Here is a 144,179-nt window from a genome sequence, read left to right on the forward strand (position 1 = left end):
CGCTCAAGTGTATCCACCATCCCCTCCAGTCCTAGGCTGTGACTTCCCACCTTGGTCACCCCTTCTCTGCCCTCACTCCCCAACCAGGGACCCTGAACTCCCAGAGAAGCAACATTTCAACAGTATGATCATGTCTGGTGCTCTGGACAATCCATGCTAAACAGTTCAGCTCACAGACATAATTTTTCCATCCCTGAATAGGATCTGACCTATAACCAGAGATGTGTTAAGGAGTTTTTCTTAACACAATCACAGTCTTCCAGGACTTCCCTGGACCACTGTCCCAGGAGTTCCAGGAGTTCTGTTATGGCCTAGAGAGTTGTTGTTGCTGTCTAGTTGCTAAGTTGTGTCCAACTCCCAGGTTCCTCTGTCCATGGGGATTCTCCAGGCAAGAATACTGGAGTGGATTTCCACGCCCTCCTCCAGGGGATCTTCCCGACCCTGGGATCGAACCTGTGTCTCCTGCATTGGCAGGTGGGATCTTTACCATTAGTGCCATCCGGGAAGCCTCTTATGACTTCATTTAACTTTAATTGCCTCCTAAATGCTGTGTCTCCAAATACAGCCCCATTGATGATTAAGACTAGGGATTCCTAAAACTTATTCATGACATAGACCCCTCTGGGAGTTTGATGAACCTCTGAACTCAGAAAAAAAAACTTTAAACGCGTACACTACATGGGATTTAACATTTTCAAGTGCATGCAACACATGGGTTTTATTGAGATACAGTTGTCAAAATAATTTTTAAAAACCAAATGTGTGATACAATAATAGATGTGCTTTTTTTTTTTAATAACACATTAAATAACATGATCTACAGCCAGGTCTAAAAATTACTACAATTTTGAAGTACTGAAGAATATAAAGCATCTTTCCAGATATCTGCAAAATCTGTAATATACATAAAAATATCTTACGGATGGCAATGTCACAGTTACTGCTAATTCTACCTTGGCTTTTTGCCTATTTCATAATTGAAGGAAACGCTAAATTTCAATTAGAGTTTAGTGAAAGCAAAGAATGTCATTTTTTACCAACTCAAGTTCACTGATCCCCTGAATTCCATCAGGGAGGATTATGAACTTCTACCCTAGAGGAGCAGGCACTAAATACTGGAAGCTGGACTTCCCTGGTGATGCAGTGGATAAGAATCTGCCTGCCAATGCAGGGTACACAGGTTCGACCCCTAGTTCAGGAAGATTTCACATGCAATTAAGCCCATGTGCCACAACTACTGAGCCCCTGCTCTAGAGCCTATGCTCCTCAACAAAAGAAGCCCCTGCTCACCACAACTAGAGAAAGCCTGCGCACAGCAATGAAGACCCAGCACAGCCAAAAGTTGATTAATTAATTAAAAAAAAAACTGGCAGCTTGAGGATGCCATTTCTCAATGCAAACTGCTACATGTACACGTGCAATAATGGAAGTAAACATGAGCTGCCTGGTATGCGAAGGAGCCTCTCTGCCCCTCCAGATCCACTCTCTGCCCTTCATTGTAGCATCACCTCTACAGCTTCCCAGGTGGTGCTAGTGGTAAAAAATCCGCCTGCTAATGCAGGAGCCACAGAAGATGTGGGTTCCCCTTGGGTAGGGAAGATTCCCTGGAGAAGGAAATGGCAACCCATTCCAGTATCCGTGTCAGGAGAATTCCAAGGACAGAGGAGCTGGGCGGGTGACAGTCCATGGGTTCGCAAAGAGTCAGATATGACTGAACGACTAAACCACCACCATCAGTGGGTACAGATGGCAAACTCAGGGGAGGCTGCAGGCCCTTGTGCAGGAGAGGAGCTGAGAGGCCCAGAGAGGGCAGAGCTGTCCCCTCTCCCCTCCTTATCTCTTGAAGCTGCCTGTGTGATTGAGAAACTGAGTCTAGGGATGAACTATGGCCCCTTCTTGCTGATGGCAGCGACCTGCTTCTGCCCAGTGCTTTAACTGGCTGTTGGAGAACCAGATGGGAAGATAGCAGACTGATCCTACTACCTCTGAGACCCTGCCCTGTCCTGCAGCTGTCCAGGCGAAGTTATGCTGTACTGTGTGGGAGACCAAGGGAAAACTCCACTGGCTAGCCGTCTTACCGTTGACTTGAAATTCCTAGCAGTGCAGGGAGGGGACAGAGAGATAAGGATGGAGAGACAACATCCCTTGCTATAGGCCCAGTGATCGGTACCAAACGGAAGCAGCCTGGCCTCCTGAAATAACTTCTATGTGATTCCCTGCATCTCACACTTCCTCTGGGCTATCCATTCTACCAGTTCAGATGAATCTTCCCTAAAAACCCTTCCAACACACCACTGAATGGTTTAGATGCCTCCTCTTTATCACCCGTGAGAGGAGGCATCTAATCCAACCTCTTTCCTTTTACAGAGGAAACTGAGGTTGAGAGATGGACAACATTGGTTCAAGGTCGTGTGGGTGGTTAGGACAGAGGAAGTCCGGACTCTTCGGCCTAAGATACCAAATCTTTGAACTATTTCTGGCTTTCCATCCACCTCTCACTGTGTTCCAGCACACTAGGTTCTTTACTCTCCCGCTCACAACACGACATTGTCATCCTATAGGTCTTCTCTTTTTTGTCCTCTTATAGGCTGGTTAGCTAGATTAAAGTACAACTCCCTGGGTAGATATTTCTACAATGGGAACAGAAGAAGCAGTGGAAATTGCCACCCCTGGGAATGGTCTGCACAGGCCCTCAGCAACATGGGACCATCTCACCACATTTTCAATGTGTATGAACTGTGTCTTGGGGGAGTTCAGGATGGCCTCAGGGAAGAAAATGTCAAAATATAGGGGCAGAAAATGCATTTGACCAAAAACTAAAGGAAGTTGCTTGGTAACAGCCAGCAACAGGTGTAGGAACAAATATTTCCTTTCTAAGTCAAAGAAAAATTTTCTGGGGTAACTGGGTTTAATAACAATGGTGTGTTTCAGCCTCCTGATGGGACTGGGGTTTTAGACTTTTTTAATGACCTTCAGTTGTTTTACACACACACACACACACACACACCCCTCAGAGGACCAAAACAATAGTTACAATTCAGGGTTAACTCTTGGATGCTGCTAAGTCACTTCAGTTGTGTCCAACTCTGTATGACCCCATAGATGGCAGCCCACCAGGCTCCCCCATCCCTGGGATTCTCCAGGCAAGAACACTGGAGTGGGTTGCCATTTCCTTCTCCAATGCATGAAAGTGAAAAATGAAGGTGAAGTTGCTCAGTCGTGTCCTACTCTTAGCGACCCCATGGACTGCAGCCTACCAGGCTCCTCTGTCCATGGGATTTTCCAGGCAAGAGTACTGGAGTGGGGTGCCATTGCCTTCTCCCAAGACTGGAAATCTAGAGTAAGCATGAAATGGAATATATTGAATATTGAGCGAGTACTTGATATTCTGAATACTCAAGACACTGCTATCTGTGCATTCATTGGCTGCAGCAGGACAGTCAGCAATTGAGGCTTACCAGGCTTCTGTGCAAACTCAGTTGCTCCAGTCGTGTCTGACTCTTTGCCACCCCATGGACTGCAGCCCTCAGGCTCCCTTGTCTATGGGATTCTCCAGGCAAGAATACTGGAATGGGTTGCCATGCCCTCCTCCAGGGGATCTTCCCGAGCCAGGGATCGAACCCACGTCTCCTGCATTGGTAGGCGGATTCTTCACAGACTGAACCACTTGGGAAGTCCTTACAGGGCTTATTGATTGGCAATAGAAGAGAGGAAGATTTTCTGTAATACAGAGATAAATTCATGCCTACCCTTGAAAAACTTCATACCTAGGACAGAAGTCAATTGACAGAGCGAATCCTGGATCCTATCTCTCCAGGAAGAATTGGCCTTTGTGCCCCCAAGGAAGCTTGCATCCATGTCACCCTTGCAGCTCTCGACCGTGTGTGTTTCTCTGCCCCGTCTTCCCCCTTTACAGAGCACACAGGCACTCCTGGAGAGTGGACACTCTGGGCCTTGACCCCATCCTCGATGCTGTGCTTGATGTAGTAGAAACTTAGAAACTCCTTAAATATATGAATGAATGAATGGGAAGAAACTTCAGTAACTCTTCTGATAAGATGATTATCTGGAACTGTGGTCTTTCTTACCTCAATTTTCTAACCATCTTTGAGATCATTTGCTTATTTATTTGTCTCTTTGTAAGGGGAATAGGAACTGAGAAAAACTGTAACAAGTCTGCTTCTATCTGTTCACAGCTCATTGAAGCTACAGGGAGAGGTAAGTGCCCATGGTCATATTGTCTTACAGTGATGAAATTACTGGTGAGTTTTAGGTTTACAATATGCCTCTTCCCTTCCTCCATTTATTTATTTATTATTATTATTGGCCTTGCTGTATAGCATGTGGAATCTTAGTTCCTTGACCAGGGACTGTACCCACACCCTTGCAGGAGAAGCACAGAGTCTTAACCATTAGACCAACAAGGAAGTCCCCTCTTCCTTAATTTAGTAACAAATAATTATGTTTTCTATTGGGAACTGTCTCACACTGTACACGCGACCAGATATTCAGGTAGGTTCATTTTGGTCAAAATTCCATCTAAAATTTCAGATACACAGAATGGTCACAGCCAGGCTTTTGCTTAGTCCTGTGAAATAAGAAGCGATATTCAGAAGAATATCTTTAGGGTTATAAGGCCTTTTACACTCATCAAATAAACCTTTAACTATTTTAGTATAATTTTAAGTTTTATTATTTGCTCTCATGGTACATTAAATAATATAATCTAACTAAAGGAACCCAACACTGTGCCTGACACATGATAATTGCTCAAACGATGATTGTTGAAGCAAATAATGTGGGGTAAATGGCAGCATTTAAAGCTATAGATTAATGGATTTCAAATTAAGGAGTATCAGAATCACCTGGAGGGATTATTAAGAAGCCAACTACTTGTTAATTAATTATGAAGCACTGATGCTGAAGCTGAAGCTCCGATACTTTGGCCACCTGATGGGACGAGCCAACTCATTGAAAAAGACCTTGATGATGGGAAAGATTGAGGGCAAAAGGAGAAGAGGGTGGCAGAGGATGAGATGGTTACATAGCATCACCTATTCAATGGACATGAACATGGGCAAACTCTGGGAGATAGTGAACGATAGTCAAGGGGAGCTGCAGTCCATGAGTCAAAAAGAGCTGGACACAATTGAGTGACTGAACAACAACAAAACTATCCCCAGGGTTTCTGAGTTAGTAGGTTGAAGGCAGAGCCCAAGAGCTTGCATTTCCAACAAATTCACAAGTGATGTTGAAGCTACTGGTTTGGTGACCACACTTTTAAATCCACTGCTGTTGACTCTTCTGGACTATGTGAAAGACTGTCTACATTTGGCTTCTGTGGTAGACACTCCTGCTGATTGCTTATCCAATATCCATTTCCTCTTTTACTTACAAACAGACTCAGATTTTATTCTAGGCAGCAATGCAAATGCTACCTTTCCCAGGTTCACTGCTGCTAAATGCAACCAATAATACGGAAGCAGAAATTGTCTGAATGGACTTGTAGGAGTATATCTAAAAGCACTGCAATGTCTAAAAGCAGCGTCATCTAAAAGATGACACAAGCACTTTTGCCCTTCCCTCTTTCTTTAATGCAATGTGGACATGACAGATGGAGCTCCAGCAGCCATCTTGGAGCATGAGGCAAACATTAACAGAGAAGCCATGTAATACAAACGTTCATGGAACAGATAATATAAACATTATGGAACAGGGCTTCCCTGATAGCTCAGTTGGTAACAAAATCCACCTGCAATGCGGGAGACCTGGATTTGATCCTTAGGTTGGGAAGATCCCCTGGAGAAGGGAAAGGCTACCCACTCCAGTATTCTGACCTGGAGAATTTCATGGACTCTATAGTCCATGGGGGATGCAAAGGAGTTGGACACAACTGAGCGACTTTTACTTAAAGCACAGAATGAACCAGAGTCTTAATGAAAACACAGAGCAGCCACGTCAGCCGATTATTTGTTTAGCTCAGATTTCTCCTCTATGAAAGAAAAACATCTCTAAAATTTTAAACCATTGTTATTCTGGTTTTCCATTTTATCCAACAAACCTAATCATATCATGTCTGACTCAACTTCCAATGAACTGTAGTGCTCTTTGTCCTCTAGCCTCTCAAATTACCCCCTTTTGATCCCGCCTCCTCCTCCTTCTCCTCCTTCTTATCTTCTCCAATTTCTCTTCTCTTTAACTTCCTTTTTTTTGCCTTTAAACCATAGCTTATCTAAAGATCTGACCTCCCCACTCCTTTCTTTTCTACTCCATTCTTCTCCTCTTCTTTCCCTAGACTTGTTTTTGACAAACTAGCCAGGTTGATTGCTCTAATTAGAATCTCTTCTGAAGACTCTTGGATCTGAAACATCAACCTTGCAATTACAGAAAAAAGAGCTGCTATACATCCCCACTTCCATAGCCCAGTGGGCTGACACAGTCACTATTTCCAAGACTGAACATCTGATCTTCCCTCCAAAATCACTGCTCCATTGCAACCCAACTGTCCTTCAGGGAGGCACTTGCCTGCTCTGAAATGATCGATGTCTTTCAAAGACTTCAGGATGCTTACTGGAGAGCACACCCTTCTCAGTTTCGCTGCAACAGGGAAGGGAGAAGTTAAGAGCAATAAATCACAAGCAAGGATGAAGGAACTGTATGGTCCACAAAGTGGGAGGTCACTTCCTCTTCTTCGGCTTCATGGACCAGCGGGCTTCCTAGGCAGCGCAGTGGTAGAGAATTCACCTGCCAATGCAGGAGATGCAACAGACATGGGTACAATCCCTGGGTCAGAAGATCCCCTGGAGTAGGAAATGGCAACCCACTCCAGTATTCTTGCTGGAGAATCCCATGGACAGAGGAGCCTGGTGGGCTACAGCCCATGGAGTCACAAAGAGTCGGCTAGGATTGAGAGGCTGAGTACACATATCCCTTGCTTGGCACCTACTGCCAACCCCCAGAGAACATACAGGTGGATTTCCTCTCTCCTCCCAGGAGCACAGAGACAGTCCTGTATAGGCAGGAACACACACTTACTATTCTGGATGCAAAATTCTATTTTACCATGTTGCTATTAGTAGAACTTTTGGGTCTCAGTTTCCTTTTCTGAATATAATCTGCATGGAAGACCCTAGTTTACTTTCTCACAGACAGTGATGCTACCTGACTATTTTATTTATGTTTCTTCCAGTTGGTTCACAGTCTGAGGCAAATACTTCTTGCCACCCAATAATCCATGAAGAAGGTGTGGTTTATACCTGTTAGATGACCAGAGGATGGGGGTGGGGAGGGGAGGGAGTACTGGACGATGCTTAAGGGCAGAGGGAGAAAAATGAGGGTAAAAGGTGGTTCTCTGCATTCTGACAATTTTTCCCTAGAAAGGATCTGAAACTAGTGTGCCGTCCCATGATGAGGATTAATGTTATTCACAAGACTCTTGTCCGGTCTTCGTGAGAATCTGTTTGTTTCATGTTGCTAGCAAGATACCAATCTTCACCTTCTTTTGAGGAGCCCCTTCCTCAACCTGTGTTTTACTATGTGACTTCAGCATATTCAGTGACAAGGAAGACTGTCTTGCCCAGATCACTTCTCTTGAATGCTCCAGCTCCATCTGTGATCATGGTAGGGGAAGGGGAGACCCTCTTCATCCATTCACATATAAACACAGCTCTGGGCTTTAGGTGGTGGATTACAAACCTGTGAAGTAGCCTCCTGCATGTTAATGAGCTTCCAGGTGACATGGAAGAGGCCCACCTCTGGTCGGTGCTTAGAGAGCATGGATAGAATGAGTTCCTCCACCATCTGATGGGGACCAGAGGCTGGAGGTTCTGCCTGGGCCATTCCAAGTTTCAATGAGCATGTATTTTCCCATGGTTACTATTACAGACTAGACTCTGTTCATACCCAGGGTAGTTTACAGAAAGCTGTTAAGCTGGTTGAACTTCCCTGTGACTCAGATGGTAAAGAATCTGTCTGCAAAGCAGGAGACCCAGGTTCAATCCCTGGGTCAGAATGATCCCCTGGAGAAAGGAATGGCAACCCACTCCAGTATTCTTGCCTGGAGAAGCTCACAGACAGAGGAACCTGGGGCCTGGTGGGCTACAGTTCATGGGGTCACAAAAAGTCAGACATGACTGAGTGACTCACACACACACACGTTAAACTGATCATCACTCAGACAATTTCCAAGCATCTCCTAAGGGCCTGCCATGTGCCAGAATATTTAAAGTGATTTCTCGAGCAGTGTAGGCAGTGAGGGGCATTCACAATGAGATGGGCAGTGTAGACTAGAGTGTTCAGGGAAGTCTTCCTAACACAGTGGGAATTGAGAGTTTGTCCAGAAGAGAGGTAAACTCCATTTCCCCAAAGTCATCAAAAGCCTGAACACTGAAGGCCCAGACATATTTATCTTTTGTCACTTTAAGTCCTGAAACACTCTGTTGGATGTTCCTCTGGCTTCAGACTATGAAGGAGAGGCAGCTGGACGATGATGATGACAGTCTGTCCTAGCTGTGGACTCAGCTCTGTCCTGGCCAGCACGTCACTGCTGGGCAGGTGCTTACACTCCTCCAACACACGTCAAGAGTCAAGCCCAGGGCTCCCCTCGTAGCTCACTGGTAAAGAATCTACCTGCCACTGCAGGAGACACGGGTTCCATCCCTGGTCTGGGAAGAACCCACATGCTTCAGGGCAACAGCCTGTGTGCCATGACTACTGAGCCTGTCCTCTAGACCCTGGGAGCTGCAACTCCTGAAGCCCAAGTGCCTAGAGAGAAGCCACCGCAATGAGAAGCCCACACACAGCAACTAGAGATTAGCCCCTGCTCACCACAACTAGAGAAAGACTAAGCATAGCAATGACAACCCACACAGCCAAAAATGGAATAAGTAAATAATTTTTTTTTTTAAGCCAAACCCAAGGACCTATTGATTCCATCCCAAGATTTTATCCTAAGGCGTTTTTCCAGTCACATCACTTTTGACATTTTGAACCAGAAAGCATTAGCTGTGGAAAGATGCCTCATAAGTAGGAAGTTTAGCAGCATCCCTAGTCTCTAGCTGACAGTAACACACCTCCCAATAACTGATTGTTAAAGTCTTCAGACCTTGCCGAATGTCTCACCCTCAGTTGAGAATTACTATTACTGCAGTGAAAAGGAAAAAAGAGGAATGATGGATTTTATTTTTCTTTCCTGAGAACAAAGAAGATAACAGTGAGAAAGGCTGATCACTCCTAGCTTTTATGGAAGCCTGGCATGCTGCAGTCCATAGGACTGCAAAGAGTCGGACGAGACTGAACAACGGAACAACAATCAATGAAAGTGTTAGTTGCTCAGTCATGTCCGACTCTTTGCAACCCCATGGACCATAGCCTGACAGGCTCCTCTGTCCTTGGGATTCTCCGGGCAAGAGTACTGGAGTGGGTTGCCATTCCCTTCTCCAGGGGATCTTTCCGACTCAGGGATCCATGGAACCCAGATCTCCTGCACTTCTGGCAGATTCTTTACCATCTGAGCCACCAGGTAAAACATCTTGTGGCCTGTAACTAAGTTTGCTTTTCTGCCCCTAACTCTGCAGGAGCTACATTCTGCGCCTATGATCCTTTGACTCTGTGTTAATCACCTCTTGTGTCTGGTGCTCACCTTTAACGCACTCTCTTTGCACACCAGGCCTTGTAGCTTTATTCTCTTTTTGCATTACAGAAAGAGGGCCACAGTACAATTCATGGAAGACAGCGGACCCAACTATGGGCTATCGGACTGCCAGACCCAGTTTACCCGGCTGCCTGATGCCAGCCTATGACTGTTTTTGAAACAATGTAAGGGGAAGAAGAATACAAGATCCTGACACCTTTGTTCTTCATCACCGACCCCTGATTGAGAGCCTTCATCTTATAGAAGCCCTTAGACTCCTCATGGGAGGGGTCACAGTTCTGGAGGCATTAGCCTACTTTGTTTCTCCCCTCCATCAGCTGAGGATTAAAGCCATTTTTCTATTTCCTCCAAACTGTCTCTGTATTTTTTTATTCGACTTCAGTGGGCAGAGAAAGCCAAGGTTTTGGCCGCAACACTGTCAAAGGACATCAAGTGAAAAATAGTCGCTTGACTAGGGAGGTCTGCAGTGGCATTATTTATAATAGTAAAAAATATTTAAACCATTTGCATCATCAGTATGAAAATGTTAGGAAATGGTGATACTTTCATTTGATGGCATATTAAGTAGTCATTACAGACAAATAAGTGAAATTGTATGTGTAGCCTATAAAATTACATTAAATATAAAAGCAGAACATTAAATTATAAGCATATATTGCAGTTGAGTAAAAACCCTCTGAGTTATAAAATCTGAGGATTAGAAAGAACCCTGAACACAGCCAAATGACCTGCTTATGTATTTTTGGTCTTTTTTTGCCCATGCCACACGACATGTGGGATATTAGTTCCCAGACCAGGGATCGAACCCTTGCCCCCTGCATTGGAAACCTGGAGTCCTAACCACTGGACTACCAGAGAAGTCCGTGACCTCTTTTTCTGGTTCTCAGATCCCTTTGGAGACATCCTTACCAGTGCAGCACAATGCACTACTTGAACACCCTGTATTAGTTTCCTGTAGCTGCTGCAAGAAGTCACCACAATCTCAGAAATTTTAAACAGCAGAAATGTGTACGCTCACAGCCTGGTGCCGGAAGTCTGAAATCAAGGTGTTGGCCAGCAGATCCTCTCTCCCTCTGAGGGTATGTCTGTGTGAAGACGGAGGCAGAGATCCCAGGGATGCTGCATGAGCCATGGAATTTCTAGAGCCACAGGAAGCCAGGAGAGGCAAGGAATATTCTCCCGTAGAATCTGCAGAGAGAAAGTGTAGTTCTAGCCTCCAGAGCCTCAGTAAGAGAATCTACTGAGTCTGTGGTCATACATATGATGGCCTTTAGGTTCCCTGATGGCTCAGATTGTAAAGAATCTTCCTGCAATGTGGGAAACCCGGGTTCTGTCCATGGGCCAGTAAGATCCCCTTGAGAAGAAAATGGAAACCTACTCCAGTATTTTTGCTTGGAGAATTCCATGGACAGAGGAGCCTGGAGGGCTACAGTCCCTGGAGTTGCAAAGAGTCGACACCACTGGGACTAACACTTTCACTTTTACTTTCAAGATGCTCACTTAGAAAATCTGGCATGTTGGAGAATTTAAGTCTCACTAAAACCCATCAACATGTTGTCAAAGAAAGGCACAGGTTTGGGTTTCAGATAGACCCGGATTCGAATCTCACCCCTCCTGCTTTGCAGCTGAATGTCTTGGGCAGGTATACAGCCTCTGAAGTCACAAGGTCCTCAGAGGCAGAAAGCAGATGGTAAGACCTCCCCTCGGAGGTGTACATGCATGCATGTTCAGTCATGTCTGACTCTTTGCAACCCTCTGGACTGTAGCCCTCTAGACTCCTCTGTCCATGGGATTCTCCAGGCATGAATACTAGAGTGGGCTGCCATGCCCTCCTCCAAGGAATCTTCCAGGAGCCGCAAGTGAGATCAGGCCCCCGGGCCAGTTTTCTTCACCCTCCCCTTCAGCCACTTCTCTTCTTCCCCTGCTCAGAAAATACTGGTGGTTCTTTCCAGTGATGGGTAGAATCAAGCCCAAACTCCATGGTGTATGTTGAAGATCCTTCCTATTTTGGCTACTTCTCACCCATCTGCCAAATCAACTTCTCCCTAAAAACCTCCACTCTTGGCATTAACTTGTCCCTAAACAAGTCTTCTTGTAACCAGGCAGGACCCTATGAAGGCTTCTTGGGACAGAACTTCCCCCACATCCTCTGTTTTAACTCCTCTCTGAAGTGTTTGTTGCAAATTTCCTGAGTTGTTCAGCAGATGTGAAACCACCCCCCACCCCCCCCACCCCCCAGCAAATGGATGATGTTAACTACTTGATGACCTAGAGCACACAGCTCCAGGCCTCCTGGAGCCTAAGGACCGATAATGTTCATCCCTGTGACACCACCCGGCTCCCTCACCATCAGCCCATAGGAGAACTGTGCAGCAGCTGATCACAGACCCTGCAGACCCCACCCCCCTCACCTGGCTCTTAAAAATGCTTTGCCAAAGCCTTTGGAGAACTTTGAGGCTTTTCGGGGCGTGAACCACCTGTCTCTCCGCGCGTTGTTCTTGTTTGGTCACTCAGTCGTATCCAAACTCTTGCAACCCCATGGACTATAGCCCACCAGGCTCCTCTGTCCTCGGGATTTCCCAGGCAAGAATAAGAGACTCAGTTACCATTTTCTTCTCCAGGGGATCCCGACCCAGAGAGTGAACCCTCAATCTCCTGTATTGCAGGTGGGTTCTTTACTATGGAGTCACTGGGTAAGGACAGGGAAGCCTGGCTTGCTGCAGTTCATGAGGTCGAAAAGAGTCAGACATGACTTAGCCACTGAACAACAACAGCTGGGTAAACCTCTCTCTGCTCCAAACTCCGAAGTTTTGTTTGTTTGGCCTTGCTGTGTGTCAGGCACACAAACTTTCGTTACCATTTGCCTAGCCCCCCAAATCCTCACATGATCTCCACCATGCCCCCCAGCTCCACCCACACTCTGCCTTCCTCAAGCATCCTTCCTGCACCCCTTCCTGTGTTTCTGGGGCAGGACCCTGAAACCCCCAGAATCAGCCACAGAGCACTAAGCTAGAAGTGATAGAGAAGACCACAGTGATATTTTCTGGGTCCTCAACCCTAATTCACTCCTTCTCAGCCTCCTCTCATCGCCCCTACCTTGCGTTCTCCAGGTATGAATCTCCCCCCTCCCCACCTCACCATCTCATAGCTCATTCACATTGAGGTGTCAAACAGTGACCACAGCTTAAATTATTGCCTCCCATGGAGGGACTCAAAATCCTAAACCTAAGTAACGAATTTCATGCATCATCAAACATGGAGATGCAAGAGCCAAGGGGAGAGAGGAAGGCCTTTCTTAAATCACACTGCCTGCCTCCGCCCTGGGCTGGACCTGGTGCTGGGGTGTGCGGGCTGCCGGGATGCCCCCCAACCCCACCCCGACTCCATCTCTGCTGCTCCTTGTATCTGCCTTATTCTGAGATCTGAACATCATCAGGGCTTTCTCTCCATGACTCCCTTTCTCCGTCCCCACCCAGGCTTTTCCTTCCTCTTTCTTCCTGCTACTTCAAGTTCTAATTGCTCCCTGGGTGGAGGCGGGAGTAGGGAGGTGGACCATCCATCTTGTTCACAAGGTATTCAATTAGAGCAGACCTCAGCCGCCCACCTCCCTCCCCCATTCCCCACCCCCTCCCTCCCACCCTGCCCGCCCCCAGTGTCACCCTGCAGGAAGCAATATATAACACGCTCCATCCACTACTGGCTCTCCGCCATCTCAGCCTGCGTCCCCATTAACTCCGCCAAGGCAAATGAATAAATAAATCTCTAAGGGGGAAAGGGAGAAGAGGAAGAGCTTGGTTCGGAGCTAATGAAGGTCATTCCCAGCCAAGTCTCCCACTCCCACTCCTGTGAAGGGAGCCCTGGACTGGGGACGGACGGGAGCTGCCTGCTCAGACGAGAAGCCGGCGTGTGTGTCTGTCCGTGGTGTACGTGCCCTGGCTCTATGCCAGGAGCTCGGGGTACCATCAGAGCTCTGCTGTCCCCACGTACCTTACTCGTGGTCTTCAGACACCTCAAGAGCTTGGGGACAGAAAGGAGCAGTGCAGCCCGTCCAGCTCAGCCGATGAGTGAAACGACCCGTGTGTACTTGACACAAAGTTGGCCTCTACACAATGGGCAGATAGACAGTGTTATCATCGTGTGAGGGATGGGAATCGTCTCGCCCAAGACCGGAGATGACGGGGAAGCCAGATCCACTGGTTCCTATTCTGATTTTTATTCATGGACAGTCATATTTCTCAGAACGGGAGACACATACCTCTGAAACTGCCTGGCTGTGTGCCAGGAGGCCCATGAAACCAACTATAAATGAGACACTTTTTCCTGGATGGTCAATTTCACTTGATTGTGGGTTATTTGAGACATCATTTAATATTAATAATATTAATCTCATTACATATATACATACTTGTATATTATACATAAATACAAGTACATATTAATATTATGGAATAAAATTAATGCTCACATTAGCTTTCCTGAGACAACAAAAGACAAAGTAATTTCAAGACTGTTTTCCCTACCGCATGGGCCCCCTGGGATAACCCTATCAATCTCCCGGGACTTAGGGTCGGTCCTGACCAGCATAGCTTGAGCAGCTCTGCCCACATCAACTCTGGATTGATCTGGTGAACTGACTTTCATCCCAAAGAGCCCCTCACTGAAGAATTTGCAAGGTGCATGTGTAATCTGCATGCAGCATGCTCACTCAGAGTGGGTCTGACCTCATTTTGTTGCCTTGCAGCCACTACCCTTGTTTCAAAATCTTTGCAAAGCCCACTCCGCTAATCACCTTAATTCATCATCTTCAGCTGGTCCTTCTCTCTGTCTCAGCAGCATGTACCATCATCCGCCAAATCCTTCAACCAGAAACCTGGGAGAGCCGTTCCTTCTTAAGTCAGGACCCCATCCACCCTGCCATCTGCAATCCAGTCTGTCACTCAACCCCAAATGGGTCCACACCTCCCAACCTCACTCCCCACTCCCTCATCTAAACCACCATCCTTTCCCACCGGAACCACTGCAAACAGTTTCTTTAAAATTTGTTTTTGGCTGTGCTGAGTCTTGTTGCTGGGTGGACTTTTCTCTAGTTGCTGCGAGTGAAAGGTACTCTTCATTGCTGTGCATGAGCTTCTCATTATAGTGGCTTTTCCTATTGAGGAGGACGGGCTACAGATGCACGGGCTTCAGTAGTTGTGGCTCCTGGGTTCTAGAGCACAGGTTTAGTGGTTTTGCAGCATGTGGGATCTTCCTGGACCAGGAACCAAACCTGTGTCTCCTGCATTGGCAGGTGGATTCTTTACCACTGAGCTACCAGGAAAGGCCTGCAATAACTTCGAAACCTTCTTTCCTTTTCTCTCTTATCATCCCCTCTCTCTTTTCCAGACGTCAGCAATGAGGTCTTAGTAATATATAAGTAGATCATTTCTCTCCTGCCAGTGTTCTGGGTGAGCAAGGCAAAGCTCCAATCTCCTTAACACAGCCTCCAAGGCTCTCTCTGGCCTGACCTGGGCCATCTAGAACATCCTCATCTCCTATGGGTTTTCCCTACTCGTCAAGCTCCAGCTAAGCTGGTCCCCTCCCCAAGCCTTGAACATGTCAAGTTTCCTCCTGCCTCAAGCCTTCGCCAAGCTGATCCCTTTCCCTGGAGACTGCACAATCTCATCATGTTCCTGCTCATGTTTCATAACGCAGCTGAGATGATGCTTCTTCAGAGAAGTCTTCCCAGAGCACTCAGTCTAAAGTAAGTGCCTCTTCCCAATGTTTTGTCTTGTGGTATTTTCTTGGTAGTATATACATGTGTGCATGCCTGTTAAGTCACTTCAGTCACGTCCAACTCTTTGGGACGCCTGCCAGACTCCTCTGTCCATGGAGTTCTCCAGGCAAGAATATTGGAATGGGTTGCCATGCCCTCCTCCAGGGAATCTTCCTAACCCAGGGATTGAACTTGTGTCTCTTATGTCTCTTGCATGGGCAGGCAGGTTCTTTACCACTAGTGCCACCTGGGAAGCCTGGCGCTGACAGTACACGGTAGCATCTCTGTGGCTCTAGCATTCAGGATTTCCTTGATTTTCTAAGCTCTCTGTTGACTGCTGAGTCTTGAAGTTACACATTCAAGCAAGTCAGTTCCCTTTAGCCACAGGCAAGAGCCAAACCAATCAACACAATCTGCGTGTGTGTATATGTGTGTGTATAGGCATAAGATCGAAGTAGGAAAAACTAGGTCGTCTCATTCATTCATCCATACAAGCATTTGCGGAGCATCTGCAAGCATCAGATGCTAAGTCAGACAGTTCCACCTTGAAACAAAAGCTTTGTGAACTTGGTCAAAATGTATATATACCAACAAGTATAAGTTGAAGGCCCTCACAAGACTATGCAAGTGAATGTGTTGTGAGGATACAACCACCTCACCAGAGGTGGGAAAGACTGAAGGCAAAAAGAGAAAGGGGCAGCAGAGGATGAGATAGATAGCATCATCAACTCTATGGACATGAAGTTGAACAAACTCCAGGAGATAGTGGAGGACGGAGGAACCTGGCATGCTGCAGTCCATGGGGTCACAAAGAGTCGGACTGAATAACGGCGGCAACAACAAGAGGGTGAAACAGGAACATTAACCCCAGAAGACAGTCTGGAAATGTTGTCATTTGAGGAGGAAGAGAAGGAAAAGGTCAGGCTGGGTATAACTTGGCTCCAACGTCAATTTTCCCTCAAGTAGAAAAGCAGTTGGCTCAGTAAGCAGCAGAGTCCGCACTCTTCCCCTATAAATGGGCTACGATCTTTCGCCAAAGTGCAATTATGCATCGGACATTCTCTTACTATATTTATATGGGAAAGAAAGAAAGCAGTTCACAGCCTCCCGGGTTCTTTTTCTTGCTGCTCTCCATTTGTCTTTGTTGCTGGCATGTTATTTCACTGAAGAGGAATGTCCTATTTTTAATAGGTGGAAGGCAGTATGTGGGGTGGAGGTTATACTAATAAATTTTGACATGGAAGAAAGAAAGGAGACCTTCTCTTGTTATCTTATGATAAAGGGAAAACCAAGCCAAGAATCTGGCCACTCACCGTCATCCCCACGGGACAGGAAGGTCTTCAGGAGGGAAACGATGTCTTCAGAGTGTCCCTGAGTACGTGCCTGGCTGGTGATGTGAAGTGATCAGCAGTGCCCTGAATCCCTCTCACGTTCCTTATGGCCCTGTGCTCCTGGGAACGCCCCAGCCTCTCTGCAGCTGAATATGCCCTCTCCCCTAGAATGTGGGGCTTCCATCCAAGCCCTGCCGGATGATGCCAATCGCAGATGCTTTCTGCCCTTTGATATACCTTTACTGATTACCTGCTATGTTCCAAGAAGCTCTAAGTACTCAGAATTTAAAGCATTCCTAGATGAAGAAGAACAATTTGCTTGTTATAAGTGTATATTTTTGCTAGGACTCACACTACAAAATGCCACAAACTGGGGGTTTCAAACAACAGACATTTGTTTTCTCACTGTTCTGGAGACTACAAGTCTAAGATCAGGGTGTCAGCAAAGTTGTTTTATGTTTTTTTGGTTTTTTTTTTACTGAGTCAAGTCTCCTTGGCTTGCAGACTGCCGTCTTCTCGTTGTGTCCTCACATGGCCTTTCCTCCGCATGCCTGCTTTCCCAGTATCTGTCTGTGTGTCCAAATTTCCTCTTCTTGTAAGGACACTTGCCTCATTTTTAACTTAACTGTCACTTTAAACGTCCTATCTTTAAATATAGTCACATTCTGAAATCTTGGGATTCGGGGCTTCAATGTATGAATCTGGCTCATAATAGCAATTGTTGTTGTTTAGTTGCTAACTCATGTCCAACTCTTTGCAATCCCATGGACTGCAGCATGCCAGGCTTTCCTGTCCTACACTATCTCCCAGTTTGTGCAAACTCATGTCCACTGAGTCAGTGATGCCATCCAACCATCTCATCCTCTGCCACCCCCTTCTCCTTTAGTGCCCTTAGTCTTTCCCAGCATCAGGGTCTTTTCCAATGAGTCCACTCTTCAGATCAAGTGACCAAAGTATTGGAGCTTCAGCTTCAGCATCAGTCTTTCCAATGAATATTCAGGGTTGACCTCCCTTAAGGTTGACTGGTTGGATCTCCTTGCAGTCCAAGGGACTCTCAAGAGTCTTCTCCAGGACCACAGTTCAAATATGTATAATGTATATATAGATACCTTATCTGAACTGTGAGCTAAGGGGACCACAGAAGAAGAGCCACACCCAAATGATGGCCACCCTCAGGCAGAGCATCCCAAGTTGTTCATGGTGTGATGATTTACCAGGATGCTGGGGCCAGATGTATGGTTCATTGGCCTATATGGGTACCAGGAATTCCTGCATTAATTAATTATTTGGATTAAGGCCTATTTACATCTTAGAATGTTTTTACTCTAATGATATCCTAATATTTCAGCTCAATCACTTGAAATAACTGTTCATGCAAATGAGATGGAAAGACCTATGACTGAGAGTCCATTAGTCATTCAGACATTTACCAGCCATCACTTACCTCACATGGACTAGATTTGGGTACCACAGGGGGATGCAGAAGCACAGAAGGGGGAGAGAGGGAAGCAAGTAGGGGAGTTCACCTCTGTTGACTGCCAGGCCTTACCCTGGTAATTTGGTGTGTACTCCATTATTTATTTTTGAAACGAAGATGTTAGTATTATCTCTGTAGGTCAAAGTATGGGTGACATGAGTTGCTCAAGTTGACACAGACTGCAATGGGCATTGTCATTGTTGCTGTCATTCCGAAACAGGAGGGAATTGGGCAGGATATAATCTTAAAAAAGAAAAAAAATGACAGCCCAAGGACACAGCATAAACTGGTTAGAACCATCTAGGCCCAAGGTGGCGCAGTGTTTGACTTCCAGTGGGCCTTGAGCCTCATCATATGCTCTCATCAACATAAGCTCAGGGACACATTCACAAGCACCATCACAATTCCAAATGTGTGCGTGCTTAGTCGCTCGGTTGTGGCCAACTTTTTGCGACCCCGTGGACTGTAGCCCACCAGGCTCCTCTGCCCATGGGGGTTCTCCAGGCAAGAATACTGGAGTAGGTTGCCATTTCCTCCTCCAGGGGATCTTCCCAACACACAGATTGAACCCAGGTCTCCCGCATTGCAGGCAGGTTCTTTACCATCTAAGCCACCAGGGAAGCCCAATTACAAAGCCAACCATCACATGCCAAAAAGAAGGCAGTGGCCCAATTCTTGGAAATCTTGGCCTTTACCCCAAAATAGTTGGAATAGTCCTCCCACTGATTAGCCTATGAAATTCCCCAGCCCATAAAAATTAACTTCGCCATATTTTGAGGCCACTCTAACCTTCTGAGTTGGCCCCCGCTCTGTCTGTGGGGTGTGTATCTCTCTGAATAAATCCACTTCTTATCTATCACTTTCTCTCTCACTGAATTCTTTCTGTGATGAGACATCAAGAACCAGACCAGCTGTGATCTCAGTTAAAAGACCATGGATTTTGAGTTCCAACCTGGCTTTTGCTTTTTTTCTTGAGTCCCAACTGCATGGATTCAAGTCTCAATCAGAGGTGCAGTTTCAATTCTAAAGCCCATGTCCAGTGCATCACTCCTAGGTATTCTAGCAACAGTGCCAGGGAATATTTCATAAGAAGAGGAAAGATGAGAGGGAAAAACCCTGGCGTGAAATGAAGCAGCAGCCCGGGTATCCGAGTGGGAGTGGACACTCATTGCAAATCTCATCATGGCCTGATTTTTCCAGTGCAGAGCTCAAAGCACACACAGAAATGTGCCTGAACACTGTTGCCTCTGTGGTCTTCCTAGGTCAGTATTACCGGCTGCGCACGCACATATATTTTGCACATGGCTGCCACTATCTTTCAGAGGGATGTGCATGTTAAGATTATCAAAAATAAACATCCCTTTGAAAGAATGGTGGAATTTACATCTTTCTGTCATCATGAATATTCTCAGTTAATGGATCCGGGATGAGCAGGCACTGTTCTGTGTAGGGTATGATGACATTTGTGTTTCTTGGCATCAAACCAGGGTCCTCATTTTAGAACAGGTTATGTGTCAAAGAGCTAGAGAAATTGTACATTTCCCTCTGGTGAAGATCTATCAGGGTCAGAGATCCTACAAGCTGCCAGGCACTATGATAGGAACTGTGTACATTGTCTTACTTGAGTGTCACGGCAGCTCTGTGCCTATGTGCTCAGTCGTGCAGTCACGCCCGCCTCTCTGTGACCCCCTGGACTGTACCCCAGCCTCTGTCCATGGGATTCTCCAGGCAAGAATATTGGAGTAGGTTGCCATTGCCTGCCTCCAGGGGATCTTTCTGACCCAAGGACTGAAACTGTATCTCCTGTGGCTCCTGCATTGCAGGCAGATTCTTTACCCAGGAGCCATTAAGGAAGCCCAGTATTGTCATCCCTGCTTAACTTATGAGAATATCAAAGCTCGGAGATTTCCAGGTCACAAATCTGTTAAGTTCTTTTTTAAAGCTTTAAAAAAAATTACCTAATTATTTTTGGCTGCACTGAAATTTGTTGCTGCGTGCAGGTGGGCTCTAGAGTGCAGGCTGAGTTGTGCATGGACTTAGTTGCCCCACAGCATGTAGAAGCTTCTCAAATCACGGATCAAACCTGTGTCCCCTGCATTGGCAGGCAGATTGTTAGCCAGTGGACCACCAGGAAAGTCCACAGCTGTTAAGTTCTTGAACTGTGGTTTGGCTGTTATTGAACTTGACCAGCAGAGCCCAGCCCTTAACCACTGGCCTCTCACTCATATTTGATAAGCCTTCTTTCTTGATGCCATCTCAGATTCCAGACCAGGACTGCCTGCCGGAATTCAGCATCATCTCCTACGTGTGAAATAGACCTTCGAGCACATTCCCTGAGTGATAAAGCAGTTGGCCTCTAAAAGCTCTTTTGAGCTGCTGCTAGAATGCTTTTAAACGGAACTATTCAATAAATTGGGAAATTTCAGGGGAGTTTATTTGTCATCCTAATGGGCTGGTGCTCTGGACATAATCATGTACAAGATAAACTATCCAGTGGAGAGAAAAGGAAATTCCTTGCACTCAGAGCCAGAAGGCACTGAGATGAAACGCTGCACAGAGACTCACAGGATGCTTTGCTATCAGCTGTGAGGGACTTTGGACCCTGAGCATGTCTGCCAATTCCATCTCCTCTCTACCTCCAACTTGTCTGATCAGTTTCCCTGGGACTGTTGTTGTTTAGTCACTAAGTCATGTCCGATTCTTTTGCCCCGTGAACTGTAACCAGGCTTCTATGTCCATGGGATTTCCCAGGCAAGAATTCTGGAGTGGGTTTTCATTTTCTTCTCTAAGGGATCTGCCTGACCCAGGGATGGAACCTGTGTCTCCTGCATTGCCAGGTAGATTCTTTACACACTTAGCCACCAGGGAAGCCCCTTCCCTGGGCTTAGCTCCCTTGAAATGGAGCTAAATTCATTTGATGCAACCCGTGGTTGCATCACCATCTTGGTTCTGTATTCTTCTGAACTCTTGTCATCTGTGCTCTTGTCATCATGAACCACTCACTGTCAAGCCCATCACTGAACTCTTATGCCTTTGCATCAAAATGCAGGACTTAATACTTTGTCCTTTCCCTTCCTTTTGTTAGGTGGTTAGAATAGGGAAAAAGAGTCCAAAATGGTGGTGGCTAAAAGACCTGGAAGGGAAAGCCCGCGAAAATAGAACAAAGGAAGTTCCGAGGACCGGAGTGAGAACCTCAGGTAAAACAAACAACACTCCTGGCTGGCCCAATTCACATAAGACAGGCCCAGGGACAGAGAAACATATAAAAAGAGGAGCCAAAGCCCTCTTCTCTCTCTCTCTCTCCCCCACGCGATGGGGCGATCTTCTCTTCGCATCTTCGGATCGACGTGCCCTCATGCCTCAAAGATGGATTTTCCTGCTATTATCTAAATAAATAGAGCTGTAACACTGAGCTGTAACACTGATTTATTTAAGAGCTATAACACGGTCTGTCCTCCGAGAGCTGTGACCCGCCAAGGGGCTTTAATGTCCGTCACTCCAAATTTCTGTTGTGACGAGACAAAGAACCGAGGAGCATACACTTGCGTGACACTTTTAAATTTGATATTGCTAGTTTTCACTCAGCATTAGAGGTCTCAAAATTTTTTTAAATATTATTTCTGCCATTGAAAACATTAACAAATACTTCCAAGACTGGAGTAACCCATAAATTTGGAAAGCTTGAACACTTATCTTCTTCCCAGTCTTTGATGGAAAGTATGGAACACGGACACAGTCTTCTGTTTATGTCTCATGGGACTTAACTGCAGGTTGATCTCAAGGACTTCCCTAGTGGCTCAGCGGTAAAGAATCTGCTTGCCAATGCAGGAGACACGGGTTTGAACCCTGGGTTGGGAAGATTCTCTGGAGAAGAAAACGGCAACCCACTCCAGTATTCTTGCCTGGGAAACCCCTAGGCAGAGGAGCCTGACGGTTATAGTCCATGGAGTTGCAAAGAGTCAGACATGACTTTGAGACTAAACAACAACAGCTCAACCCGTGGAGACAGCCTACTTCCTTGACGACCAGCCCAGCTTCTGTGCCACTCTTTCAGTGAATCTTTCTTAGATCCTAGAGACTGTCCCCTTCCAGTCTAAGAGCTTGGAGCCATCAATTTAATAATCTTTTCTAGAATGTTCAATTGCATCTATAGAGTCCTGAATCCTCTTTCTCACCTATTTTGAAAATAAAGACATTTGTCCATTTCAGTATCTATGAATACTGAACCTCAAATGTTATAAACAACTAAGATCATACATGCTCATTCACTTCAAATGTTAATATGTAGTTTAGCAAAGCCAGATTTGCATTCAAAGTGACTGAGTGTCCTCTTTGTGTCCCTTTGTCTCTCCCCCATGGAGGCTGCAAATAGATTTGGAATCTATTTATTTCCCCTGTACACACACATGAACATCTCTCCTATTATCTGTTTATCAAGGAGAACAGAAAACACTAGTTATTCACCCAAGACCCAAGATGAGAAATGGGAAAGATGTCCCATGAGGTCGGCTGGCCACACCATCAGGTCATGACGTGTTCCAAACACATCCATCATCTCAGAGCCTGAATCTGATCAGTAAATTGAAAGGGAAGCTCAGGTCACTCAGTGGTAAAGAACTTGCCTGCCAATGCAGGAGATGAGAGAGACTTGGGTTTAATTCCTGGGTTGGGAAGATCCCCTGGGGAAGGAAATGGAGACCCGCTCCAGTATTCTTGCAATGAGAATCCCATGCACAGAGGAACCTGGTGGGCTACAGTCCATGAGGTTGCAAAAAGGGTGGTAAAACTTCAGAACCCAGAGGAAATTTGAGGACTGTCTAACAGAGTCCCTCATCTTTCGATAAAAGTGACCTTCACAGTGAGTGGTGTAGATGAGGGAATGGCCTATTGAGTATGTTCCTGGTGAAGATAAGCTTAAAAGTTCTGTCTTCTGACCTTTAATCTGAAGCTCTTTCCATGACATAGGATCACTTGTCTAAATTCTAAGCGGCTTTTCAGAGGAGACAGTTATCAATGGGACAACTGATTTTGGCAAAACAGAAGCGGAACTTTAAGCAAGTTTACGAAAGGACTCTGTGAGTGGGGTACCAGAAATAGAGACAGACACGACGCTTGCAGAAATTCCTTAGAATGGTCCTTACACCTCCTCCCATCATCCTTTATAAGCCCCGCCCCCCATCTCCCTTTCATGAAACAGAAGCACAGGAAAAGTTCAAAAATTTTTCTAAACCTGTGGAACAGCTAAGGGATTTGAATATAAACAGAGTGGCTCTAGAATTAGTGTTCTTAACCATTAGGCAAAGCTCTCTCTCCTATTCACTGATGGTTCTTAGAGGTACACCAACCATGCTGTCCCCCTAAGAGGAGTATATGTTCCTTTCAGGCAGAAAGTTACCCTCCTTACTTGACCCAGCTCATCTGATGCCCTGATAAGTGCCAATTGCCCAAATGAGCACAAATGGCCCCTCTCAATTTGTACTTTGTAATGGAGATCTCTTGGAGATGATGTCTTTGCATGAACTTACCTCAACAAATAGTTTTCGAGTATGGGCCCCAGAAGAAAATCTATGAAAGATTTTCTCAGGGGAGTTCAACCTTGCCCTTGCCCTCATCAGCTGGACATGTGATGAATAATAACGCCCCATGCCTGAGATGTACAACACAAGATCACTTCCTCCAGCTTCATCCCTCTGATGCATTGGATGCTGAGCGAGGCAGAACCCCTTAATTCTGCGGTGCCTGCACCCTAGGCGCTGTGCCAGGGGCCTCACATACGTTATCCTGCTTAATCGTCATCACAGATGAGGAAACGCTGGCTCGGAGAAGCAATTACATGTTAATGATCCTGCCCAGGTTCTCCAGCTAGAAAGTGGCTAAAAAAGCTGGGATTCAAAACAAGTTTGGTTCTAAAACTCTCGCTTTCCATTTCCTTTTCTTTCCTCTTTTCTTTTTTCCTCTTCCTTCCTTCCTCCCTCTCTCTTTCCATCCTTTATTCTTTCTTTCCTTCCTTTCTTCCTTCCTTTCTTTCTCCCTTGAATTATCCTATGGTCTCTCACATATATTAGCCCTTTTAGGATGGAGATCATCCAGGATTGACTGATGAAGGGATATCACAGAAGCAGGATGGAGGCACATGTCAAATTCACCAAGCGTTATTGAAATTTGAGAGGAATGAAGGCTGGACTAGCAACTGGAGATGTTACACAGTTTAAAACATCCCCTGTTGCTTAATACCTCTGTTCATAAAATTAGGGGAATCAGACAAGGTAATCTCTCAAGTGTGATGTGGCCATGAGGGTAGCAGAAGAGTGAGGGGTTAGAGTCAGGACAGTCTGTCTTTTCATCCTTGGTCTAATCAGGTACCAAAAAAAAAAAAAAGATGAGAAATGCAGACTGTAAGTTGCCATAAGTTCAATATTTCCCAAATGTCTGTCTTCTGCAAGCCACGTAATGATTTTCCCATATATGCATATCACTAAAGCTAATAGAAACTTATTTTTTCTTTAATTAATTAGTGTGTTTTACTTAAAGAGAGGGATTCCCTGATAGCTCAGCTGATAAAAAGCCTGCTTGCAATGCAGGAAACCCTGGTTTGATTCCTGGGTCAGGAAGATCCACTGGAGAAGGGATAGGCTACCCACTCCAGTATTCTTGGGCTTCCCTGGTGGCTCAGCTGGTAAAGAAAGTGAAACTGAAAGTTGCCCAGTTGTGTCCCACTGTTTGCAACCCCATGCACTTTATAGTCCATGGAATTCTCCAGACCAGAATGCTGGAGTGGGTAACCTTTCCCTTCTCCAGGGATCTTCCCAACCCAGGGATCGAACCCAGGTCTCCCGCATTGCAGGCAATTCTTTACCAGCTGAGCCACAAGGGAAGCCCAAGAATACTGGAGTGGGTAGCCTATCCCTTCTCCAGCAGATCTTCCTGACCCAGGAATTGAACTGGGGTCCCCCTCATTGCAGGAGGATTCTTTACCAACTGAGCTATTAGAGAAGCCAACTGGTAAAGGGTAAAGGGTCACAAAGAGTCAGACACGACTGAGCAGCTTTCACTTGACTTAAAGAGAATTTTTTTTCTTCAAAATAGTACTGAACTATAATAGTCATGCAGAAGCACCCCGATGATAAATACATGACTTGATAAATTTTTGAAAAGGGCTTCCCTCATAGTTCAGTCGGTAAAGAATCTGCCTGCAGTGCAGGAGACCCCAGTTTGATTCCTGGGTCAGGAAGATCCCCTGGAGAAGGAAATGGCAACCTACTCCAGTATTCTTGCCTGAGACTCCCATGGACAGAGGAGCCTGGCAGGTTACAGTCCATGGGGTCTCAAGAGTCCGATACAACTTAGTGACTATACCACCTAAACCACCACCAAACAGTCATGTAATTTATCATCCAAAGCAAGAGATGATCAGCAATACTCCAGAAACCGTCATTCTGCCTCTTTCTAAGCACAACATTTTTTTTTTTCCTTAAAGGTAATCACTATCTAACTGCACAATCCACAAGTTAGTCTGGCTTCTTTCAGAAACTTACTGAAGACGAAATTAGATACTATGCAATCTTACATATATTTTGCTTGTCTGTTCAGCATTTTGGCAGTCAGATTTATCTGTTTGTTGCATGCAGCAGTAATTGATCCAATTTCATTTTCTATAGAGTATTTCATTGTACAAGTACACTACCGTTGGTTTATTCCTACATTTGAGGGGCATTTAGATTGTTTCTAAAATATTGCTGCCACATTTTCGTGCATGTTTTGGGGGCCATATTGCAACAAGTTTCTGAGGAGTTTATATTTTAGAGTAAAATTTCTGGGCCAAAGATAATTATGTGTTCAACTTCTGTAAATATTTAGATGATAGTTTTCTAAAATGATTATACCTACTTATGTTGCATAGATTTTACTAACATTATTTTTGGATATAAATGTTTTTATTCTATTGAAATGGTATTTTTTAAAATTTCATTTTCTAATCATTTGCTGCTAATAAATAAATGGATTTTTGTGTGTGTGTGGCATCCTTGTAACTTCTGATCTTAATAAACCTACTTTTGAATATAAATTATCTAGAGTTTCTTGTGAAATTTATACATGCACAATAATGTTGTCCATGAATAATGACAAGTTTATTTCTTCCTTTTCAACCCTTATATTTTATTTATTTGTTTGTTTACCATCCTGAGTAGGATTTCCAACTAAGCAGACAATGTTGTCCTGTTTCAAAGTAAAAATCTTTCCATTTTTCACCATTAAATATGTTGTTTGCTGTAGGTTTGTAGGGGTGTGTGTGTGTGTATGTATGTATGCATAGATGCCTTTTTATCTTAGTCAAGAGATTTCCTGCTATTCTTAGATTTCCGGGCTGTAGTCAGAGAAAATACTCTGGATAATTTTAAACCTCACAAACTTTTTGAGACTTACTTTATGAATCAGCATGTTGTTAATGCTGTGTGCTGTGTACACGTGGGCTGTGCTTGGGAAAAACTGTGGGGTGCAGAGTTTTAATTATTTGTTGTCAATAAGTTTGAGTTTGTTCAACATGTTACACAAATCTTTTATAACCTTATTGATTTTTTTGTCTATTTGATCTACCAACTATGGAGATAAATGTATTAAAATCTCTCACTATCATCATGGTTATGTCTATTTCTCCATTGTGTGTGTGCACGTGTGTATGTGTGTGTGTGTGTGTTATATTGTATATATAATATATATATGTTACTAAGTGCATGGAAATTTAGATTTCAGTGTATGGAAATTTAATGTTGTAAAATGTCCCTCTTGATTTTCAATAGTGAGTCTTGACTTAGTCTTTTTTACCTTATATTAATACAGTTACATCATTTCATTTTGAAAATATTTTCATGGTCTTGCTTTCCCTGTGGCTCAGACAGTAAAGAATCTGCCTGCAATGCCGGAGACCCGAGTTCAACACCTGCCTGGGTCAGGAAGATTCCCCTGCAAACAGGAATTGGCTACCCACTTCAATATTCTTGTCTGGAGAATTCCATGGACAGAGGAGTCTAGTGGGCTCCAATCCATGGGGTCACAAAGATTTGGACACAACCGAACAACTAACACTTGTGATTTTTTTAATATAAAAATTCAGTTATTCTCCTTCAATAGAGGTAGTTGCTTTATTACAATATATTCATCCATAAATATATAAATACACATATTTGGGTTTAATTCCCTATTGTTGTTTAGTCGCTAAGTCATGTCTGACTCTTTTGTGACCCCTTGGGCTGTAGCCCACCAGGCTCCTCTGTACATGGAATTTTCCAGACAAGAATACTGGAATGGGTTACCATTTCATTCTCCAGGGGATCGTCCCCACCCAGAGATCGAACCTGTGTCTCCTGCTTGGCAGGAAAATTCTTTACCACTGAGCCACCTGGTAAGCCCATTGAAAAATAGAATTGGTCTAATTAATCCTGTATGTTCAGAAAGAATTGATCTTAATGTCATCCAAATAGGAAAATATCCACTTCACTTTTTTTAAGAACTTTTTTTTTCATGTGAACCATTTTTAAAGTCTTCATTGAATTTGCTACAGTATTGCTCTGCTTTACACTTTCATTCCTTGGTCCCAGGGCATGTGGGATCTTAGTTCCCTGACCAGGAATCGAACCTGCACCAACCCCCCCCCCCCCCACCACCACCGCCAACCCCCCCACCCACCGCTGCTGCATAGGAAATGTGAAGACTTAACACTGGATCAACAGGGAGGTTCCCTCCATTTCACTTTTGAAGCTGTCCTTTAACCTCTCCATGATTAAAACTCTTTTCCACATCCTTCTGAAAACTTGCCTTCTGCATGTTAAGTTAATTTTCTCTTGTCTTGCCAATAGTGCACAATGGGAACAAAATTAAGGTAATGAAATATTAGAATAAGTTGAAGTAAATAAAAAAGAAAAGGTTTGGAATTAAAGGGGGAAAGTGGGGGGCATTTCCAGAAGGAAAGCAGAAATTGTATCTATTTCCTGGGTGCTGTACAGACAGAGCCGGCAAAGAGCCATGTCCTAGGAGTCAGGAGTGTGGGGTCCACACGCTCACTGACAAGTCTCATTTTCTGCGTGCTGCTTGGCTGGTCCCTTCATTATCCTGAGTCTTAATAACTTTCTCTGTAAAACCAGTGATTTCACTAGAGGAATCTCAGACACCTTCCAACTCTGAAAGAATTTAAGTTGGTCATGCATTGATTCCACATTACAGCCAGTCTGTTTTCCAGTTTGAGATATACAGTGTGGACCAGTGATTCTAAATGTATCAATAAACCTCCTACCTGTAATAATTCTATTTCCATCTTGACCATGGACTCCCTGCTAAGCCCTGGGAAGATATACAGGGTTTGGGGTTTATCAATATCCATGTATTGGTTATTTCCAACTTTGTTGTGTATCTCTTTTATTAACCTTATTTTGAAGATGTTCATAAAGTCAGCAGGATGAGATGGATACAGGTGGAAAGATAATCACTGTCATCATTTGCAAAGTTATTCTTTCTCTCTGCGCCACAGGGGCTAATGTCTAACTTTGGGACTCATTGTTGAAAACTGTTGGCAAGAGACCTTGGAAGCAGTGGGAGAAGGACCGGTGGAATTCTCTTATCCTTGTTTGGAGGCAGAGAGGCTGGATGTGGTGGAACAGTAAAATAGAAATCTGAAGTCTTATGGTGACTATCTGGGCAGCAGCTCTGGATTTGAAAGCTCATTCAAAGGCAGGTTTGGACTGCTGGCTGGCCTGCCGCGTCTGAGTGCTCAGTGGCGTTCAAGTCTCAGTCGAAGCTAACGGCGGAGATATTTGCATAAGTGTACATTTGTGACTGGATGGGATTCAAAAGAAACAGGTAACAATACATCAGTGGTCCACAATGTTCTAAACCAGTGTTCCACAGCTTTGGAGTATGCATTTACAGACTTAAGACGTAGTAGAGATTCAAGGCTCAACTTTTTTCTCTGTATGTCTCGATGCTACCAACGCTAGTAGTTTGGATTAGAGGCCATTTTTAAATCTTTGGAGCAAAGCCAATGGCCTGCCCCCTTGGAAGAATTTCTTAGCAACCCGGCACTGCATGGTCTTATCCTGCCTGCTTGTGGGACTTCTCTTAACCAGGACTGGCATGTTGTTATCTAAGCTGTGTCCTGGCAAAGAGACCTGCTGAGGAGCTGGGAGGGTGCTGAAATCAGTCTTCCTTCCACGTACCGTGCATGTCCTTGCTCTGGAAGGAGGGTCCTCCATCTACAAAGGCTCTACAGAAGACTTGACCCTACTCTACCCCATCATCCATCTCCTTTCTTCTCTCATTGCCCTAGAATGACCTTGAGGCCAGGAGAATTGATGCTACAAGTCTAACAACGCACTACTGCTGGTCTTAGCCCTGAACCAGAGACAGGAGGCCTCACTCCTGTCTGAGCTCCTCTGGGTGATCTTAAACAATTTGCTTGTCCCCTCCTAGGCCTGCTTCCTCACCTGTAAAAACAGCACCCTCTCAAGGTTGGATGGAGTAGAGCTAATACGTGGTGAGGGTCCAGACCTCTATTTTGCAACTCTTTCACTGCCTAGGTATCTTTGGGAAAGTTATTCTCTACACCTGAACACTTGAAATCAATAAAATGGAGATGATAACCAAACCTACATATACATTATTTAATAGTCAGAAAATCCTACAAGTTGGTGCTATTATTATCTCTACTTACCAGATTTTTTAAAAAATGAAGACTAGGAACAGATAAATAACTTGCCTAAGGTCACACAGGCGCTCAGACATGAACCAGGCTTTCTGCATCCAGTTCTGGGAGATGGAGATATATATATATATATATATATATATATATACACACACTATAACATATGAATATATGGTAGAACATGTGCACATACGTATATATACATATATATGTATGTGTGTATGTATCTATGTATACTGATAAATACACACATACAAATACACATCCATGGTGCTTAAAAAAGTACCTGGCATATAATGCTAATATTATTAATAATACCTGGCACCCATTAAGCACTCAATAAACGTTATCTATTATTAATATGGGCTTCTGAGGTGGCACTAGTGGTAAAAATTCCACCTGCCAATGCAGGAGATGTAAGAGCCACAGGTTCTATGCCTGGGTGGGGAAGGTCCCCTGGAGGAGGAAATGGCAACCCACTCTAATATTCTTGCCTAGGGAATCCCATGGACAAAGGAGCCTGGTGGGCTACAGTCCACAGGGTTGCAGAGAGTCAGACACGACTGGGCAAATAACACACACACACACACATATTGTTAATATGATTAAGATGAAAATCTGTAAAGAAGTTTCCCACTTGCTGCATTTAGGGTTCTCCAGGACCCCAGTTGGGGTACTTTTTGTGGCTGGAGCATTACTTGCATTCTGAATGGAGTCCTGAGGACAGCCTGCTCTCAGGGTGGGGACAGGGACAGATCTGCCCACGAATGGACTGGTAAATATAGACAAGCTTCGGAGGGCGACCTCAGCGATGCGTCTGTATATATTTGCGTGCTTGGGGAGAGAGGTGGTGCCTACTTTAACTTGAACTCAGCTTTCCTTGGCCCCCAGGAACTGCTAACATCTCTTTTGAGTGCTTTGTGGGGAGTTCGAGCACAAGATCTTTAAAGGAAAGAACTTGGTGATTAATTCCCTGTCCTTGGTGTTTTTAGACTGCTGGTGGCCTTCCCAGGTGGCTCAGTGGGTAAAGAATCTGCCTGCAATGCGTGAGACACAGGAGACGCAGGTTCAATCCCTGGATCAGGAAGATCCCCTGGAGAAGGAAACAGCAACCCACTCCAGTATTCTTGCCTGGAGAATCCCCATGGACAGAGGAGATTGCCGGGCTACGGTCCATAGGGTTGCAAAGAGTCGGACATGACCCAAGCAACTGAGCATGCACACATGGAGGAAAGAAAATTTTTAAGGAGACGTGGACAATGGGAGGAAACTTCTTGGCTCCGCACCCCACACACTGCACAATTAATGCAGGTCTTTTGGGTGGTGAGTAAGATTGGTATTGGGGGCAAAAGAACAGATTAGGTGGCCTTTGTCAGTGCCCTTAGCCCGGAATTCTGAGAAGGACTGTACCAAAGGAGAGTGCTCATGAGACATTTCATTGTGTATTGCTGTCATACTCATGGCTGGACCGGATGAGGCTCTTCATTAAGAGTAAGGAGACCTAGGATCCTGCCCTACTTTGCCTTAAGTCCCTGGGAAAGCTGCACCTTTGGATTGCTACAGATTCACCTCCTAGACTTTCCCCGCCCCTGACTACTCAGTAAGGGCAGTGAATGAAGGGAAGGGTGTAGTCAGAGACTTGTCTAATCCTGAATCCATCCCAAGTTCCTAGTCAGAGGTAAATCCCCAAATGACTTCAACAACACAGTGGAAGTGATTGTGCGATGGAAAAGGTTCTGGTTTCTAGTTGACATTTTCACCAAGAACTTGCATTTTGGGATTTCCCTGGTGGTCCAGCAGTTAAGACTGCAAGCTCCCAGTGCAGGGGATGGGGGTTCAGTCCCTGGTGGGGAAAACTAAGATCCCCATGGTGCAGCCAAAAATGAAAAAAAAAAAAAGAATGAACTTGCATCTTGTGCCCTTTTGCCAGCAAGCCACAGAAAGTGCCAAAGTCAAGCTTCATCCTAAGCTGTAGTAATGGGTAGGAACTCTCCAGCCATGGGGAGTCAACAACTCACTGAGTTGCACAGAGAAGTCACGTGGCTGTGGCTTGGAAACAGCCTCAGTCTCACTGTCACTCGAATTCCTGAAGATGGAGGAGAGCAGATGATATAAAACTCCCAAGTGTACCCCAATCAGCGTGTTTCTTTATTTTCTTATTTATATTCCCCAGGATACAAGAAAATGAGGCCAAGTCCCTTTTATATGAGGTAAAACCAAGGAGCTGAAAAGTTCAGTAAATTCTCTGGGCTCACAAAGCCAGTGATGAGGCTGTTTTCTCTCCAGCGTTCCTGTTCTCTGAATCTCCTTCTCACTGGGTTCCTGGATTGCACTGCCTTTTAGGATGGCCCAACATTCTTCCAGTGGTCAAATACGGATGGTTTTTCCAGTAGTCATGTGTGGATGTGAGAGTTGGACCATAAAGAAGACTGAGCGCTGAAGAAATGAGGCTTTCGAGCTGTGGTGTTGGAGAAGACTCTGGAGAGTCTTTGGACAGCAAGGAGATCAAACCAAGCAATCCTAAAGGAAATCAGCCCTGAATATTCATTGGAAGGACTGATGCTGAAGCTGAAGCTCCAATACTTTGGCCACCTGAGGCAAAGAGTCAACTCATTGGAAAAGACCCTGATGCTGGGAAAGAGTGAAGGCAAAAGAAGCGGGCAGCAGAGGATGAGATGGTTGGAGAGTATCACTGACTCAATGGACATGAGTTTGAACCAACTCTGGGAGACAGTGAGAGACAGAGAGGCCTGGCCTGCTGCAGTCCCTGGGGTCACAAAGAGTTGGACATGACTGAGCGACTGAACAACAATATTCTTAAAGCATAAGTGGAAACCTAAGCTCCTCTTACAACCTTCCATGTCCTCCTAAGCATCTATTGGCTCTTTAGCATCCAGACCCTTCCCCAGATGAAGAAAGCCACAGTGAAAAGACCACCAGACTGGAGATTTGGAAATCAGACACGGACCCTGTCTATTCAACCCCAACCCAGGGAACGTTCCCCTGAGCCTCACAGCCCTGCTCCAACGAGCTCACTGTCTATATGATTGCATGCATCTGCACCTCTTGAACCATCCAGATGGACAGTTTTCACTCTCAGCATTTGGTGATATCTAAATATCCCTCGGAGGCCTCAAGAAACAACTGGTTGGTGAGTGGACACAGCTCAGCAGATGAACAGTTACTCTCAACATCTGTAACTCTGAGCCTGGACCAAGAGATGCTGGCACACATGATTGGAGACGTGGAGGGTGGGGGGAGCCTAGCAAGTCTTTTATTGTCCGAAGACGGAATTAATGGCGGTGCCACAGCTATGTCGAACCCAGCTAATAAAACTTTATGAGTTCTTACCCATGAAATATTTTGTTTATGTCACATGGGTCTAATCGAATGTTTTTTTTTTTCCTCTGTCTTCACTTCCCCACCCCCACCCCCTTCCTTACCCCCTTTGTCTCCTGAGGCCTATGCCCTCTGGAAATGCATTAGTTACCTAGGAAACCTTAATGTCATTTTTTTTTATGAGTGGAGTTTGGTGCAACGTAAAGCTAATTTATAGGGTGGTGAGGAATTCATGTCATGACTGGTGAAATAGGAGACTTTATTATGATTTCTATATCCACCTGTGTGGTAGGAATACATACCTTCCCTCTATTATTCTGGGTATTTTCTTGAAACCTAATTATGAATCTGTACGCTATTTCACAAAATGAGTTGATCCATCATTGTTCAGTGTAACTCTATATTGTTCAATGTAAGCTCTAAAACATAATTAGCAACAACAACAAACGGAAAATATACTAGGCAAGTTGCTAAGAGTTAAAGGACACGATGGAATTTCCTTTAAAACAATGAGGTGGTTCTGCCTTAGAGAACAAATGAAAGAATGAATAAGATGAGATTTTGAAATCCTTCAACTATGTCTTCCAGGCTCATCGAGGTCCATATTAGGAAGCTCTAAAGATTCTAAATATGTCCACTACTTCATCCTGCTGATTTCTTTCTGTCTTTGTCCAAAGGGGAAAATAAACCCATGCAGTTACATTAATGAAATGTTTAAGACTGCTTACAAAGGACAGGACAGTCTTTCTAAAAGCTGATCCCCTATCAGTGGGATGGCAGGTTTCACTACAAGTGCCTTTAGATTGGGAGTCAAGGCTTCCGTGGTGCCAGGCACTGTGCTGAGTGTTTTAAATAAATAAATTCATTTGATCCTCATAACACTCCTATGGACTTCTTTGGTGGCGCAGTTGGTAAAGAACCCTCCTGTAATGCAGGAAATTGCCTGTAATGCAGGAGACTCAGGTTTGATCCCTGGGTCAGGAACATCCTCTGGAGAAGGGAATGGCAATCCACTCCAGCTTTCTTGCCTGGGAAAGTGCATGGACTGAGAAGCCTGGTGGGCTACAGTCCATGGGTTCGCAAAGACTCAGACATGAGTGAGCGACTAAGCCACCACACCAACACTCCTATGAGGCTGGCATTGAGAAGCTCAGAGTCTGTCCAAAGACACACAGCTTCGAAGTGATGAAGGTCGCATGAAACCTGGATTGGGATGACTCCAGAAGTCTCTCTTTCAAAGAGCCCTACCTTCTGATCTGTTACCAGGCTTTTACTGTTTCCCTGGGGAAAGTCACTGTCCAGTTGGAACCTCAGTTTCATCAACTATTCAATGCAGAGTGAGGACACAGAGGCTCAGAGAACTTGACCTCTGGGATCCCTGCCCAGTCAGAGACCAGTGCTGATAAAGATGACAGAAATTTTAGGGAAGACCTGGGGACGCAGTCTCTGTGGACATTGCACTCATCTTGAAAAAAGAAAGAGTAATGTGTCACACAGGAGTCCCTAGGGCTTTTGGGCGGGGCTACTAATGAGCGTGATATTCATGATATTCGAGTGACTGTTAATAACTCTGTGGTTAGTGGTTAGGACCTGTGCAGTGATAGGTGGGCAGTCAGGAATCTCTTGAGCACCAGGAGCCACGGGAGTACATGGTCTTCCTGTGACCCCTAAATTCCCAGTCCCCGGGCAAACACCTTTTGCCTTCACTTCATTGTGTCAGAAACATAGACTTTCAGGCTCCATTGGCAGAGCAGCAGTCTGAATGAGTGGGGGTGGGGAGAGACAGGCTAGGGCCCAAAAAAGGAACTGTGGCCACTCTGCCAAACTTCTCCACCATTCTCTCCAGTCACGGAAGATGCAAAGTGCAAATATTTGAAGATCAGCTAAGATGTAGAGGCGCAACCTCTGAGCAGAAGGAAAAGCAAACAAACAAAACAAAACAAAATAATGAGAGAAGGCAAATGTTCAAGACTAGCTAACTTTTCACGGGGAAAATCACCTCACTTGTCTTTGCCACGTTTGGTCACAGAGGAAAGGGTCCTCAGAGACCACTTGGCCCACCTCTCTCGTTTCCTGGGTCAATATGTCACAATGAATTAACCTAACCGCAGGCAGCTAGGGCACAGGACCACACGCTGAGCATCAATTTCCGCCCACCCCCACCCCCACCCCACCGACCCACAGTCCACTGAACTCAAACATCAACCCCAGAAATGCTGCTTTTTACAAGGGAAAGGCACGCTTCAGGCCAACCTTTCCATTCTGTTTCTGTTCAGTGTTTCAACCACAGCGTGGTGCTGTTGCAAAAGACAAGGGTGGGCGGCAGGCTAGCTCCAGAAATTTGCTTTAGGAACTGAGTTTTCAAACAGGTCTCCAAACAGATCCAGTCCCCCGCTCACACAAACCTACAAGCCACTTCCAGGAGGAGGGTCTTCCAAATGCAGTCAGGAGAAAAAGAAAGCTCAGCAACCTAAAAATACAGCCAACAGATGGACACCAAGGTCAAGACTGCGACAGGGGCTCCACTTGGAGAAAGAAATCCAAAAAGACCTAGTCTGAATGGACTCCAGCAAGACCCAGTGCTGCATGGGGGCAGGAACTGCCCAGCTTACCGCCCAACTCTGTTCTTTGCTGTAACAATCTGCAACCACTCGGATCAGTCTCTATTCCGAAAAATGGATTTGCTCAGAAGTCACAAGGTACCACCGTTCTGAGTCCATAAGATATGCGACAGTCTTTTAGTTTATCTTTAAAGAAATATACCTTTGTACTTTTTTTTCTGGCCACTCTGTTTCCTGGTTACCTTGTCCCTCTCTTGGGAGTCAGAGGGAGGACTCCAGCACGGGTATTTGGAGAGGAAAAGAGAACAAATAGCTCTCAAGTGGAAAGTACAGCAGTCAAGGAAAAGGCAGCTTGCTGGCTCAGGGGAGATTGTCTGAAAGAGGCCTTCCACAAAGGAAAGGGCCAGGGGTCCTCCATTTGAGAGACAGTAAGCAATGGCTCAGTGGTAAAGAATCCCGCCTGCCAATGCAGGAGAGGTAGTTTGGATACCTGGATGGGGGAAGATGCCCTGGAGAAGGAAATGACAACCCATTCCACTACTCTTGCCTGGAGAGTCCCATGGACAGAGCAGCCTGGTGGGCTCCATACAGTCCATGGGGTCGCAAACGGAGTGAGACCCGACTTAGCGACTAAAGAACAGCAGCAAAGTGCATCCTTCTTACCCAGCCTCTGCCTGCTTCCGTCCTCTTCCTCTCTCCTCCCTCAGTCCCTCCCTCCCTTCCTGCCCCCTCCTCCCCAAGGCACCACGCATATTTGGCAAGATTAAGGTGTCACCTCTCATATTACAAGGCGTGTTGATTGCAGGCAAAGACAGACCCACCAGCTCAGGACAAAACCCCCCTCGAGTTGGGAAAAGGCACAAACTTTTCCCGAGGTCGCCTAGGTCCTGGCAAAACGAGGCAGTCAGCTAGCGCCGGGCATCTGCAGAACAAATCGGTTTTAAACTCAAGCTGCCTAGTCTTTTTCTTTTTTTTCCTTCTGATTTTTTTTTTTTTTTTTTCAAATTTAAGTTTGCCCCCTTCTCCCTTCCCCCTCCTCCCTCCAGACTGCGGGTGACCGAGGAGCGGCCGGCAGAACAGCCAGGACTTGTTTTTAACCCATTCCTCGCTGCAGCGGGAGCCAATCACCTCTCTTCTGGCCATCTTCGGGGTCACGGACGACCTGGAGCTCCAGCGAAGAGCCCAGAGAACTTGGCCAGTGGAACTGGATCTGGGACCCGAATCCCGCCTTTGACTGCTCGGCAGCCGGGGTGGGGGTGGGGGGTGCAAGTGCGGGAAGTGGGGGAGGGCAGGGGGGCGGGCCAGAGCCGAGCGAGAAAACCGGGACCCGGCAGCGCACGCCCAGTGCAAACCTTCATGGTGCCGCGCGCCGGCTGGAGGGGACAGCTCAGCAGCCTAGTCTGGCCAGGAGGAGGACCCGAACCTATTGGCGCGAGGGAGGCACTGAAGCGAGACCCTCCCCTCCCCAGGGACCGCTCGAGGTGACGCCCCTGGGCCTCAGTGGGCGCTTCCGGCCGTTTTCGATGTGGCAGCCTCCAGCAGCCAGCAAAATGATGAGGCAGGTACAATCTATCTAGTACGCAGACCCCAGGCTCCCCATCCCTTCCCACCTCCCCTCGGACCGGCGACCTCACTCCGCGGCGGGTTCGGCCTGATTTGGTAGGTGCAGTGCACTTCATACTTCTTGGTGTCTGACCAAATGCTCCAACAAGTCAAAGGAATTCGGATATATATATATATGAACCTGGACCCCAGCGGAAACGTAGCGTGTGCTGCTTAAGGCAGGGCGCGGGGAGAAGTGATGCCTACTGACTCCCCTCCCCCAATGTCGCGTGAGTCCAGAGGTCCAGGCAAGAGATGGGGTGAGGGGTCGCGGAGATGGCACAGAGGAAGAAGTGGGGGGACATGGAGATAAGGATCCCCACGCCACGACCCCGGGGACTGGAGGGCAAAACACTGAAACTCTGGGTTAACTCATTGACCCTTAAGTGACATTTTCCAGCCCCCCACCACTTCTCTTGATGGCAAATGGGCCAAAGCAAGATGACTTAAGTTGGTAAATTTAGAGACCGAGCTCGCCGCAAGCGGGGTCTAATGGACAGCTAAAATTATCTCGAAATAAGAGATTTTTGCCCCCTGTTCTTCCATTCCTCGAATAATCGCCGGGTGGGGAAGTGGACGTCACTGCTTTCGGAGCGCTTAGAAAAGTCGGTCTGGCGCTGGCCTTCCCGCGCGGTCCCCGCCTGCAGACCGGTGGATGCTGAAAGGGCGCAAGGCTGCAGGGGCAGACCCTCGTTTGGATGGAAGGGACTTAGGAGGAGCTGAAGGCTTCGTGGAGTGGGAGCCTCCGATTCATCACCCCTCCCTTCCAAGCTCAGGCTCGCACAAACACACACAGGCGCACACACAACCGCCCGTCCCTGGGTCCCCTGACTCCCACCCCACACCTCTCTGGCTTGATCCCCCTGCACCGACGGCTGCGCCCTAGGAGCTGGTCCCGGAGCGGCGAGCACCCCTGGGAGCGGTACCCGGGGCACGCTCTGGTGGCGGGGAGGGTGTAGGACCCACCGGTGGACTTGGTAGCGGGTGGGAAGAGGTCTGGAACCGGAAGGTTCTGAGGGGTTTGCACATTAGACCCCCAGCCGCCTTGGGGAAAGGGGCAAGAAAGAGCCTTCCGCTTTGTAAAGAAAAACCTTAAATAAAAAGCAAAAAGAAGATCAAAAAGAATTTTTTCAAGAAAAGGAACAAATAAGACAGGCTGACCGCATGAACGTGTAAAGTGCAGTGAAAAGTTGAATATCTCGTTTTTGTTTTTTTCCTGGATCTCTAAAAGGGAGATCGAGGGGGCAAACCGAAGCATACATTCCTTGGAAGTCGGGGGTATTTTTCTTTAAGAGCGGCTATGGGAAATGACCCGGTCCCCTCACTGGCCCCCGACCCCAGCCGGAGGGGCGCTGGGGCGCAGGCGTGCGCGGCGGGCGGCGCGCGGGGGCGGGCGGCGCGGCGCCGAAGGGGTTAAGGCGCTGAGCGCGGAGCCATCTGGCCGGGTTGGCTGGTTATAACCGCGCAGATTATGTTCGCGGGACTCAGAGTTGAAGGCTCCTCTCCCTACCGAGCAGCTCCGCGCGCGGCCCCGGAGAGAGCCCGGCGCAACTACTTTCTTCCCTCGCTTTTCTTTCTCTTGCTCTTTTTGTCCCCTGCTGGGGGGTGGCAGCGGCGGAGTGGGGGAGACTTTGGATGACCGAGCTCGCGTCCACCTTTCTCTTCATGTCGACGTCCCTGGAAACAGTCACACGGATGCCATGGTTACTTCTGCCACGGTAAGGGGAGGCGGGCGCGCTGGGTGGGCAGGTTCGGGGGCCCGGGGGCCCAGTAGGGGGATGGACTGGGGGACCCGCGCGGGGCCCCGGCCCCGGCTCCGCACCCGACCCCCACCCCATCGCGCTGCGGTCCCGCACTTTCCCTGGCTCTTGTCTTCCCGAAGTTTACGCCGGGATCTGCCCAGGCCATGGAGAGATCACGGCTACCCCTGCGCGCATACAGACATATACACACTCACACACACACACACACACACACACACACACACTCTCTCTCTCTCTCACTCACTCTTCCCCACCTCGTCTCTCCCGTCCCTCGGCTGCCGCGGGAGAAACCGCCCAATATCTGGGAAAGTGATCAGGTTTAAGGGACCAGGATTGGAAATGGGGGGCGGAGGCGAGGGGAAAGGGAGACGACGGAAGGGCAAGGAAGGGCTTCGGCAGAACCGCCAGCCCCTCATCATCACACCCGTCTGTTCGCGCAGAGGAGCTCCCCGCGCACCCCGTAACAAAGAGGGTGGCAGGCGGATCCGGGGAGGCGAGGGAGCCGCCGCCGCTCCCCGCACGCGCCCCCGGCGCCGGGTTCGCCGCGGCGCAGGGCTTTCGACTCTCCTCCCCCTCTGGGGCCCGGAGGGACTGGGGGAGGGGATGTGGAGCTCCAGACCTGGAGAGACGCTTCCCAGTTTGGGGAGTTGAGACTCCTCGCGGCGCGGCTACCTGCCGGAGTCCCCCTACCTCCGCTCGGAGCTTCCTGGGAAAGCTCAGAGCACCCCGGGGCTCGTGCAGGCCGGTGGCCACCCCACCCTGGGTCTCCGCGCCGCCGATGTCGGAGCTGCGTGCGCGGCCCGCGCCTCTGAGTCCCCGGCGGGGAGCGGCGGGCGCGGGGGGCCTGGCGACCACTGGGGAGTCCCTCCTGTTCCTCCGGGCCAGCTCTAGGAATCGGAGGTGCGGGGAGGCTGGGAGGCCCGGGGCGCGACGCATATAGGTCGGACTTCAGAGCCCCCCCACCCCCCACCCCACCAAGGACCAAAGTGCTCCGTGGCCCGAGAGCTCCAAGTCACACTCAGAAGGAAATTTGGGAAGTTTGGGAGTTGAAGGTTCGGGAAAGGAGGGACTGGGTGGGGGAGGGGACTGTCCTGGTGGCTTTCGGGCGCGAGGAGGAGACCCTGCTTCTTTGGGGGAGTTGGGCGGCTGCGTTCCTCAGGCACCGAGACCCGCGCGCCGAACCGGGTGGCGGCTGCTGACTAGTTAGGATCCCTCTCGCTGGATCCCTGGCTGGGAGCTTCCAGGTGCAGGAAACTCCGAACTAGGCCGCCTGGTCTAGACCTCTGGCGGCAGGTTCAGAGGTCTGAGTGCAGGCGGCTGCCACACGGCAGCCAGAGCGCAGGGCTCCGAGCTGGAGAGCTGGCGACTGAGCGCTTTGGTCTTGTTTATGTGCGCTATGAGCAGGGGGCGGGAGCTCGAGGGTGGGGTGGGGTGGGGTGGGGGCGGGCTAAAAGGGGTGGGTGTCACCCCAGGACTCAGCCGCTTACCGACTGTGCTGGGAGACCTGCTTTTTACTGAAGAGATACCCCCTCCCACCCTGCAGAACCTAGAGCCGAGTCTCAACCCACCTTTCCAAACGTCAGGATGGAGAAAGTTGTAACGCGAGGGAACTTTGCGGTCGGTTCTATTTTCCCAGCGCTCAAAAATTCTCCGACGTCCTCCGCCTGCCCCCACTTAACGCCCCCCCCCACACACACACAAAGAAGGTGGGAGGGGGGGTGTAGGATTCAGGGGAGAAAATCCAAAGGCCTCTGCATTGGCCTTTAATGCTCAGACCTGGGTATGGCGTTAGAAGAGGGGGAGATGGTAAGAAAGGGGGCTCTGAATAGTGTTGGGGGGCAGGAGGAAGTCTGCGGGGCTGCAGTAGGAGCGCGCGCGGGTTTGCGCAGCTGTGGACTGTTTTGTAGCTCTAAGTGGAGGGTTTGGCTCTGGGCTAACAGGATCTGTGTCCTGTGGGGGGCCATCGGGGACCCCTGGGCGCTGTTTGGTCAGGGAAGGAGGTTGCTGGAAAATCAGAGTGCTGGCGCTCCCTCTGCTGAGTGTGCAGGTGGAGATATTTGTTTCTGAGGGTCTCTTTCAGGGGCGCACGGCTGCCAAGCAGCAGGTGAGAGCATGTGGGCACATAGGTGTACTAATGAGAAATCTGTGCCCGCTAAGGGTGTCAGAACAAGAGAGGTACGGTGTGTTTCAGCAGATGGCTTGTGCGTGCCTGCGCAGACACACGGAGTGGGTGTGGCGTGGGAGGACGGCCGTGGGGGGTGGGACGTGTGTGGAAGGTTGGGCTAGGCGCTTTCTGATTACCAAAGGGACGGGGGCCGGGGGCTGGGGGCGGTTATTATCTGCAAAGATCAGAGTGTGAACTTTGTGAATGAGTCCTGGGGAATTTGGCTGGAATGGCACTGGGGTCTGTGGGGAACAGGAAAGTGTGGGTTCAGACACTTATTCTAGAGAGATGGGGCACGTGCAGAAAAAGATGCTGAAGTGGTTTTCACTTTCTCCTCCTCTACATCCCCTACCCCAGAGAGGAGGGGACTGGAGAAGGCTTAAGGTGAGGGATGCGCTTTTAAGGGGAAAAGTCTTCTGTGTGTTGGCACGGGTGGGGATGTGCGTGCAAGATTGGAGTGAGCGGAGAAATGTGCTTTGCATGCCTAGTGGTGGGGATGCATGTGCAGTATTGGAGTGAGAGGAGAAATGTGCTTTGCATGCCTAGTGGTGGGGATGCATGTTGTATGATGGTTATAATGGGTTTTTCAATTTAATAAAGTAATTCACCATCACCAATTATTATTGATCATCAATTAAAACGTGTGAAATGCCTGCTGGAGGCTCAGCCCATTCCTGGGCTCTGGGGCATGGCATGGTGCCCTAGAAAAATTCTTCCCAGGGCTCAGCCAACTCCTGCAGTTTTGCCAGGAGGAACCAGGAGAGCTCGGTGCTAGAGGTTTCTTTAAGAACTGTAATTCAGTTTCAAGAGATGTTTATGGATCTTGGAGGCCAAAGGGAAGCTGACTTGAAATATATCTGTGGTTTTGTAGAAAGATAGGGATGATGGATAGTTTTGTGTGTTAAGGAGGGAGCTGAGGGCTGTTACTGTTTCTTGCAGTGAGTGTAGGCTGGGAATGGGAGGGGGCAGCAAGCCGGGTCAGAATGCAAGTCCTGATAGACCTGAGGGTGGCGTTTCTGAGAGCACAGCAGGGATGAAGCTTCCTGTGTAGGGCTGCATAAGGGTGAGGCAGTGATCAGGTGGAAGATGCAAGGAAGATGCAGCTTGGGAGTGTTAGTCTTGGATGACTTCTGAGCTGAGTGGAAAGCTGATGTGTGTGCACGTGTATGTGCACACACACACTACAGAGTTGGAGTGAAGAACCTGGGAGGAGGCTAGCCTGAAGGACCAGAGGGGTGTATGTTCTGGCTCTGGTTGGGGTGGTGGGGTGTATGTTTTTGCAGGAATTCTTTGGGGCCGAGGAAGGATGCAAATTGTCTTGGACGCTCAAATGTGTATCGTGTGGGTCAAAGTTTGAAAGGTACAGTTAAAAGAAGGGTTGCAGGCTTTTGGAAGCGTTTGGGGAGGGAGAGGAGTGTGATGTTGGTTGGGTTCATATCAGCAGGAGCTGGGGAGGTGACTGGGATGGAGCAGGGGGAAGGGTATGCTCTGGCTGCATACCTGCTGACCTAGAACCTCCTTTTTAAGGCCTGTTGCTGAAAGAGCATAAACAATCCTCTTGTATTTGACTCAAGACATTTTTGAATTCCTGAAATGACAGGTGTGCCATTTTGAGGTTCTACCTTATCTGTAGAGGAAATTCCTCTTTGGAAGAGGGTTGATACAGGGCCTGAGCCTTGGGCAGAGGCTCTCGCAGTGGTGAGAGGATGGTGTGGTGGAGATGGAAGGCTTCCCATTGGGTATGCCTCGGTTCCAATCCAGTCCTGCCACTTTGGAGCAGGGTGATTTCAGGAAACGTCTCTAATCTCTCTGATCCTTTCTTATTTCTCTTTGTGTAAAATGATATTGTCTGCTATGACTCAATGAGAGGAAAGTTCACTCTGCTCCCACCCGCCCCCCCAGTCAAACCTTGGTGTGTTTAGCAGTACAGAGCCTTACTTGGAGATGACATGAGCTTGAATACAGGTGCTAGCATGGATGTGAACCATTGCAAAGACGGATCCTGAACCTCTTTCTCTTTACAGTACATGTTATGTCCACTGATTATCTGCTGCTCATCCACTGTGCAAACAGAACTTTTGTGGCCGCCTCAGATTACTCATCTGTAAAATGGAGATAGCCAAGCCTAGAAGATTATTGATGGAGGGCTGTATTCCTGAAAGGCCTTTGGAGGATTCAGAAGAAAGGTGGTCCACAAATGAACGTTACTAATGATCTGAGACAGACGTCTTCCTTTGCTGCGGACCATGACGCCAAAAGAAATGCGATTTTGAGAACAAAGAAAGTAGTTATTGTTTTTTGGCATGTTAGAATTAAAGAGGAGCAAAGTCCAGGCATCCTGGGTTGCCATGAAGGGCTGTTTTTCTCTGGGCTGTGGATCCTGGGGGGCACAGGCTGTGGATCTGTGATATGGCAGACACCCAGTGCAGCAAGTTGGCGTGGCCCACTTTCCCCAGAGACAAAAATGGAGACCAAAGAGGGGCCAGAAAACCCACTCAAGCCTCCGAGTTCTCCCAGAAGTCAGCACACGCTGTCAACTGCTGGCGCAGAGTCAGGCTCCCATCCTTGAGTTCAGTGGCCATAAATAGTCAGGAGCTAAGCTATTTCCATGAGGCACTAAACCAATTCCGTTGCTTTTCTTGGCGAGATTGGGCCAATTAAGTTGATTGGAAGAGGTCACTGCTGATGGCGCTCACATTCCCCAGGCGGGACAGGCCAGCAGAGTTTAATTACATAACATTTCCCATCTCTGCAGCTCCCCTCCTCAGTGGATCAGATGTGCAGGCCTCCCCCTCGGCCCCTCCATCCAGGAGGGCTAATGGAGCAGGCAGTTTCTGCTCCAGGCTTCTCCAGACCCTTCCCCAAGCAGTTACAGTGCTCCCTCCCTAACTGCAAGGAATGTAAATCCACGTGTTGGCTGGAATGAACCCACCACCTTGCTTCCCAACCTTCCCCAGCTGCTGTTTTACTCTTTAATGAGGCAGGCAGTTTCTGGCGGTGGGGACGTTGAGCTAGTGATCGTTGCTAGGGTTTTTGATTTAGCGTTCTTTAAAACTGGGTCTGTTGGAGAAGGACCAGATCAACTGGAGACCAGCTTAAGACCCGAGGCGGGCTGATGATAAGGGCTGTGGATGTACTTTGTGCGTGGATCGGCATGAGCAGAAAGAGAGGAGAATGGGGCTGTGTGTGGGGTGGGGGCATGGGGGCATAAGGGGGGCCCTGGGTGGGCAGGAGGCATTCTTAGAGCTTGTGATGTGGGTGGTAGGTGTATGGTGCCTGGCTCAGATTGAATGGGCATCGTATTGTGTCTTACAGAAGAGCCAGGTTGTGGAAGAAGCTGCAAACAGCTTCCCCGCCCACCCCCCCACCCCCCCACCCCCCCCCGGATTATTTGTATCTGGGGATGGAGGATGTGTGAGCTTTTAGGAAGTACGAGGTCAGTGCAGATGGAGCCTCATTCTTGCCTGAACAGATTTCTATTAAGATCGAGGCTGGGCAATGGAAGTCTTCCAGAAAACTCGCTTTAGAACCTATGAAAGCGCATGTAGATGGACCAAGATCTTAAAAGTCTTTTCTTATTATCCTGATAGTTTTCCATACATCAGGCTTTCCTTCTACCTAAAAACACCAAGGGACTAAGTGTGCACCCACCCCTGGGTGGTGAGAATGCATGGGCTGTTTTGTGTCCACATCTGTGTCGTGGTCCTTCTCAAGCAGTCTTAACTGGAAACCCCCAGAGGCTGTTTGTCTCTGGGCGTCCTCCCAGGACTAACCTCTGGCTGGCTGTATGGTTTCCCTGAAGAAGGATCTTGAAGTGAAATTTGGTGTGGTCTGTTGTGATGGCTCACTTTTCAGCAGCATCTCCGGAAAAGGTGTCTGTTGAGTCCCAGACCTCCTGTGGGTTTGTTTAATCGGGGATTTTTGAAAGGATTGAGGTTCTTGCTCATCCAAGACCATACTGATCTCAAAAGACTCTCAGGCCAAGGTCATCTTAAGCAGCCCAGGGCAGCAGAAAGCCTGCTGACTTGGAAGTAGGGGACCAGTTTGCCGCCAGTCACTAGTCAGCTGTTGCTTTGTGACCCAGGCCTGGATGTACCCATCTGTCAATGGAAAACTTGAACTAGAGGATCTCAAAGTCCATCCCAGCTGCACCATCAGAGGATTTTACAGTAGCTTCAGTCTCTTCCTTCATCGGCGCTAATGTGCTTTGGTTAGAGTGCATCTTGGCGTATCTTCAAGCTCCTTTTTTTTTTAATCTTTGGGGAATGGCTGAGTCAAAGGCAGAACGGCACGCAGAGTTTTTGCCATAGTGTTTTGTTTTAGCCAAGAACGTTCTCAAAGTTGGCTCTGCCTGCACAGTGTGGACAGAGCTGGAAGGGGTGGGGTTTGGCTTTCTGGTAGAACATTGGAAAAGTCCCTGATGCTGGGAGGGATTGGGGGCAGGAGGAGAAGGAGATGACAGAGGATGAGATGGCTGGATGGCATCACTGACTCAATGGACATGAGTTTGAGTAAGCTCTGGGAGTTGGTGGTGGACAGGGAGGCCTGGCATGCTGCGATTCATGGGGTCGCAAAGAGTCGGACACGACTGACTGAACTGAACTGAGACCTGATGCTACTCATCCAGCATCCATGTGAATGCCTGTTAGAATCAGTGTTTCTGACTATGAGAAGTACCCACTTTGAAAATGATTGATGAGGGCGATAGTTAATGTCTGAGTACTTGCTGGACACCAGGGGTTACTGCAAATATCGCATGGTGTTATCTCAGAGCCCAGAATAATCTCTTTTGCAGGTGGGGAGACTGAGGTTATGTGAGGTTAAGGGGTCTGCTTAAGATCTCCATGTGCTGACTTTGTAGCCTGAAACCCATGGCCATTCCAAGTCCATCACCTGCCATTCAGATTCTGTTTCTGCATTCCATGATGTCATCCCGGTGGGGGTTGCTTGATCCCCCTGCAAAGCTTGTCACCCCACAGGGTAGCCTGCTCCACGGGAAGGTTCATTTTCACCTGCAAGACAAATGTTGAGGCTTTCTGGCCACCTGCTGGAAAGCATGCATCAGGTCTGAGCTCCTTTCGCCCTCCCCCTGCACTTCCCATCCTGCTGACAAGGGAATCTGCCCTTCCAGAATGGGGGTATTGATTTAAGCCACAATTGCCTCCTTGTAAACTCTATAAGATTGGAGTCAGACATCTGGTTTTGATCCGCTCACCCACGAGAGGTGGTGGGTCCCAGCCTCCTTGAGACCTGTGATGAGGGTTACACAAAGTCAGAGTAAAAGAGGATAACATGAAGGGCCTTCAGAATTTGGAGACCCCTAGTCCTTGAAAGGCTGGGGAACCCGCTCCATGTATACTGGGACCAAACATAGATTTCTTGCTGAGAGGTTGAAGGCAGGAGTTGCTGCCAAAGACTGGGGTCCCCAGGCTCTGCTTGATGCAAAGCAGAGCAGTTGTAGGGTCCCCCATCCCGGGCACTTGCTTGCTGCATGCCCTTCTCTGGGCAGTCACAAAAGTAGGGAAGCCAAAGAGGTTCTCAGGGTGCATATTGCCATCCCTGGAGGGTGTGACTTCAGGCTCTTGTCTTTTCTCCCTCCACTGACCTTCCCATCTCCATCACCACACACACATTTTCAAAGTGATGAATGGGAATGACTTTGTTCTGTTGCTGAAAGGTATTTGCAATGTGCTTGTAAATATACAACAATCACCTAATGCCTGTGCAATTGTGGGTGCTCAAAAGGTTTGTGTTCGCTCTATTTAAGATGACGTTCCATGTGTAGGGGGATGCTTTCTTCTTTGTAATAGCCCTATTATTATCATTTTTATGATAGAGAGCTGGGTCTTGCACCCCCTCCCCCACTCCGTGTTCTCTCTGTTTTTAGGTCTGAACCCCTGGCATTTAAAAATATCCTCCCCCTCTGGCTCCAGATCGTCCCTTAGGGAATAAAGTTCAAGTTCCTAGTCTGGGATTATTTCCATTCTGTGTCTCGTGGACCTCCTCCTGATGGGGCTCATCCATCCCGTGCTTTCACTGGGTCCAAGAGGGAAAATACAGCTCTGGGAACCACTTGTTTCCCAACATATGTGTCCTGGGATAGGAAGGACCCCAGCCCTCCTGACACCCACCTTGTTCCTCCTTGAATAGCTCATCTCACCTCTTACTGCGCGAAGCTCCATCACATCCGACTCTCACATCCGACTCTCTGCGGCTGCATGGACTGTAGCCCACCAGGCTCCTCTGTCTGTTGGATTTCCCAGGCTAGAATACTCAAGTAGGGTGCCATTTCCTCCTCCAGGGCACCACTCCTTGAGAAGGACTCAAACTAGCCATGCGACCTTGAGCAAACCATGCTCCCTCCATGGGCCTCTGTTTCCTCTTGCGGAAAAAGAAGGAGTTGGATTCACTGGAAGGTCAAAAGGCCCCTGGCCATCATGACAGTTCACACGTTCCACATCTTTGTTGCTCCCCAAGCCTCCCGGGGCCCCTGCCTGGGGATTTCCGGGTATCCCTGGTGCTCTTGGAGGACTTAACGTGCAGTGATGCGGAGGGGGTGGAGGAGGAAATGAAGTTATGTGATGCCAGATAAGTTCTTCAACTTATGGAGGAGTGCATGTTTATAAAGTGCTGAAGAAGCAAGCTTGCCAGATTTGTGGCAGGTCTTGGACTGGGAGTTAGAAGCATCAGGAGAGGTTTATGTGGGATAAAATATCTCCTTGGGCAGCTGATTTTGGTGAGTGAAATCGGAAAGACCCTGAACCATGAACAGAGACCCCAGACTTCGCCTCTGACAGTTTGGGGAGTCTCTGCTCTACATCAGGTCCCATCTTCCTCCTGTGCTCCGTGGAGACTGAAGGGCTCCCGGAGGCTTAGGTGATCTTCTAAACCTTTCCTGGCACATCACCAATTATGGGAACTGAGGTTTAGTAGAAAGGCCTGGATGGATGGATTAATGTGGAGTATGGCTTCAATGTAGAAGGAAATGTCCTCAGATCACAAGAAGATATGGGTGGCAGAAATATACCTCTGTTCTTGAATTTGTGATGGCCGTGGAGGGTGATTCTGTGTGTATGTTGGACTTAGAAGGCTCTCCCTTCCCCACCAGGGATATTGAAATCATCCTTCAACCTTTCATTTTTCGAGCTACTAATACTTTCACTCTGGGACATCTCTGGTGGCTCAGACCTTGTAAAGAATCTGCCTGCAATGCAGGAGACCTGGGTTCAATCCCTGGGTTGGGAGGATCCCCTGGAGAAGGGAATGGCAACCGTCTCCAGTATTCTTGCCTGGAGAATACTATGGAGCCTGGTGGGCTACAGTCCTCATGGGGTTGCAAAGAGTCAGACATGACTGAGCGACTAACACGAACACTTTTCACATCTTCGATTCACCATTCCTTTCTCCTGGCATCCTTCCTACATCCCTGTCTTCTCACTAGAAGATGAGCACTGCCAAGAAAGAGATCTCATTTTTCATCTCTGTGTCCCCAACCCCTTGACACGTGTTGGGTGAGTGAATGCATGGCAGGTCATCAGGGAGGCCAGCGGTGAGAGGCCAGGCTCAGAGAGGTGACGTGCCTTTCCACGGGTCCAGAGTCGTGTCCTCTGTGTCCCATTTTGGCCTGTCCCGAGGCTGAGATTGGGAAGCTCACTCCCTGCCCACCAGGAAAGGCTGTTCTTGCTCTCTTCAGAGAAGGCCTTCTGCAAATGTAGGTTTTCATGACAGAAGAGTTGGGCGTCACTGCACATGAGTTAAGGGGCTTCCCAGGTGGCTCAGCCATAAAGAACCAGCCTGCCAATGCAGGAGACTCAGGTTCAGTCCCTAGGTTGAGAAGATCCCCTGGAGAAAGAAATGGCAACCCACTCCAGTATTCTTTCCTGGAGAATTCCATGGACAGAGGAGCCTGGTGGGCTACAGTCCCTGGGATCACAAAGAGTCAGAATTTGCGACTAAACAACAACAACATCTCTAGACTTAACGAAAACACGTGTTCAGAGATCATTCATGGCAGAAACCAATGCAGTATTATAAAGCAATTATCCTCCAATTAAAAGTAAACTTTTAAAAAAAGGTTACTCATTGAACAGCCTGTTGTTGGCTGACAAGTCTCAGGATGTGTGCTCGATGCTGGAGAAACTGCAGAGATGAACACTGCAGCTCTGAGCTCCAGAGTCTGGGAGCTGCTGAGGGCAATGGACCACGTACCATATACTAAACATATTTTGGCTTATATCACTGGGCTCCAGGGAGGGGCAGGCTGAGCATGGACGTTCAAATGCAGGGCTCCTGGCTGGAGTGTTGTTTGCTGATGCGAATAATGATAGGGAATCCTCTTGAGCAGCAGTAAGCTGGAGGATCCATGAGGGTCTTCTCTTCTGCTGCAGGACAGTGGTCTTCTCTTCCCTGAGTTCCCCGGGCCAGACCAAGCCTCAGGTGAGGGATGCTCAGAGCCGGTTGTGATGGGAACTCTTGGTTCTTCCCTGGGAGAGCTTGCGGAAGGTGCGTGTTGCATAGGCGTTGGGTCTGGGTGGATGAATAGGTGTGTGTGCTTATGAGTGTGCCTTCCAGCAGTCGCCCTGCTCTTGGCTGTCGTTGGCTCAGGCAGGGGAAGTGCGTCGGCCTGAAGCTCTTCAGAGCCTCTTCTCGAGGCTGTGCTGGGTCCTGTCGGTGACCACTGTTGACACAGGGACAGACTGCCACCTACTGTTCACTCCTGTCCTCTAGGAGTCCCTCCTGCTCAGTGAGCGCCTCGGCACTTTTTTTTTTTCACATCCTGTTTTTAATCGGTCCAGATACCAGCAGAAAAAGAACAGACATCAGGTCCTTATTAAGTGACTTCTTTTGGAATTTAGAAGGGGGTTTTTAAAAAACATAACACATCTGTTGGATATTTTTCTTATCTGCTTAACAGAAATATTACTTGAAGGAGGCCTCATGCCTCTTCTTAATGACCCTGTTGGGTACCTGGGTGCCCTGTAGATCCCCAAGAGGAGAAAGGCTAGGTCCTGCCTTCAAGAGCCTTGCAGTCTAGTTGGGAATCGGGACAGACCTGCGAAGAAACAAGCCACCGGGTGGGGCAAGATATGTTTGGTACTTGGCAAGTGAGTGGCCGGGACCTCCGAGGCTTTGGGGGTTTGGAGGAATGAGGAGTCCTTGTAGGCAGGGTGATGGGGGAAAACAAATGTAGACAGCTAGAGCAGGTCTGCTTTTAGCAAGCCCAGGGTTTGGTGAGTGACTCCTGAGATTGCTGCCAACAGGCTCTGAGCTGGGATCGGGGATCTGGCAGCTTCCTGTGACTCTGGGTTGTCAGTTTGGATGACACCCAGCATCGCATCCCACATTTGCACACGGTGGGAGATGGCTCCCTGTCTCCACCTTGTCAAGGACCAGTAGAGTCAGAGTCCCTCTTGCATCCGCGGCAGGGAGGATGTCTCAAGGTGTGGTCCTGTTCTGACAGCCCCCCCACACGGCGGGAGGGTGAGAACTCCCCCAGGGTCACGGCGGGTGCTGTATAGTACGAGGAGGTGATCGGCTTTCAGGAGGTTTCTGCCCGCTGCTTCTCTCCTGGACCATCCTTCCAAAAACACATCTGCATGGTGCTTGAGTCGAGGAGTTTTTCCAAAAGAAACTACATTAGTTTTCTCGTGTAGGTCATAGCTCAGATCTAAGATTCTTTCATGTTAGAATTCATTCTACCATTGCCTTTATGGAGTTGTTTTTAAAGTATCTAAGACCTTTTTTCCCCTTCTTTTTTCTATTTTCAATTTTATTTATTTACATATTCTATCACATAAAAGGATACAGAAATCCATTAGTTTTTAGCCAAATCAGAATTACCGTTTTTCAGATTTTAAAAGGTCACCCATTTGTATAGATTTATAGAGAAAAAATAATTGTGACTTTCTTTGAATTACTCAGCTGACTATTTATATAGTCATATCACATTTTAGCAAATAGAAAATATTCAGACTTGGCAGTAATTTAAAAAATTTCTAACAAGATTAACTATTTTTCTGCTCAATAAAATAACAAGTGATATTTCTAGTTGGGGACAGTCCAGTGGAAAAAGACACTGGAGCAATATAAAGTATCTAAGATTTTTGATGGCTATCGATTAAAATGGGGGGAAAGTTGCTTTTCATAACTCACTCTCCCATCCTTTCTTTTTTTCCTTTTTTCTTAGCATGCAGGAAACCTTCAGTGTATTTATTCCATGTTCTTGTCTCCCGGTGCGTCTGTGTGTGTGAGAGAGAGAGAACAGAGAGAAAGATATTTTAGATTGTGGTCTATTAGCAAGTCTCGGAAATCAAGTTGGATTGGGGTTGAGTTACTAGTAGGGAGACCTCAGCTTGTCACTCTAATCCTCTGGCGTTTCCCGCTAACGTTTTGGCTCTCTATGAATCGGGACTCTCTCTTCCCAGCCCCCCAGCAGTGTTTACGTCTGCTTTTGGGACTGCTGTATTACGTTACCGTCTGTCTGCAGAAAGTCTTCTGAGTTCTTGGGGAACCTCTCGACAGAGGCACAGTCAAGGATGGAGCCTTAGCGTGGGTCTGAGTTTTGACTGTGAAGGGAAAAAAGGGGGGGCTTTAGCAGTTGGAGAAGAATTCCCGTTGTTTATCATGTGTTTTCCATGGCACAGCGGTGTCTGTGACTCTTACTTGAAGAGAGAGAGTGAGCAGAGGCTGAGATAGAAGTTGAAAGGGAGATTCTTCCAAGAGCAGCCAATAGGGAGGAAGAGGCTTGCTGGGTTCCCAGCCGTGAACGTGGGAGGCTTTCTGATGGTCTGTGGTGTGATTTGTAATTGTGGGTGAAAGTAGGAGGAGAGGGGAGAGTTCCAGGTGAGGAGGCAGGTGGAAAGAGGCCCCAGGTGAGAGAAAAAGGTGGAAGTGAAAGTGCTCAGTCGTGTCCAACTCTTTGCAACCCCATGGACTGTAGCCCGCCAGGGTCCTCAGTCCATGGGATTCTCCAGGCAAGAATATTGGAATGGATTGCCATTCCCTTCTCTAGGGGATCTTCCCATCCCAGGGATTGAGCCTGGGTCTCCTGCATTGCAAGTGGATTCTTTACCATCTGAGCCACAGGTGAGGGAAACCAGGGACTAAAAGAGCTGAAAGCAGTCCAGGTCCTTGGGCGCACCGGAGCAGCACGGGGCGATGTGTCAAGGGAGGGAGGGGGTAGTAGGGAGTGCCAGCACTGAGCTTCCTCCCAACCCCAAGGGCGATGGAGCCAGTGGAGGTGGCCCAAGGGAGGGTAGAGTTAGCCTTTTGTTTTAAAAAAAGATCGCTCTGGTGCAATATGAGAGATGGCTCTTCATAAAGAGTTGTTCAGTGGAAGAAGATTGTTGGTTGGATTGATGGAAGAATGAATGAATGAGTGAATACATGAATGAAAGGCAGAGGGAGCATCAAGCCACACTTGACCACTGGTCACTCTGACTACTGCTGGCTCCTGGGGAGATGAAGGGCTGGGGGGAGAGGGGACAGGTCATGGATCAGCATGGCTCTGACTCTGGGGAAATGGGGACCAGTACGATAACAATGCTGAGAGGTCAGTGGGCCATGGGAGGTTCTCCCGATCTTTTTTGGTTTTCTTACATTTCTGTCCTAATTGATTTCATTCCAGATCAGGAAAGAAAGTGATTTTTTTTTAGTGGTACCCCTGAAAATATGAAACTGTAATAGTGACTTTCTCTGGAGGAGGTTGCTGGCCCTGCAGAACTTTTCATAGGCTTGGAGGAGTGGGTGGACATTTGATGCAGTTTCTAGGGTGTCTAGAGAGTCCTAGATTCTGGACATCAGATCCATCTATTGATGTTTCCTATGGATTAGTGTGTGTGTGTGTATTTCAATCTCCTAAATACGCAATTCCACAGAGCCTCTTTTGCTTACAGTGGATCCGTATAGAGAATCACTTGAGATCACATTGGTTAGCACAGAGAAGGAAAGTATTTATGACAGTGACCTAGACAGACACTCAACATGCCATCCAGTGACTTGGCCTACGATAATGCAGGAATGCCCCTTGGTGAAGGCGAGGGGACCAAAGAGACTCTCCTGTGTTACCTTGAAAGACTTTGCTCAACAAAGACTCTGCCTTGTGCTTACTGTCCTGTTCTTACCTCACACTTTGCTACTTTATAACTTTGGCCAACTCAAGTTGAATGTCTAGGAACAGGACAGAGGCATCTGTATTTTTAAAAGCTCATCAAGAAAACCGACTCATTGGAGAAGACCCTGATGCTGGGAAGGATTGAAGGCAGGAGGAGAAGGGGATGATAGAGGGCGAGATGGTTGGATGGCATCACCAACTCAATGGACAGAAGTTTGAGCAAGCTCCGGGAGTTGGTGATGGGCAGGAAAGCCTGGTGTGCTGTAATCTACGGGGTTGCAAAGAGTCGGACGTGAGTGAGTGACTGAACTGAACTAAGCTGGAAGGTTTCAGTATGCAGCCAAGGTTGAGAACCACTAGCTCAGAGTAGGACTCCTTCTGCCCCGTCCTTTCCCCTCTGAGGCTTCACTGTGGCATCTGTCCCATTCAGTGAGGTCCCCATTCATCCATTACAAGTTGAAAATATAGTAGTTTGAAAATGCACTGAATAATACACCTCAACTATCAAACATTACAGCTTAGCCCTGTCTACCTGAAGTGTGCTCAAAACACTTCCATCAGCTTGCGTGCATGCATGTATGTTCAGTCGCTCAGTCATGTCTGACTGTGACCCCACGGACTGTAAACTTCTCTGTCTATGGGATTTTCCAGGCAAGAATACTGGAGTGGGTTACCATGCCCTTCTCCAGGGGATCTTCCCCAACCCATGGATTGAACCTGGGTCTTCTGTCTTGCAGGCGGATTCTTTACCACGGAACCACCAGGGAAACCCCATTGAACACTCCACTGCAAGTGAAAAGTTGGATAGATGGCTGGGTAGAGAATGGCTGAAAGTATATCGTGATCGAGGGGTAGCATCATGAGAGAGAATCTGTGCATACTACCAGCCTGGGAAAAAGATCAAAATTCAAAAGTATGGTTTCTACTGAATGTATATCACTTTCACATCCTCTTAAAGTCCAAAAATTCTAAGTTGAACTGTCCTAAGTCAGGAGTTGTCTGTTGTCTCATTGAGGGATGATCAGCTCATTTGAGCTGAGTTCTCCTGCTCCCTGCTTATCCGACATCCACCTCAGAATGTGAAGCTCAGAAGGGCAGATCACAGGGGCCCAGCCGATTCCAAAGTGCCCCCAACCTTATCTTCTGAAGGGGATGTTGAGGGTGAGGTGGGGGAGCAGAGAGAGAGAGGAGAAGAGTCTGGCATTCCTAGCGCCCAAGAGTTGTCCAGATACCTTTGTGCTCATCATCTGGTTAATTCCCCCAACTGCCCCCTCAGAGGCAGCTCTCACCCCACGCTGGAGGGCAGTATCCCTGTGCGGTTTCCACAGTGCTTCCAGAGTGCAGAATGGTTTGTGGTCACTGAATGGTCAGATTTCCTGCCCTGCTTCTCCCCGGGAACTTGCACACCAGTCAGAGGCCCCACTCTTGGTATAATTACGGAGCAGGACTGGCGATTCCAGCATCAGTGGTTCAGCAAGAAAGTTAGCACCTCTCTCCCGTCTTGGGTCTGTGGGATCCACCCACATGCCAGGCTTAGGATGATGGTGTTTCCATTAGGTCCACCCTGAGGACCAGCTTTAACCCATGGGCCTCCCGGTCAGAAGGCAATAGTTCTCTTGCCATTTTCCCATGAGGAAAGATGTGAGGAGAGCAAGGGAGTGGAGGGTCAGAGAAGGAAGCTGAAATTCAAGATCTGAAATGCCAAATGAGGTTACAGTTCCAAAGACATGTTCCTGAATTGTAAAGTGGACCATGTGGAGTGGTAGCCATCCTGTTTCTCGTTTGCAAGAAGCACTACCTGTGTCTGCTTGCAGGCAAGCTGGGGCTGGATGTCCAGCACCCACGGCTAAGTGCATGCTTCTCGAAGCCTATCTGGCTTTGGGGTTCTCCAGTCCAGACCACTGAGCTATGGGTTGTAAAATCATTGTGGATGGTGACTGCAGCCATGAAGTTTGAAAGCTATGACAAACCCAGACAGCGTATTGAAAAGCAAAGGCATCATCACTTTGCCGGCAAAGGTCCGTCTAGTCAAAGCTTTGGTTTTTCCAGTAGTCATGTACAGATTTGAGAGTTGGACCATAAAAAGGCTGAGTGCTGAAGGATTGATGCTATTGAACTGTGGTGCTGGAGAAGACTGTTGAGATTCTCTTGGACAGCAAGGAGGTCCAACCAGTCAGTCCTAAAGGAAATCAGTCCTAAATATTCATTGGAAGGACTGATGCTCAAGCTGAAGCTCCAATATGCTGGCCACCTGATGCAAAGAGCCGACTTATTGGAAAAGACCCTGATGCTGGGAAAGACAGAACGCAGAAGGAGAAGAGAGTGGCAGAGGATGAGACGGTTGGATGGCATCACCAATTCAGTGGACATGAAGTTGGGCAAACTCTGGGAGATAGTGGAGGACAGAGGAGCCTGGCGTGCTGCAGTCCATGGGGTCACAAAGAGTCGGACACAACTTAGTGAGTGAGCCTGAGTGTAGTTGGGACCTTTGATGGAGTGAGCTGCACCAACCAGATGTTGGGCCTGCGGAGGTGGTTCCTGGGAGGTTGCTAGATGGCGGTGGTGGGGTCAGGACCTGCAGCAGAGGGTGAAGAAGGTGTAGGCAGGTGGGGGACCTCGGTCTACATGAGGCACTGCTAGGGAATTGCTTATCAGAGACAGAGACAAGCCCTGCAAAAAGAAAAAAAAAAAAAAAAAACAATGGAAGCAGAAACCCACAGGGCTCTCTATGTCTATCCTGCGGGTGGAACTGAAGTCATTCTTGGCAATGGGTAGCTTCCACTGCCACCACTGCCCACCCCCACCCCGCAACACACACACCCCACCCCGCATCATACAATCATCACCCTCGGCAATGGCTTTCTGTTTTTAAATCCAGGGACAGTAATGTTTCAAAGAGGAGGTAAGATATGAGCTGAAACATTTATATCTGGGTTCTTTTTAAGAAATTTTATTGAAATACAGTTGACTAATAAAGCTCTTAGTTTCAGGTGTACGGCAAAGTGATGCAGTTGTACATATGGTACCTTGTTGTTATAGTCAATAAGTTGTGTCCGACTCTGCGACCCCATGAACTGTAGCCCGCCAGGCTCCTCTGTCCATGAAATTCTTCAGGCAAGAATACTGGAGTGGGTTGTCATTTCCTTCTTCAGGGAATCTCCCCAACCCAGGGATCGAACCCATATCTCCTGCATTGGCAGGCGGATTCATTCTTTACCACTGAGCCACCTGGGAAGCCCCAGAGATCATGGTGAAGGAATGCAAACTTCATGACAGTGAACTATACGGAGAACTGATACTTAAGCAAGAGAATCCAGGTTCTAGTCACTAATAGTCACAACCTCTTGGAGCCTTGGTATCCTCTTTTGTAAACTAGAATTATAAACCCTAGGGATTTAGCATTTTAGGGTAAAGTTTCAGATGAGATAATGCATAGGAAAGTGCTTTGCAAGCTGTAAATTCCCTTACAAATACATGTTGTGGTTGAAACTGGTGTATTCTGATGTTAATAACATATTGTTCTTTTTGGTAGGCAGCTTTCCTCCAAGTCAGCCTGAGAAAATATTCCTTAAAAGAGATGCTGCAGCACTGAAAGTTGGGGAGAGAGCCTTCAAGGGGCACCATAAGAAATGGGAAGAAACGTTACCGCTGTGTCTTGGAAGCATCAATGTTATTCCTTGACAACTTTGTGATGATGTCATCTGGGGTGTAAGTTCAGTGAAAGTGAACGTGTTAGTCACAGTTGTATCTGACTGTTTGCTATCCCATGGACTGTAGCCCACCAGCCTCCTCTGTCCATGGAATTCTCCAGGCGAGAATACTGGAGCAGGTTGCCATTCCGTTCTCCAGGGAAGATTCTTTACTATCTGAGCCACAAGGGAAGCCTATTATCTCAGCATGCTGACATTCGGGAGGGGCAGATGGAACTGCCCATTGGAAGCAGACAAGCATTAGGCAGTCGAGATGTGGTCCAGGAAACTTGAGTTCACATCAGTGTGGGTTCTTCATCCCTTCTGCAAGGCCATTCCCTGAGTCTGTCCCTAGCTGCTGCTTCTCATCATCCTCTCTCCACACCATTATCTCTGCATCCTTGAGACAGAACTTCCCTTCCAGCAGCATCATGGGTCTAGTCTCAGAGCTTATTGATGACTTACCTTACCTTTTTGTTTATTATTTCCTCATTATGAAAACTCCCTTGAGACATCCCTGTTCTCCTTTGTGGAGGTTCTGCCTTGTATCTGTGAGATTATGAAATATTCAATGTCCTTTTCTCTTTGCCCATTTAGCTGCCTCCAGGGGGTTGAGTTTTTCCAGTAGTAGAGTTTGCTATTTCTTTTCATGGTGCCGGCTTTCCTCAGAGAGTGGTTGGTTACTCTTATCGCCGAGCTATCTTATATGGCAGATTCTTCTACATTCATTGCATGTGGATTCAGTGCTTGGTATCAGCTTCTAGATTCTCTGTGGCTTTTTGAACGTGTGCCTTCTTTTAGAGATTCCTTAACAGTTCCTGGTCAATGAAAATCTCCCTTCTTTTTTCCAAGCCTAGACAGTTATAAATGTATTTTTAATGTGATTTCTGTTATTGTATGGACTTGATACGATGACACCTGGACCACACCTAAACTGCCCCATGCTTGTCCGCTTCCAACAGGCAGTTCCATCTGCCCCTCCCAAATGGCAGAATGCTGAGATTACAGGCTTCCTTGGTGGCTCAGATGGTAAAGAATCTGCCCGCATGACAGGAGGATTGCAGTGGGTATGCAGTCTGCTGTCTCAAAATAGGAATCCCTTCAAAGTTCTTAAGAATCTTAAGTGGAATGTTTAAGCCAAGGTGGAGATAACGGTGATAAAACTTCGACTGCTTTGCACAGAGCTTTTTGTAGATAGACAAAGCTGTTGTGTTAGCTGTGCATTATTATAATTAAAATACAGCATCAGCTGGAACTTCCCTGGTGGTCCAGTGGTTAAGAATCCCACCTTCTAATGCAGGGGATGTGGGTTTGATCACACAGGTTCAATCCCTGATTGGGGAACTAAGATCCCACGTGCTGCAGGGCAACTGAGTCAGTGCGCCCTAATCAGAGAGAAGCCTGTAAGCTACAACTAAGACCCAATACAGCCAAAAATAAGTAAATGAATACATTTTTTTTAAATAAAATAAGATAGAGCATCAGCCTAATTTTAAAACCCATCTCCAATTCTTAGCTATGAGTTCTTGACAATATTGCTAATATTGTCAGTTTTCTTAAGTGTAAAAGGATATTACTTTGTTGAAAAGACTAAATAAGTTATAGTAGGTAGACTCAGAAAGTCTGGAACATAGTGAAGTTTCAATACATGTTAGCTGTTTTTATCATGATGTTATTAATTAACCCAAAGGGGGAAATGACCAAATACAGTGCTATCTTAGGGAATCCATGGATAGGAAACTACACACCTTTCTGCAAGAAACACGATTTCATTGGTGAAATTCTTCTCTTACTGTCCTTTCATCTAATTGTTAGATTCATTTTTGAGTTAACTTTACCTATTTAACTCCTTTTCATGAACAACACTGATTTTTAAGAATATTTTCTTTATTATCACACAAAATGAAAGTTGGAAGTTCCAAAGCAATGTAGAAACTGGGTTGCCTCTTACTCTTGTCTTTGTCTCCTACATTATCTGGGATTTTTGTGGATGAGCAATTTTGTGGCTCATGGAAATAAGGTGAATGCACCCACACTACCCAACAGGTGTATGATTGAATAAGGTTTGTGGGAGACTCTCCATCCCCCATCAAGTACAGTCCGTGATACACTTGACCCCATGACCCACTCTCCCTTCCCCCCCATGTTAGGCTTGAGTGTCCTGCCTCCATTCATGTTATCCTCAAAGCTCAGGGCCTCTCTCCTGACTGTCTGCCTGGTTGACCATTACAACTGCTCACTCAGGAAACCTTCCTGAAGGCCAGAAACACACCTCTGGTACCTCATTTGCTACATTATAGATGCTCTTGGGTCTGTCTCCCCCATGAGTCTGTCCGCCCTTTGTAGGTTAGGGCCTTATTATAATTATGTGTGCGTGCTTGCTAAGCCATTTCAGTTGTGTCTGACCCTTTCTGACGCTATGGACTGTAGCCTGCCAGGCTCCTTTGTCCATGGGATTCTCCAGGAGTGGGTTTCCATGCCCTCCTCCAGGGAAATTTCCTGACCCAGGGAATGAACACACATCTCTTATGTCTCCTGCATTTGCAGGCAGCTTCTTTACCACTGACACCACCTGGGAAGCCCACTATAATTATATCCACCAGCAATTAATACAGCTCATAAGAAATGTTGGTTACACTGAACTGAGCTACAGCAGCACCAGGGGGTCCCAGAAATTGGCAAGACTTCTCCAGCACTGATGAATCTATCTTGGTTGAGGATATCTTTGTGGTTGTCTTTAAAAGCTTTCTTTTTTCCATGGGAAATTTAAACTGGATAACTTAGAAAAAGCAACTGCTTCATTCCTGGCCAGGGCTATAAAGTCTTGGCTCTGGGGGCAGGTGATTCCTACATTAGTGTCCAAAAAAAGAGTCTTCTATCCAGAAATATTTAGTAACCTCCTGCTATGTGCTGGAACATGGTTCTAGGTGGAGGAGACAGAGCTCAGAGTGAGAAAGGCCAATCTTCTGTTCTCAAAGAGCTTAGATCCCATGCAAACAATCTTTGAATGCAGAAATGAATAAGCAGATAGATGAAAAGGAAGGAAGGAGGAAAGAAAGAAAGGCAGAAAGAAAGAATTTCCCTATGGGGATTTGTGTCAGGATGGATGATAAAACCAAGTGATGTGATACACAGTGGGAGAGGGTATTTTATTTTATTTTACTTTCCAGGCTGTGAGCCAGGCAGGATCTTAGTTTCCTGACCAGGAATTGAACCTGTGCCCTTTGCTGTGGAAGCATGGAGTCCTAACCACTGGACCACTAGAGAATTCACAGAAGATATTTTATATCTCTATGTTCAAGACACAGCAGGAGGCTTGAGAGGCTGGGACAGAGAGTGAGAGAAGCCTGCTGGATCCTGTAGGGTTTCCTGGACCAGTACAGAGTTTATTCGCATCATGAAGTGAGGTGTGTAGTTAGAAACCACGCCCCCTCCAAATACGGTGGGAAGCCAGAGTCTTTTCCCCTGCAAGAATGTTGGGAAGTCACTGGAGGCTTTGGAGCAGGAAATAATGTCGTCTGCTTAACATTTGTAGACGGTTGCTTGGCCTGCTTTATGGGGGAAGGCTTCAGAGGCAGTGTGATGGTGGGCGATTGAGGATGGCAGCCTGACTTGGGTGGTCTTGAGAGTCATGTTCAGGAACCAGAAGATTTGGGATCTGATTTGGAAGTAAGGCTGGAAGGACCCGATGGCCGAGTGAGAGAGAGAATGTGAGAGAAAGAAAACTGTCAATGGAAGAAGGAAAAAGTCCAAGTCTGGGCATGGAGACGCACCATCGATTGTTTTGGGTCCCTAAGACGCCCAGAAAAGCTGACTTTCCAGCCTGAGCATTGTGTGTGTGTTGTGGCAAGGTTCACGAGAGAGAAAAACAGAACATTCACTATGCTTCATTTATTTAATTCGAAAGATGAACTCTGCTGGGTTATCTGTTGGGCATAAACTCTGGTGCTGAGAAGCCCACTCATCCAGCCGCTAGCTCCTGAGTGCCTGGTGTGGTGAGACGTTGTGTCCTTGCTGGTGGGAAGTAACAAAAAATGCCTGGTTCCTCACCTCCGTGAACTCACAATGTAGCTGGGGAGGTGAGACATCCTTGGATAAATATATCTCATGCTAGAAATGATTAAGGTCATGGGACTGTTACCCACAGAAGGTAGTTGGAGTTCCAAAGACTGCTGGTGGGTGATGAGGAGACCCCTGGATCAGGCAAGAGAACTAGGGGGGTAGCTCTGGATGGGGTTTCCCAGGTGGCTCAGTGGTGAAGAATATGCCTGCTGATGCAGGAGATGCCAGAGGCGCAGGTTTGATCCCTGGGTTGGGAAGATCCTCTGGAATAGGACTTGGCAACCCACTCCAGTGTTCTTGCCTGGAAAACCCTATGGACAGAAGAGCCTGGCGGGCTACAGTCCATGGGGTGGCAAAGAGTTGGACATGACTGAGCATGTGCTCACACTGGATGGCGCAGATGGAGGCATAGAGGTGGGAAAGGCATGGAGTGTTTGGGGCTTGACTGACGCCTGGAAGGGAAGATATCTATGCAGTACTAGAAGGTGCATATCAGAGCAGCATCCTCCTTCCCTTTCCCCACTGCCCAGGGCATCGTGGTTTGGGGGAAAGGCCCTGTTATGTCCCCACATGGCTCCTCTTCCCCTTTGCCATTTTTGGTTTGCATTATTTCCACCTTGGAGTGTTCTTTGAACTTTCTGGAAGCCCCTCTTGGGGGTCTCCACATCTGTTCCTGGTTTAACCCTTTGCTCCATCTCCTGGGCTCTGCTCTGGAGGTTGTAGCATTTGAGATGCTGCCTTCCAGAAGTGTTTCTGTGACTCCGCATCGGGTACCTGTTTCGGTGTTTTGTTGAGCTCCCATTACTGGGGAAAGGAAGGACTCCTTTGGGTGTAGGAGTGGAGCTTAGGAGGAAAACCTAACACTTCCAGCTCCTGAACATACAGGACTCTGCCAAACCTGGCTTTACACGGACGAGGAAAAGCCTCACAAGTGATCTTCTCTGGTGTCAAGTGCAGACAAACCCTTGAGCCCCTCTGCGGGGTGCCCAGAAATAAACCACTGGTTTGTGAAACCGCAGGATAATCCATCTGATTAAAGCCCTGAAATCTGTTACTTCGAACATGCTTGCATATGCACTGGCAGGCATGTGCTCATACAAACTCTCAAGTCTATCTCTTCACACCCTTTTCTAACCTCCGAGGACTTCTCTCCTCCCCAGGGGGCTGGGGTCCAAGGCTTATAAAATGTGATTTCTAGAAATTTTTTTGCCTAGCCGAGATGTCATCTCTTTCCATCTTCCGCTGGGGGCTCACTGGCCATTGGACAATGGTTGGGGCATGGATCGGACATGCCCTTGATTGGTAGGGTTTTATCCCAAAAGCCTGGGTGGGAGGTTGTGCTGTAGTCTGTCACCTGGCTTTGGAAGAACCGTACTTTACTTGAGTCTTTCATTATCCCACGGCTCCCAAATGGCCCTGGGGATTGTGGGCTTAGAGGAGCAGCCAAGCACCTTTCAAGGACAATTTGCTATGGCAATACTTTGGCCACCTGATGCAAAGAGCTGACTCATTGGAAAAGACCCTGATGCTGGAAAAGATTGAAGGCAAAAGTAGAAGAGTGCATCAGAGGAGGAGATGGTTAGATAGCATCCCCGACTCAATGGACATGAATTTGAGCAAACTCCTGGAGATAGTGGAGGACAGAAGAGCCTGACCTGCTGCAGTCTGTGGGGTCACAAAGAGTCAGACATGACTTAGCTACTGAACCATAGCAACAACAATCCTTAGGAAATATGAGAGCAGGGGAAACTGCCCAGTTCTTATGTCTTTCTTAAACTCCATCCTAAAGTAAGAGAAAATCAAAGCAGATGTTAAACTTATCAAAAGAAACGAGCAGGGATTCTTCTCATTTCTAAATGAGGCTGGACACACCCCAAGATGAGGAAGATTTTGCTCTTTGTGTTTAGCCACGAGGAAACCCAAGACCACGGTGTTATTGGTTTAATTTTCCCTCATCACATAGAGTTGAACCCTCCTCAACTCTGCAGTTTCTGAATGGTCGCAACCCCGTCTCATAATATCCTTGTGTCATCACTCCGAGTAGTAGAGTAGCCCTGACTCTTTTAATCTCAAAAGAATGCTGACTGTTAATATTTATTGAAGTGGGAATCACGCTTGGTACTATATGTGTAATCTCAGGAAGTCTCCCAACTATTTGAGGAAATAGCTTATTCCCATTTTGCAGACAAGGCAACTGTGACTTGGATGGGTTTTTCTACATTGCTTCCAAGATCAGTTGAGAAAGTGTATATTTCAGGCGTTTTTCTATTGTATGTTCTTATTCTCCTTATAAACAAATTCTGTTGGCGAGGAGCGGGAGGCTTTTTTGTGTCCTGGCTGTGCTGCAGTAACTCTGGCACCTGAGATGCCCCTGCCACGGGGTAGTTGCCCAAGTTAGCATCTGGAGAATGACCCTGTAAGTTATTACGTAAGGTTGAAGGGTTAAGGAAGTGTGGTGGCCAAGCTTGGAATCACTCTTTGCTGATAGCAGAGGCTTTGTTCCTCACCACTGCCCCACACTGCCCCCTTGTTTATTTATAAATGATTCCCCTTCTCCCACTCTATGCCTCTTTTCAGTGCTTCTCACCCTTCTTGCTGGAATTGAAGGGCATGGTTGTTATTTATGGCACACTGCCTGGTGTCCTCCCACGCCTCCCCTGAACATGGTCCTGCTTCAGCCCCTCTTAGTTCAGCAGACTTAGTTCACTTACCTGGTCATTTTGTCTAACCCGAAATGCAGAACGTTTGCCTCCTTACTCCAAGAGTTTGGGCTTTTCCTAGGTTAAGATCAGCGCTAAGGAAGCACCATGTGACTGGCTGGGGTTACTCAAAGGCTCCCCTTTCCTGGTCACTGGGAAATGGAAAAGATGACAGCTGAAATTTTCAGGATCCTTTCAGAAGTAGTTATAACATACAGCATGACTGTACAGTCATGAAATAAATAGCTGTTCTAAGTGTGTCCATCGTGGAGAATTAGCAAAATACCAGAATCAGTAGAGGAAGACAGTTACCCGGAAATCCCATCAATATTTTTGGAGAATCCCATGGACGGAGGAGCCTGGTAGGCTACAGTCCACGGGGTCGCAGAGAGTGGGACACGACTGAGCAACTTCACTTCTTCAGGCTACTTCATAGACCCTGATGTTCTTTCTCTGTGTGTGTGTGTGTGTGTGTGTGTGTGTGTGTGTGTTTGCACGTGTACCTGTGTGTCTCTATGTGTGTGCTTCCGTTTTTATTTTATTTATCTTGTCTGTGCTGCGTCTTTGTTGCGGTGCATGGACTGTCTGGTTGTATCACGGGCATTCAGTAGTTGCAGCATGTGGGCTTGGTTGCCCCATGGCATATGGGACCTTACTTCCCCTACCAGGGATTGAACTAGCATACCCTGGATTGCAAGGCAGATTCTTATCCACTGGACCACCAGGGAAGTCTCTGTTTCCCATTTTAAAACAAGGGGACTAAGCCCAACATGTCATATTGATGAATAATTATATTAATAACTGACATTTTCTACATAGTATTGCTTCATATGTCTGGCTCCATGTCTTTAAGTTTTCTTGTGTAAGATCCCTTTCCTCCGTAATATTCCATCATGTACCACCCTTTAACTGTGTCTTGATAGTGGAGCACTTGCATTGTGGCCACTGTCTTTATACTACAGTTAACCATTCTTTTACATAAATGTTTTTGCACAGATGTAGTTACTTTCTTAGAGGAGATTTCTAGAAGGTGGCTTTCAGCAAAGTGCATGTCTAGCATGTTCAGTGGGAAAGCTCTTGGGTGTGGGAGCCAGACCAGCGTGGCCTTGAGTCCCTGTTCCTCCACTTACTAGTGGGGTGACCTTGAGTCGGTTATCTGGGATCCTCAGACCCCTGTGCTAGTGCTGGTGCCCAGTCGTGTCTGACTCTTTGTGACCCCCTGGATTGTAGCCCTCCAGGCTCTCCTGTCCATGGGATTCTCCAGGCAAGAATACTGGAGTGAGTTGCCATTTCCTACTCCAGGGGATCTTCCCAACCCAGGGATCGAACGAACCCGAGTCTCCTGCATCAGCAGATGGATTCTTTACCACCAAGTCACTGGGAAGCCCAGATTCCTGTGACATGGGAATAAAATCTAACTCGTAAACTGTATGGGAATGAAATGATCAAACCATGCGGAATGCTTTAAACAGTGCGTGGCACATGGGAAACTTTTAATAAAAGGCAGCTTTAAGGAAGTACATTTTCAAGTGGATAAATCAATAACAGATTACTATGATTCTTATCTGTATTCGTGTTGTTTTGACATCTAAGGTCTGCTACACGGGCAGCAGCACTCTGGTGTGTGTGGACTTTCTGGCCGTATGTTTCCTCCAGTCCAGACCAGCTTTCTCCCCCTTTCCTGTCCTCCTGATCCTCCCCTCTCCCCTTCCCTGAGACATTGCTGTTTTACAGAGCATGGCTTTTTTTCAGGCTCCGTGCTCTTGCCATGGACGCTTGCTTTGCTCTCATCCCTCTCAGACTTTCCCTCCTTGTCAGTTTATTAATTCCACTCAGGATGACTTGGAGCACGGCCTCAGCTTTTCCAATTGGCTTGACGCGTTTGCTGCAGCATCAGACCATTCTCTCTGACTTCGAAATGTCTTTAATCTATGGTGAGCTGGTATTTGTGCTCCTAACAGATGTTTGGGGTGCTTGCAGGATTGTCTTCTCCCATTGCCCTGGCCTCCTGCCCCTTCAAGCTGCCCTGTTTGTTTGGCATCTTCACCCGGCTGACCACAGACCAGGGCCATCTATCTGGAAGGTCTCCTTTGCCAGGCAACACCAGGAGTAGCGTGATGACTGTGACTTTCTGGGGAGCCTGCTTACGAGGAGGAAGTGGGGTCCTGCAGGATATGGTTTGAGTTTCTAGACGTGGTCCAGGAGCTTGGGGATCTTTGATCCCCAAGATACATGACACATAACAAGCTCCATGGCTCATTAACAAAATTCATCCTTCCATCATCGCAGTAGACACCGGGTGAGACCTAGGGTGTGTGTGGCAGATAGCCTAGGGAAGACCATGAGGGTGGGGAAGCCTGTGAATTCCCTGGGGTTTCCGCCATGATCTGGATGGGTGAAACAACAGGAATTTGTTGTCTCACCTTTCAGGACACCAGAGATCCAAGATCAAGGTGTTGGCAGGGCTGAGCTCCATCAGAGCACTCTAGGGAAGAAGTCGTCCCATGCCTTTCTGCTGGCTGCTGGTAGCTTGAGGTGTTACTTGGCTTGTAGACGAATCTCTATAACCTGCCTCCTTCACATAGCACCCTCCCCAAGTGCTTCCACATGGTCTTCCCTCTGCGCCTGTCTGTCCTGGCCTAAATTTCCGCTTTTGATAAGGACACCACTCATACAGGATTGGGACTCACTCTAATGACCTCATTTTAACTTGATCATCTCTGTAAAGATTTGATGTCCAACTCAGATCACGTTCTGAGGTCCTAGAGGCATTAGAACATCAACATACCTTTTTGGGGGAGATTTGATTCAACCCAGCACAGGAGGAAAGACATGGGGTCTGTTATGCTTCCCCACCCGACCCGGGCAATTCAGGCTGTGTGCCAATATTCAGTCACCTCGTTTCAGGGTTGAGATGAGCAGGGCCAAGAGCCTTGAGTGATGTCTCCGCCCAAGGAGGATGGTGTCCTGCCCGCTTGCCTCAGCCCTGCCTGCCTCTCTCCCAGCACAGTGGGAGTTTCTGGGATCCTGAGATTCAGAGAGAAAGCAGCCCATCCAGAGGCCAGCTGATGGGAATGGATGGCTGTCTGGGAGGGCGGAGTGTGGAAGGGGTGGTGGGATCAGGAAGGGACGTGATGGACCCCCAAGGTGGCAGGAGGCTGCAGAGGGCTCCTCAACCCACCCTGCCCCTGGCTGTGCACTGGTGGCTGGGTGCTTAGCATCTCCAAACCTCAGCTCCTCTGTGCCTGAGGCTGGGAGACTGATGAATGCCCTCTAGGACCCCTTTCCCACCAGAACAGAATTAAGCGAGCTCCGAATGTGTGGAGCACAGAGGAGCTCGGGGGCCCGGCCCCTTGCAGGGAGCACAGCCCCTCTTCCTGTGGAAACATCTTCCTCCGGGCCGCCCTGCCCAGGGTCACCCAGCACACATCTGGTGCCCCGCCTACCCAGCTTTAAATGACTCCCACCTCCCGACTCCCATCTCTTCCCACATGGAAGCCGGCTACTCCTTTTCACGATCCCCATTATTCTAGTTGCACACATCTGTCTCCCATCGTTGTCAGCCCAGGAAGCTATGCCAAGCTTCTTGAACACAGCCCGAGCCTGTTGGGCCGGACTCGTGGTGGAGCCAGGCTCGGACACACGGAGTGCTGCCCTCGCGGTGACATGACCTTTGGGTCTTGATCACCCACAATCACCTTAACACCATACACACACACACAGAGACTCACAATACGCACACGTACACACTCCCCCATATTTAAAGGAGCCCCGAGCCTTGTTCATGCCATCTGGTATAGCCTGCTTGCCTGCTTGCGGCCTGAACAGTGGAGGCCCAAGTCCACATCCTGTTTAAGGGGATGATGAGGAAGGGGAGGGTGGGCATTGCTCAAGAGGGGAAGTCTCCCTCAGAGCCTGCCCCAGCTAATTTGGGAGCACTCTGCTGACAGAAGCAGACAGGCAGGAGGTTGGAGATCACAGTGACCCACCCCAGGCCACATAAGGCTCATTGTTGTGGAGGTCAGTGGAGGAAAAGAGGGTGGCCTAGGGCAGGCAAGCTATTTGCTTATCAATGACCAATGATAGCTTCCTTCAAGCTGGAATTGCTTGTCACTGGGAATTCCATAGTCACTGGGTGGGCTCAGGTCTTTAGGTAGCGCTGCCTTTTTCTTAGCAGGGTAGCCGTGGTCATTTGCACGGGACGGTTCTCAAGAGGGTGAGATGCACTTGCAGGCATTATAACTGCCAATCACTTCTTCCGGGTCAGTCACCATGACAACCAGGAATACCTGCCCCCCCTTTCACAATGGCTTGTAGAGGGGCAGTGCATGCGTGTGTGCTTGCTGTCACTTCAGTTGTGTCAGACTCTTTGCCACCCCGTGGACTGTAGCCCACCAAGCTCCTCTGTCCATGGGGTTCTCCAGGCAAGAATACTGGAATGGGTGGCCATGCCCTCCTCCAGGGGGTCTTCCTGAACCAGGGATCAAACCTGCGTCTCTTAAGTCTCCTGCATTGGCGGGTGGGTTCTTTACCACCACTTGGGAAGCCCTTTAGAGGGGGCAGTACCAGCCCTTTTTGAGAATCTGCTAGACCCACATTGGTTAAACAAGAATGAATGAAGATACTCTCCTTTTGTGATTTTGCAACAAATTCATTCTTGAGACGTACAGGGAGCCTTGACCTCTCCAGCCCCGGGTGGAGCCTGGCCAGCATTATTGAATCCACATCTCCCTGCTGCAGGGATGAAGGGCACCCAGCTGCCCCAGGCGGGGCTGTGCATGCAGTTCAGAGAGCTCACAGGCTGAGCAGAGCTGGTCCTTCTGCTTCGTCGTTGGTCTGGGAGCTCTGGGAGCCCATCTCCACCCTTCCCTCTTGGAGTGGCTATTCAGGGTCCGGGCCCCAGCATTGTGCTAATTAAGCGTCTGGCTGTAGAAGAGAGGATTGTGTGCGATTCCCTTTCAGCAGCTCCTCACAGATGGGTTGATGGGGACCAGATTCAGCTTCTGACATTCACCAGGAGTTTTACCAGGCTTCCTGGAACAGACCGGGAAACAGAGTGAGTTCCTTTAGGTCAAGTGATTTGAGCCCAAGTTCCTCCCCCAAGTCCTCAAATGACTCTGTTAGTAGCTGAATGTTTTGGGCATCCCTGAGGCTACTGATCTGAGGGATGGGTGCAGTGGGGAAAACTGGGGGACGGGAGCGGCAGAACCGAGCTGCCTTCCAGCCCTGCCACCCACAGATCTCCACTGCCTGGGCTTGTTGCTGTTTAATCGCGAAGTGGTGTCCAATTCTTTTGCTACCCCACGGACTGCCCATAGGATTTCCCGAGCAAGAATACTGGAGTGGGTTAGCCGTTTCCTTCTCCAGGGGATCTTCCCGACCCAGGAATCGTACCCACCGCTCCTGCCACATCTCTTGCATTGCAGGCTGGTTCTTTACCGCTGAAGCCCAGAAAGTTATTTGTTGTTTAGTTGCTGAGTGGTGTCCAGCTCTGCCTAGGTTTGCTCACCTGCAAAATGGGAAGAGTGATCATCTTGCTGCCTTAGCTCCACCGGCATGGAATGGGGGCCAGGAGGCAGTATTAGTAATAAGAGCGTGTTCTGAACTCCAGCGAGAAAAGGCGCTGCGCACATCCGTGGTTTAATAGGATTTGATGTAGGCACAGTCAGAAGGTGGAAACTGACCTAATCCAGCCGTGAGTGTCATTGTCAGGAAGACCCAGCGGTCTGTGAACCAGAGGCTAAGTGGTGTCCCTCTCGCCATCCTGGGAGGCCTCCCTTCCTTGACACTCTGTCCTCCTCACGACCAAACTTCTCTCATGAGACACCATCTCTGCAGTGTCCCTGCAAAGCTCAGGTGCCTTGCAGCCCAGCCCCCACCACCCACACGCCCCAGAGCCTCCTCCACCCACGGCCTCATCACTGAAGCCATTGAGGCCAGCCTCCTTCTGCTGAGCTTCTGAGCACCCTTACCTCATTGTCATCTTCCTGAAATTCTCTCTTGTCTGGCTCTCCCACGCGGTCCTGCTCTCTGCCCTGCCTCCGACAATCTCTTCCCACTGTTCTGAGTGGCTGGCTTCTCCTCTGCCTTGGACTCTGCCGTCTCAACGCTCTCCTTTCCAATGTCAGGTATTCCAGTGGTGTCATATCCCAAGCATACAGGGACTGTATCATGAGCTGCAGACCCATCTTCCCTGCTGCCTGGTAGATACCCCACCCAGATGTCTTGTGGGCACCGAAAGTGCTGTGTGTCCGACTCCACACGGGGCTCACTCTGGGCCACAAACTGCTCTGCTGCCAGAGGGTGTGCCCCGTGGTCCCCCACCTTAGACAGGGAAACCACCTGCTGCCCTGTTTGGTTGCACAGAACCTGGGCACTGTCCTCAGTTCGCCCCACTGCTGGTCCCCACGATCAGGCAACCTCCATGTCATCGGAATTCTACCCTCAGAGGTGGCTCTTGAGTTCATCTAAGCCTTTCATCTCTACCACCACAACCCTGATCAAAACCACCTTCATCTCTCACCCCCACTCAGGTCATTTTTCCCACCTGAAATATTATCACATTTTCCCTTGACGTGACCTGCATCCTCTCTGAATTTCCTTCTCTCCCGCTCCAATCCTCCCCCCTCCCCCCTCCCTCCCCACCTCTCTCTCCTCCAGCCTTCCTGGATTGTACAATGGTTTCTGAGGACATGCCATGTACTGTCTTGCCTCTGAGCCTCGGGACTTGAGCTTTGGTTCCTACCACCTGGAACAGTCTCTCCACCCGCCGCCCCATTGCTCTTGCTCTGGTCTCGACTTCAGCATCCTTTCCCCTGGGAGGTTGTCCCTAATCGCCGGTTTTTCACAAGGGCTCCCTGCTCCCAAAGCACCCTTGACTTTCCCTAACACCCCAGGTTTCTTATTCTGACTCCTGGTTCCACACTTTTCTTCCTAGACTACAGACTCCCTGAGGGCAGGAAATCTTCATAGCATCATTTCCATCCATGCCAAACCCAGGGCCTGACTTCAAATGAACAGTCAATACACAGTTGTCAAAAGAAGGATGAGTGAGTGAAGGGTGTTTGCCCAGCAGAAACCTGGAAGGGGATCAGAAAGCAGGCCCGGGATTTAAGGCACCAATTTCCTCAGGCTGGCATTAGGAATTCCCAGCATAGGGGACTAACCCCATTCACTCTGGGAACAGTACCTGCATGCACACAGTCAGGTAAAAAACCGAATGAGGTTTAATCCCTTCCCACAAGGAGCTTATTCCTTTTTGTGAAATACAAGCTCTGAAATGACTTTGGCAGTAGTCGGACTGGTTCCTTCTTTCTCTGTGGCCAATGATGTAGCACAAGGAACGTACAGTACACACACACACACGCACGCACGCACGCACGCACACACACACACACACACAGATACATACGGGTGTTGTGCCTGCATACGTGGACATGCCCAAACCCTTCCTGTCTTTGATGAAATGGCGTTCATTTTTCTGATTGGGCTCTTGGCATTCTCAGGAGCATCCCATCAGCCTGAGAGCTGGGAAGCAGGTGTGGCCTGTGAGGCTCTTGCTTGGGTTTTCTGGTTCGATTTATGCCCCCCGACTCCTCGTCTAGTGAGCACTACTCTTACACTGTCTTTCTCCCTGAAATTAGCACTTGATTTAGTGCCTCTCAGGTGGCACACTGGTAAAGAATCCACCTGCCAATGCAGGAGACGCAGGTTATTCCCGAGTCAGGAAGATCCCTGGAGAAGGAAATGGCAACCCACTCCAGTATTCTTGCCTGGGAAATCCCATGGACAAGAGGAGCCTGACGGGCTATAGGCCATGGAGTCCCAAAGAGTCGGACAAGACTGAGCACATAATCACATTTGCTCCCCCCCAGACTGGCTTTATCCTTTATGTGCTTAGAATTCGCCTTCGCTTCCTCTTCTGGATTCTCAGTTGGGATGAAGTCAGAGGATGGAGACTGATTATGCCCTTCCTCCTTGACCCCTGTAAAACTTCTTGGAGGCTCCCCAGAGGCAGCCAGTTCCTGCTGGTGGAGGAACATCTGACAAGAGACCCTGGGAAGCCCCCAGGCCTGTTCAGGATGCGCCTGTTCTTCACTCTCCAAGACTTTTGCTGTTATCCCCTGGCTCAAGTGACACAAGGCGCTGGTTCCTGCCTTTCACACCCCAGCAAGCGGCTATTTCCCAGAGGTCTTAGAAGTGATTCCATCCTCTTTGGGGCTGTTTCATATTTCAATTATCTTCAGAGAGGAGCATATGTCTGGGATCTTTGCCTGGCTGTGAAATTTCATTTCCATTTCTTTACACCTGCAGTTGCAACGTGCGTAGAAAACAGAGCCCTGCTGATGTCCCAGACCCAGGTTATCAAGATGCTAATTTAGCTGTTGTTTCCCAGAAGGGGCTGGGGCCCTAGAGCAGAGTTCATCAGCTAGGGCTTTGTGGGGCCATCTTTTTTTTTTTTCTTTCTCTTTTTTGTGTGTGCATGGTAAGTTGCTCAGTCATGTCTATCTCTTTGCAGTCCTGTGAATTGTAGCCCATCAGGCTCCTCTGTCCAAGGGATTTTCCAGGCAAGAATACTGGAATGGGTTGCCGTGCCCTCCTCCAGGGGCTCTTCCTGACCCAAGGATGGAACCGGAGTCTCTACGTCTCCTGCATTGGCCAGCAGATTCTTTACCACTAGCGCCACCTGGGAAGCCCCTCTCTCTTTTATTTCTCAGCCTCTAGTTCTTTCTCCTTTGCAGGCATGAGCTCTTAGTTTCCATCTTTAAGGCTGACACTGAAAGATATTTGTTGTTCCAGATGCTCATTTCAATTTGCAGTTTGTCCTGAGGGGCCGGCTTATCCTCTGACTTTTTCCCTTTTCCTGATCCCACCTGTCACTCCCCTCTTGGGACCTCTCAAAAGCAAGAGCTTGTCTCCGCTGTGTTCTTCTGTCCCCACAAAGCCGATGATCCAAGGGATTTCTCCAGCCTTGTGTGTTCTTTTCTCCCTCCCCATGGGCCAGGGCCTGGCACAAAGCAGATGCACATTTAGTGGTCACAACATGGGCCCCCTTCACGGGGGCGACAAGAGAGGGCAAGGTGGATTCTAGTGCCCCAATTCGGGTTTAACCTCATTCTCCCCTCTTTCTCCAGTAAACTGGATCAGAACCAACAGCCCTGTAGGAGTACATTTCTTTGCCTCAAAACCAGGCCCCGGAGACCGTTTGATTCTTTGGCAGAGAGGCATAGGCTTAATTAATTTTTCTCTTTCTCCCTTTGAACCTCTTGGAATACACACACATACTCTCATTCATGCACAATTGGGTGTAGAAGAATTTTAATGGCAGGTGCTGTTAGCAGTTCTTTTCCTCCTGATGCAGACCAGGGTTTTTCCATCTGGATTTTTTAGCAGGACCTAAGAATATTGACTTTCTAACCACTTGGATTTGGGTGGGGTGAGCATAAGGGGAAGGGGGGAGAAGGTTCAAGGGGGAAATACGCTTATATATAAATCACATGTGAAGGCAGTTTTGAAGTCATTATTGCTTCAGGATGTGTGAACCATAATTATTTTTTAAGGTCTTGATTTGCCCAATGAGCATTTCCCAGGGTTGCCGCTCCAAGCATGACGTCTTTGCTGTCAGGGGGTCCGGCCGGGTCTGATAGGAGTTTAATCGCTTTGAAAGGGGCCCCTGGTGGGATCTGGTTTCTCCCGGTTCTCAGCTGCGGTCAGTTCTGCCCGCGGTGTGATATCCACATGACTTCAGCGATTAAGACAATGGCCTTAAAATGAAGAAGAGACGTTCCCCCCTTCTCTTTTCCTCCTGATGTTTTTTAATGGTTAGCTGCACAAGGCAGTAAATCATCCAAGGCTGTGTGGCTATTGGTGGTTAAACTTGCCCTCTGCCCTCATCATCTCCGTGCTCAAAACAGACCCTGCTGTTTTGCCTAGACTCTGAAAGCCACTTTTCCACTGCCCACATTCAGCCTTTTGGCCCCCGAGGCTGATCCTGCCTTTTCACCACCCCCTCCCCCTTCTCCATCTGCACACCCACTTTCCAGCCTCCATCCCTCGTGTCCTGGCAGCTGCAGCCCTGCATCAGTAACAGTCGTCCTGGGGAATAGTTGTCAAGGGTCATGTAAAACATCCCCCCTCTGTATGTTGAGAATGTTTTCCATCCCCAAAGGGCCTTTCTGGATAATGAGGAAGGTCGAACTGGGGCAGCATACAGGAAGAAGCCCAGGAAAGGGAAATCTGTGTCCGTAAGCCATGCTGATCCAAGACTTATCTGGGGGGTTGGCCATGTAAAGAGAAGTGTGGAGAGTTGGGAAAAGAATATTGAGAGAGTAGTGGAAATGTTTGAGGGGTATGTGTGCAGAAACATTTTAAAGGCTGTGGTGGAGAACTAGATTTGTGACAAAACTTTGTAACAGGGTAACCTGTTCTTTCACTGAAGTGTGCTTTAGTGGGATGGTAACAAATTCAGCATATGTGCTACCATTCTATGCTTTGCCCATAGCAGGCATCACTAGTCAACCACAGCACTCCTTCCCACTGTCACTTCTTTGTACGTAATAGGTATTATTAATCAATCATAACGCTCCTTCCCACTGTCACTTCTTTGCACATAGTAGACATCATTAATCAATCATAACACTCCTTCCCACTGTCACTTCTTTGCTCACAGCAGACATCACTAATCAAGACATCACTAATCAATCACAGCACTCCTTCCCACTGTCACTTCTTTGCACATAGTAGACATCATTATCAATCATAACACTCATTCTCATTGTCACTTCTTTGCTCACAGCAGACAACACTAATCAATCACAGCACTCCTTTCCACTGTCACATCTTGGCACATAGTAGACATCCCTAATCAATCATAACACTCATTCCCACTGAGCTTCACAAGGCCCTTTAATCCTCAGCACAGGTCTTCAGGGAGCCATATATCAATCAGATGGATATGGAACTTAGGTTGAAACCCATTTGGCATCTCTATTTTGTTGGAAAGAATAGTAGGCTTAGAGTCAGAATACCTGAATTCTAGTCTCCAACCTACTAGTCATTGATACCTAATTATTCATAATGATTATCTAATTTCAATTTCTTCCTCTCTGGTAAGAGAACAATGGTTATCACAGAGGTTTGAAGTAAGGGTTAAGTAAAGTGAAAGTGTTAGTTGCTCAGTCGCGTCTGACTCTTTGCAATACCATGGGCTATAACCTACCTGTTACAGTCCATGGAATTTTCCAGGCAGGAATACTGGAGAGGGTAGCCATTCCCTTCTCCAGGGGATCTTCCCCGCCCAGGGATCGAATCTGGGTCTCCTGCATTACAGGCAGATTCTTTACCATCTGAGCCACCAGGGAAACCATGAGTTATGAGTAAGGTAACGTGTAACATAGCATTTGTGGTTGTCTAGGACAGAGCCTGCTGCATTGTAACAGCTTGGCAAGGGTGACCAAATACACATTTGCAGTGGCACACCCCGCCCACGTGTATAACAGTAGATAGTTCTTCTCTCACCCTTGCTGCTACTTTTAATGTCCTCAGTGAAGGCAGATGGAGACCAGCTGGGGCTGTGTCTGCCTCATTTTAACTTCATGGTGTTAAGACTCTTGTTAAATCTCCCTTTCACAAACTAAGAAAAATGGTCCCTTGCTACCCTGAGAAGACACAGAGTTCACACCCACATGTCGGGACCTGACACCCTGCGTGTGTAGCCATGTGCAGATACCAGGCCTGCATTAGACCTTAGCTGGGCAGGGCAACTTCACCATGACTAAGGAAAGCCCCACAAGAGATCTTGGTTGAGATGTTTGTATAGCTCCTTGTCCTAGAGGTCCAGCTGGTGGTGATAACAGAGAACTGGGGACCCATGGAGGCGGTGGGACAGGCTTTTTTGGAAGAGGTTTCACTGTATTTCACCCATTCCAAGATCAGGAGACTGAGGAGGGGTGTGTGGGGTGTCCCAAGAGCCACCTTCTCCAGTGTGTCGTCACATTGGCTTTGGACGCTACCTTCAGACTGGGGAGGTGTTCTTTTCAGAGCAGCAGCCTCAGGGGACATTCTTTGAGCAAACCGAACCCCTGGGGTCATAAATTCACACATCCTGAGATGTCAATGACTTCCAAATGCCTTTCTCATTATATATATATATTACACGTAGTGCATTTTACTTCCTGTTCTACTGATCTGCAGTGAAAATAGATCTCTTCCATGTGGCTTCAAATTCTCTTCGGACTTTTCCTTGTTTATCTTTCCACTCAAATGTGGGCAGTTCATACCAAAGATTAATCAAGGTCCTTATGTCCTTTCTTTTTTTCCTGGAATGAAAGGGGCAGAACCCAGATCAATGCCTCAGGGAAAGATTCATTGTAATTCAACAAATAGGTATTGACTACCTGCTTGTGTGCTAGACAATATGGGAGGCATTGAAAAGGGTAAAACATAGTCCTTGCCTTTATACAGCTTAAAAACTCATGAGGGCTAAAGAAATACACAAAGGATAAGGCAAAACAGAAGATCATGAAAATGCCCTGGGAGTGCGAAGGAGGCAGATCCCCAAAGACTTCGTGGAGGAGGTGGCAAATGTAGCCCCTTGAGATCAGTCCTGCATCAGCTGTAGATGGATGGGCTGGGATGGGGCAAGGGTGGGGCAGTAGAAGTGACAGTAGAACTGAGGAGCCACCAGAGTGAGGATGTGGAGATAAGAGCCCTGAAGGGTGCAGGCTGTAGTGAGGATAGCTTTATGTAAGAAGCATGGCCTGAGAAACAGGACTCTTTATCTTGCAGAGGTTGGGTTTCAGAAGCAGAAGTCTTGTGCGTTTGTAAGGCACTAGGACAAGTCCCATGTGGGACCTTGGCAGTTCCGCGGATACTTGAACAATCACAGTCCTGGCTCAGTCCACTTTCCATTATGCCACACTGCTACCAAAGCTGAAGCTCCAATACTTTGGCCTCCTGATGCAAAGAGCCGACTCATTGGAAAAGACCCTGATGCTGGGAAAGACTGAAGGCAGAAGGAGAAGAGGGTGACAGAGGAGGAGATGGTTAGATAGCATCACCAACTCGATGGACTTGAATTTGAGCAAACTCTAGGAGACAGCAGAGGACAGAGGAGCCTGGCGTGCTACTAGAGTTGCAAAGAGGGTTGCAAAGAGTCGGACACGACTGAGTGACTGAATGACAACAGTCACAACATCTGCTATGAGGACTGGTCAGGCCACTGCCTTTCTCTGGGCTTCAGTTTCTACACTCAAAATCAGGAAGGTTTTTGTTTGTGTTGTTGTTTGCCTCCAGAGAACTTTTTCAATTTGATGTAAGTTTGAATGAGAAGATATGTCCAGTGGATTTCATTAAGGAAAAACCGAAGATTGCAATGAATTCCTGAGAGACACGGCACATTGATTTCTTTGGGTCATCCACTTTTCAGGGGGAAAAGGAAATTTTATACATAAGTGACCAGATTTCGTGTCCAAAAAATATTATTATATTATTTCTTCAGTACTATTTTAAGCCTTTTTATTGGAGTAAAGTTGGTTTACAATGTTGTGTTAGTTTCTACTGTATAACAAAGTGAATCAGCTGTGTGTATGTGTGTTAGTTGCTCAATCATGTCCAAGTCTTTGCAACCCCATGGACTATAACCTGCCAGGCTCCTCTGTGCATGGAATATTCCAGGTAAGAATACTGGAGTGAGTTGCTGTTTCCTTCTCCAGGGAATGTTCCCAACCCAGGGATTGAACCCAGGTCTCTTGCATTACAGGCAGATTCTTTACCATCTGAGCTATAAATATACATGTATTCCCTCTTTTTTAGATTCCCTTCCCATTTAGGTCACCACAGAGCACTGAGCAGAGTTCCCTGTGCTTTGCAGTAAGTTTTCATTAGTCATCTGTTTTATGAATTAACCAATTCTAGGTTTGACATCTATGATTTTGTGATGATAGTGGAAAGGTGCTGGGAGTATCTTTCCTTCCTTCCTTCACTCCTTCATCTATCTCTCCTCTTTTAGATGGGAGTGGAAACAAAGTGACATCCATTTCTGCAAGGAAGTCAGGAGTCCAGTTCTGGGCTTGGTCTGTTTCCTGCTCTGATACAGGTAGTCAGCATGGATGCTTCTTCCCAACATGAGATCCCAACAGGCTCCTTATTGCAGACCCATCAACTTGGAACTTCCGCTTCATTCAGCAGACTCTTTCTGACCACTTCCCTGGTTCAGTGTTGTGTGGGGTTGAGTAGGGTAGAGACTCCTGCCGCTCTCGAGGCAGATACATCAGCCTGGAGGGAACAGTGGGCCCCAGACCTCGTGCTTATCAGAGCCATCATGGAGGAGTTTTTTTTTAAGTGGGAATTCTTGAATACATTCATTAATGATGTTGCCACAGTAAGCCTGGAGTAGATTAACTGCTCCCAGATGACTTTGACCCTGGCCCACGTTTAAGGAACTCCAATCAGAGGAAGATGCTCAGCCACCACTACTCAGAATGCTGTTGTTGTTGGTCAGTTGCCTGCCTTTTGTCTGACTGTGTGACGGCATGGACTGCAACGCGCGAGGCCTCCCTGTCCCTTACCATCGCCCAGAGTTTTCCCAAGTTCATGTCCTTTGCATCGGTGATGCCATCCAGCCATCTCATCCTCTGTCACCCTCTTCTCCTTCTGCCTTCAATCTTTCTCATCATCAGGATCTTTTCTAATGAGTTGGCTTTTCGCATCAGGTGGCCAGAGAATTGGAGCTTCAGCATCAGTCCTTTCAATGAATATTCAGGGTTGATTTTCTTTAGGATTGACTGGTTTGATCTCCTTGCTATCCAAAGAACTCTCAGGAGTCTTCTCCAGTGCTACATTTAGAAAGCATCAATTCTTCAGCGCTCAGCCTTCTTTATGGTCCAACTCTCACATCCATACATGACTACTGGAAAGACCATAGCTTTGACTAGACAGACCTTTATCGGCAAAGTGATATCTTTGCTTTTTAATATACTGTCTAGGTTTGTCATAGCTTTCCTTTCAAGAAGCAATTGTCTTCTAATTTCATGGCTGCAGTCACCATCTGCAGTGATTTTGGAGCCTAAGAAGAGGAAATTTGTCATTAGTGTAATTGTATTTATTTGGATGTATTGAGTATTTGTTGTTTTTTTCCTCTATGTGCTTGATATAGACCTCAGTATCCCAGAGGTGGGAGATAAAGGGGGACCCCCTAAGCTGTAATATTATGAGACTTCCACTTCTGAGCATGTGCACAGTGGATGACCTCATTAGCAGGCAGGTCATCCACATGAAGTGATGCCCTCATTCATGATTCCTACCTGCACCATTCTCTTTACTTTTCATTTACAACTCGCATTGTATCAGCTGAGATTGAAAAGAGCTTCCTAAGGTGGACAGATCAGGTGTTTAGCTCTCTTTTCTTTTGGATATGGAGACCAAGGCTCCGAGAGAGGAATCAATATTTTCAAGTTCATAGAAGTAGCAAGTGGAAGACCCAAGATGCAAAGCTCAACTCTTCTGTGAGTTCATTGCCACTCCCCTGTCCACACTGAGAAGCGTCCTCGTCCCCCGGAGCCCTGGGACCTTGGAGCTGGGAGATGCCAGCATGGGCTGGGAAGGTTGGGGAGAGCTTCATGGAGAGCTGATTCAAGGTGGCAGAGGACCGCAGCTGGAGCCCGTCCCAGGAGCAGGATGGCTGCCACCGCTTTGATCTGGGATAATCCTGTCTGCTGAGAATGGCAGCTCCTTACATCTGCCTTGTAAGGCAGTAATGCCATGACAACGTATGTTTGTGTTATTTCATCTGCACGGAATTCACGTGAGGCAGAGAGAAGGCAGAGCTGATCACTCCGTCTACCAGTGGGAGAATTTAAGTTGAAGGTAGGAATTTTCCTCAGTGAACGGAAAGACTCTATCCCACGCCTGCCATGTGCCAGGCACCGTGCCCTCTCTAAGTATGTCATGCGATGCCTCATTGATTCCCCTAACTGCTCTGTGGAGTAGGCATCATCAGCCTGATTTTACGGTTGGAAAAACTGAGGCTTACAGAAAGTGTGTGATTTACTCACAGACAGATGGGGAAAGCGGCAGAGCTAGACTCTGAGCATGGGTCTGTCTGAACTCCCAGACCACTCTCTTGCCCCAAAGCCCACTCTGCGCTGATCACCGAGTGGAACTGCTCTGAGTCCCCAGTCAGTGGCCCCAGTAAGCTGCTCCGTCAAGGGAACCCTCAAAAGAGCAGCTCCATCAAACGCCCGCTGTGTCATTCACACCAGCATCCCTGCTTACCTATACATTAGAAACTGTGCATCAGGTGGGGCTGCTCAAGAAGCCTTGCCCCAAGAAACTTCCCTGTCGAGATGACTCAAGTTGCTCAAGACCATCTAACTTGTAAGTGGCAGGGCTGGGACTAAAAGGCACGTCCCTGACTCAACGGTCCGTCCTCCGAATGTGGCTCAGTCTCCCTGAAGGATGTTGAGCATCCCAGGCTGTCTTCCGGCCAGGGTAGCCAGAAGCAGGGTCTGGCAGGGATCTGTGGGTATTATCCTGGGTCATGCCCCAGTCTCCAGACTGAGCTGCTCTAGCCCACTCTGGGGAGGGGTTGATGCTAGAGCTTTTAAGCATGTTCTTCTGACTGTCTAGCCTAACTGTGTCCTGCTAGGGCCAGAGGTGAGATGCATATGGTGAGGCCAGCTTTAGGTATTCTTCCCCACAGCCCCTTCTGTGCCTCAGAACCCACCCTGCAAGGATGACACCCGAAGAATGCACTGCCAGCCCCAGGGGTGTCTTTGCAACAACTTCTGGTCCCCTCGTAATTCTTCTGACAAATTCTCCTTTTGATCAAGACTTTCTTAGCCATCCGTTCATTCCAGAAGTGACGTGTGTGCACACATACATGCTCAAGGGGATTCTGGGAGAAGGGATGAGAGGAGAAACAGGAGCTCTAAGTCCACTCAGATGCGGTAGAGAGACCTATCCAGAGAGTGCTGACTGCTCACTGGAATGTTATTTGCCTTTTTTTGGTTTCCTTTGTAGAATCGCTTGTTCAAACTTGTACGTGGAAATTCCTCCACTTCAAAATGAGCAGAGGAGAATGGCTGCAGGTTGGGATTTCCTCGGAGGACTGGCAGCCTTCTGTCTGCCCTGGGGCAGAACAGGGGAACTTGAATTCTTTGTACTTGTTCAAGTCCATGGGAAGAGTAGGGGCAGGGAAGGAGCAGCAGGACCAGACCACCCCTGCACTTTTCCTCTGTGTCCTTGAGCGGGGCTGCAGGAGCAGGGGGAACCAGACTCCTCTCTGGAGCATTGGGAAGGGCTAGCCTGGATTTGGGTTCTGTGACCTGCATCAGATCTTGTCTTCTGTCCTTCCTCGTGATGGGAATGGCAGCATCACAGCCAAAGAGAAGACTGTTGTTCTACAAATGTCAGCGTCCTAATGCCTTGGAAGAAGCAGCCTTTCATGTGCTGGTGTGTCTCCTCCGCGTGTAACTCGTCTATTCTTACGCTGTATTCTCTTGAGTGTATTTTATGATTTAATCAATCTATAGAGGGTTGCAAGGTTGCAAAGTTGTCACAAGAGCAGCACAAAATTTGGGGGAAAAAACTAAAAAAAAAAAGAAAGATCTAATTGGGGTTATAGACCCCAGCTTATACTCCACCATAAACTTGGGCAGCTGGCAACACCTTGACCTTGTTTTATTTCATCTGTAAAATGGTCATTTTTTTTTCCCGATCTGTAAAATGAAGTCTGGGGACTTAAATGATTTCCAAGATCCTCTGAGAGCTGAAATCTTCCTCTTAAGGATTTTTTCTTAAATGTCACCATCCCATTTTTAAAGCATGTGTTTGGGGTGATTCCCCAGGTGAGCATGGCCCTCTGTTGTATCCAAGGGAGTTTGTCCTTCGGTCTGACTGTGGTCACCTGTCATGACTGACTAGGGCCTTGGCTCCTTTGGAAGGTAGAATTTTGAATTCTCCGAGGGGCTGGCCCAATGCCAGACCCTTACCCGCTCCTGACTCTTAACCCCCCTCCCCCAAATGTTCTGTCGAAAGATTCTTTTGAAGCTTCCTGCTAGACCTGTTCATTAATCTTGCTTCTTTCAAACCTCCACGTGATGAATGTCCATCCTTGAATTCCGACAGTTCGAGATGAGGTATGTTTCACTGTTCAATCACCAAATTGGAGTGAATTTATTTCCCACACATGAGGCCACGGAGGGACAGACGGCTGGTCCTTATTGGCTGTTTCCAGCCCCCACCTCGCTCACCGCCCAGATTTCCTTTGTCCAGCACCCTCTCCGGAGCCTCCATCGTGCCAGGTACCCCATACCCCATGAAAGTGGAGAAAATGCCTCTTCCCTTCCCACTCTTCCAAACTCTGCCAGCTCCTTCCACCCCTGCCCACCTCCCCGCCCCACCGCCCCCCGCAATTTTCCTCTGATGAGATTTCCTCTCAGAGGGAATATTTTGGTCCTGTTCTCTGTTCCCAAACAAATTCCCCTGGTTCTTTCAATCTGGTTTCAATCAACATAATCACAGTCTGTTCGGTGATATCAACTCTGCCTTGATTTGTTCATGTAATTCACGCTCTGGCCTCCACCCCTCGGGCTGTTTTATATACACACACTCAAATGCCTATATGTGTGTATATATTACATGTAATGTATGGATATCGTGTATTGAAAGAAGGATACGCTTTCCATCATGCCTGTAATTTCTTTTCATCTTCCTCCAAGTCAGTATCTTAATGCACGTCACCTCCACTGGGCTCATTGTGAGAACCCTTGGGGCTCTCTTTATTTTTTTAAGAACAGCTATGTAAATCTGGGTCACAAAGGAGTTATAAACTGCGGGCAGACTCCTTTTATCTCCCAGTGTAAATCCCATGCACCTAATGGAGTTGTGCAGAGTGAGGTGGGCGATTTGTCTGTTTGACACATGCCTTACCCATGCCGTGGAGCATTTTCTCCTTGGTCTTTGTTCATTTTCTAAGTCCTTTGTTTTATCTGGAGGAAGAGAGATGTGGCAGCCCTGGGAAGCCCACAGGTAGGAGGTCAAGGTTGGCAGATCAGTGATAGAATCTCAGTAACCTCACCACACGGACGACTATTGTTGTTTAATTGTTCAGTCCTGTCTTGACTCTTTGCAACTCCACGGACTGTAGCCAGCCAGGCTCCTCTGTTCGTGGAATTCTCCAGGCAAGAATATTGGAGTGGGTTGCCATTTCCTATTCCAGGGGATCTTCCCGACCCAGGGATCGAACCTGCTTCTCCTGCATTGGTAGGTGGATTCTTTACCCCTGAGCCCCCAGGGAAGCCCACACTGAATTTTACTAGCCAGTAATTACACTGCCCTGTTTGTGCCAGGATACAGCAAAGCAGGACACAGTAAAGCCCTTCCCCTCACCCAAAACAAAACCTATTGAGTCATTAATCTTAGAGAAGAAGGTGGAGGTCCCCTAGAAAAGAGAAGTCAGCTGAAGTACTGAATTGATGTTGTAAATCCATAACAGACAGTTCTGGCAAGTCATAGATTTCCTGGCCAGAGCAGGCACTTAAGAGAGAAATATTTTCTTGAATTCTGAAATTTTCACGTTACCCTTTTAGAGCCACAGTTCAGAGGACTCAGAGTTGCCTTCTCAGACAGCAGGCTGGGAGGGGAGGGACCCAGTTTAGGAGGGGAGGGGCTGGAGTGGACAGAGTCCTGGGGAGAGAGGAAGGACTCACCATGGTGGGTCAGCGATGCTCCCGGGTGCAGTGGTTCTCTTACAATGCACAGGGCAAGGAGAATCTCATGCCTCTTCACCGGGTTATGCAAGAACCTAGAATTAGATGGGATTTTACAACTAGTCTAGAACTAACCCTGACCAGCAAGGCAAAATATAGAAACACTGGCTGCCCTGCCTTGATGGTCACAAATCTTATTGAATGCGTGCCTGTTTCACATTTCAGAATAATATAAAAATAATTTTGGCACTTTGCATTTAATTTTTCTCTCAATTTTGAGATAATTTTAGACCCGTGTCATCCATTATGTTTTTAATTATCCCTGTCTTTGATTTAGTGAGATCCTCGGCAGCTAAAGGGCTTCCCAGAAGCCCTTTAGTGCTAGTGGTAAAGGGCTAGTGGTAAAGTGGTAAAGTGCTAGTGGTAAAGAACCTGCCTGCCAATGCAGAAGATGCAAGAGATGCCTGTTCAATCCCTGAGTTGGAAAGATCCACTGGGGAAGGACATGGCAACCCACTCCAGTATTCTTGCCTGAAAAATCCCGTGGACAGAGGAGCTTGGCAGGCTGTGATCCATAGGGTTGCAGAGAGTCAGACACAACTGAAGCGACTTAACACCCATGCATGCCAGTATTTAAAAACCAGAATGAGAAGAACCTCATTTCCCTTTGGCATTATCAATGATTCACAAGTTCATTTTAAGGGAGACTCGAGTCATAGAGTTTTCACAGGAAGAATCATAGGGTTGGGATGGTGCCCCTCCTCTGAATCAGGGATAGGTCAGTGCAGTTCAGTTCAGTCACTCAGTCATGTCTGACTCTGCGACCCCATGGACTGCAGCACACCAGACTTCTCTGTCCATCACCAACTCCCAGGGTTTATTCAAACTCATGTCCATTGAGTTGGTGATGCCATCCAGCCATCTCATCCTCTGGCTTCCCCTTCTCCTCCCGCCTTCAGTCTTTCCCAGCATCAGGGTCTTTTCACATGAGCCAGTTCTTCACATCAGGTGGCCAAAGTATTGGAGTTTCAGCTTCAGCATCAGTCCTTGCAATGAATATTCAGGACTGATCTCCTTTAGGATGAATGGTTGGATCTCCTTGCAGACCAAGGGACTCTCAAGAGTCTTCTCCAACACCACAGTTCAAAAGCATCAATTCTTTGGCGCTCAGCTTTCTTTATAGCCCAACTCTCATATCCATACATAATTACTGACTGGGGACAGGACCTCTTTCTTACTTCTGCTGAGAGCGGGGAGCTGGATGAAGGGCCATAGGTTCCAAGCAGGTGTGACAGCATGCCCAGCTTCTAAGTCTAGTGCATCCTAGTTTTGTGGCAGGAAAGCATACCCTCAGCCTGAAGTTTAATTCCTGAATCCTCTGCCACAGTCTGGATGCCGAGGTGGAAGTGAGGACATCCGTGTTTCTCGGGCATTCTTCTCGGTGCCCGAGTGACCACGTGTGCAGGTGGTAAACGTACATCACCCACCCACCCTCCCTTGGCTGCAGGGCAGGGGCTATGCCCTCCTCTTTCCTCCCCTCCCTTGAGAGCATGCCTTGCCTTCTCCAGGGTCCCCAATACGATGGCTGGAGAAGGGGGACCCAGGACCAGAGATGCCGTTTCGACACCATCCTTCCTTCCCCTGCCTCTGCCCACCCCGACTGGTCCAGCAGGGCCGCGAGATCAGAAGCCCTGTCTTCCCTTCCTGTGCAAAGTCCCAAGCACCCTGTGGGCATACCGCTCAGCCCGGAGGCTTCTTCCCCAGCAGCTCTGGCTGTGAGATGAGCGTGTCGCCCAGATGACTTCCGATAACGGCTATTATTTTGAAATGCACAGTGCCTGTCTCCCGCCGCTGGTGTTCACAGAAGCTGGGCATGTTGTCAACACCTGCTCGGAGTCGCTTCCCGTCCCCACCCTTCCTTCTGGCAGTGCAGACTGCAGTTCATTTCCTCTATCATGGGCTCCTCTCCTCCCCGTGACTACGCATTGGATATTTAAATAGTTTATTCGTCCACCAGTGTAGTCTGTGTGAAGACTCACAGACTTGAAAGCACTAAAACTCCCTCTGGTTTTTATAGACTGTTTCACGGGCTATTAATGTGGAGCAGACGGCCTCTGCAAACAGCCATTTGCAAGGGTTCCAGACACCTGGATTCATCCACCAGGGAGTGAGCTTAAATGAGTCGCCTTTCTCTTTGGGCCTCCTCATCCATCACACTATGTGAGTTTGGGAAACTTGTGCAATAGTGTATGGAAATTAGTTGGTCATCCTGAAACACAGAGGTGTGATCTTGTGGGCACTCTGTACCCACCAAGAACATGCCCAGGCTCTTCCCTGGTGCTCCAGTGGTTAAGAATCCGCCTCTCAATGTGGGGGACAAGAGTTCAATCCCTGATCAGGGAACTAAGATCCCACATGCCAGGAGTCAACTATATCCGCTCACCTCAACTCGAGAAAGCCCGAATACTCCAACAAAGACCCAGCACAGCAAAAAAAAAAAACCACCAAAAACAAAAAAAAAAAGACCCAAAGAAACAAAACTCTATACCCAAAAGAAGATTTGGGGATGACAGCAGGGGATGGGTATGGTGTATGAAGTGCAGACAGCTAATGAGAGCTGTCGCCCTTCCCAGACGTCTTTCAGACGTCAGCTTTGGTGTCAGCTGTTTATTACATGATCTCCTTGTGTGGCTGGACTGCTCAGGAGCTCTTCTTGGGGACATGGAAGGGGGTCTGATGGGGGCCAGTGAAGAAGAGCAGGAAGTCTGCGTGAAGAGACGTTGGAGAGAAGGGGAGAGCTTTGCATGAGACTTGGATTTGTTCCCCTAGAACAGGGGTCCCAGGCCTCTGGGATCTGGTGCCTGATGATCTGAGGTGCGTGCAGGCGTGCCCAGTCGCTTACGTTGTGTCCGACTCTTTACGACCCCATGGACTGTAGCCCACCAGGCTCCTCTGGATTCTCCAGGCAAGAATACCGGAGTGGGTTGCCATTTCCTTCTCCAACAGACTTTCCCAACCCAGGGATCCAACCCAGGTCTCCTGCACTGCAGGCAGATTCTTTACCATCTGAGCCATCAGGGAAGCCATCGATCTGAGGTGGAGCTGATGAAATAATAGAAATAAAGTGAACAATAAAGGTAATGTGCTTGAATCATCCTGAAACCATCCCTTCCGTGGAAACATTGTCTTCCATGAAACCAGTGCCTGGTGCCAAAAACCTTGGGGACTGCTGCTCCATAGAATTAAAAATTGGACCTCTTGATGGGAAAGTCTCTGCTTTCTAGGGAAAGGAAAAAGTGGGTGTTAGCATCCTGTAGGTTGTGTCTTGGTTAATGGTAGGAAGCTCAAGAGAGATGAGGGACCCCACTCCCCAATGTGATGCATAGATCATGCAAATCTGGTGCAGGAATGCGTTGTGTACAAGACAGAAAACCGAGCTGGGAGCCTGGACCTCTGTCTGCATATTGTCAGTGTTCACCTGGTTTCATTTTGATAAATGTGATCTCTGAGATCTGGTCCCGAAAGCATCACCTGGCAAGAGGGATGTGATTTACCTAAGAGTCAGGTTGCCATATTGTGGAATCAGGCACTAAAGAGGAAATAACTTGAAATTAGTTTTTAATATCATGTAACAGGTTAGAATCCCGGGACTATGTGGATGAAAAGAGGGCTCGGGGTTGGTGTGGTAGGGAAATAGGACCAGGCATGGCGTGTGTGTAAGTATTGTTGTCGTTCAGTCGCTAAGTTGTGTCTGACTCTTTGCAACCCCATGGGCCATAGCCCTCCAGGCTTCTCTGTCCATGGGGTTTTCTAGGCAAGAATACTGGAGTGAGTTGCCATTTCCTTCTCTCGGAGATCTTCCTGACCCAGGGATCGAACCCAGGTCTCCTGCATTGGCAGGCGGGTTCTGTACCACTGAGCTGCCAGGGAAGCCCAGGCATGAGTATTGAGTTGGCCAAAAAGTTAATTCAGTTTTTTTCCATAGCATCTTACAGAAAAATCCAAAGGAACTTTTCGGCCAACGGAATATTTAGGAAAAAGATTAAGTGTCGGTGGGTGGAGATGGAGGTCTGGCTTGGTCACTGAGTGGCTTTTTGCCACTGGACAAATCATTTCATCTTCCCAAGATTCAGTTTTCTTAAACATAAAGTAAATACTGGTCCTTATATCTCATGGAGCTACCATAATGATCAACTCAAAAATACACCGAACAGTGTATATGTTAGGAATTTCTACAGTGATGCTGGGAGCCACAACTGCCACCACCCTCACTTTTCTGCTTCAGTGGTTGCTTATTTTCTGTCCTCTCTGGTCAGTTCATCTGCCCCTATCATTTGAACCTGCCTGGGATGGGGGAGGGAAAGTGCTGATCTTCCACAATGCCCAGCAACTGGGCAGGTTTTCAAGGCTTCACCCTCATCGCTGGTCTGTTTTCTCATCTGCACCTGTCTTTTCCCTGCTGGTCCCCAGTTCCTGGGATGCTGAGGGGGAAAGCCATGGCAGTGGGAAATGGTGGGATCAGAGACCAGGAGCTGGTCTCAGAGGAGGCTTTTTGTTATATGGAGTAAAGTAAGTCAGAAAGAGAAAAACAAGCATCATATATTAATGCATATATTAATCTAGAATCTAGAAAAATGGTACTGATGAAGCTTTTTTCAGGGAAGGAAGGGAGACGCAGACATAGAGAGCACACTTGTGAACACAGCGGGGAAGGGAGAGGGTGGGATGAATTGAGCAAATAGCGTTGACGTACATACACTATCACGAGTGAAATAGATGGCTAGTGGGAAGTTGCTATATAACACAGGGAGCCCAGCCTGGTGCTCTGTGATGACCTACAGGGGTGGGATGATGGAAGGGGAGGGAGGCTCAAGAGGGAGGTGACATATGTTTAATTATGACTGATTTGCATTGTTGTACAGCCAAAGCCAACACGACAGCGTAAAGCAATTTTCCTCCAATTAAAAAATAAAATTATATTAAGTGGGAGTGATATAAAAAAAAAAAGAAGTAGGCTTTTGCTTTCTGTTCTAGAAGATCAGGGATCAGTGACCTCAGATTTTCATGCTGACGCCTGTGTTAATTTACCCCCAGACCTGTTATTCAGTGAATTTTGTAAGGGTTAAAAAAAAAATTCTCCAGTGTTATTTGTCTTTGGGTGGGAAGAACGCTGTGTCTGAGATCCACTTGTCAGCTCTGTGTATTCCTGGGAGGATCCAGCAGAGATCCTGGCCCATTTGGTGCAAATACAGCCTCCCCTTGCCCTCAAAGCTCTTGCTGAAGACGTGACCCTGAACCTTCTTTCTGTCACCCAGTCAAGCCTTCTTCCTCTTTACCTTTTACCTGCTCAGCTCTTCCCAGATGCTTGTCCGTCTCCTGGGAGTAAGTTCTTTCTGATCTACACATGGCACCCTGCAGGCCACGTTGTTCCAGACTCTATGTTAGGCACTGAGGCTGCAGGGCTGAGGGAGATGGGCCTTGCCCCCCGGCACATGCAAGCCAGTGGTCATCTAGAGCCACTCAGGACACCTGGCCTGGCGGGAGGGTTCTATACCTGGTCTGGGAAGACTCCACATGCTGCGCGGCAACTAAGCTTGTATTCCACGATGACTGAGCCCACAAGCCTAGAGCCTGTGCTCTGCACAACGAGAAGCCACTGCAATGAGAAGCCTGCACACCACAACTAGAGAAAGCCCGTGCTTCGCAGTGAAGACCCAGTGCATTCAAAAATAATAAAGAAATAAATTATTTTTTAAAATAGAGAATGTGCTGAAGGGTAGTTTAAGGAGGTGGTATACGATCAAGGTCAGAGGACCAGCTAGTTAAAGGGAAGGGGCGGGCTACTGCGCCAGGGAGTCATCAGAGACCCTTGAAGAGGTGAGAGTACTTGGTGAGTTTGTAGAATCTCGACCCCTCCTGTTGAGAGTGGTACCCAAGGCTGGACCAGGAAGGGCCCCGTGCCAGGTGGAGGAGGTTGGGCTTCACCGTGAAGGCTTTCTTGATAGAAGAGAACAGACATTTCTCCATCTCGGGAGTGACCCAGTCAGGCTCCGCTTTAGAAAAACTTTTCAGTTTCAGTGTGGAAAGGAAATGAGAAGGAGTCTGGGAAAGGGTGGAAGCAGGGTCTCAGAAACCAACTAAGAGCCCACAGGAGTAACTCCGGCAAGAGAGAGAGCGTGGACTGCAGGGAAAAGAGGTGCGGATTGTCATGAGGGAGAATCAACTGAAATGGAAGATTAGTGTGTTATGAGTCAGGAAGCTCCCCCGGAGGAGGGCATGGCAACTCACTCCAGGATTCTTACCTGAAGAATCCCATGACAGAAGAGCCTGGTGGGTTACAGTCCATGGGGTCGCAAAGAGTCAAGACACAACTGAAATGACTTAACATGCTTTCACGTGCTATGGGGGGTGGTGTAGGGAAGACAAGCATCATCTCTGGTGAATGCTGATACCCTTACTTACCCTAGAGCACTCAGAGGCGCTGGAGGAGGAAGAGGAGGGTTGGGGGTGGGGTGATGGTGACTTCAGCTTGGGATACATTGCCCCTCAGATGCCCTTGAAACAGTCAAGTAGGGATGTCCAAGAGGGGGTTGGATCTATGGGTTTGGAGTTCAGGAGGGAGGTCTGTGCTGGGGCTGTGAACGTGGACGTGACCCCCACACGAACAGGTGTGCAGCCCAAGGTACATAGGAGAGCCAAAGACAGGACTTGAGGAAACGACACTGGAAGAGTGCAAAGGTGAACACCGGTAACGATTGGAAACCGGGGAAGATTCACAGAGGCTGGAGGAGGCGGGTCGGGAGGCTACAGAAGGAGGAGCTGCAAGTCTTCTGCCTGATTTTCAAGTGAGGGGCCCAGGGCTGTTCTGGGAGGGCGCTGGAGGTGAGGATGGATGGAGGGGACCCTGCCCGAGGCCGTGGCAGGTGGAGGGGGTGGAGGTAACTGGTCCAGGTGCTTCTAAATGCATCTGGGCTGGGGCCAGCTTGGGGGAGAACTATGTTCGTTTCCTTGTTTAAGTTGGCAACGTGAGCATTATGGGCACACCTCGTTTTATGGTGCTGTACTTTATCGCCCTTCCCAGACCTTTTCTTTCTTTTTTTTTTTTTTTTAACAAATGGAAGGTTTGTGGCAACCCTACTTCAAGCAAGTCCATCAGTGCCATTTTTTTCAATTGCACTTGCTCACTTCATGTCATTGTGTCACGTTTGGGTCATTCTGTCTTCTTATTTATGATGGTGATCTGTGAAGAGTGATCTTTGATGTGACTGAAGGCTCGGATGATAGCATTTTTTAGCAAAAAGGTATTTTCTAATTAAAGCATGTACACTTTTTGTTGTTTGGATTTTTTTTTAATTGGGATATAGTTAGTTGCTTTACGGTGTTGTACAACAAAGTGAATCAGCTGCATGGATACATATATCCCCTCCCTCTTGAGCCCCCCTGCCCATCCCCCCATCCCACCCCTCTAGGTCATTTCAAAGCATCAAGCTGAGCGCCCTGTGCTATCGGCTTCCCCCTAGCTTTCTAATTAATACCTGGTAATGAATATACATCAGTGCTGCTCTCTCAGTTCATCCCACTCTCCCCTTCCACGTCTGTGTCCACAAGTCTGTTCTCTACATCTGCATCTCTATTCCTGCCCTGCAAATGGGTTCATCTGTACCATTTTTTAGATTATATATAAGTCTACTTCATCTAGATTTTCTAGTAGGCAGGAGCATTGTGTTCATAGACACAATACTACTGCCTACTACATGGACTTAACAGTATAGTGTAAACGTAACTTTTATATGCACTGGGCAGGCAAAAAATCGGTGTGACTTTCTTTACTGTGATATTTGTTTTGTTGCAAGTGATCTGGAACTGAACAGACAGTGTGTCTGTGCTCGGCCTGTGTCTTCTGAGGAGAGGAAATCTGCAGAGAGAGGCTGGCTGAAGATAAGGCTGGGAAGCAGGCCCTGATGGGAGGAGGATTCTGAGGGAAACGGAGAGAGTGGGACCAGTGATGTCACTGAAGAGGCCGTTAGAGAGGAAATGTGACAAGGACCACTCAGACCCTCAGAGGAAATTGTGGCTGGACTCGGTGAGCATGGGTCCTGGTTGACCCAGGGAAGGTCTGCAGTGCCACGATTACCCCAAGCAAATGATGAATAGTGTCCCTTTTCACTTGAGAAAGTTGACTGTTTGGTTGAGTAAAGCATGTGGTCACTTCAGCTGTGTGCATTCAGGGAGACGGAAAGTGAAAGTGAAAGTCACTCAGTCGTGTCCGACTCTTTGCGACCCTGGTGGACTCTGTAGTCCCTGGAATTCTCCAGGCCAGAATACAGGGAGACATGGGGGGATGCAAAGTGAGGGGTTCCTATCTGGAGGACCCTTTTTTTTAATTTCTCTAAAGTAGGAGACAAGCTTTTCTGTGCTCAAGACTTCAAAATATAAATTTACTTTTTAAAATTAATTTTGTTGGGGTATAATTGCTTTGCAATGTTGTGTTAGTTGTCTGCTCTGCAGCAAAGTGAATCAGTTATATGTGTACACATATCCCCTCTTTATGGATTTCCTTTCCATTTAGGTCACCACAGAGCACCGAGGAGGGTTCCCTGAGCTACACAGCAGGTTCTCATTAGTTATCTATTTTATACACGGCATCAACAGTGTATCTCTGTCAATCCAGATCTCCCGATTCATCCTATCCCACCTTCCCCCCTTGATATCCATGTGTGCGTTCTCTATGTCTGTGTCTCTATTTCTGCTCTGCAGATAAGTCCATCTGTACATTCTTCCAGATTCCACATGTAAATGATATTATACAATATTTGTCTTTCTCTCTCTGACTTTCTTCACTCTGTGTAATAGGCTGTAGGTTCATCTACCTCGTTAGAACTGACTCAAATGTGTTCCTTTTCGTGGCTGAGTAATACTCCGTTGTATGTATGAACCGCATCTTCTTGATCCATTCCTCTGCTGACGGACATTCAGGTTGTTTCCATGTCCTGACTGTTATCAATAGTGCTGCATTGAGCATTGGGGCACATGCATCCTTTCAAATTCTGGATATCTGGATAAATGCAGTTGTGAAAGAGCTGTTGTGAGGAACAGAAGAAAGGCCTGATGTAGGAAGAACAGCAACAAACCTGATCTATAGCAAGGGCTAAGCTGAACCTGAGAACGTAAATTCACTCAGCACCAAAGAGTGCCCAAGCCTCCCTTCCCCTTTCCCCACAGCCTAAATGACGGCTGGAGAAATAGATGCTTGACTGACCTGAGGTTGAGGGTGTGCAGGGCAGATGTGACCGGGAGGGAGTCAGAGAGGGACTGAAGCAGAGGAACATGGGGAAAACTCAGACCCACGGTCAGCTCTGTTTTGAAGCATTATTTATGAGAAGGCGTGTGTGTGCGTGAAGTTGCTTCAGTCCTGTCCAACTCTTTGTGACCCCGTAGACTGTAGCCCTCCAGGCTCCTCTGTCCATGGGATTCTCTGGGCAAGAATACTGGGGTGGGTTGCTGTGCCCTCCTGCAGGGGATCTTCCCGACAGAGATCGAACCCAAGTCTCTTGTATCTAGCCTGCGTGGCAGGCAGGTTCTTCACCACTAACGCCACCTGGGAAGTCCCATTTATGAGAATGCATGCATCCTTAGTTGCTTCAGTCATGTCCAACTCTTTGCAACCCCATAGACTGTAGCCCACCAGACTCCACTGCCCATGGAATTGTCCAGGCGAGAATACTGGAGTAGGTTACCATTTCCTTCTCCATGGATTTATGAGAATGGAGACTTGGAGATTATAAACTTCCTACAAAGAGGATATAATTTAGTGAATGGTGTCATATTCCTTGAATGGAATATTATGCAGCCATCAATACTTTGTTTAGTTAGAATTTTAATATGATGATAGAATGCTTAGATTATAAAATTAAGTAAGAAAGCTGAAGAACAATGTACATTCAAGTCTCAACTTTGTGATGTGTAGAAAAACTTTGCATGTGTTTAGAAAAGAGTGGTTTGAATATTCTATCATGATATTTGTTGGAAATGATAGGTTTCTATATGTATTTTTGTATTTTTAGAATATTCTCCAATAGGCTCTTATGACTTTCATAACATGGGAAAAGAATCTCTCTAGGGAAATTTATCCAAGGAAAAAATTCTTTCAACATAGAAAGAGTGTATGCAGTCATGGATTAATTTGGTCTCTGCTTTCTCTTGTTCTCTTTGATGGGAAACATCACCCAGAAAATGGTGTGGTGTTTGAGAAGTGGGTTGTGGTGTCAGACACACCTGGCTTTAAATCCCAGCTCTAGTATGTCTATGGTATGATCTCAGGCAAGTTGTTTTCTCTGGGGCCCTATTTCTTTATTTAGGGCTTCCCAGGTGGCTCAGTGGTAGAGAATCTGCCTTCCAATGAAGGAGACACAAGAGATACAGGTTCGATCCCTGGGTCAGGAAGATCCCCTGGAGGAGGGCATGGCAACAAACCCACTCCAGTATTTTTGCCTGGAAAATTCCATGGACTAGGAGCCTGGTGGGCTACAGTCCATGGGGTCATAAAGAGTCAGACACGAATGAGCCTAGCACAGTTTCTTTATTTACCAAATAGAGAGAATAATGCATGCCCTCCGTCTCTTTACAATTCCTAAACCCACCAAGCTCTAAAATCCCAGAGTCCTTTCTTAAGGTTTCAGCAGATTCATTTGGCTGCAAAATATGACCTGAATTGACATCATCTTTCTTCCCTTTAAGTGAGTATTTATAATTTTGCAACAGAAATACCACCTTGTTTAATCACGGGTGCAGTCACAGACCCACTGAGAGTGTTAGGTAACATACAGTAATATACAAGGTTCCAGATAAGACACTGTTGACTATGGGACCTGCCTCGGAGTTATCGCAGAATTAAATCAGATTGTACAGAATTCAGTCTTAGTGCAGTTTGAGGCAGGACCAATGCTCAGTGAGGCTGGCTGTCATATTTATTGATATAATTATTCTTGAGCCTTTACTTTGTACATAATGTGTGATTTCTGCTTGCTTTCTTTTCCTTGCATTCCTTTCATTATTGGGATCTTTGAGAAGACAGAAGTGTCATTTATTTGGGGCAATTGTTCAGTCACTAAGTTGTGTCCAACTCTTTGCGACCCGATAGACTACAGCACGCCAGGCTTCCCTGTCCTTCATTATCTCCCAGAGTTTGCTCAAACTAACACCCATTAAGTCAGTGATGCCATCCAACCATCTCATCCTCTGTCACCCCCTTTTCCTCCTGCCCTCAATCTTTCCCACCATCAGGGTCTTTTCCAGCGTGTCAGCTCTTCACATCACGTGGCCAAAGTATTGGGGCTTCAGCTTCAGCATCAGTCCTTCCAGTGAATATTCAGGGTTGATTTTCTTTAGGATTGACTGGTTTGATCTCCTTGTTGTCCAAGGGATTCTCAAGAGTCTTCTCCAACACCACAGTTCGAAAGCATCAATTCTTCGGCACTCAGCCTTCTTTGTGGTCCAACTCTCACATCCATGTGTGACTACTGGAAAAACCATGGCTTTGACTAGACAGACCTTTGTCAGCAAAGTGATGGCTCTGCTTTTTAATACACTGTCTAGGTTTGTCATAGTTTTTCTTTGGGGCACTTAGGTTGACATTGTTTAAAGCACAGGAGTGGAAGATATGGGAACTTCCAGCAGAAAATTCTCCTGCCTCTTTTCTTCCCAGTTTCTGATTTCCTAAAGAGTAAGCCATGGAGAATTATGCATGTTAACAGGGCACCCAGATAGTTGAAGATCTAATCAAAGAATAAGTCTTATTCCCTTGGTGAAGAATTATATTTCAAAGCACACGTGTTCATTGTGGAATCGTAGCATATTTACAGCATACTTGCTCTACATTTAAAGATGCACTTTGCTTCAAGCTAAAAGTAGTGAAATATGTGTGTGTGTGTATACATATTTGATGAGAAAGTAGTTATTTACTGCTTTCCATAGGAATTCACAATATGATTTTTTTGTTGCAAACCCTCCTAGTATCTTTAACATATAATTCAATTCACAGAAATGTGATTTGCACTCAGCCTTTTCAGAGGCGCAAGTAGGGTACAAACTGAGGTCATTCCTTCCTGTTCTTGGATGAGTCCTTGTTTCATAAATTCTGTCAGTGTGGCACTAGCCAACTGTGTTATTAACATCACCAAGGGGAATTCAAACGTATCATGTTGTAGGATCAAAAGTTCCACATTCTGAATCAGCGCCAGTATGTTTCCAGACCCTTCGGTTTGACCAGAGTCTGCAGCCATTTCCCTCTCTTCACCGTTTGACTCACCCACTTTAGGGTAGAGGTCACTCTCTGCTCCCACCCATCGCCGTGACCCCATCAGTGTCCCCAACAGTTGTGGAGTGTTTTGCCTTCATGTTTTGCCTTCCAGAGCCTCGGGTCTGGAAAGAAGTATTTTGCAATCCTCTCTATTAAATCCAGTTAAGCTGGTCATTTCGACTGCATGCCTGGAAACTCACTAGAACATTCTTTCTAGTAAACCAAAATAGATTTTCCCAAAGTAGAAGGCCTGTAATGCTTTGCAGATTGGTCCAGAGGCAGAAGAGCTGAAGCCTTGGCTAGGAATGACCTCCTGTCATAAAGCCCTAACCTTCTCCCACTTCAGCTCATCAGGTCCTCTGTGGCCCTTCTACTGTGCCCAGCACAGGGTTAGGACTCACATTCCTGCACATTCTTGGGTTCCAACTTCCCCTCTCTGTTAATCCGTTCATTAGCACCAAATTGCAGGGTTCCTTGCCAAGCCCATCAAGCATAATTGGAACTTCTGAAGTCAGATCCCCCAATTACGTTCGTTCGGGTGTCTCATTAGCCTTGTGTGTCATCCCAGCCCATCCTCAGACATGTTTTCCTTCACGATTGTTGTCATTTTCTTAATGCAGGTATTGTTGAGAAAGATTGTTTTTAACAAACACTTTTGCTTAGCCAGTTGTTTGATCTCCAGAGTACAATAAATCCTCAGTGAAACGGAGCCGGGAATGGGGGAAGAGGGAGACTGAGGGAGGCTTAGAGAAAAGTAGGTGGAGACCTTGAGCCAAGGACCAGCCCTGCCCATCTCCCCCCACACAAATGATGCTCCTGCGCTTAGAGATGGCCCGACTTGGGAAATGATCCACTTTGTGTAAATGAATGCATCCAAGACACAGTGAGCCTAGAGCAAAGTACAGTATGCATTTTGTAGCTCCAGGGATTCTCTTAAAGTTAACTGAGAAATGGAGGACCTTGGACTTCCCCTGGTGGTCCAGTGGTTAAGAATCCTCCTTGCCAATGCAAGGTACACGAGTTCGGTCCCTGACCTGGGAAGATTCCACGTGCCACAGGGCAGCTAAGCCCATGCGCCACAGCCACTGAGCCTGCCCTCTAGAGCCTGTGCTCTGATACCAGAGAAGCCTGCACACTGCAACTAGAGAGTAACCCCTGCTGGCTGCAACCAGAGAAAGCCTGGTGTGCCGTGACAAAGACCCGGCATAGCCAAAAATAAGTTAGTTTTTTAAAAAAACATGTCTACTTCCTGGACAACTATAGGTGTGTGCTCTGTCTTCTGGATTCTTCAAGACTTTGAGACTAGAGAGGGTTATCTTTTCGAGAGTGTAGGATCAGGAGTCAGAGAACAGGTTTCTGGTTCCGGCTCTGAAGGCTTTGAACTCATTGCTTACCTCCTCTTATGCCCTAAATTTCTCAGCTTTAAAATAGCAATGTGTGCTAAGTCGCTTCAGTCATGTCTGATTCTCTGCAACCACATGGACTGTAACCCGCCAGGCTCCTCTGTCCTTGGGATTCTCCAGGAGAATGGGCTGCCATGCCTTCTTCCAGGGGATCTTCCCCACCCAGAAACCGAATCCTCCTCCCTCATGTCTCCTGCCTCGGCAGGAGAGTTCTTTACCACTGGCATCACTAGGGAATCCCATTAAAATAGCAATACCCTGTCTTAATAATTTTCCTAACTTCACCTCTACCCAAAAAGCTACACACAGTGGGATGTAAGTTCTGAACTGCAGTCCTTGGCATATATAGTCTGTACTCCATGTAGCATCCTTTCTTCTTTAAGAGAACAGGTGGCTCTGCCATGTCCCCAGTTTCTCTGCCTGCCCCCTTTGTCTGTTTTGGAACACCTTCAGCTTCTTGATGGATGCTTTACCCACTTCTCCTGGCTCTGTTGGTTAGATGAAGGGGTTGCCTCGCTGCCTGCCTCACGGCAGCCTCTGCTTGCTCTCCTGAGCACCCATGGAGACCTGGAGCCTTTAACTGTAATTGTGCTTTTGAGGAAGAGGCGCTCCACACAGTTCTGTCCCTGGACCTATTCAAGGTCATCTTCAGCCCTTCCGACTCAACCTTGCCAGAACAGCAGAAACCTATCTTCTTGGGTCTTTTGGGAAATCCAGCAAAACTAATGTGAAGTGTGCATTGCATTTTTCAAGAGTCAAGCTTAGTCCACATAAGATGCAGAGGAGAGGGGCAGGGGCGTGGGGTAGAGGTCAAGGGAGGAGAGATGGAAGGTCTGCATGTGTCTCCACCACCAAAGCATTAGAAGTTGTGTTGGAAAAATCTTCAGCCTTTATTTACTACGGTGGGTAGCTCCAGAAGGAGGGGCGGGTGGGGGAGAGAGGAGAACAATAGGTCCTGTGTGCCTTGTCTCAGCCAGCAACGTGGTGAGCTGGGTCAGAGCAGCTCAGTTAGCCCTGGCCCTTTAAAGGAGGGTCTCCTGCAGCTGTCGGTGGTGGTGGGCTGGGGCCAAGGCAGGCGCGCCCCGGGGCACCGGGAGGCAAAGTGGCAGGAACGCCCTGCTTCCACGGGCTCCAATTTGATGGAAACCCTCACTGCTTCTTGTGCTATCGAGGGAGAGGCTTGAGGGGGGACCACAGAGGAGGTGACCGGGAAAAGGGAGCGTGCGTCTCCTGCGGAGAGTGACCGACATATGGAACATGTTATCCAGAAGGGTTACAGGCTGGGGGAAAGCTCCTAGGCTTTTCCAGGGTGGGATGGGGGAGGGGCCGCCTTCCGAAACTCAAGGAGGTTTCTAAACAAAAGGAATTTGAGAAGGGTTGGAGGAATAATGAGAAATGCAAACTTGACCCAGAGTTTCTCTTTTCTGTCTCCCAGGCTTCTCCCCGGCCTGTCCTTACTTGTTTCTAATTCCTGGGGAACCCCAGAGAGCCCCTGGGGCCATGTGCCTTCCTCTCTACATGCAGGGGGTCAGTAGGACCCAAGAGCCATCTCCCACCCTCTGTGTCCACGGGGACCAGACAGACAGCAGGGAGCCCAGAGCCTGGTCTCAGCCCCCAAGGGTGGGCAGAGCACAGGCCCTGCAAAGATTTATCCTGATTCCCTCACTTTATGGAAGAGCCCCCTGGCTCTGCATCACCCCTTTGCAGTCAGAGCCTCAGCTGCCTGACCGTTTGGTGGGGATTGCCCTGTTCTCCGTGGTTCAGGTTATGATCCTAGAGCTCTGGTTTAGATCTGTCCTCCAGGAATGTTCTCAGACACTTCTGAGCAAACAATGAAGTGTCATCAGTGACACTTAAAAGGTGACACCTCTTGTCCGCTGTACTTTTTCCATTTCACTGTGTAACAAACCACCCTAAGCTTGACAGCATAAAAAACAACTCACCATTGTATCATTTCTTATGATGTCATGGGTCAGGGATTTGATTAGAGCTGGGTTGGGAGAATCCTCTGTGTCAGGTGGCCTTGACAGGTTGGCTGATGGCTTGGCATGGACCACCAAGGCCAGTCCACCTGCAAGGTGATTGAGTGCCTTGGCAAGACTGGCTGGAAGACCATGGTAGAGGAGAGTGGGTCTCTAGCATGGGCGGTCTCCTTAACTGTCAGTGACCCACATGGTGGCTTGGGGCCCCAATGACAGACAGAAGCCACTTGGCCACTTACAGCCTAGCCTTGGAAGTCAGGAAACCAGAAGGATGGAAATGGATGGAAGAGCCATCAGGTTGGAGGTGAAGTCATCCAGAGTGCTGTCAGGGCCAGAGATGGAAGGGAAGCAGCATGAAATTCCAAATCTCTTGAGCCATGTGGATGTCACTAGACAATGGTACTGATGTTACATAGATCTATGTAGAAAAAGGGGAAGAGTTCTACATTATAGGCTACCTCTTGGGCTGAGTCAGGCTGCAAGGGCTCCAGCCATCTCACAGTATAGCATTTCTTATGCTGCACTGATCCCAGTTCCCCTGTGCCTCCCAAAGTAAGTTTGTCGGCAAACGCCTTGTCAGCAGTTTTCCCTCTGAGTGTCCTTATATTTACTTTTCTGCTTTGTTCCAGATGAGCAGCACAGCTCTGGGCCTCTGGAGAGCTGGCTCTGGTTCTGACTCCTTCACTAATTTGTCACTGCATATGGGGCAGGTTGTTTTTCTGCTATAACCTTCACATTATGTGAGATGCTGGTAGATGCCAGTGCTTGGCTCGGTAGCTTTAAAAGGACACGGAGAAGCAGGAAGGACCAGAAAATGAGGCCAGTACTGAGGATGATTTGACTGGTGAAGAAATGGTTCAGGGTTGGCAGAAGGTCCTAGAAACACAAGGTATTAGAAGCTTTGAAAAACTCTTTAGTTCAAGAATTCTTCACCTAGGATCTGTGGGTCTCTGGATTAGCTTTGGGGAGCCTGTCAACTGCCTGGAATTTTTTATGCAAGCTGTCTCCTGTGTGTGCACATGTATTTTTTTAGGGGACAGTTTCTTTCATTTTTTATCACATTCTAAAAAGGTCAAAAATGGCTGAGGACCACTTTAGTCCACCAGCATTCTGTTATGTGATTCTTAACCAGGAGGGATAAGGCCTCCCCAGATGGTATTTGGGAAAGTGTGAGAGCTTTTTTTTGGGGTTGTCACCACGTCTGAGGGACATGATTGACATTTAGTAGGTGGGGGGCAGAGCTTCATGGGTGAGAGACAGAACTGAACAATGAAGATCTAACTGTCCTGCCCAAAATACCAGCATCAGCCCTGTGGGAAAAGCTTGTTAGGAATTGAGACCCTGGGATGAGCCGTGACTATGGGCTCCTCAGTAGCCACAAAGCTGGTCAGTGGCAGAGTTGTTTTTTATTCACAAAGAGTGCCAAGCAAGGGTTCATATATATATATATATTTTAGATTTTTTCTGATGTGGTCCGTTTTTAAAGTCTTGATTGAATTTGTTACAATACTGCTTCTGCTTTATGGTTTGATTTTCCAGCCTCAAAGCATGTGGGATCTCAGCTTCCCAGCCAGGGATTGAACCCATACCCCCTGCACTGGAAGGTGACGTCTTCACTGCTGGGCCAGCAGGGAAGTCCTGAGTCCACAGTATTTCACTTCTCCTTGTCAATATGCTAAAATCTATGAAAACCAAATAATCAGAAATCTGTGTTATCTTCCCAAATCCAGCAATTAAAAAAAAAACACAAAACCCTGGGTTCTTTGTTTTCTTTACCATCCAGTAAGGATGGAGGAAAGGAATGGGTAATATTTGGGGAAACTAAAAGCACAAATAAGTGAGCCCATCTGCCTGGCATTGCACAGATATGCTTCTCAATCACTGTGAATTGGTGATGCCCAGCCTTAGGCAGGGTAATGACCCCTTGCATTTCCGAGGACCTGTCTTGGAGGTCTCTTTCTCTGAATAAGGAAAGAAGTATTAGGGTACCAGCATGGGGCTCCCCACCTTGCTCCCTGAAAGCAGGTGGCAGGTGCCTTAGCCTCTGTGGAATGAGTTGGGAGGTGGTCTGCGGTATTGGCTAAAAACACAGCCTGAGGCTCACCCAGGGCTTTGCATCCTGGCTCTGCCTCTCGGTTGATGTGTGATCTCAGAAACAACAACTTAATCTGTCTGTACCTCAGTTTCCTGACCTGACAAGTGAGGTTGATTGTTGTATCTGTGAAGATGAATTAAGATAATCCATGTAGTGTCTCTCAAAGTCCCCAGCATATGGTGGGGCTCAGTAAATATTAGCTATTATTATCAGCGATTATGAGGACTGTGTCCGTTCTGAAAGACAGCTTTAGGTCCAGAGTGGTGGTGCCAAAATTGCTTTCAGAGGGCAAGCTCTGGATTGGTTTCTGGTTTTGCCCCGCTGCCCAGAACCTGAGTCGGTCAACAGTTTGGGTCTGGATCATAACGTTTACGGAGAAGGCAATGGCACCCCCGCTCCAGTATTCTTGCCTGGAAAATCCCATGGACGGAGGTGCCTGGTAGGCTGCAGTCCATGGGGTCGCTAAGAGTCGGACACGACTGAGCGACCTCACTTTTACTTTTCACTTTCATGCATTGGAGAAGGAAATGGCAACCCACTCCAGTGTTCTTGCCTGGAGAATCCCAGGGATGGGGGAGCCTGGTGGGCTGCCGTCTATGGGGTCTCACAGAGTCGGACACGACTGAAGCTATTCAGCAGCAGCAGCAGCAGCATAACGTTTATGAAGTGCCTGCCACACACCTGGGTTTGGGTGGAAGACGGATTTTCTTCCTGTGTGTTCATCCCAGCCTCCCTTAAGTGGGCACAGAGAGCCTCAGGAAACCTCCATGCAGGCGCCTCTCCTGTCCTGGTTTCTGGACCTGGCAGGGAGTTCAGGTGAATGATGGTGGCCGGGCGAGCCGTGGAAGGGGACGCCCAGCAGCGTGGAAGGAAGCCTTGGCCCTCCGAGTCCCCCGACAGCACGGTTTCCTAGAACAGACATCCAGGCCAAACAGACGAGGACCATGTGCCAGTCCTTCATCCTCCTGAACGGAGGGTGGCTGTGGGCCGGGGTTTATATTTGACACAAGCCCCATCGCCAAGCCTGGAGGAGACAGTCTACCCTCTGACCACACTCACTGCGGCCCAGTCCTCATGGGGCCAAACCATCATGGTTTGGGTTGACCCCAGCCTTGCCGCCGCTACTCTGGCGGTGCGGTCATAGGTCTGAGCCTTCCAAGCCAGCTGTGGTCTTGGTTTAGAAGAGGCATCCTGAGGGCGAAGGGGAGTCCTGCCTTGGCATTTCCTTTTGCTCCCCGCTCTCAGGATGAAGCTGACTTCCTTAATCCTGCCATTTTGAGGCCCACCCTTGGCTGGTTAGACAAAGTAGATAATTGATCATCATCATGATGATAATGATTAAAGACTGATAGTCAGAAGCTTTCCAATACAGTTAACTTACAGCTGGGTGTGTTATGCGTATGCTTGACGCAGAAACCCAGCTCAGACGCAAGGCGAACGTCTAGAACAGGAAGTTTCACTTGCTTGGGGTGATTACTCTCTGATGCTAAGAATTTCACGCCAGCCGTACCCCCAGCTGTCTGTGTAACGGAAGCAATCTCCCCTTGTGTGTTTCCTCACTTGGAAAAATGGAGTTAACCCAGATGCAGAAAATGAAACTGAAATCAAGATGTCTCAGCCTATGAAAGGATACAGGAATTTGGAAATAACTCGACTGTAACCTATCCTATCTTGGGAAGCTACAGTATGTGCACACACACACACAAGCCCATGCACGCACATTTCTGAGCACAGTGGCAGATGAGTATTAGTGCCCAGAACAAAGAAAACAGAATTTACTACAATCACCATTATGACCAGTAGCTGGATTGATTCAGACATTCAATGTGCACATCTTTCCGTGTTCACGCTCCAGCCATTGAAATGAGAGTTCGTAGGATGGAAAGGATAAAGTGAATCTAGGCTTCCTGGGGCTTGTGTCGGTATCCCAGGCTCCTTTCAGATCTCTCTGCCAAGACAGGGCCAAGCCAGAGGGTTCCCTGCCCGGGGAGTAACCACGCTACCTTCCTCTCAGCGCGGCAGTGCACTTTGTTTTGACATGTGCCATACCTTCCGTCTCTCACGGCCTTGGGGCCCAAGGAGGGGGTGCTTTGAATGATGTAAAATTCCTCTTCCAGTAGCTGTGCCAAAGCAATTCCCAGCTCTCGACTGACTTCCAGCTCAGGGCATTTCGCTTGCTTTTGGGGGAGGTTGGTTCCTCATCCCGTTCAGGGGTCTCCAGTCTTCACTTATGGGCTTCCCTGGCAGTTTAGTGGGTAAAGAATCCACCTGCAATGCAGGAGACCCAGGTTCAGTCCCTGGGTGTGGAAGAAGAGAAGGAAACGGAAACCCACTCCAGTATTCTTGCCTGCAAAATCCCATAGATAGAGGAGCCTGGCAGGCTACAGTCCATGGGGGTGCAAAGAGTCAGACACGACTTAGCAACTAAACCACTACAAGTCCTCACTTTCTGGCCTCCAAGAGGGACCAGTTTCAGCAATTCCTTTCTGAGGGAGGTGTCAGCCTTCTCAGGTCTCTATTTCATCCTCCCTCATCCCAGAACCCTCCTTCCCTGTTGACCGCATGTCTCATTTCCACCGGGAAGCCAGGATCCCCTGAAAGCCAAGGAGCTTGTCTTCCTTTAGATACTAGCCAAGGGTTGTCTGTGTCAGTGGGTTTCCGAACCTGAGTTCAGAAAGTTTCAGTAAGAGGAGCTATGCAGAGTGCATGCTCAAAGTCGCTCTGTGATCCCACGGGCTGTAGCCCACCAGGCTCCTCTGTCCATGGGATTCTCCAGGCAAGAATACTGGAGCAGGTTGCCATTTCTGCCCCCAGGTGTGCAGAATGAGGCGCTTTTAAGGAACAGGGTAGGAATCCATCTCCCTGCCTCTGCTGTTGCCCTGTATTGAGGCTGTGTGATGCACACCTACCCAGGTATCAGGGGTCTCACATGTAGTCTCACCAAATACAGCAGAGAGGTGAGTCTTTTTGGTTTTGGGGGGAATTTAGACCATGCTCGCCAGCATCTTTGCTGAGAGTCGTGAACTGTTCTCTGACCTCAGCTCCGTTTCTTACCCTCTCTAGAGCTCAATTTATGTATTTTTGCCCGATGGCTCAGCAGGCAAAGAATCTGCCTGCAATGCAGGAGACAGAGGATACGCGGGTTTGATCCCTGGGTCAGGAAGATCCCCTGGAGGAGGGCACAGCGACCCACTCCAACATCCTTGCCTAGAGAATCCCATGGACAGAGGAGCCTGGCGGGCTGCAGTCCATAGAGTCGCCAAGAGTCGGACACAACTGAAAATGCACACGCGTGCTTCCTAAGACAGGGAGTGGTCAGAGTGGCCACCCTTGGAGGTGTGCTAAGAGTGAGCGAGGTGGGTCTGAGGGACGCCCATGGAGCCATCGGGGAAATGGGGCCCCGGACACCCGCCTGGCCTGTACTCGTGGGTTCATTTCTCATCCAATCCTTCCAGCCACCCCAAGTCGCTCCTTCCCTCCATTCTTCCATAAGTGTTTTCCTCTCTGTTGGTTTTGGATTCATCTCGCCCCCAGCGAGTTAACCTAAGTGTTTCCAGGCTAATCTCATCCCGCTCCTTCCAGGTCGCCAGCCCCTCGGGGGGCTGGGGAGTAATTGGTTTGTCCTCACCCGTGTTTGTAGCGCCTTCCCCCTACACGTCATCTGTGCATTTTAATTAATCTGCCACTTTTTCCTCTCTCTTGCTTCCGGATCATTAATAAAGAGATTAAGCCAAACCAGACTGATCCCCAGCGGAGGCTCCGCTGGGACCCCTCTCTCCCAGCTCCCAGCCTTGTCAGGGGTCAGAACACCTTCATGTGGTCCCAGCCGACTCATTTTAAGGCCTTGGGACCCGTGTTCAGAACAAAGCCAATTTGAATTAATTTTGCAATTAAAATAGGGGAACGAACCTAGCCGGTCCTTTTATATAAAGGCCTTAGTTTAATATTTCCACCACATTCCTTTCCCTTTTGTCATTCGGCTTTAAATCTCTCGCCTTCCCACCTCTCTCCTCTTCCACTCGCTGAACAAGATATGAGGATTATCTGGCAGGATGTGGTCTTTGGGGCCCTTGGCATTCGTCAGAGACCAGGTCATCGCTGCAGCAAGTCTCCAGGGAATGAGGTCCTTCTGGCCGCAGCTGGCCAGCGTGCTGGTTCACTCCAGCCAGAAAGCACTCTCATCGCAGACAGATGTGGCTGCCCTGGATGTAATGAAACCTCTTGAATTCGCATATTCAACGCTTGGCACATTAAAAAGCATTTCCACCTTTGATCTCATGCCTCCTGCCCAAGGAAAGCCAGAACAGAGCCTCTGGGCCTTCTGTGTAAGTCACACCCCGAGTTCCAGCACTGGGACCAAACCCAGGGTCTGAGGTGGTACATTCATGCCCCACGATGCAAAGCATGCGACAGCCACCTGCAAGAGAGATGGGAGGAGACCCGGTTTTGTTTCATTCCCTGGGGAACACTTTGCTAGGGAGTCTGGCAGGAGGAAACAGGAGTGGTGGCCTCAAACCCCTGGAAACTCTGCGGAGAGCTGCCTGGAAGCTGCTTGGAGAGGTGATCAGCTTGCCAGGTTGAGTTGTCCTGACTCCAGGCTTGGAACTTGAGCATCCTCTGGAAGGTATGAGAGCCAAGACAGACAGACAGACAACAGACAGCACAGGGCCTCTGCTGCAGAGCCAGACGGCCATCCCATCTGGGCTCTGCTGCCTGTTAGCTAATTATTAAACGTCCGCATGCCTTGGTTTTTCCCCATCATTAGTACCTACCTCCGAGGGGTTATTACCAAGATGAAAGATGCGGTGTCAGTACCCCACCCGGAGCGTTTTTGTGTTTGGTGTTCCCAACGTCCAGGCTACAGATTCACTCACCACAGCTGCAACAGATGCACTAGTGGTAAAGAACCCGCCTGCCAATGCAGGAGTTCGTAAGAGACACGGGTTCAGTCCCTGGGTCGGGAAGATCCCTTGCAGGAAGGCAAGGCAACCCACTCCAGTATTCTTGCCTGGAAAATCCCATGGACAGAGGAGTCTGGTGAGCTACAGTCTATGGGATCACGAAGAGTCGGACATGACTGAGCAACAGCACGCATACACAGGTGCAAAAAGCAAGGTCTCCAGGTTTGTGACCGGGAGGTGGCGCGCCATGCCAGGGGACTAGTCGTGGAGTGGTGACATGAAACCCAGCAGCGATGGCCACTGTCTGCCGTGTGTGGCCTGATAGACCCGGGTTTCTGTGGCCTCGGACCCTGTACCTCTGTCCTCACCAGCTTCTCTTCCATTTCAGCTGCTTCTTGCAGACCCCAAGCCCCTCTCTGTGTGTTGTACACCAAGCCAGAAAGGAGGAATCAGAAATTGCTCTCTTTTGAGTATTTTGAGGGATGGTGAAACCTTGTAGGAATGTTGCTCCAGGGACTGGGAAAACACCATATGTGGGAAAGCATTTCTGAGCGAGGAAAATAGCATCTGCGAGTTGGTCGGGATCTTGGAAAAGTCTGAGCGGGGGAAAGGGGCATTGGGGAGAGTGCAGGAAGGGGGCTTGCCGGGGTCTTTAACAGGTCTTTTTCCAATTATAGCCGAGAAGAGCCTGGGGACCCTGGCCTGCTGCAGAGCCAGGCCTGTATTTTCTTTGGGAGAAGAAGGCAGAGTTGATTGGCTTCCAAACCAGGCTTGGCAGAAGCCCAAACAGCATCCCAGGCCAGGAAGCCGTGTCTTGGTAGGTCTTGCCTGCTGTCGATGCTCATTCAGTAAACAGACCTGGAGACTCCATGACAGAGCAGCCCTGGGCCGGACAACAAGGACTGGGGTGTGAGAAGGGTGTGGCCATGTCATCCAAGAGGTGACATGCAGATGAGGATAACACAGTAGGATCATTGCTTGAACGGGGGTCTCTGTACCCTGCAGTCACCACTCGAAAAGGAGCATAGAAGTCTCTCTGAATCGAAACCTTCACTGATGCGCCTTGCCAGGCACTGTCTTTCCTTCTCCACTCCCCACACCAGGGAGCTAGACCTCTGGTACCCAGTGTGTGCGCATGGAGGGCAAGGATGCAGCATCTCTGCTGCCACCAGTAACTCAGGTTTACATTGATCCAGCATGTCCAGCGGATCACTCTGTGCCGGGCACGGTGCTGAGAGCTTTCCTAGCAACGTCATGATCCACCCCGACAGTGACCTTGATCATGCTTGAGCCTTGTGACCTCTGTTGCACTTAAGAACCAAATCTTGAGCTTCCCTAGTGGTCCAGTGGTTAAGAATCTGCCTGCCAACGCAGGGAACACGGGTTCAATCCCTGGTCCAGGAAGATCCCACAAGCTTTGGGGCAGCTAAGCCCATGTGCTACAACTACTGAGCCTGTGCCCTAGAGCCAAGGAGCCACAACTGCTGAACCCTTGTGTCCTAGAGCCAGTGCTCCACACCAAGAGAAGCCACTGCAATGAGAAGCTGGAGCATCTTAACAAAGAGTAGCCTCAGCTGACTGCAACTAGGGAAAGCCTGAGCAGCGATGAAGGCCCAGCATAGCCAAAAGTAAATTAATTAGATTAAAATTTAAAATAATTTTTTAAAAAAGAGCCAAATCTCCCCTGTCCATCTCTGCGTCATGTAGCTGTGTGACCCTTATGCAGCTCACTTTACACCACACCGGGTCTCAGCATCCTTAATGGCAAACATGAGATGGTTATCTACCGCCCCTTCCGGCTTCAACATCTGTGTTAGGGTGCGTTTTACTAGCAACATTCTTGGGCTTGCTCTGTGCGAAAAAGCTGAAAGCAGATTATCAAAGTGAAGTCTGCAGGAAGCCTGCTGTGTTTTAATGCAGCCTTGCAAATAATCTAGAAACACTTACCAACCTGCAGCTGATTCCAAAGTATCATGACAAGGTTTTTGGACTTGATGGTAAGAGACAGTCTAGACCCAGAAATGGAACTATGCCTTGGACTTATGCCGAGGGGCATTTGGGAGTTTTTATATCATTCATTTTGTTCATCTGTCCTCCCCCCATCTACCTCCACCAGTGCTGGCCAGATGTTTCTGCAGAATTTGTGTGTTTGGAACCCGAGGGGGTGGCAGGGTTTGCTTTGGGGCTCCCAGAGGTAGATGGGATGGTAGAAACAAAGCAGCCTCCATAAGTCTCTATAGAAAATCGAAAAGCAATAAATCAACTGCATGTCAGTCTGCTTTGATCTGCTCACGGGGTTGGGCAGTTTGCAGTGTTGGTGATGAAATCTTCCTCCCTGATGACTCTGACCTCTCTCCCCAGCCCTGTTGCCAAGGAGAGCAAAGAAGATGGTTTCAGGGGCCTTTCTCATGGTCCATAACCCCAGGCCCTCCCAGCCAGGTTGCACTAAAGTCGCAGCTCCTGTCCACAGCCCTGCTCACATCACCCTGACTCATGGTACCCTGTGGCCTTTGCGCATCTCTCTTGACAAACAATGACTTTCCACTCCTTTATTGTTATTGTTGTTGTTGTTGTTCAGTCATTAAGTCATGTCCGACTCTTTGTGACCCTATTGACTGCAGCACACCAAGCTTCCCTGCCTTCACTGTCTCCCGGAGTCTGCTCAAACTCATGTCCGTAGAGTCGGTGTTGCCATCCAACTATCTCATCCTCTGTCGTCCCCTTCTCCTCCTGTCTTCAATATTTCCCAGCATCAGGGTCTTTTCTAGTGAGTCAGCTCTTCACATCAGGTGGCCAAAGTATTGGAGCTTCAGCATCAGTCCTTCCAATGAATATTCAGGGTTGATTTCCTTTAGGATTGACTGGTTTGATCTCCTTGCAGTCCAAAGGACTCTCAAGAGTCTTCTCCAACCTCACTGTTTGGAAGCATCAGTTCTCCAGCGCTCAGCATTCTTTATGATCCACCTCTCACATCTGTACATGACTACTGGAAAAACCATAGCTTTGACTATATGGACCTTTGGCGGCAAAGTGATGTCTCTGCTTTTTAATACACTGTCTGGTTTTGCCCTAGTTTTTCTTCCGAGGAGCAAGCACCTTTTAATTTCATGGCTGCTGTCAGCGTCCACAGTGATTTTGGAGCCCAAGAAAATAAGTCTGTCACTGTTTCCACTTTCCCCCCATCTATTATGTTAACACAGTTTCATCAAGACAAACCATCTTAGTTCCTACAGCCAGGGCATTGCACAGGGGCCCACACCCAGAAAGGGGACCTTGAACTCAAAGTGTAACACTCTGTGGTTACCATCTTGAAATTCTGCAGAATTTTATCTTTGTGGGGTTTGTAAGTGAAGCCGCATGGAACCGTGGAACATGCGCCTGGGGATTCGGAGCGTGGCTTCTAACATGGTCACACCTCCTGCCACCACTCTGCCTCAGAAATGTTTGCTCTTGGCCCTGCAGCCTCGGGAGCTGGTTCTGCCTTCAGCCACCCTCGGTCCATCTCTGATCCACTGCACCCACTTTGTATTCACTGTGGTGTGGACTCAGGGGAGAGGCGGACACAGACAGGAAGGAGGGGGCCCCTGGCCTTGGAGGACAGAGTCTAGTGAGTAAACCGCGTTGTGCCCAGAGGGCTGTGCAAGTGCCACCACGCCGTGGGCATGCAGAGGAGGTTGGGCTGCTGTTAGCAGGGGAGCCTGATGGAAAAGGTAGCTTCTGAACTGGGTGCTGAAGAGTGAGCAACATTTCAGCAGAAGAGGAGGCGATGAGAGTGTGCAAGGGGAAGGGCCACATGGGTTGTAAAGCTTATTTAAGTGGCTGCTGAACAGCGGGCTCGGGGTGGGGCATGGGAGCCCAATCATGATGTCTGAGACCGAACGCTGGTCTCGGACTGCGGAGACCCCCCCTGCCCCCCACTTCCTGTGTCTCTCCTCTTCTTTAAACTGCAGTTTGGGGTTTCCTCATCTATAAAATGAAGTGAAAAGTGAAAGTGTTATTCGCTCAGTCCTGTCTGACTCTTTGCAACCCCATGGACTGTCGCCGCCAGGCTCCTGAGTCCATGGGATTCTCCAGGCAAGAATGCTAGAATAGGTTGCCACACCCTTCTCCAGGGGATCTTCCTGATCCAGGGATCGAACCCCGCTTTCATGCTTTACAGGCAGATTCTTTACCATCTGAGCCACCAGAGAAGCCCATATAAAATAAAGGACTTGGAGTAAATGCCTTTCTGCTTCTAACACCCTTTGGTTCCATACACAGGCCACTCCCCATAAAGCAGCCCAATCCATCAAGGTTCTTCCTTCCAACTCACCCTTGCAGTGACCTTACCAATGGACTCTTATTCCACCTGGGACCTCCCTCCACTCACCTCACTTGTTCAATTTCTGTATGAGCAGGTAGCCTGCATATTCTTAGTTGATGGAGATGGTGCTTGGGCAGGTGGGTGGGGGGGCGGGGTGCAGTTCATAAATTGTTTCTTTTTTTTTCCCCCAATTATTTTTATTAGTTGGAGGCTAATTACTTTACAATATTGTAGTAGTTTTTGCCATACACTGACATGAATCAGCCATGGATTTACATGTGTTCCCCATCCTGATCCCCCCTCCCACCTCCCTCCCCATCCCATCCCTCTGGGTCATCCCAGTGCACCAGCCCCGAGCACTTGTCTCATGCATCCAACCTGGACTGGTGATCTGTTTCACACTTGATAATATACATGTTTCAATGCTATTCTCTCAGATCATCCCACCCTCACCTTCTCCCATAGAGTCCAAAAGTCTGTTCTATACATTAAATTGTTTCTTGATAGCCTCTCCATCCCAAATTATTTCATGGCATCTGTCTTTTTTGGAAGGGAGAAGGCGGTATAATTCTAGTTGCATGGATGCCATATTTTTTGTGTTGTTCAAGTTTCATTCTGTTGGGCCTGCAAGGTTGAAGGGGAAAATCACTTTTATCTGGAGTTGGGGTGGGGAGAGTAGTTATTCCATGGGAACCATTTTCCCAGGATCATGCCGTTCCTGGGGGGCCATCTGTAGGTGGGGTCAGCAAAGCTAGAATCCTTCGCTCAGCCTTGACCTTGAAAGAATCAGTTTCTTTCTGTCCAGAGAATGGTTCCCATGGAAGGAAGATGCTCCCCTTATCAGAGAAACAGGCTGGGAGCCAGGAGGAGGAAGCTGGAGGAAAGTGACAGCAGCGTTGCTGGCCTTTGGGGACACCAGAGCAGCTCTCCAGGCAAAATGGGGAAAGAGGCCACATCTGTGAGTCCTGGGAGCGAGTTAGCTTGGGCGGGCTCAGACGCAGATTCTGAGCCATGGTAAGCAGGACGGATTTTCTCCTCTTTTTTATAATTGGTATTTGTTTTTATTTATTTATTTGGCTGGTCAGGGTTACAGCACACAGGGTCTTCTAGTTATGGCATGCGGAATCTTTGGTTGTGACATGTAAACTTTTAGTTGTGGCATGTGGGATCTAGTTCCCTGCCCAGGGATCGAACCCAGGCCCCCTGCCTCAGGAGTGCAGAATCTTAGCCACTGGACCAGCAGGGAAGTCCCAGGACTGATTTTCTGTGTCTTGTGCCACCTTTGTTTATTTCCCTTCTCTTCTTCCCCTGGGTTTTGTAGTCTTTCTGGAAATACCCAAGGTGAGCCAAGGGAAGGATTTGATTTTCCATGCTTAGAGCTTTAAAGAGGAAACGGCAGAGCCCCGGGGACGGTGAGGCGGCTGCCATGGTGGTGACAGCACCCGTGGCGGGTGGGGCGAAGCGCAGGGCGCTGGGGAGGGTCTGAGGGGCGGCCACCCCTCCCGCACCAGAACCCTCTCCTTCCAGGGCTGTGCTCTAGGGAGGGAGTGACCAGCATGAAGGTATGTGGAGATCAGCCCTCTAATTCCACACAGACTCGGCAGAAACCCCAAGTGGAGGCTCCACCATGGCAACAGAACGAAAGCGTTGATGGGTTAAGATGCCACTGAACCAAGGAGACGGCAGAGTTAGAAACAGAACCGTTGAAAGAGGAGCGTTTCATAGTGGGAAACTTAAAACATCAGACAAGAGAAATCGACAGGGACTCTTGTGCTTCGGGGCAAGTGCAGCCCATTCATTTGAGCTGAGACTCCACCTTCTGCAGGCAGTGCTTCGGGGGGTCTGCTGTCTTGGGAAGGGGGCGTCTGGGGATCAGGTGGGCACGTTGGCAAGCATGTCCATCGGAGAGCTCGGCAGAGAACCCTGACACTCAGGCCGTCTCACAGAGTGAGACATTACAGGGGCAGGAGGACTGCTCTGCCGGGCTGGCCGACGATGACCCCTCTCTGATGCTGCAGATTGAGGGCAGCTGGCCCAACCCCCAGCCTCAGGGTATTCACTCCTTCCAGAGACCCCAGGGGCCGCAGTGAAGTGGGCAAAAGAACTCTGATTCTTGACACAATTGCAAGGCTGCCGCTGCTGATATTTTTAAATTAGAAACATAGTGTATGCACCTTTAGAATTTTCAGGTTCCGTTTCTTCATGAGATGGAGCGAGATGTGGTCTTTCCAGGCTCAAGGGACATTTAAAGAAACGGCAGGATGTCACGTTCACCCAGCAGAAGGCTGCAGATGGTAGACCTTAGGTGCATAGGTGACAGGTACTGTCCGTCCGAGAAAGATCCAGGCTGAATGCCCAGAGGTGACCTCCTCTGCTGCTTTAGGTCCTCGGGAGAGACCTGACTCTTCCAGGCTGTGGCCCTTCAGTGATTTTCTTTGTCTTTGTGAGACAGGTTCTTTTGCCCTCTCTCTCTTAACACACAACACACACACACACACCCCTCTTTCCCTCTCACCCAGCCACACTGCTGGAAGAAGGATTGTTGGGGTGAAGGCACTTGGACATCTAGGAGAATAAGAGGGGAAGGGGAGAGGAATAGACAGCCTATGTCTCTGGCCATCACAGAGCCATTTTGATGCTCTCCTTGTATGGTGGTACTCAGCTCTGTCCTGCCTCACAGGGATCCCCAGGCTCAGGTATCTGGTCCAGAAATGACACAGATGCAGCCACCGCCTGCTATTAACACCCGTGTTTCCTTTTCAGATCTTACAGGTGAACAAGGTGATGTCCATCTTGTTTTATGTGATGTTTCTCGCTTATCTCCGTGGCGTCCAAGGGAACAGCATGGATCAAAGGAGTCTGCCGGAAGACTCACTCAATTCCCTGATTATCAAGCTGATCCAGGCAGATATTTTAAAAAACAAGCTCTCCAAGCAGATGGTGGACGTTAAGGAGAACTACCAGAGCACGCTGCCCAAAGCGGAGGCCTCGCCCCGAGAGCCCACCAAGTCGGAATTCCAGCCGGTGACGGCCATGGGCCCCGAACTGCTGCGGCACCAGAGACGCTACAACTCGCCCCGGGTCCTGCTGAGTGACAGCATCCCCCTGGAGCCCCCTCCCCTGTACCTCATGGAGGATTACGTGGGCAACCCCATGGTGGCCAACAGAACGGCGCGGAGGAAGAGGTACGCGGAGCACAAGAGCCACCGCGGCGAGTACTCCGTGTGTGACAGCGAGAGCCTGTGGGTGACCGACAAGTCGTCGGCCATTGACATTCGGGGACACCAGGTCACGGTGCTGGGGGAGATCAAGACCGGCAACTCCCCCGTCAAACAATATTTCTATGAGACGAGATGTAAGGAGGCCAGGCCTGTCAAGAACGGTTGCAGAGGAATTGATGATAAACACTGGAACTCGCAGTGCAAAACCTCCCAGACCTACGTCCGCGCGCTGACGTCAGAAAACAACAAACTGGTCGGCTGGCGGTGGATACGGATAGACACGTCCTGTGTGTGTGCCTTGTCGAGAAAGATCGGCAGAACATAACTTGGCATCTCTCCCCATATATAAATTATTACTTTAAATTATATGATATGCATGTAGCATATAAATGTTTATATTGTTTTTATATATTATAAGTTGACCTTTATTTATTAAACTTCGGCAACCCTTACAGTATATAAGCTTTTTTCTCAATAAAATCCGTGTGCTTGGCTTCCCTCAGGCCTTCTCCCATCTGTTAAACCTGATTCTGTAACCCGGCTCCCAGGAGCTGCTCTGTAAAGTCTGTGTACACCACTATTTTGCATTCAGTATTGTCAAAGGCCGTGGCTGTCGTTTTAGTAAACTTGTTGAAATCGGCTGATGTCAGAGTTGTGTGTAGACACAGTTCCACACCCCCTTTCCGGATACATCATAATTGATTCATTAATTAAAAGAACTGGTGCCACTTCCGCCGCAGGGATGCTCAGTGGCTCTTAATTCTGGCGGGCCAGCTCACTGTCCAAGAACCTCCTCGCCTTCCTCTGCTGTCAGTTTTTGCCAATTAGAATTATGATCTACTCCGATGTTATGGTCCCAGAACAATAACAACGAATCTGGCAGTTTTCGTTTTGGAAGTTTCTTTTCAGCACATTTGTTGTTTGGGGGTTTGAGATTGTTACGGGTTGAATTATTATTTTTTTTTCCCCTTGGCTTCGGTTTTTGTTTTGCTCTGTGTAAAAGTGGTTTGCATCTTCCGAGGCACATAGGAAAATGTTTTTTTAACTATTTGTAACAGTAATAATTGTAGAGTTACCGAGGAGCAGCAGTGGAACGTGAGTCATCTGCACACAGAAGAGAAATGTGGTCCTGATAGATTCTCCAGGAGTTTCTTCTGCCTCCCCATCCTCTGCTGACTCCTCCTGCAGCCCCACAGGGAACTGATGATAAAGGCTGGTGCTGCAGGAGGGAGTCAGACCTGGGTTCAAATTCCAGCTCCTCCCTGTGACTGCAGGGCTTTAAAGGCACCCTGAACCCAGGTTTCCTGGAGTCAGAGTCAGATGTGGGGCTTGCCTACCCCACAGGCTGCCATGGTTAGGCCCCATAACCACGGTAGGCATCCCAGAGTCCCAGCATGGTGTAGATATTCAAGAACAGAAGTTCCTTACCCTTCCCTCCTCTCCTTCTCCTTACTTAGGTATTGTGCTCCTCTGTATGGTTTTGATTTTAGGGTTTCATTTTGTTCTCCCCACCCCAGCTTGATTGAGATATAATTGACATGTGACACTGTGTAAGTTCAAGGTGTGCAATGTGATGATTGACACATGTACATATTGTGAAATGTTTACCACTGTAAGGTTACTTAGCACACCTTTCACCTCATGTAATTGCCATTGTTGTTACTATGGAGACATTTAAAATCTACTCATCACTCCTTTCAGGTGTACGGTACAGTATTGTCATCGTGGTCACCAAGCTGTACATTCGATCCCCCAAATCTTCTTCCTCTTAAAATTTGAAATTTGTACTCTCCTCCTCTTCCCCATCCCTAAACCCTGGCAACCGAAATTCTGCTCTTTGCTTCTGTGAATTCAACTTTGTTGTTGTTGTTTAGTTCAGTCGTGTCTAACTCATTTTCGACTCCATGGATTGTAGCCCACCAGGCTTCTCTGTTCATGGGATTCCCCAGGCCACAATACCAGAATGGGTTGCCTTTCCCTTCTCCAGGGGATCTTGCCGACCTAGGGATGGAACCCAGGTCCTCTGCATTGCAGGTGGATTCTTTATCACTGAGCCACCAGCTTTTTTAGTCTACTGTACTTGAGCTCTGTATCATTTTTGGTTGACTCATCACTTTGGATGTAAAAACCCCAACTGGAGGGAAACTTCCAGGTGCCTACTAATCCCAGGGGTGTCCACAATAGCCCAAGGGGTCATTTGGTGATGGTCACACCTGTCCTGCCAAGGCAGACACTAGTGGTAACCTTCAGGCACTTTTCCCCTGGGAAAACTGGGACACCCCTCCCCCTGCCACTTTCCCCAGAGGACGAACTGGGCAGCATTTCATCCCTTGGGATCTGGAGCCCAAGGACTCCAGTCTCCCATCTGGGCAGAGTTGCAAGTTACCCACCAACCCACTATGGACCCTGCATTCCTGTCCTGAAACCCTGTCTGGTCACTTCCCTGGTTTGGCCTGCCTTCCACTAAGGCCTGTGTGTACCCTCTACCTGAAGCAGCCTGCACCCTGAGATCTGGCTATTACACATACCAAACTGAGTCTGTGTCCTTTATGGAACATGAACCTCTTGCAACAGGCTCAGCAAACAGCAGTGACTTTGATGAAGAGCATCATCAGCCCAAACTTGATTCTGGATGCTCAAAACCTGAGGGCAGAAAGTGAAGAACTAACTACATGCCCACCATGGGCTGGGCACTCTCAGACTCTGCCACCCCCATGAGTTGTCACAAACGTGTGGAGGTGGCACTTGTCATCTTGTGTTTATAGGTGATGAAACCGAGGCCTGAGGATTTAATCTGCCTGAGGATTTACCCTGAGCAGGTAAGTGGCAGAGGGAAGACGGATGTCCCTGTTTGAGAGATGACACAGCCCTATTTCCTTATCATTGGTTCCCCCGCCCAATGCAGCCTTGCATTTCTGAATGAAGAGCACAGTCCTAGGGAAATGGAAAGCTTGTTCTCTGCATGGAAACCTGTGGAAGCTCTTGCTTCAGGAGCCTATGTCAAGAACACAGTAAGCTTGCCCATAGAATTATTATAGTTGCTGTTTAGAGGCTGTCATGTCCAACTCTTTTTGACCCCATGGACTGTAGCCCACCAGGCTCCTTTGTCCATGAGATTTCCCATGCAAGAACACCAGAGTGGGTTGCCATTTCCTTCTCCAGGAGATCTTCCTGACCCAGGGATCGAACCTGCATCTCTTGCATTTCCTGCATTGGCAGTTGGAGTCTTCACCAGGGAATCCCACCAACAGGATCCTGCCAAACTTGTAATTGGCCCATCTCGGTTCTCAGGTTGGAGTTAAGGAGCCCTTAGGTTCCTATTCTGGAATGTCTACTGCACATGGGTTTTAGGGCCTGTCTGGCTACCTGGGAAGACGGGCTTGGGTGACAGAGACCCTGGAGTCATCTGAGAAGGCATGGTCCCTAAATAACAGGGCTGAGTTCCCCTGGCCCTGCCTTGAAGGGAAGGAGCTTGCCTCAATGTCAAGAGCGTGTCTGGAGCAGCCTGCTTCCAGGTTGAGCACACTCAGGGGTGAGAGTGAAGCTGAGGGTGATGAAAACCAGCCTCAGAGAAACTCCAGCTTCAGGCCATGAAGGGCTCTGCCCTTCTCATGCTGGGGAACACAGTTCTCTCTCGGCAACTGTCCCAGCATCAGAGGACATCCAAGGTCAGCCAAGGCCACTGTGTTAGATTCACAGGCAGATTCCTCCATAAGGTCTGCAGGAGACTTTGTGCACCCAATGCACACCTGTGCCATTGTGATGGCTCATGGCTGAACTCACCTCTGAGACAGGAGGGCCATGGAGGGCAGGGGTCTGGCTCCTGGAGATGCCCTTGGTGTCCGTCATCCTCCCCTGGCACCTGATTTCTGGCTGGAACTTTGTTAAGCAGAGAGGTGTGTTGCAGGGTGAGGAGCCTGGTTGGGTGACAGGTTCTAGCCTGGCTTTGTTGTCAGTGGCTGGCTTCATGACCTTGGCTAACTCACTCATCCCAAGGGCATTTCAGCATCTTGAGCTCCTACTGCAGAGAGGGCCAGCGTCCAGGCTGTCAGTCCTCTCTTCCTTGACAGATGCTCAAAAACTCTGTTGGCCACTGGTGGAGGCTTCTCTGTACACTTGCATAAGGTTCCCCCCCTCTTCATGCTGTGTGAACTTGACTAAGTTACTTAACCTCTCTGAGCCTTTGTTCCTTTGTCTTGAAAATGAGGGGAGTGCCTATATCATTAGATCGTTTTGCAACATCATGGAAGCAGCCGGTTCCTGGCCTGTCAGAAGCCCCCTAAGAGTGACCCCCTGGTGATTAGGCTTGGGGAGACTTTTAGGAGCCCTCACTCTGGAATTCTAGGAGGAATTTCCTAACTTCACGGTGGGCGATTGGTCTTAATTAAGAGTCTAAATCACCCAACCCCTCGGAGACACTCCCCAGGTTCGTGTTCACCCGCTTCCCTTCCACGGGTCTCTTGATCTCTTTTCAGCAGAAATACAAGCAGCACAAGTGATTTTCTGAAGAGTCGGCGGGGGGCGGGGTGGTGGGGGGAGGTTGGGGAGGGTGTTCCTTCTTGAAAATTTACGGGACAGCTTTGTTTTCGTCTTGTGTGTCTGTCTGTCTGCCTCATGTCCAACAATGCTTTCTCCACGTTGGTGATCAGGGTTTGGCGTTTTTTAAGAACTTGGTTGTTTTTCTCTCCCCCATCCATGCGTGAGCCTGTGTGTTTGTTTACATCTGCTTACTGAGGCTCAGAGAAACCATCTGCGTGATATGTTTATCACTTCCAAACACGTGTGTGGGAATGAGTCCGTGTCCTCAGCTCCCAGCTACCTGGAGACTTGTCTGACTTCACCAGGAAGACACCTCCCCTGGCCTCCCAGCTCAGATGGCCCTGGCCACACAGAGCCTCCCGGGTTGCCCCTAGCCTCAGCAGGCATCCTCGGAGGCCTGATGGGCAGCCGACTGTCTGGAGCCCCCAGCCCACCCCCACGACGCTGCTCAAGGGTCCTGAAAGTGCTGTTTGCGCAAACCCAGACGGAGCTGCAACCCCAAAGACTGGTTCTCTCCCCAAGAAGATTCTTCAGCCTAAGCCCCTACGTCCAAGTCCCCACCCCCAGATCTAAGGAGACCCAAACCCTTTACACCCATCTTCTCAAGTTACTCCTCCACGGGCTGCTCTTGCGGCGCCTGTGTTTTCGCGACAGGCTGAAAGGCGAGCGCCTCTGGGTTGACCAGAAACCCCGGGCTTTTGTCTAGTTCAGATGGAGGGTGGCTTGGCTTGGACAAGCAGAACCACAGGGAGGTCACAGGCGCTCTCAAGGGCCGCGGGTTTGTTTCTTCCTGCCCTGGGCCTTATATATATGGTACAAAAGGCCAACAGACCAAGCACGAATGGTCTGAGGTGGGGGCCAGGGGCAGGGAGGGCCCAGGAGATGGAGAGGCCAAGGCGCACACATATCAAGAGAATTTTCTAGAAGCTGGCTACCGCTGAGGCGTCTGGCTGAGTTGGATTGGTACAGGACTCAGTAATGACATTGCGTGTACCGTTATAGAAACCTTGGTGGCAAGAAAACATAAAAGTTTATTAGGAAATGGTGAAGCACAGTTTAATGGGTTAGATGGCTTTTCACACGGAGATACAGGGAGGTGGGTGGACGTGCATGCGTGTGTTTGCATGTATCTGTGTTTGTGTGTGTGTGTAGCTGCTTTGATTTCTCAACCATTGATGTATTGCATTTTTTTAAGGAAAGGTAATGCTTGAAAAGAATGTTCTGGAACATGAGTTTAACCTTCAGGAGATTGAGCTGGTAGCCAGCTGGGGAGCATATGGAACAAACATTCTTGGGACTAGGAAACAGGCGGGTTGGGATTGAGGATTTACAGGCAGAAAAGGCACCAGGCAGTTTCCAGCAGCCTAAACAGAAGGGGCTGAAGCTCTGTGCTTTCTGATTGGGCAGGGAAGTGCCGGAGACTGGTGCTGGGGTGAAGGGCTGAAAGGGAAGGTCAGCCTGAAGAATAAATAATCACAGTAGTGGTGATCACGTACCGGCTGCTTCTTCCCTGTAAGGCTCTATGTGTACACTCCAGGAGTTTTAACTCTTCTGTGCCATTGAGGACACAGGTTAAGGAAATTTAGATAACTTAACCAGAGATGGTACAGCTGGTAAGGGGACATGCCCAGAGGGGAACCTGAGAGGTCTGGAAGCACTTGCTCTGAAGACCGCGATGGGGAGGGCACTGAGTGCCTTAGGAGACCTTGACCTGAATTTCAATGTGAGTGAGATGAGTGGCCAGCATGTGGCACAAGGAACAATTAACAGGTCAACACAACGGGGATTTCCAGCAATTGTTCTACCTGAGGGAGATGCCAGACTCACCAGCACTGTGGCTCACAGCAGAGGGGACTTGAACTGGATCTAGAATCTTCATGCCCAACCCCCACAAACCATCCATCCCCGACCTGGTAACTTATCAATCACCATACTAGCTGGAAAGTGATTGTACCTTTTTTCCTGAAGGATAAAAAGCAGCATGGCTGCAATATTTGGATCTTTTGCAAAAGGATAGAAGACAGGAATTTCAAATTGGGACAGAATTTTTTACCCTCCCTTACAATCTTTTATCCATTCAATGCATTTTTAAAAATCCTTTTGAACACCTTTTAGGCAGCAGGCCGCTTCCCTGATAGCTCAGTTGATAAAGAATCCACCTGCAATGCAGGAGACCCAGGTTGGATTCCTGGGTTGGGAAGATCCGTTGGAGAAGGGATAGGCTACCCACTCCAGTATTCTTGGGCTTCCCTGGTGGCTCAGCTGGTAAAGAATCAGCATGCAATACAGGAGACCTGGGTTCGATCCCTGGGTTGGGAAGATGCCCTGGAGAAAGGAAAGGCTACCCACTCCAGTATTCTGGCCTGGAGAAAAGAGTCGGACACAACTGAGTGACTTTCACTTCACTCACTAGGCGGCAGGCACCCTGTTCAACTGTATGGATTCGACAAAAGAGATGTCATCTCTCCTGAAAAAACAGTGAATAAAAAGGATGAGACCCTCAAGGATAACCACTGCGAGTATCCTTGATAATATTCACGTCTTCTCCATGAGCACCTGCTCACAAAGAGTTGGTGCTTTTGGGGGGGCTTCCCTGGTGGCTCAGATGGTAAAGACTCTGCCTGCAGTGCAGAGACCAAGGTTCAATCCCTGGATCTCTGGAGATCCCCATGATCCCCTGGAGAAGGGAATGGCAACCCACTCCAGTATTCTTGCCTGGAGAATCCCATGGACAGAGGAGCCATTCATGTCCTCTCCATGAGCACTTGCTCACAAGGAGTTGGTACTATTTTAAAACAACTCTAATTGATAGAAATCCACTCCCTACATTGAAGTCATACTACGATAAAACAGCTGTAACAAGATTGTCGACAGAAGGGACTCCAGGAACCCAGAAAACGAGCAATGAGATGCTGCTGGGAAGAGTGAGGGAAGGCTTCCCTGAGGAGGCAACTCTGAGCCGTCTCTTAGGGATGAGTAGCAGTTTGATAAAGAAGACTGTGTGTCACCCGAAGGGCCTGTCACCTCAGTCTCTGACTGTTTAGGTCTGAGTGGGACCTGGGAATCTGTATTTCTAACAAGTTCCCAGAAGATGCTGCTGCACACTTTGAGAATCACTGGTTTATTAAGTAATGAGGAATCAACAAGAGTGTTTTCTTCCTCTAATTTTTGAGGCTATGATTTTGGTGGTAGGCTAACTGATGGATGGACCTGAGGCAAATTGAGGGAGAGCTGGAAAATCAGCAATAAATTATACACAGGACAACACAGAGTAGGATGAGGCAGAGGGAGCAAGGAGGAACTTGGGATGAGAGGAGGATTTTCCAGGTGGCATCGATTGGATTTGGTACCCAGTTGGATGTTGAAGATGAGAGAGGAAGGTATACGGAAATGATCACTACATTCTGGAAGCACAATGATTCTAGATCCAATTCAAAGACTGCAAGAAGTGTGGGTTTGAAGACGGGGATGATTGATAAGGAGTTTGAGGTCAAGATAACCAATAGACAACTCATTGTCAAGACAGAAGCATGCCTGAAAAGATCAAAGTACAGCTGTTATTCGTCTAGAAATAATCCGGCACAGGTAAGCCTCTCAGTTTACAAGCAGGTCTAGCCGAAGCCCCATAGAAGCAAATCAGGGTGTGGAATTTGTATCCCTGTAGGGATCTGTGGTCAGACCTCCACTTCAGATGACCCAAAGTATGGTAACAGTATGCTGAGGTCCAGGGCATCTGCTTCTTCACACCAGCATGACTTCACGGGAGTGTGGCTTAGCCGTATGCTTGCAGTGCACCTGTATATATGTATAGATGTATGTCAGGTTATGTTTGAAGGACAAATCAGATGTTAGGAAGCCAAACTCTAAAGAGTCTGTTACAAAATGACATAGTGTGGTTCTGTTTTCCGGGCTAGAACCTTTCTTTGTTGTTGCCTTGGCTCCTTGAAACTTTATTTGTCAATCAGGAAAATAAAAGATCGTTCTCTCTTAGGAAAATCCTGGAAGGAGCCAAGCTGTATTCTGCTCCTGGGCTTCCATGGGTGTCATTCCCTCTGCTTGGGAGCTGGTCCTCTGTCCCCTGCTCCCTTCATCTGATCGCCTCCTGCTTGGTTTACAAATTCCTCTGTTTATAAATCCATTCCCCAGGTCATTCATCCTCTTTCCTTGGGGGGACCTTTCCTGACACCTCCTCCTGAGTTCATTAGAGTCTAGCCTTCCCCATCTTTTCATGTGGTCCTGTCACCCGGCATTTATACCACATGACACAGATGAAATGGCAGCTGTCTGGGTGTTGGTGTGAGTCTTTGTTTGCTACGTCGCCACATTTGACTTTGATCTCCCTAGGGAGCAATCATGCTGATTTTGTCAGAGTCATATCCCTAATGCTGGACACTGAGCTCACAGTAGGCAGTCAGAGAACATTTTTACACAAATGGATGAATGAATCACTGTAATAAACTGGGACTGCAACAGGGAGGATTTGGGTCAAACCTAAGGGCGAATGATGCTTTTGAACTGTGGTGCTGGAGAAGACTCTTGAGAGTCCCCTGGACTGCAAGGAGATCAAACCAGTCCATCCTAAAGGAAATCAGTCCTGAACATTCATTGGAAGGACTGATGCTGAAGATGACGCTCCAATATTTTGGCCACCTGATGCGAAGGACTGACTCATTAGAAAAGACCCTGATGCTGGGAAAGATTGAAGGCGGGAAAAGAAGGGTATGACAGAGGTTGAGATGGTTGGATGGCATCACCAACTCGATGGACATGAGTTTGAGCAAGCGCCGAGAGTTGATGATGGACAGGGAAGCCTGGCGTGCTGCAGTCCTTGGGGTCGCAAAGAGTCGGACATAGCTGAGCAACTAAACTGAACTGAAGGGAGAATGGATCAGGATGGAAGGCTCTGTTGCTGTTTAGTTATATAGATGGCTATGACGAGGTGGTGAATATTTCTGGGAGATGAGAAACTGAACAACATAGAATCATGATGTCATTTTCAGTGAAAGTTTCAGAGGCTCAGAAGGTAAAAAATCTGCTTGCAATTTAGGAAACCCGGGTTGGATCCCTGGGTCAGGAAGATCCCCTGGAGAAGGAAAGGGCAACCCACTCCAGTATTCTTGCCTGGAGAATTCATCGACTCAATGGACAGAGTTTGAGCAAATCCCAGGAGATAGTGAAGGACAGGGAAGCCTGACATGCTGCAGTCCGTGGGGTCGCAAAGAGTTGGACACGACTGAGCGACTGAACAACATTGTTCTTTTCAGTGCAAAGCTTTGCAATGTCATTATTGCATTGATAAAATGTTGGTGGGAGAACTTGATTTGGAAGAAAACAACATTTACATATAAATAAAGAGAATCAAAATACAAGGCTAGGAACCAGGCTGTGTTTATGCTTCTTACATAAAGAACATCTTCTACTGTTGAGCATCTGTCCATCCATTCAAGTTCATGTTCATTCAACCAATGTTGATAGAGACCTATGATGTACCTGCTTTCCTTTTAGACATGGACCAGTGTAATGATAAAGGGGAAGGGGAGGTTTGCACCTTAATGGAGCTTCTTGTCTAGAGGGTGTAACAGAAAGAAATAAGAAAGAGATAAGCAAATCTGCATATAGAATAATTTCAGGGAGCACTAACCACGCACAAGAAATCAATAGAGAACAGTGAAAGGATAGAGAAGGAATACATAGGGTAAACAGGAGGTTGAGAGCAGGGTGGTGGGGATGAGTTACTATATATTTTCATGATTAAAATGCTTGCTGCTTATGAAATTCAAGACGTGAAATGTCAGCATTCCTAAGGAAAGTCAGACACATGTTCGTATACCCTGAGAGATGAATGGCCTAATTACCGCAGAGGATCTTAAAGCAACAATCTGATGTCAAGCTTTGGCAGTAGAAGCGCAAACAGGGCCCAGTCCGTGGACCATCCCTGTGCTTTGTGAAGCTTTCTCTCGGGACCTCAGGCCCCCAGCTCCCTTAAGAGGCCAGCATTTTGCAGTGTTGCTTCAGCAGCCTCCCCTCTCTCAGAAGGACCTTTCTCTTTGTCAAACCTGTTTCATTCCTGAGAAACCAGACTCCTCACTCCTTCTGCCCCAGTCCCCCTCCAGATGCTAGAAGGCCTTGAGGGGGCAGCGGTGGGCAGGGCCACTGCCCGGAATTCCTGTGCCTCTGACTTCTGCCTGGCAGTTTTCCAGCCAGATCAGGTGGGGAGCTTTGTCCAACCCAAGGCTAGGTTTCTGGTTCTGGGACCTTAAGAGAGCCTTCTTTTCATCTAAGACACCCTTAAAGAAAACCACTCCTGAGTACCGTCACAGTGCTTTTCTTGGGACTCTAGTTGAGCCATTTGTACTCTAAAACTCTCAGTTTTCCATCTTGAAAAATGAGTCTAAAAGCATTTCTAGGGACTTCCTTGGTGGTCCAGTGGTTGGTACTTCAACTTTCAATTCAGAGGGTGTGAGTTCGATCCCTGGTTGGGGAACTAAGATCCCACATGCCTCACGGCCCAAAAACCTCAAAACATAAAAGAGGCAATATTCTAATAAATTCAAAAAAGACTTTTAAAATGGTCCACATAAAAAAAAAATCTTAAAAAAAAAAATCCCTAAACAGTTTCATAGTATCTGGGAGCAGACCCAGCCTACCTTGCAGATATGACAGAGGGTGCAGCCTTGAGACAGTATGGAAGGAGAGGCAAGCAGGGTGGTCTCTGAGAAGCTCCAGGAGGCCATTAGAACTGCTTCCCACTCTGAGGTACTAAAGTCAGCTAGACTCAGAGAGGTTAGGCAAACTAGCCAACATCACACAGCGAAGATGTAGGACAGAATGGGAGTGAGGACCAGATCTTCTGTCATTCAGACCAGAGCATCTTCCCTGACTCCACCCCACCTTCATAATCACATGACCTGGTATCACTTGGGCAAGTTCCCTAATTACATTCTGTCCGGAGTTTCCTAAGAGCTTCCCTGGTGACTCAGACAGTTAAGAATCTATCTAAAATGCTGGAGACCTGGGTTCACTCTCTGGATCTGAAAGATTCCCCTGAAGAAGGGAATGGCAACCCACTCCAGTACTTTTGCCTGGAGAATTCCATGGACAGAGGAGCTTGGCGGGCTACTGTCCATGGAGTCACAGAGACAGACATGACTGAGTGACTAACACTTGAGTTTCCTATAAAATGAAGCTGATGTTAGGACCTACTTCTCAGGGTGATAGTGAAAATGTAAGTAGCTGAAACAGGGAGCATGGACCAGGGGAGAATGGTCAGCTGGTGTAGGGTCGTGGGGGGCTCCTCTGGGCCTTCTTGAGAGTCTGAGCATATGGAGTTCCTGTGGACGCCCAGGAAAGGGGATAGCAGTGGGGCATCCCTGCAGGGCCTCGAACCATCACAGTCATTAGTAACTGGCACAGCCATCACTTGATATTTTAGCAAGAGCTCTGAGCCTGACACCCACTCTGCCCACCTCACTGGGTGTCATCAGGATGGAAAGTCATGAAAGGCCCCGGGCAGTGCAGCTGACATCCCAAAAGCAGTCCTGAAACTGGCTCAGTCTCGCCTGAGAGGTGGGACCCAGCGAGCCGGCCCCACCACGCAGACGCACACGCCTGGCCGCTCATGACCCGCATTCGAGGAAAGAGTCTCTTTTTCTTGCCCAAATCCCTCACACTGCAGCCCAAGTCAGTCTCCTAGCGCTTTTGATTTTTAAGCACAGACCACATCTGGAAGCTTTCTAAAGACCTAGGCTCCAAAAGCACAGTCCAGTGGGATGGGAAAGGAGGTCATGAAGTGGAGGAGTCCTGAGGCCTCGCTCTTCCTCGGTAGATGCTCCAATAGACAGCGCCTCCGCGAGGCTCACTCCTGCCCCGGCTGCTGGCGAGCCACTGCCCCGTCCTGGTCCTTTCACTTTAGTAAGAGGCGAGAGAGATGGAGAACAGAGCAGCAGAGCCCAGGTGCCTGCCAGGACCTGCAAGTAGGAACCCCGGAGTCCACTGTGCAGCTCAGAAGGGCCGTGTCCACTTCCCTCCTATCCTCTGCACCGGGTCCACATTAGACCCCCACCTGGAGATACAGACTTAGCACAGTGTCCTGGAGAGATGAACCCAGACAGCTATGATGAATGTGACCAGGGTTCGAGCAGCTTCCATGGCGGCTTATCATCGAACACAGATAGAGGGCTCTTTGGGCTTCCCTGGTAGGTCAGCTGGTAAAGAATCTGCCTGCAATGCAAGAGACTCTGGTTTGATTGCTGGGTCTGGAAGTTCCCCTGGAGAAGGGATAGGTTACCCACTCCAGTATTCTTGGGCTTCCCTGGTAGCTCAGATGGTACAGAATCCGCCTGCAATTCGGAAGACCCGGCTTCTATCCCTGGGTTGGGAAAATCCCCTGGAGGAGGGCATGGCAACCCACTCCAGTATTTTTGCCTGGAGAATCCCCGTGGACTGGAGCCCACCAGGCTCCTCTGTCCGTGGGGTCTCAGAGTTGGATACAGCTGAGCGACTAAGCATAGCACACGCACAGCAGAGGGTGCTCTTTGCCTCAAGCCAACTAATAGGTTTGTGCTGTTGGGATATAAAGATTGAGGACAGCAAGGGCAAATCATGGCAGCTCACCCCAGCATACTCAGGAGCTTGACTTAGCCTTACAGAAGAGGGGAGCCTGTGTCCTGCAGGAGGTAGTCAGGAGAATGACCTCCACACTTGGGTCACCATGGGCCCCAGGGCTTCATCTGTCAAGAAGGACTCTGAGCATCGCCTCTGTCCATCCACCCTCTGGTGCCCTGCTCCCCCGGACCACTTGCACTAGCTGCCCGCTGCATCTGGGAAGACCCAGGTCTGCCTGAAGTGGGAGGAACGATGTGGCCATCCCTGCGGTGGCCTCAGTGTAGACCCCAGGATGTTCTGTTACATCCTGTCTGGAGGATGGATTTAACTGTGAGTCATGCTGACGGGAGGACTTGAGGTTCAGGACATCCGGGCAGGTTGGGAGAAAGCAGATTCGAGACTCAGAACTCGGTGGGGCCACTTAATCACTCATCAGGGCTTGACCCGTCCTTCGGCAGCACCCTGCCCACTCCCTGGTCCCCTTGGCCTGGTGAGAGGGAGGACCAGCTCTGGTCACTGCCCCTCTGGTTTCCTGCAGCTGAAAGTCCAGATGCCAGGTCTCAGGCCCAGGATCACGGTGCTATCCACCTGGCTTCCTCTCCTCTTCATCCTGTCATCCTTCTTCCTGAACTTTTGACACAACCCTGCTTCATGTCAGTGTGATTGTCAGCCTGGAGGTGTCAGCCTACTTGGGGTGGACTCTGCAACCTCATTCCTTCTCTGGAACCCACATATAGGCCCTGTTGTGGGCTGGAGACCCCAGCTTCCCTTCTTACCCCAGGGTAGCTGGGCTGCAGAGCAGGCGGAGGAAGACAGAGCACTGCTCCGGTGGCCTTGGGAACACGAGGCTCCTGGCAGCCCTGTGGCGTGCCCTGTGCTGCGGGACAGTCAAGGCAGGGTCTCACCCCAGCCTGAGGAGCAGAACTGACTTTCCTCTGGGATCCAGCCTTGAAAGGAGCTGCCTGGGATTATTCCCAGACAGGAATTGTCATCAAATGCCACTTTCCTCTGGTCTCACCCAGATGATTCCAGGATTCCCCATCATCCAGATCCAAGCCCTTCTGTGTTTGGAAATAGGATCTTTAATCCAATCTGACCGGTATCCTTATAAGAAGAGGAAGTTAAGAGAAGGGGGTGGGGGAGAGAGAACGGACCATGTGAAGACATAGGAGAAGACAGCTGTCAACAAGCCAAGGAGAAAGGCCTGCAACAGATCATTCCCTCATGGCCCTTAGAAGAAATCAACCTAGCCAACACCTTGATCTTGGCCATCTAGATTTCAGGATTGTAAAACAATATATTCCTTAAGTTAAACCCTCCAGGCTAGCCCTTCCTTATGGCAGCTCTAGCAAATGAATACAGATACTTGAAAAAGGAAAATGTGTGCTATGTGCTAAGTCACTAAGTCGTGTCCGACTCTTTGCGACCTCATGAACTGCAGTCCGCCAGGCTCCTCTGTCCATGGCATTCTCCAGGCAAGAATACTGGAGTGGGTTGCCATGTCCTTCTCCAGGGAATCTTTCCAACCCAGGGATCGAACCCAGGTCTCTTATGTCTCCTGCATTGGCAAGTGGGTTCTTTACCACTAGTGCCACCTGGAAATCACAGCAAATTATAAATGTTAAAAGCTTATAGTTACCATTTAAAAAAATCAGAAAATACAGAAAACCAAATACTAAGTTTCATTAACTGCCTGGCATGCCTCTATAATACTTTCCCATAATTTTTGTCTACATATTCTTCATATTGAACAATGGTTTTATCAAATCATCTTCTATAGAGAGAATAGAAATAGAATTCAGTTTCTCCTGAAACATGACTGATCACATTTTGGTTTTTAAAACTAATATTTCAGAAAAGTTCTTTGCAGGTTGTATCCTTGGTAATGACATGTACACTGTCAGAATTGTTACCAAATTTAGGAAAACCTCTAGTAGTTTCTTTTACATATCAGCTGAAAAATATCAGAATGTGTCCATTTTTTTTAATATAATGATTCATCTTAAATGCCTTGTTAACCAGCCTGCCATCATTGTTCTCACTGTAAGATTACGTTATCTTTATCAATGATAGCAGTTTCTGTTGATTCAGCAAAAGAAGGAAAATCCTTTTTCCAATATGAACCTGTAATTCATCCCTTTCCTTTAATTGGATTATATAACAATCTAAGAGCCTACACATCACTTCTATTGGAAATGTATCATTTCTATTGGAAATTTCTCTCTTCCTCTTAACGAATTAACACTTTAGTGTGATCTAAAATTTTTTCTTACAATTTGTTTCTAAAGATCAGAATAATTTTAATCTTACTTTTACAAGATTTTTGAAACCATGTAACACAGGAATATGTTGCTAAGGTTCCTCCCAACCTTTGGAAGGGGCTGGAACAAATGAGAGAATTTGAAGCTTTTTAGCTTCTTGATGCTGGGAGGGATTGGGGGCAGGAGGAGAAGGGGACGACAGAGGATGAGATGGCTGGATGGCATCACTGACTTGATGGACATGAGTTTGAGTAAACTCCGGGAGTTGGTGATGGACAGGGAGGCCTGGCGTGCTGCGATTCATGGGGTTGCAAAGAGTCGACTGAGCAACTGAACTGAACTGAGCTTCCTGGTGGCTCAGAGTTTAAAAAGTCTGCCTGTCAATTCAGGAGACACAGGAGTCACGGGTTTGATCCCTGGGTCAGGAGGATCCCCTGGAGAAGGAAATGGCAACCACTCCAGTATTCTTACCTGGGAAATCCCATTGTCAGAGGAGCCTGGCGGGCTCCAGTCCATGAGGTCGCAGAGTCAGACCCGACTTAGTGACAGCAACAGCAGCTTCCGGTCAGTCAGCCATGACCAAGGTTGAAGATGTGTCTCAGAACAACTGAACCATATACCCGTACTTCCAACCCCATTGCCCCATCTCACCTGCCCCAGCCAGCAACAATGGTCTTGAGACCTGTGGTCTCAGGCTGGAGCAAATTTCTGTGATCTTAGGATGAATTTATGTCCATTTTCAGTGTCTGTGAATAAAGAAAGAAACAGTTTGCTGAACCCCAAATGAAGGTGGCTCCATGGACTTTGTCTACTCTGGTCGTCTGGTCTACACAAACAAGATTTTCTCTGGTTTCGCGTGTGAGGTTTTTCCCTCTCTGTCGTTTTCAGCAGTCTTAAAGGGTTTGCTCTTTGTTATCCCTTCCAGGCAGAACCTCAGCATTTCCTGGGGGTGAGAGCTGTTGGAGGTGGGTGAGAGGAGGCCCATCGGTCCCCCTGTGTGGCCCGGGGCCCTTGTGGCTGTTACAGTGGTTAAGTGTGGGCTCTGAAGCCAGGCAGCTGATGCTCTGACGTGAACTCCATCCTACAGTTCCCGTGTAACTCGGGGCAAACTAGCCCCTCCAATCGTGCCCTTGTCATCTATAAAATGGAGGGAACAGTATCCAATAACACGGGGATCGGTGTTACAGTGAGGGGTGAGAGTTGTTGCAGCTCAAGCACTTAACTTCGGGGACTGAGCACTTCCTAGGTGCCCACTGTGGGGTAGTCAGTGTTCTGATTAGGGGTGTGACCTGGAGAATCAGGGGGAAATGGCAGTGGGAATGGGACAGTCCCTGCTCCACACAGGCTCAGGCTGCCATGCCCAGGCCATTTCTGTTCAGCAAAGCCCTGCTGCAAATCCTGACCCAGTGTGTGCTGGGCATCAACCACCAGCAGGGCAGGTCACACTGCTTCTTTCGAGAGGTCTTCCCAGATTGCATGCTCCTGCCTTGAACTCTGCCCATAACCTGTACCTGCTCTGGGTCTGGCTCAGCTTGTTCCAGTGTGATCTCTACTGTCATATCTAGTGTGGCTCTGAAATTGTGCACTAGAATCAAATATTCAAAAGCATAATCACAGACTTATGTGGCATAGAGGTATACACTTATGTATGCTATTTGTGTTTACTGCTTATGTATATGCTTAGGTTTACTGTTAAGATGTAGTAAATCACTACGTCTTACCTTTCAGGCAATGGGCGTCCTGCAATGTAGGGTCCGCTGTGGCTGCCTCACCCTTCCCGGGGGACACCTGCGGACCCCTGTCTTCACCCCATTTATAGTGTTTCATGCTTTTTATCCCTGCTTCCCACTGCTTTGTTTTTATAAAGCAGTATGGACAAAATTACTTGGAGAAGGGCATGGCAATCCACTCCAGTATTCTTGCCTGGAGAATCCCATGGACAGAGGAACTTGGTGGGCTACAGTCCGTGGGGTCGCAAAGAGTTGGACACAACTGAAGTGACTTAACACGCATGCATGCATGGACACAATTGCAGTAAATGGGTAAAATAACCACACAAGCTCTGTGCCCATGCCCGGGGCAGGGGAGTCAGCTGTCACTGCATTGCTGCCTGTAGCCCCCACGTGGGAGCTTGTCATGTGTGGCACACCTTGTCCAATGTGCATCTTTTTAAAATATCAATCTAATTCTTTTACTTGCTCTGTTGTATTTTTTTAAGATTGTTTTCTTAAGTGAACCATTGTTTTCAAGTCCATTTTTAATTTATCACAATATGGCTTCTGTTTTATGAGGGTTTTTTTTTTTTTTTGCCTCGAGGCCTGTGGAATCCTCAACCAGCAATCAAACCCTCACCCCCTGCATTGGAAGGCAAAGTCTTAGCCACTGCACAGCCAGGGACGTCCCCCATGTGCATGTCAATTCCAAGGGAAATTGATGAAAGCCCAGGACTTGCCCAGGGTAGGGATCAGGAGGGCGGGAGGAATGTGGGTCCCTTCCCTTCTGGGAGCCAGTAAGGGCTTTCCTGTCCTCGACCCAGAGAGCAGACAGGCTCCCTGGGGCAGCTGTGAGCCTGGGTGGGTGATGGGGACTCTGGGTGAGGTGTAGGGCCAAAGCGGGTGCCCTGCTGGAAGCCTTCTTGTCTTCTTGTCAAAGGTCCTCCTCCCAGTCCCTGGATCTGCGTGTGTTTTCACTCCGCCAGCATGCTCTGGGCTCGGACCATCTGAGGCACCCATGCTGCAGTTCCCAGAGGCTTAAGAGCAGGCTGGGGGACATGTGGGCGTCTGGGCTGGCGAGCCTGGGAATTGGGGAGGGGGTGTCTGCGCAGGGAAGCTGGCCCACCCCAGTCATAAATGCCATCCTCTTAGGGACCCGCAGGGGTATTTTATGGTTTCATTGAAAGCTGAGCCCCCCGCGCAGCTGTTCTGCCCAAGAATTCCAGGGGGCAGGGACGCTGGGGCGGGAAGTGGGGAGAGGACCCCTTGTCAAGGAGCTGAGATCTTGTTACTGGGGTTGAGGGGAAATTGGATGCTGTCCCAGGGCCCAACCCTTTCTTGCCCCACACCCCAGGGTGCTGGCTCCGCTCACAGCCGTCAGGACGTGGGGCCCAGTGTTTAATCCCCATCAGCCAGGGAAATGGTGTCAGGACCAACTCTGACAGTCTGTTTTCAAATGGGACAAAGTTTAAAAAATCTTTTTAAAGCTCTTTGGAAAGCAAAACCTGTTCCGTGTTAGAGTTAACAGGTTAGGCTCTGCTGTGGAAGGGAACATCCCCTCCTGTGTGTTAGGCAGGCTCTTGCTGGCTGGTCTACCCACCTGGAACCTCTCTCCTCGTGTTTTCATGGGGCCATCTCCCTCCTGTCATTCAGATTGCAGCTTTCAAGGTCACCTCCCGAGGGGGATTCCCTGACCACCCAGGTTCACCACCACCTCCCTGCTAGTCTCCCAATACCTTCTGTTGGTGACAAGGCAGGCACTTTGTAAGCAAGGATGATGTCTCTTCTCTTGGCTGCATTGTTACCAGCGTCTTAAAGACTGCCCGGCACATCACAGGTGTTGACTTAAAAAAATATCCCCAAGCTAAAAGTTGAGAGGTCTGTTCTAGGACTTTTTAGGACTTCAAGCCCAGGAGAGAACATCTCAATTGACCCTGAGAAAACTGCTCTGAGGAGGCAAGAGGAGGAGGGAGCCAGGTTATACAGAGGTTTTGCAACAAAGGGGAGGTAGTCTGAATGTCAAAAGATTATTGTTAATTAAAGAAAGCCAAATATCCCAAGTTAAGGAATGTAGTGCTTTTCTATATATGGGAAGATGCAAGAGTCTGGGCTCACTAAAATCATTCCTTTCATATGCATCTCAGCTGTCCTGGGCACAATATATTTTTTCACATCCTGAGCTCTCTTAGGGTTCAGTGTAGGGAGTGCCTGTAGTCTGATGGCTGCTAGACAGCAGGTATTCCTCTCTTCCCTGCGTATCCTTAGGGCTCATCAGCTCACGATGGAGGGTTGCAATCACTGATTACGGTGCCATCCTTTTCTACCAATATGGCAGGAAATGTTCAATTTCTCACAGGCATTCCATAAATATATTTTATTATGTTGAACAAATGGGTGGTGCCTAACACCTAGGCTGTTCTTTTTCTTTAATGAAGAGATGGAGAAAATATAACAAGGGCAGCAGAGTAGGGATTAAGGAGATGGATCTGAATCAGGAAAGAAAAATAATGCCATTTTTTTCTTCCAGAATAACCTGCTCATAAACAAGCACTTTTTAAAAGTTAATTTCTACTGGAGTATACTTGCTTTGCAATGTTGTTGGTTTCTGCTGTGTGTATGCATGTATCCCCGCTTTTTTGGATTTCCTTCCCATCTAGGTCACTATAGCTCCCCGTGCTCCACAGTATGGTTCTCATTAGTTATCTATTTTATACACAGTATCAATAGTGCATATAAGACAGCTCCAATTCCTCAGTTCCTCCCACCCACCCCTTCCCCCTTGGTGTCCATACATTTGTTCTCTAGGTCTGTGTCTCTGTTTGGCAAATCAGATCATCTGCACCATTTTTCCAGATCCCACACATATGCATTCATATATAATATTTGTTTTTCTCTTTCTGACTTACTTCACTTTGTATGTTAGGCTCTAGGTCCACCCACAGCTCTGCAAATGGCAGTTTTGTTTCTTTTTACGGCACAGTAATATTCCATTGTATATATGTAGCACATCTAAAGAATCACTTTTTGAATTGCGATACATATTACACACACCATGCAGATGAACAGACATCCCCTCACAGTCTCAGGGGCAAGAGCTAATAGATGAAGGGGAAATCGGATACTGTTATGCTTGGGAAAAGACCCCTCCAGGGGTGCAGATTTTCCAGGCGCCCCCCGCCCCTCCCCGGTAGTCTCTTCAGGGTGTCTGGAATTAAGCAGGCCAAGGAAGGAAGAGCCCTAAGGCAAGTCCTCACCCACAGTTTTGCTGAGGACAGACTCTGTTTTTTGTGCAATTATTCCATTCCCCTGGTCTTTTCAATCCACACTGGTCAGAAGCCTATTACAAATGAAGCAGAGTCCCTGCCCTCAAGGAACTTACAAGTTTATGATCCCCAAGGTGCAGAAAACCCTTAGGAGTGTATCTCACTCATCATTAGGTTCAGATTTAGTTATTCCTTCTTAAAGTTTGCAGTTAAAGCTAAAATCAATGATCATCAGTTAAAGATCTCAATCAAAAAGATATTTACATTACGGAGGTGTTTACAGCTCTCCAAATCTTACTCAAATTGTGTTTCTCTTTGCAAATACCACTGCTATTCAAAGGCAAGCTTTTGATTCACAGCCAAGTCCTCAAACCCATCTCCCACCTCTGTAAATGATTCCTTTGTTCATGTAGTGGCTCAGGTCAAAAGTACAGGCATATTGTGTGAAAGTAAACTAGAGAGGAACATACTTGGTCATCCAGTGGCTAAGACTTCATGTTCCCAATGAAAGGGGGGCCCAGGTTCCATCCCTGATTGGAGAACTAGATCCTATGTGTTGCAACTGAAACGTCACATGCTACAACTAAAGATTCCTCATCCGATAAGGAACATCAAAGATCCTGTGTGCCACGACTAAAGCCTGTTACAGCCAAATTAATAGATAGACTAAAATTATATTTAAAAAGAATGCCTTTAATTGTTTACAAAATGAACTATATATTTATATATAAAATATATTATTATTCTTATGGTGTGATCACTCACCTAGAGCCAGACATCCTGGAATTCAAAGTCAAGTGGGCCTTAGAAAGCATCACTATGAACAAAGTTAGTGGAGGTGATGGAATTCCAGTTGAGCTGTTTCAAATCCTGAAAGATGATGCTGTGAAAGTGCTGCACTCAATATGCCAGCAAATTTGGAAAACTCAGCAGTGGCCACAAGACTGGAAAAGGTCAGTTTTCATTCCAATCCCTAAGAAAGGCAATGCCAAAGAATGCTCGAACTACCACACAATTGCCCTCATCTCACACACTAGTAAAGTAATGCTCAAAATTCTCCAAGCCAGTCTTCAGCAATACGTGAACTGTAAACTTCCAGATGTTCAAGCTGGTTTTAGAAAAGGCAGAGGAACCAGAGATCAAATTGCCAGCATCCACTGGATCATCGAAAAAGCAAGAGAGTTCCAGAAAAACATCTATTTCTGCTTTATTGACTATGCCAAAGCCTTTGACTGTGTGGATCACAATAAACTGTGGAAAATTCTTAGAGAGATGGGAATACCAGACCATCTGGCCTGTCTCTTGAGAAACCTGTATGCAGGTCAGGAAGCAACAGTTAGAACTGGACATGGAACAACAGACTGGTTCCAAATAGGAAAAGGAGTATGTCAAGTCTGTATATTGTCACCCTGCTTTTTTAACTTATATAAAGAGTACCTCATGAGAAATGCTGGGCTGGATGAAGCACAAGCTGGAATCAAGATTGCCGGGAGAAATATCAATAACCTCAGATATGCAGATGACACCACCCTTATGGCAGAAAGTGAAGAGGAACTAAAAAGCCTCTTAATGAAAGTGAAGGAGGAGAGTGAAAAAGTTGGCTTAAAGCTCAATATTCAGAAAACTAAGATCAATGGCATCTGCTCCCATCACTTCATTGGAAATAGATGGGGAAACAGTAGAAACAGTGTCAGACTTTATTTTGGGGGGCTCCAAAATCACTGCAGATGGCGATTGCAGCCATGAAATTAAAAGATGCTTACTCTCTGGAAAGAAAGTTATGACCAACCTAGATAGCATATTTAAAAGCAGAGACATTACTTTGCCAACAAAAGTCCATCTAGTCAAGGCTATGGTTTTTCCAGTAGTCATGTATGGATGTGAGAGTTGGATGGTGAAGAAAGCCGAGCGCCAAAGAATTGATGCTTTTGAACTGTGGTGTTGGAGAAGACTCTTGAGAGTCCCTTGGACTGCAAGGAGATCCAATCAGTCCATCCTAAAGGAGATCAGTCCTGGGTGTTCATTGGAAGGACTGACGCTGAAGCTGAAACTCCAATACTTTGGCCACATTATGCGAAGAGTTGGCTCATTGGAAAAGACCCTAATGCTGGGAAGGATTGGGGGCAGGAAGAGAAGGGGACGACAGAGGATGAGATGGCTGGATGGCATCACCGACTCGATGAACATGGGTTTGGGTAGACTCTGGGAGTTGGTGATGGACAGGGAGGCCTGGCATGCTGCGATTCATGGGGTTGCAAAGAGTTGGACGTGACTGAGCGTCTGAACTGAACTGATACTGTATCTATTATCTATGGAACTCTTATCTCTCTAATATATACAGAATCCAACCACTCTCCCCACCTCTATTACTGCCATCCTCACACAAACCACCCATACCTCTCACCTGGATTTTTCACAAAAAAATCTCATAACTGGTCATCCTACTCACATCCTTCTCCCCTATATGTTTTTCTAACCAGTGAGCAGAGAGATCCTGATGAAGCATAAGTCTGATTATGTTCATCCTCAGCTCAAAACCCTCCAATGACTTCCCAACCCACCTACAATCAACCTCAAACTTCTTATCAGAGCCTGCTGGACCCCAGATGACCTGGCCCTGACCACCTCTCTAACTGCATCTCCATCCCTTGCCCTTGCCCCCTTGGTAATCTGCTCTGGTCATAGGCACTATTCTTTTCCTTAATCTGCCAAACCTCCCTACCTCAGGGCCTTTGCACTTGCCACTTGCCTGGGACCCTCCTGACCCAGACTTTCTCATGGACCATTTTTTCATGACTTTTCAATCTCTATTCAAATTCTACCTATTCAGAAAGAAATTTCTTGGTCATCAGAACTAAAATGAGCACTATCACCACCATCCTTTCTCCTCCACAGCATCCTCTGCTCTCTCTGTTGTTGAACCTTGCTCATCACCACCTTCTATTTTATTAAGCATTTGTTTCTTTGCTGATCTGTTGCTGAATCTGAGATGCCTGAGTGCAGAGGTCTCAGATGTCCTGGGTGCCCACAGATTCTTAGAACCTAGGTCAGTAACCTTGCTCTTCCCAATCATGAAATAGACTTTTATGGAATGAATGCTTGTGTGTTCACAATAATTCCCCTAATTGTTCTAAATGTTTCATTTTTAGATAATTAATAAGGACCTACTGTATAACACTGGATGCTCTACTCAATACTCTGTAATAACCTATGTGGGAATAGAATCTAAAAAAGAGAGAATACCTATATATATATATATATAACTGATTCACTTTGCTGTATGGCAGAACCTAACTCCAGTGTTCTTGCCTAGAGAATCCCATGGACAGAGGAGCCTGGTGGGCTGCTGTCCCTGGGTTCGCACAGAGTCGGACACGACTGAAGCGACTTAGCAAGCATGCATGCATGCAACACAACTTTGCAAATAGAGAATGAACTTATGGTTGCTGGTTGGGGAAGGATGGGAGGAAGGGATATTTAGGGAGTTTGGGATGGACATGTAGACACTGCTATATTTAAAATGGATAAACAACAAGGACCTGCTATATAGCAGATGGAACTCTGCTCAGTGTTATGTGGCAGCCTGGATGGGAAGGGAGTTTGGATGAGAATAGATACAAATATGTGTGTGGCTGAGTCCCTTTTCTGTCCACCTGAAACTATCACAACATTGTTAATCGGCTCCATCCCAATACCAAATAAAAAGTTTTTTAAAAAAAGACAGTATTGCAAAAGACCCTGATGCTGAGAAAGATTGAAGGTAGGAGGAGAAGGGGACGACAGAGAAGATGTTTGGATTTTATCACTAACTCAATGGACATGAGTTTATGCAAACTCTGGGAGATGGTGAAGGCCAGGAAAGTCTGGAGTGCTGCAGTCTATGGGGTCACAAAGAATCAGATATGGCTTAGCAACTGAATGACAATAATCACTGCTAGAAGCAGAGCAGGGTGCTTACAGGTCAGAAGAGGGTGGATGGGGTCCTGAGGCCGCATGGGACCAACATGGCAGGACTGACTCCAGGAGGAATGGCTCTAACTTCAGAGACAGAGCAGGGGGACTAAAAGACCTCTATCCCTTTAAACCCAGCCTCAGTTTCCCTGTCCACACAGTCTGATGGCGATACAATGGTGCCCATCTTGCAGGATTTTGAGGGCAGAGAGAGATAGTGCATGTGAAAGTATTTTGTGAACTATGAAAAGAGTTAATTTTCTACTTGGGGTAGGAGGGCTGGTACGCATTTCATCCTCAAAACAGAAAACCACATGAAAGCTATGGGGACATATTGTCTTCTTTACTCTGAAATCGGATGCAGAAAGTATTTTCCCTTATTTTAGGATGCCATGGAAATCGTTCTTGTTGGACAGAATATTACCATCCAGAAGTAAGGAATTAAGAACTGTATTAACCAACTTTCTCCTATTTTGCAGAGATATTTGAGATCCATGTCCCCCTTTATCTCTTTAACCTCATTGCAGGCATAGCAGGGAATGTAATCTTCAATAAAGTGCTTTACATTTTGGGGGAAAGAGACAGTTACCTAGACAGTTCAAGATTTTGTCAGCCTGAATGACCTGTCCCAAGAAGAATATGCCCTCTATGGAAAAGTTTCCGTGTAGAGAAGAATGTAGACACATTGAAGGGCTTCCCAGGTGGCTCAGTGGTAAAGAATCCGCATGCCGAGACAGGAGACACAGGTTTGATCCCTGGATCAGGAAGATCTCCTGGAGAAGGTAATGGCAACCCACTCCAGTACTCTTGCCTGGGAAATCCCATGGAAAGAGAAGCCTGATAGGCTACAGTCCACGAGGTTGCAAGGAGTCGGATACGACTGAATGACTGAACAAATGCGCACACACACACACACACAGATACATCTAAAATGTTCAAAACATTGGAATGACACAGAGGACTATTTCCAACGGCCTATTCTCCTGGAGGCAATATTAGTTGGAAAGATCCTATCGTTGGATTCTCTGGGCAGAACCCAGTCTCAGGCCATTTAGGCAGAATCAGTGGAAAGCAGAAACTGTAAATGCATCTGCATTTACAGATGAAAGACACTTGGAGCTGCAATATGACCTTAGGGCCCTAGCACTGGAGGCCACAGACACCCCTGTAAGAAAGCATAGGGCAACCTGGATCCACCTTGGGGGTCTACCCCGTCCTGCTCTGCTGGGCTCTGAACTTGAGCCAGCCACCCCACCCGTCGGCCTCCCCCTTCCCCTCACCTGGTGGTAAGGGGGCTGGGCCAGGCCAACGATTTCACAGTCTGGGTATTTAGGAGAACAACCCAGAAGTTTTGGGTTTTTTTTAAATCTAGTATCTTGGACTTTTGCCCTTAGAGGTTCCAAGTCAGTGGGCTTGGAGCACAACCCTGGAATCTGTATGTTTCACAAGCACCTGCTGTGATTTTGAGGGGATGCCATGCTTGGGAGGCAGGAGTCTAGGTGTCTCCTGGGTCCTCTCAGCCCTGGCTCCAGCTCCCTCCTGCTCTGTGGGGACAAGCTCTAGAGACTATAGGTTTGGAGCAGGATTTCATAGACGGGCAGAGAGGGAGGGAGCCTTTCCAGCACAGGTGTAGATGGTGTAGGAACAGCTGTGGCTGCTGCAAAGTACTGAATTTTCTGTTTTTAGCCTTTTCAGAGTCCTGGCTGGTTTTTATTTCTACCACCATCAGAATTCTGCACCGTCTTGACTGTTGCCATGCCTGAGATTCCATCATTTCTTATCTAACACTGTAAAAACCCAATCATAATTGATCAAAAAGTTGTCATAATAACAACCAAAACATCGCGTGCACCCTCTCCATCTGCTGAGAGTCCCACAGGGGCCTGGAAGCAGCTTATGAGCCACTTGTGTGCAGCTGTGGCTTCTTGCTCAGATCGCTGTTTTGTAGAAACAAAGCAGGTGTCCCCAAGGGCTTCCCTGGTGGCTCAGATGGTAAAGAATCCACCTGCCAATGCAGGAGACACGGGTTTGATCCCTGGGTCGGGAAGATCTCCTGGAGGAGGAAATGACAACCCACTCCAATATTCTCGCCTGGAGATTCCCATGGACAAAGGAGCCTTTTAGGCTACAGTCCATGGGGTCAGGGAGAATCAGACACGCCTGAGTGAATACACAACAACAGCAACAGCAAAGCTGCCTCCAAGGGTTGCATCTTTTCCTGAGGGGTGGTCTGGCCGAGGGGAGGCTGTCAGAGCTGGGATAGGAGGTGCCAGCAGGGTCCGGGGCAAAGGGACAAGCAACGGCCAAGGGAGTAGACATGGATGTTGGGGGCATGGCTTGCCCCTACCGGCAGGGCAGGTCAAGGACCAAAGTCAGGATGGGACAGGATCCTGCAAAGGGACCAGGATGAGAAGCAGCAGGCCTGAGGCACATATGGTAGTTGGGCTCCATCCTAGAGAGAGGCAGGTGGACAGGGTCCAGCCATAGGCGGTGCCAGGGGGTCAGCACTCCCTAGAGTTCTACTCAGAGACTTGGGCAGAAGCTGGACACCAGGGTCCAGCCCCAGGGACAAGGCCTGACGTACCCCAGGCTCTAGGTTTGGGCGGGAGGATGGGGGAGGCAGTAAGAGAGGCACCCTTAACCAGTCCTTTCTTACGAGCTGCGATGCTGGGCCCCTTCACTCCTTATGGTGCCCTGAAGCCAGGCGATTCCCACTTAGAGGGGAAGAAGTCAGGGCATAGAGAGGCACCAGCCCAGGGCTGCTGGGCAGCAGAGCTGGTGTTCAAACCCCCAGTCTGTGTGAGCACGCCTGGGCTCTGTCAAGGGCGGGAGGCTGGGCAGAAATCATTCTACACGATGTGCCCCAAGACTGGAGTTGGTGGGGGAGGTGAGGACCACACGGGTGCCCCACAGATCCCCCAGCTTTCCAGACCCCCAGAGCCCGGGTTGTGCTAGTGAGAGCGAGGCCCACGAGGTTGGGGGGAGGGGCAGAGGCAGCCCCCGGCTCTCCCTTTCTCTCTCCAGCAGGCTTGGTGGGTGGGCCTGGGAGTCCGGGCTGGAGGTGGTCAGGGCAGTGGTGAGGACAACAGGATGACAGATTTGTCCAACTCCCACGGGTCAGAAAGCCAAAGCCAAGACCCGGCCGGGACCCCACCGGCATCAGTCACCATTCAGAACAGTGTCCACGGGGACTTTACACTGAGGACAGGTGAAGCTGGAAAGAAGCTGGAAAAGAGCCAGGGGGCTATTGAAAAGAGTGGTCAGGGTGATGCTGATGAGAGATGATTCAGGCTTGAAAGGTGGAGAAGGAAGCATCTGGCAAAGAGGGTGGGGTAGGACCACTTGGGGACCGGCTCAGAGGTGGAGGTGGGGAGAAAGGCCCAGCCTGGAGTCAGGCCAAGTGATGTTCAGGTCTCAGGCTGGTGACCGCAGGCCTATCCACAACTTATCCAAGCCTCTCTTGAACAGTGAACGTGTTAGTGGCCCAGTCGTGTCCAACTCTTTGCGACCCCATGGACTGTAGCCCGCCAGGCTCCTCTATCCATGGGATTTCCCAGGCAAGAATACTGGAATGGTTAGCCATTCCCTTCTTCAAGGGTATTCCTGACACAGGGATCGAATTCGGGTCTCCTGAATTGCAGGCGGATTCTTTACCTCTGACCCACCGGGAAAGCCCAAGCCTCTCTTCTTCACGTATATAAAAGGCGGGAGTAATGCAAACCTATTGGGTTTCGTTTGAGGACTGATTGGAAAGCATGTGTACTCCAGACACAGAGCTGTGATTGAATAACAGCTGATGGTGCTAAGGGTCCCAGCGGCCAAGGTAGCGGGGAGAGAAGAGACCCAGAGACGCAGGTGGGAGTTGATACAAGGTCACGGTGCAGGAGACCTCACGCGACATCACAGGGGCAGCGAGGGAGCAGAGCCCAGGGCCTGCAGCCAGCTTTAAAATCCCGGAGCGAGGGGCTGACAGTATTGCCTGGGGTGGCGGCTGCTCCACGCCGAGGCTTTGGGGTACCCACCAGCCTGGGCTCCTTGGATAGTCTCCAGGATGCCAGCCAGCCAGACGTGAGGTCATGCATTTATGAGAGGAAGCCGTGCAGCTGGGATGTCAGGGAGGGGGCGGCTGAGGAGGGGCTGGGCCACATCTCGGTGCTCCGAGGGGCTCCCAGGAGGCCCAGAGGGACTTGACCAAGGCCCCCAGGCTGCCTTGGGTTTGGGTGAGAGGAAAGGTCCTGTCTCTGCCCTCGTCTCCTCCTCACTCTCCCAGACAGGGCACCCCCACCCCACCCCACTGCCAACAGCCTTCCCGGAGCAAAGCTCCTGAGCTGGGGGTCGGGTGTCAGGGCAGGGGGCTGACAGGTCTGACGGCACCAACTTCAGTCCCCACACGACACCTCGGGCCATTGAGACGCAGTCCCCGGCGGGGGAGGTGCCCCCACCTGCAGACTCGGCCTCCGGGACCCAGGGGAGAGGCAGGCGGGCAGGGGAAAGGGGAAAGGGGAAAGGCCACCCGGGGGACGCGGTTACGGGGGAGGCGAACGAATGGCTCCAGAGGCTACACTTCACAAACGAGGGAACTGAGGCCAGAGACTGGAAGTACGCTTCTCGGCCGACAGGCGACGAGTTAGTGGATGTAGAGGCTGGAAATGCCCCTCCCCCGCCATGGGTAGCATTTCCATCATTATTTCTAACGCTTATTTTTCTCGTCTGTCCTACTGTCAGTACGTCAGTGCTGTGTTGAAGAGAAGTAGCCATCAGGAGCGTTTCTTGTACTGAATCCCAGGTTAAATAGAATGAGTCTAAAATTTCTTTCTTGGGAATAATGTTCACTGTAGGAATCTGGTATCTATTCTTAATCAAATAGAAAGACTTCTCTTCTTGGTTTTGTGAGAATTATTACTATTTTTACTTTTCTTCTAAAAAGGTGTTGAGATTTATTTAATGCCCTTTCATATCTATCAAGATAATCAGGTCATTTTATTCTTCTTTAGCCTTTTATTTTAGTGAATTATTTTGAAAGAATTTTTATACTGTGGCTCCCTGAAAATATTCACTTTGATCAGGATGTATTATTTTAAGTACACAGTTGGATCCAATTAGCAAATACTCTTTTTTCTTTGTTTGAAGAGTCATATATATGTCTAGAAATAAAATGAGTCTTTTGAATTGACATTTGCTGGCTTTGTAATCAAGGTTACAGGAGCCTCATAAAAAGTTGGACAGTTTTTTTTCCTCTCTCTGTCTTTCTGAAATAGTATGCACCAGACAGATTTTATATATGTGTGTATATATAGCTTCAGAGCTTAATAGCACTCTCCTGTAAAACTATTTGAGTTTAGGGCTTTGTTGGCACACATGTGAATGGGGGGTGGGGGAGAGCATTTGATATTTAAACATTTAAAACAGCAATCAATTTATTCAAATTTTTCCTTCTGCTGGTGTTGCCTTTTTCAGAATTTCTTTCATTATACTACTTCGTGGTAGTTCTGTTATGTTTTAGAATCTCAGTTGTGTCAAGAGTTATTTCTTCACTCACTCTGTATTTTAAAATTTGTATCTTATCTCTGCTCTTTTTTTTTTTTAATTTTTATTTTTTGGCTGCACCACATGGCTTGCAAGATCTTAGTTCCCTGACCAGAGATTGAACCTGGACCAGGCCTTGGACAGCCAGGGAATTTCCTTGTCTCCTTTCTTAGAATTTTGATGTCTTTTCAGAAACATAAGAAGTATAAACTTTTTCACAAAACCAGCCTTTAGTTTGGTTAATTTTTCTACTTTTTTTTTTGGTTCACCATTTTGTTGATTTCTGCCTTCATTTTAATTTTCTGTTTCCTACTTAGTTCTTTGGGCTTACACAATTGCTCTTTTTCTAACTTCTTGAGTTGAAAGCTTAGCTCATTTGTTTTTGTTCTCTCTGGCTTTGTGATAAATGTATTTAAAGCTGTAAATTTCCCTCAAAGAAGTTGTACCCCACATATTTTGACATATGGTGCTTTCGTTTTGTTCGGTCTAAGTACTTCATAATTTTCCCCACGATTT

The 144,179-nt window shown here is 48.1% G+C and overlaps 1 protein-coding gene across 4 annotated transcripts; it reads left to right on the forward strand.

Annotated features, from left to right (window-relative positions):
• The first annotated feature begins 37,107 nt into the window (after window positions 1-37,107).
• On the forward strand, window positions 37,108-115,507 carry NTF3 (neurotrophin 3). 4 transcript variants are annotated; one of them, XM_043882490.1, is made up of 3 exons: window positions 38,693-39,124; window positions 106,961-107,100; window positions 113,350-114,445. In XM_043882490.1, exon 3 carries the CDS (start codon window positions 113,371-113,373, stop codon window positions 114,130-114,132), a length of 762 nt encoding a protein of 253 aa, XP_043738425.1. In that variant the 5' UTR covers window positions 38,693-39,124; window positions 106,961-107,100; window positions 113,350-113,370; the 3' UTR covers window positions 114,133-114,445. The 4 variants fall into 4 exon arrangements, with proteins under 4 accessions (XP_043738424.1, XP_043738426.1, XP_043738425.1 ...); XM_043882489.1 differs by lacking the exons at window positions 38,693-39,124; window positions 106,961-107,100 and adding an exon at window positions 37,108-37,362; XM_043882491.1 differs by lacking the exons at window positions 38,693-39,124; window positions 106,961-107,100 and adding an exon at window positions 37,371-37,463.
• Window positions 115,508-144,179: the final 28,672 nt, after the last annotated feature.

This window comes from Cervus elaphus, chromosome 22 (genome assembly GCF_910594005.1).
Source record: "Cervus elaphus chromosome 22, mCerEla1.1, whole genome shotgun sequence".
In the NCBI taxonomy this organism is placed as follows: Eukaryota; Metazoa; Chordata; class Mammalia; order Artiodactyla; family Cervidae; genus Cervus; species Cervus elaphus.